The sequence below is a fragment of the Oenanthe melanoleuca genome, chromosome 8, assembly GCF_029582105.1.
Source record: "Oenanthe melanoleuca isolate GR-GAL-2019-014 chromosome 8, OMel1.0, whole genome shotgun sequence".
NCBI classification, from domain to species: Eukaryota; Metazoa; Chordata; class Aves; order Passeriformes; family Muscicapidae; genus Oenanthe; species Oenanthe melanoleuca.
Window position 1 is genome coordinate 8,910,113 of NC_079342.1, and position 140,537 is coordinate 9,050,649.

A 140,537-nucleotide genomic window follows, 5' to 3' on the forward strand; every position below is an offset into this window, starting at 1 on the left:
GACCAACTCCACCATTGGTGCTCTCCTTGGATGGAAGGGCCCAAATCTGGATGCAGTGTTCCCAGCATGGGCTCAAAAACAGTGAATGTGTCACTAACGTTTCAGTGACCACAATGCCCAGGCTCAGAAGGGGAACAGTCATCAGTAGATCTAAGGGCATGAAAGGAGAAAAGGTTCAAAAATATCCTTTTTGAGAGGATCAGAGTTCAGTCAGCACTAGGGCACAGTATTTCATGGAGAAAGTTTGTAACTGGCTGCATATAATACCCTTATTATTTGTCTTGCAACTCCAGTCTCCACATACCTGAGTGCAGTGCCTCTGATGATTGCATTCATCCAAACACAATTCTCTCTCACACAAGTACACCAGAGACACACAGTTGGAGAGGATTTATCCCATTTCCTTGGTACATAGAACTTCTGAGTCATTGCCACTACTTGTTTGAGCAGTACTAAATGTAAGCATCTTAGTTGTATCTGTACACCCACACTGAAGTTTTTATATAAGATTCAAATGTGCCTGATTAACATAAGAAAACCCTGTGCATATTTGTGGAGCAGGTGCAAGCAATGTCTCATCTCTTCCTGAACAAAAGGTTAATACATTCTCACAAGTGACTTAATCCAACCTTATAGTTAAAAATTATGTGATTGTAAATGGATAAAAATGAAAGTTAAAAAGCTTCAAGTAAATATGAAGTTAAAAAGCCCTGTAAATATCAGTTAATATTCAAAAAGGACAGGATGTTTTAAAAAAAAGTTACACTACTAACTACCAACAACTAATTTTCACGCACTGCATTAATTTTAAGAATTATTTATGCTGTAAAATTTAAGCTTAAGTACATACAGCATGTGCAATGTAGGAATGTGATGTAACAAGGTCTGCAGCTCATGTTTTGACTTGTAGATTTAAAATCAAGAATTGAAAGTAAATGTAAGCCTTTACAGGATTTAAATTTTATGGTGCAGAACCCCATTGAAAAGGGAAGGTAGGAACCTGGTAGAATATTAATTATACCAGTAGTCCCAAATTAATTTTTATAATCTCAGTTAAAATTTGTTCAAGTATACATGTAATGAAGAGTAATTATGATATATAGAAAAAGAAGAGGGCTTACAATAAACATTTCAAGGTTACCATGAGGTGACAGGATGTGAATTGGGCCTGGGTAACAAAGTCTGTGTGTGTGTGTGTGTGAGTGTTTATGTGTGCAGCAGAGAGTAACAATTATTTGGGGAATTTAATCCATTGAGGAGTAAAACCTGTTGTGGATGACTCCCATCTAAAGATTTTTTAATGCCAACGAGAAAAAGGCTGCATGTAAATCCTTGTCAAATCAGGTCTAGTTTCCTCTGATGCCTTAAGTTTTAGCTTTTGTATTTTCCAGATTCTGTACTGCACTAGTATGTAACTCTGAACTTCATACCAAGTGTTAGCAAGTTCTCCTCATGGTCTAGTTAGACAAAACAATTCTTTTCCAGCCTGAGAACCAAGGACACTGTTGCAGCTTCGGGCCAAAAAAATGTAAACAGTGAATTGAAGAGAGCAATCTGGGAGGATGGGACTGCATAACCTGAAGCTGTAATTGGACAATTAACCCCAGTATGACCAGAACTTTTAAAAGTGTGAAAACTCATGTCTTGTGTCCATCTTTTGTCCATCTTGGGTGTAGCCACAGCCAGGCTCTTGTACTGCCCAAGGTGACTCCTTTGAAGGCCTTTTTAATCAACACCTACTTTATTCCTTTAACATTGTCTAGCCTCTGTGCCAGGTAGCCTCTCTAGGCACCACCTCCAATGCAGGAAGCACAGCAAGGATGGCAGCAGGGGACAGCCCTCACACTGCCAAGGCAAGCAAGGAAGGGGCAGCTCTGCAACCTCTCCCCTGCCCACTGCTGGCCCGAGGTTGGGTCACAAGGAGCCAGGGCTGGATGCCTGACCAGGTCTGCCAGGAAACCAGCAAGGACTGCCAGTTAGTAATGACAGCTGCTCTTTGTAACAGACCTGTGGAGCTCAGGGAGCAGCAGCAAGAGGTACCAGGCTGCTGAGCTGTTATTTACTGCACATTTACCAAGAGGAGGTTTATTTCTGGTAACCTAGGTTTATTACTCTTTGTTAAATGTGCTGGCTGAGCATTTACATGCTTTTCTATGTCTGGAAGACAAAAATTGCAATTCAGTTTTTCAATGGGATTTTTTTGTTCAACTGAATTTTATTTAGTGATTTTTTTAAACTTTCATTGGTAACAAAGTCTGCACATTTAAAAATCAAGTCAAGTATATTAATTTTTTGAATACTGAAAACAGGTAAAGATCCATTCTAATGTGGTTTATAAGAGCTTTTTTTCTTAAGCATAGACTGCAAATTGTTCGGGATTTTCTTTTAATTTTTTTTAAATACATTCAGAATTCTTCAAAAAGAAAGCACTGAAAATCATTAACAGCACAGCTGAGTAACTCAGAGAGGTGCTATTCAAAGGATGTCAAGTCTGCGTCCCAAAAATAATTCAGTGGGTGTCTATTGCCCCCTTCAGACTATTCCCAGTACTAGAGAAAAATAATTAGTTGGAAATTAATAACATTCCTTTGCACTAAGGGAAAACACTAAGAAGAAAGATATTGTTAAGTAGATATTTGGTGAACTTTTTTGGATATTAGCAAAGGTTTTTCTTGGTATTAGAAATGCACAGCAATGCATGAAGTAATTTCTTATATTAGTACAATAAACAATACCTCAAGTTATATCTTTAGCAGTTAGGTTCAATAGTTACAACTGAGGAAAAAAAGACTTGAGAGCAATGGCTGCAGGATGGGCTGGGAAACTTGGAAATCAGTTCAAGCTTCCAAAGTGCATTTATTACAGTTTTGATTAAGTGATTCTAACTCTGTGATTGGAGTTTTCATCTGCAAAACACATTGTGCTGTATTTCTCCTTTCACCTTCCTTCTACTTCAGAAAAGATTTTTGTAGCACGATCAACACCAGGCTGGTAGAAGGTCTTTACTTAATCCCCAGATGGATTTCATATGCCTCCACAAATGGTGTGTATTTACAGTGCTCCTTGTCCATACACATAGATACAGTGTCTATATGTGTGTTCAACAGCACCGTAATCTCAGCTGCAATTAAGTACTCCCTTCAAAAAGAACACCACCTCAGTGAAAATGTAGCCTCAGTTATTATGCTAAGTGAGAAGGACAACTGTGGCTAGAAAATAAAATTGTTTCATGGAGTCTGGGCTGTAATGTGGTGCATTGATTTAGCTTGCCTAATAAGGCTTTATAAAATAGATGAAAAAAGAAGATTTAAAAGATTGTCTTATGCATTGAATATTCTTTCTGTAGGGAGAAAAAGAAACTATGCTGCTGAAAAGTTTTGTATCCACCTCCAAGCACAACCTGCTGAAATAACAGCACACATAAATAACAGCCTTTTATAGAGTGATACTGCTTTATTATTTAGCAAATGGCTAAGGAAGAACAGCAATACAGATTGGATGGTGCATTTCATTCCATGTACTTCATAATATAAAGGTTTCCAGAGAACCAAACTTACACTTTTTAAAAGGGAAAGAAATACTGAACTAAAATAGTTATTTTCTACTTAGGTAAAATTCAAAGCTTCTAACTGAAGCTCTTGCATACATACAGTATATTCTATTTCCTGTCCTGTTGCTACTCATTTTGCTGCTAATAGTAAAAAAAAAAAAAAAAAAAAAAAAAAAGTTTTCATTTTTCACATGACAGATTCTCACCATACCAAGGAAAAGCTTGACATCAACCTTCAAGTTAAATCACTCTGATGTGACAGAAGGCTCCTCCTCTTCAGGCAGATTCTACATCCAATGAAGTGTAGTGCAATACATCACTGAGGTATGTTGAGTGCTGCTTCTGGCAGCTTGCTGCCTTTTTTTTTTTAAACACTATAAGTTTGGGTTTATCATCCCCATTCCTTGGCACTCAATGATGTAGGTATCATTACCAGGGTTTTCCTCTTCTGATTTTGTCACAGTAAATTTGGCCTAAAAGAGGATTAGAAATACATCTCTAATTAAGTCATCACATACAGAAGTTTAAATATTGAATATGTGACATCCAATAATTGTATTGCCATGTGTTCATGTATATCACAGCTTTGACAGATTTAATTCAAAAAACTATTTAAGTAAAGGTGGTAAAAGTATAAAACCATTCTAAAAGCCCAGGAAAACTCCCAGGTAAATATTGTAGCAATTATTTTATCAGTGCTTGTCTTCCATGATCAAGTTCAGCTCACACTACCTGATTAACTTTGCCAAATTACATTGCCAAGTTACTGGAAGAAAACTGATAGGTAAAAACATCCTGAATGTTTGGACTCACCTTTGTTAGCTGCTCTGCAAAATGTATAGCTGTTTGAGTATGAAGTGTAATTGGTCCACTTTTCACTCTAGACACTCCCTTTGCCAGTGCCATAAAAATGATAAGCTGAAAGGGAGGGAAAGGTAATTATTAAGTCATTCTTCAGATTCTAGGAATTTATTGATTTAAAAAAAAAAACCCAACCAAAACATGCAACATGTCTGTAGATATAAAAATTTTGTCTTTCAAGTTTCATAAAAGTTAATGAAGCCGAGTTTGAAGAGTGATCAAAGGCTCTAGAAGTTTGGAAATTGCTACTGTAATGCCTCTTATAGAAGGGCTACTTTTCCACAGTGGAGTTTGCCCCTGAATTACTGAATTCCTGGCCCTACTACATTACTACATTTAACTTTGCTCTCCCCCACTGTCTTGTCCCAAAATTCCCCAAAGTCACGTCAAACTCCAGATTAGTAGAAAACCTACATGGAGAGAAACTCCAGGAGAGATACTTTAATTCTAACACTTCCTGAGCACATATTCACCAGACAGACACCTAAAAACCTTTGATTTTACTTAAAAACAACTGCAAGGTGTGATTAACTCTGTGCAGTTCTCATACACGGTGACTCTGGCTGTGGCTTGTTCCCATCAATTGTACTTGCATGCTTTGAAAAAATTAGGCTGAGTCCAATACCAAAATACTTATTATACTACATAATATCCATGTGTGCCCAGGGCTAAGAGGTAACATCATCCTAGCTAAACTAGCCACTATTCTTAGCAGGCTAAGATAAGGCAGTGAAGGGCCTTCATTCTCAAATGAAAGCAGGGGAGCAAGACAACCAGAAGCACGTCCTAGGTACTCTCTAATACCTTCCCTTAGTATCATTCTATATATGTAAGGAGGGAGCTATTATCACTGCACTATATGGAATCCCAAATAGAAGCAAATTCCTACCTCTTTCTTCCATATTTACTGAGTGTTAGAGAAAGGGAAAATTTGAGGATGTTGGTGCAAAGCTAAAAGCATTTGTGGTTCCTAAAAATTGCATGTAATTTGCTAATTCTAGTGATGTTGTGAGACTACTAACAAACATCTTGTTCCTTCCCTGTTCAGACCTAAATTGTTTACAAGTACTGCATACATGTTCTTGCTACTTCAAGAAAACACATATAGGAACCTTACTTGGTCTTGCAGAGAATCATCAACAGTCCCACCATGTTTAAGATTCTGAAGCAGCATCTCAGCTGCTTCAATGCCAACCTTGTCAGCATTCTTTCCTAAGAGAGAAATCAGAAAGCTGAAAATTACTATTTAAAGTTTTAAAAATACAAAAAAAAACAAAAAACAAAAACAACTAAAAACCAACTAAGAAATTATCAACTCTTTAAACCTTGTTTTCTTTAAACCTTATGCTTTTGCCTCAAATATCTGCTTAAAAACCCCTTCCCATCTTATGCACTTATATAGTTTACACTTCCTAAGCAGTGGAAAGAAAGTACCCTCATTTAGTCAGAAAAACATTTGATTCAAGTAATTTAAAAACAAGATCACTTCCATTCATTTTAATCTAGATTCACTCTTGAGCAAAAACTTCACATGTAAAAAACAAAGTCTATGTTCCTAAAGTTCAGAAATATTTCCAGTGATTCTCCATTCTGATATAAGGTATAGTTAACAGTTCTGTAATTTTTGTAAATTTCCATTTACTATGATTTAAATCCCATAATTTCTGTTGTCCCTCATTTCTGAAAACATACATTTAAAAATGAAACATTCAAAGCATCAGATCTTTAAAGCAGATGATACTTCAGATTCCTATTTGTTATTGGTATATTCTGTCAAGTCTCAAAGAATTCACGGAATTCTTACCTCTCTTGCCAAGTGATGACCCAGCTAACAAACAACCTGTTGAAGTCTCTGCAACAATACTAAGCAGAAAAACAAATATAATTAAAATTAAGTACAAAATCACTCATATTATAGTGATAATTTGTTTATCAGATATGTAATCAAGATCTAGCTAATTAACCAACAAGGTTAGAGGCAACAATAGAAAGCTTGGAGTCATCTTACATTATTCCACTTCCAGTCCCAACAGCTTGATCATCAGGTTCTCTGACAGGCTGAATGTTAATATAAAGATCTCTGATTTCTCTTCTGATGCATCTCACTGCTGCTGCTGACATGTCTTTTGCCAGCTAACAAGACAAGACATAAACCCAGTAATTCAATTATGTAATATAACAATACTTTTTCCTCCTAAATTCAATTATTACAGTTAATCCCCAAATAAAGGGGCTACTTTATTAACTAGAAAAACAAATGATTGTTATAAATCCCTACACACAAGAAGTGAATGTGATTTTTTTCCTGAAAGTTTTTCTACAAAATTAAGGTAACATTAAATGCTGCACAAATGACAGTTATAGAAATGTATGTAGAAACTACAATATCAATAGAAATTCAAGAACTTTTCTTCATTCATAGGGAAAAAGATTTGATTTTAGGTTTCTCACAAAACATTAGATTCTCAAAATAATATGCCCCAAAACCCAGTGCAAAAACCCCACCTCATAATTATTATGTACAGAATGTACTCTGTCAGAGAGATTACACAAAATAATAATTTTACATCACAAGGAAATAGGGACATATAAAGCTTATCCCATTCCTGTAATCTAATCATAGCTATATTAATAGGTTTGGAGAATTTAAGACCAAAACCAGCAGTTCACAGCTTTTCAAACAGTAACTCAGTTTCTTCTCTTCCTTCCTCTACTAATTCCTAGCCTGTATGTGAGAAGGAACCATAAGGAGATCCCATGACTCAGGGCTGGAAGAATAGAAAGAAGGAGATAGAAAGGAGCAAATTTTGCTCCTTTTTATTTTTGGCTAAACCTACACTTAACTTGTTCTAATAACCTTAGCAATGGTTGAAAAACTTGTATTCTGGCCTCCACCTATGACAGTGCTTATAAATTTATGAACAAGGGCCCTAATTTCAGACTTAAAATAATCCACGTGAATATGAAGAATACATAAATCAGATATAAGATATCCCTCAATATATGCTAAAGACTTCTGAATAGTCCTATGAAGGATGAGGATATTGTTCTCATTTCCTGTTTTAGCTTTACACTGCTGTGCAATGAATGAATTTTAAGTATGTCCAATATAATATTCTAGAGCCTGAATAGTTGAAACCATTTAATAAGGTTGCTTAGCTTGTATAAGACTGCAAAAGACAAGAGAGTAGAGGAATGTTAAGAAGATTGTATGCAATTTTATATTCTTACATAAAGCTGGATACTACCAGAGCCATGACAAGCACTTACTTTGATAGGCAGTGCTCCAGCAACAAATGCCCTTCCATAAATCTTTGTCACTGTGCCACGTTCTGTTAAGTTTATTGGGCTCAGCTCTTTGACTGGAGACATCTGGAGTACAACTTCACCACCTCCTTGAGGATAGTAGCCCCTATTTAGAAACAGTATTGGACATAATTAAATGCAATTATCACAAAGAAACTAAGAAAAGGACCAGGAGGCTCTTAATATATTTCACTATACATTTTTATCTTCCCGGTTACTGTACATGCAAATTTTCTTCATGTTTGCCTTAGAAACCCTTATAATGGAATTAGGTTCTCTAACAGTAATCCTCTGTAATGCACATCTTATTAACTTCCTAACAGCAACCTAACTGGCACCCTGGATAAAGCTCAGCAATGCACTGCCTGTTCAGCATGTGCTCCCCTCAGGGGAGCGAACAGGAATCATTACACAGCAGCTGTAGACTCAGCAAGGAAAAAAAAAAAGCAAAGAATCATTCATCATATGGTGACAGTACACACAGGGGCAACTAATGCAGATTAGTTCATGTATTATAAATTCACCCCTCAGTTTGATTGAGAGCCCCTTGTGTGTGCCTCTGCTCACTCACGGGTTCAGTAAGGCCCAGCTTTGCTGCACAGCTCCACAACTCACCTCCTTTTTATGTCACAATTAAATGTGAAATTGAACTTTTCGACTATTGGCTTGAAAACCTGAAAAACGAACATATAAAAACACAGAGTGAATTTATTTTGCATTGATAATTCCCCACTATTTTATGCAATCTTAAAAGGAAAAAAAAAAGCTCAAGACAAAAATTTCAACTATCTTAAAAAAGATAGTTGCATCCATGTATCTTATTTGACATTCCTCATACTTCATTCTCAATGTCACTTTGCGTAAAAGGATTTTCTTATGGAAAAAGTAAGAGCAATTCACAGCACTTCTAGAATAAAGAATACATTTTAAGTGAAATTTTCTCTAGTAATTAAAACCAAAGAGACTATTTGCTGCTTCAGAAAAGTCCATGTAACATTGGTTGCTCTCTACATCGAGTACATTAATAGCGTTATATTCCCATGCCAAATTCCATAATCACAAATAGACTTGCAGTAAGAGCAACAGAGGAACAGCAGTCACATTGCACACATATTCATGGAAGATGCACCAAGGCAAAGGAATTTCTCCCTACCATGACTGTGTAGTCTATCTGAGGAGCCATCTCCGCATTAGTCCCACCTTTTAAATGAAGCTCTGATGGGGAAGCAGCAAACAGCACACAGGGCATTGCTACCTGCATCAGTAGACACACACTCCTAAAAGCAAGTACAAGATACTCAAACTCATACACTTATAATCCAGAGAATCATTATATATATCAAGGGCAAATTACTTTCCAGAGCATTTCCTTTTTATTTTTTAAATTATCTATAAACTTATTAGTCTTAAAAGATACTAATTTAAAACTTCATGTCCTTAGCAAGCCTAAATATCATCGTTTTCATTTCAAAATAATTGCATCTTTAATTGTTCTATTTGAAATAAAAGTTATGTATCTTCCTTAGTATAGTGATGGGACCATGAAAACAGTAGGTTTAGTTGGCAGAAAAGGCTTAGGCAGTGGAAACATTTTAATACATGGATGGAATATGTTCCCAGTTCCAAAAGACTAATATGACATACTGTGGTACTATAAGTGTAAGTAAAATATCAACATTTACCTCATTGCACGCTAATTATTCCAGACCTCATGGATGTGAGATACTTATCTAATTTAATGCATTTGGTCTGGTATGTAACACACTAATGTGAGGAAATTATACCTAAAGTTTTAAAGACATGGGCAGCTGCTTTTTTGCATTACATGTACCAAGCATTCAGCTTTTATAATAATCATACTTTTCAACTTCATGCATATCCTGCCTATAAGACAGATCCTTTGGTCACATAAATCTGGCTCAGGCAGCATATATCCTGGGTCATTACCAAAGCATAAATGTTCTTTTTTCTCTATTGTGATAATTTTAAAGTTATGAGAAGCTGGTGTACAAAGACATACCCTGCTGTTTTTGTATCAGCTATGTGGGTTCCACCTTTGATCTTCCCAGGAGTGAAGGTTACTTCTGTTGAGCCGATTTCTCCACCATTCAGCTTCCCATCACACAGATCTCGAACCATCTCCAATCCAGATAGATGCTGAGGTCTTAGAGTGACAATACACAGTTAAACACACATACAAGTAGACTACATGCTCATGTTACATTAAAACCAGTTAACACCGACTAAAAAATGACAGTTGCAAATTACAGATTAGACAAGGATCAGAAATTTACTCTGGTACAGTACTTCTGAGTTCACAGTAGCCAAAGGAGCATCATTCAGGCCATACTGAGATATGCAGGATTCTGATATCTTTTCCACTACAATAGGTCCAGACAGATAGACAGAGATTCAAGAGCAGTCACTTGTCCTAATGTGATAAATGCTTGCACAGAAATTCAGTGGGATAATGATGGCAATACTGGCTGAGCCAGAACCAGGTGCAGTGCTACAAGAGAGTTAACAGGTTTGCTATGTACTTCCCTTGTGCTTGTTTTTATTTGTTAGGGTAATTTAAATAGGAAATACACTAACTGTTCTCAACATTGGTTGAACAGCACAAGGATATGCACTAACTGTTAACACTGTACGCTCGGTGAGCTATGTTTTGCTCGGGCATTACAGGAGGTGTTCCCTGTTTCAAACGAGCGTTCCGCTTAGCGCCCGTGGAACCATTTCCGAGGCAGCGGCCGGGCCGCGCCCTCACCTGCGGCCCGGGGCGGGACCTGCGCTGAGGCACCGGCGGGGCAACCGAGCCCCCTTCGTGCCCCAGCGATCCCCCCTACTCCTTGTGAGCCACCGACGGGATTTCCTGGTAAAAAGGCTCTTTCAAAGCAATGGAAACACAAACGTTTCAGACGAGAGCAGCCGAGGCCTTGCGCGGCCGGGAGGGTCTCACCTGAGGCCGGGCTGGCTCCGCCCGGCGCGGATCCGGCGCACCCGCAGCGGCAGCCCCAGCAGGCAGCTCAGCGCCGTGGACACCCGCAGGATCTGCCCGCCCTGCGCGGAGAAACGGCCCTCGTCAGGCGCTACGGCACTTCCCGCCCACCCGGCCCGCCCGAACCGCAGCCCGGGGTCAGGTAAGCCGCGGCCCGCTGGCGCTCACCCCCTCCATGATCCCGCCGTCTATCTCCACCCTGTCCCCGTCCATGGCTGGCGATGAGCGCTGTCTCTCGCAGAGGCCGCGCCGATGGGATCCCGGCGGGGCCCTAAACACGGCAAGCCCTCGGCGAAGCAGCCCCGGGGCCACGGCGGCAGCACGCCCGGGATGCTGCGGTGCCGGTACCGGGGGCGGTGCCGGGCAGGCGCAGAGCGCAGGCACCTCCCTGCCCGCCCGCCGGGGCTCGGCCGGGGCGGCTCCGCCGCGGAGAGGAGCAGCGGGCGGGCCCGGCTCTCAGGGCTGGGATAGCTCCGGTGTCTCCGCGGTATTGACCGCGTCCCGGGGCCCGCTGGACGCAATGCCTTCCCCCAGTCCCGAGGGTAACAACGGAGGTCAGAGCCATGGGCACAACGGTGCCGGAGGAGAGCGGCGGCCCTCCTCGTTACAAGCCAGTTTTCCTCAGAATCACAGAAAGAATGAGGTTGTAAAAGACCTCTGAGATTATCAAGTCCAGTCTATAAGCGAATACTACCATGTCAACTAGACCGTGGCACGTCCAGTCTTTTCCTTAAACACCTCTAGGGCTGGTATCTCCACCGCCTCCCTGGTCAGCCCGTTCCAATGCCTATTCAGCCTTTCTGTGGAGAGATTCTTTCTAATGTTCAACGTAAACCTCTCCTAGCGCATCTTAATACTCTGCCCTGTCGCTCGTCACCTGGGAGAAGAGGTCGATCCCCAAGTGGCTACTATCACCTTTCACGCAGAGCCACACACACGGCCGTGTTGGTCTGGGAGGCGCGCTCGGGACTCTATGACACGTGTATCGGGAACGGCCGGGCTCTTGGCGCTGCCCTTCCCGTTACTGCGGCCCGGGGCAGCCGCACCCCTGCACCGCCCCCGGGGCTCCGTTCCGGAAGCCCCCGCCCAGGGGACGCTCTCCGGTCGCTCCCGCGGACGCGTGCGGGCCCCGGGCGCCGCTCGCCCCGCCCCGCCCCGCCAGGGCCGCGGCCCCGCCCGCCGCTGGCTGGCCGTGGCGGCGCGGCCGCCGCCGGTTGGCTGTGCCGGGGGTGTGTGCGGGCCGCCCTGCCGGGGCAAGATGGCGGCCGTGACCGCGCTGAGGAGCAGCTGCCGAGCCGCGGGGCGCCTGGTAAGGGGAGCGGGGACCCCGCGAGCGGCGGCGCTGCCGGGCAGCCGGGGCGGGAAGAATAACGCGCGGCGTGCCCGAGCCCTGCTCCTGCCGTCCGGCGGGCACGGAGCCAGCGCCGCGCCTCTGCAAACACTGCCGGGGCGGGCAGCGCCTCAGCTCCCTCCCGCCTGCGCTCCCCGTGCCCCGCGCAGGTGACCGAGCCCCCGGCAGTGCCCCGTGCGCTGCACAGGGACCCCGAGCTGGCACCCTCCGCCCAGGAATGCCCTGCGCTTGCCCATGCTCCCTGTCAAAGGAACGTGTGTGCCTTTCTGTAATAAGCCGGTGACACCCTCCTCTTCTGTTATTTCTAAGTCATCCCATTATTGCTTTGCCTATGCGTTGCTCTGCCGTCGCCGCTTCTCCGCCCACGCATCAGCTCCCTTTGCATACCGCATCCGCACGGGGACGGTGCGGCCACACGTGCCCAGAAGGGAAAGGGGTTTCTTTGAATCCCAGGAGCCCTGATACTTGAAAAGTAGTTGAGATACCTTACCATAAGAAGTGAATCTACTTGGTTGCCTTTTTGGGATGCTTACAATTTCGTGAACATAGACTTAGTTCGTGCTTTCTTCTGTCTTGTATTATAGTCTTCTTGCTGTTCTGAAGAGCATCCTATTGCTCTGGTTGGTTGCCTATTATGTCACTTCTATTTTATGGAATGTCAGAGAATAAGTAATTTTTGAAATGTAGAAACAAAATTCAGGATCAGTTCCAGTTTCTAGTATGCTTTTTCTCTTAATTCATATTGTAATTTTAAAGCATAATGATGAGGAATTTTTAAATGATAGTTTTGTAATCCAGTTTTCAGCTAGTAACTTATAAGTATTTATAAATAATTTTACTACTTAAGAGCACTGAAAGTAGCACTTTCTTTTAAGTTGTATTTCTAACCATCTACTCTTAAATCCAGAGGGAGATTCTGATAAGATAAAAATACTCATCTTATCTATGTGCATGCTGAACTATAGAACTGGCTGGTTTATATTGTGTGTTTCCTGCAAGCACATTTTGAATCTGAGCCAGGAGGCCTTTGTGTTAAGTGTAGAAATGGCATTACCTGGACACTGGGACGTGTGCCAGATATTTAGATGAGGAATGACATCTGATTAAAACATGTTACTGGGGATGTTGCTTAGTATACAGGTAACTGCATACTTAGAAATATGGAATATGTATGCAAAACACATCCAATGTGTGGAAATGTTCATTAAAATGACTCAATGGGACAGAAGTCAAGAGAGTTCAGCACAGCAGTATCCTTTAAAGCAAAGTCATTGCCTGTGAGCATGAGCTGTTCAATTTGACTTGGAAATTTAGTGTTATTCTGTCAGGTAGTCAGATCTCTGCAGGCTGCTTACAAACATTTTGGTCTGAGGCCAGCATATATTTTCAGGATCAGTGATAATTTAGAAAACTGGAGTTGACTGGTTCTTAAGGAAAAAAAAGCTGAACCTGAGGGGCAGAGCAGTTCTCCCCCTGAGTGCACTCAGCTCCCTCCTGGCTCGGTCAAACCTCGGCTCTGCCAGCCAGGCTGGCGTGGCCCCAGTCCAGCAAGGGACTCGAGTGGGCCCTCAGTTCCTTTATGAGAGTCCCTCCTTGCACAGGAAAGGTGTTACCTTGCTGCCATTATTGCCTTCAAGTTGATGTTTAGTGTAATAGTAGCCACATTAACAAGCTCAGTACTGGCAGTTGTTTGGGGTTTACTGATAGATTTTTCCAGACATCAAAATATGTAGATGGATACGCTATGGATATTAGAACTAGTTTTGTCTTTTATGTGCCATTTTTATTTCCTTGTTTGGCATTACACCTGTATAATGGTGATTAAATTCTGGAATTGTAAGCACAGTCTCTTTGTTTAATAGATTTTAGTTTTTTCCTTGTTACTAAGGAGCACTGCTCTGTGAAGAGATTGTGTCCTATATTATTACTTTAACATACTAGCACACCAACTTTTTGATAGAAAATGTGCAAAACTGAAAACCAGAAAAGTTTAATTTTTAAAAAATGAAGTAGTTTTGAATTATTTCTACTGATAAAATATGAAACAGCGTGGTAACTCTTCAATAACAACACCAGTCTCTTTTTTTGGCAGTGACATTACTAATTCACTACCTGCATTGGTAACCAAAGGTTAAAAACACATGGAAATCATTGTGAAACTTCACATTTAGAAATAGTTCAGAGATTTGATGTGCTTCTTGTGATCATCCTCACAGGTAAATACTGAATGTTTTTCATTTAGGGTCATATAAAGAAAAAATAGGGTTTTTGGGAGTTTGTGACAAAAAGGTCTAGTTGAACAATTGTTTCAGTAACATTTTTATGTAAATATGTAACCTTCAATTGGGAAGAAACCCAGAATTAAAAACAGGAGAAAATAGTATTGTGAAGACGTACATTATATAACAGTTTTGTAATTTACTGAGAACTTTAAATGTATTCCCAAAATACAATTTTTCATAGCTTGAAATTGCCATGTTACCTGATTGTTGAATATGGAAAGTTGTTTGGAAGACTAATGAAAATATTTTCTATTTGCTTGTTATAGGAATTAGAAAAATATTCATTCTAGATCAGTAGGTACCATCTTAATAGCAGGCAACTGAAAGGTAAATCAAATGATATAGCTTTGTTGTGTCCATTATGATAGATTGTGTTGTATAAATGTTTGTTTCTTAAAGAAAGGGGGTATTAAATAAAACTTGTAGTGCTAGGTTAAATAATACAGAAAATGAGTGCATTGTCAGTTCAGAATTGTATGGCCTGCTGAAGAATGTACTTTTTAAAAAGTGAAATGTGATAGTAATTAGTTGAACAGTTTAGGGTGTGGGGAGGAAAACAAGAAGTTTCATATGCTCTGTTTTATACTGAAAGGATTTTTTAAGCAAGAAGTTAAAATGAACTTTCCCATACAGGTGTGCTGTTTTCTGGCTCCTCTAAGAAGATAATTTCTAAATTTTACAGTTTTGAGGTACATTGTAGCACCTGAATTTTTTTCATGTCTCTAAATTAGTTAGAGATAGTATCTACAGAGAAATTATTTTTATAAATTTTACAGCACTCTTAAGACAACATAACACCAGAATTACATTAAATTTAATAAGTTTTACTGGATAACAATGTGTCTGAACTAACTTGTGTTGAGATTAATAAGATACCTGTTTATGTCAATGCAAGCACTACCAGCTTTGCTTTTGATCACAATCATGACTGATTACTAGAGGTTTTAAAGCATAAACTTTTGTCTGAAGAATCTTTCAGAAAATTCTGTAGACCCTTTTAAGCTAATTTCTGGATAAATATAATCGCAATCATAAAAGAAAACCATCTCATGACCAGTTCTTACAAAATACCATTGAAGCTGATTTGACATGACGTTTCTTGAAGATGATTGCCTCCTATATATAGGAATTAAAATGAAAGGACAATTCTCTGGGCCCTCTGATGAGAATTTGCTTTCTGATTAGTACTTCTGATCAGCTTCTGATGGGATTAAGAACTGATGAAGATAAATATGCTGGTTTTCCTTGCAGTCTAGGGAAACCTTCTGGCGTTGATTGTGGATAGGAATATTTCAGATGTCTGATGTAGTTGATGTTGATAGTATGTGTGCTTTTTGTGTGCCTGATTTTTGTGTCCTGATTAAGCTAATTCCTGAGAGAAACAATAGCAATGAACCACTCATCAAATGCTGTCATAATTTTTGCTAAGTGGTTGTCACTGTGGCTTTGATCTCCCCATGTGTTGTGTTAGTGAAAGAAGTTAAAGACCTGGCAAAGCTGTTGCTAATGTACAGGTTATTGTATATTCAAGAATGTATTCAGTGAAATTCTGTTTCCATAAGAACTTCTCTTATGTAGACTAGAATGAAGCTATTTTAGTATGACTGTAACATCAGTAATATTAAATGAGCTCTACATCCTCAGTCCATTGTATTAACCCTTGAGACTTTTCTCCCCAGGTTTGCATTCATCGCGTTAGATCGTGCAGCGGCATTCGCTTTATAAAATCAAAATATGTGTGCGTGTTTGACAAATCTGCCCTCAAGTTTAGTCATCAACAGCGATTATTCAGAACATCTGCTGGTAATCTTTTTCATAATAAAGTAATTTCTTTTATTTTGCTATTTTATGAGTGCTGTGTTAGAGGTTTGCATATGGCTGGTGTGTAGACTGTTTCTGATGCATTCAAATTTTTCTGTCTGATAGCTTGTTTTTAGTATTAAACATGCTGTATTTTCTTCTCTGTTTCAAGTTTCATGTGGCCAAATTGTCCAGTTTAAGCTTTCTGACATTGGAGAAGGAATTACAGAGGTGACAGTAAAAGAATGGTAAGCTCTGCTTTCCTGGAAATACACTAAGAAATCAGCAAGTAGTTTAGCAGCTTTAGCAGTGAGTTATCTGAGAATATTTTCTGCGAGTGAAGATTTTCAGGTTTCATTTTGCACATTTTAAAACCTTGTACATCCTGAGCTTTACATTTTGTTTTTTTGCAATCTGATATATTTGTGAGTGGAAAAAGTGGAAGGAATGGGATGCACCTGTGTGTAGGCAATTCCTTGAGCTATTAATGTTTTTTGAGCTCAGGAGACCTGTCTTTTGTTATATTTACTTAGACTGAGCTTTAGAAACAAATTACTAGTCTAGAGAATCCACATAGTTTTATCCTATACCCCGTCTCTATTGCTTTTAGTAAAATATTTGAACTTCTGAATTGTTTGTAAAAAGCAAGTGATGAGTGAATTAAACAAAATCCAAGTGTACAGTGAAGGAAGGCAGTGTTGGAAGGCCTTGTTCTTTGTACAAATATCTTTCTCTTTGCATGGAAGACAGTGTTCCCTGCTATCCATTTCCTTTCTGAAACTTGTCATATATTGACATTGAAACTAAGAACTTCCTTGCATTCCGATTAAGCTGGGTTCATTCTTATTTTTAGATGCTTCATAATCTGACAGGAAAACTCTGCTTTACTGAAGTAAATATAATATGTATGTAATGATATTCATAATAATTTTGTCATTTCACCCAACAAAGAGTTGCGGCAGTCAGGCAAAATGCATGTAGCAAATATATCCAGTACATAGAATCTTTCTTCTCATCTGGAATGCACTTCCATATTGTGGGATGAATGTTACTGAGCTTACCAAAGGAATAGGTTTACACTGACTGTGTTTCCCAGTAGCCTGTGTCTTTCCTTCCAGGTACGTAAAGGAAGGTGACAGCGTGTCCCAGTTCGACAGCATCTGTGAGGTACAGAGTGATAAAGCCTCTGTCACTATCACCAGTCGTTACGATGGCATCATCAGAAAACTCCATTACAGCATAGATGATATTGCTTTTGTTGGAAAACCACTAGTGGACATTGAAATTGATGCTTCAAAAGGTATTGTAAGCCATTTTTTCCTCATGTATATTTCATGTTGTTATAAAACAATCAGTGACAGAGAAGCTTACTTTTTCCTCTTGAAAATCTTCAATCAATTCAAAGATTTTTTTCCCTTCATAAAGTCAAGAAATTTGAGTAGAGAAAGTTGTGATATTTATTAGAGTTTAAAATCTCCTAGACATTTCCTGTTGAATATTTAACTTAAGCAGTAGCCTTTAGCAAGTTGTGTTCCCATCCACCTTAACTCAAAGTAAATTGTTAAAACTTCAGCTGTCACAGAATGGTTGAGGTTGGAATTTAACAAATGCTTATAATGTAGTAAAGTTAATTTTTTTCTTCTTGTTTGCAGGTGTTGCCTCAGAAGAAGATGTTGTTGAAACACCTCCTATGTCTCATGAAGAGCACACTCACCAAGAGATAAAAGGTCACAAAACATTAGCTACCCCTGCAGTTCGTCGCCTGGCCATGGAGAACAATGTAGGTTTGCTGAATTAGGTCCTGCTGCATTTTACTCAGTTTTTATATGGCAGTTTCAGTGACTAAAAGAACACTGATCTAGAGGAAACACTTGTTTTCAAATACATTTTAAATGTGTGAAAACTGTTGCAGAAATGAAGAGGATTATGGTTTCTGATGATTGTGGTGGATAGAAGAAGAATTACTGGGCTTAAAACACAACTAGGAGGCTTTAGGCTGAAGACAGAAAAACCTTTCTAGAATAAAAATAAGAAACTGTCAGAGGAGATTCCTGAGAATCTCTACAGAGAAAGTAGGAGGGAAAAATTTAAAAACCACCTTGTTTTCCTTTTCAGATTTGTATTAGAGCAAAGGATATACTAGGTGATGTTTTGCATGCTTTTCTAATGCCTTTTTTTCCCTATGAATATGCCATTGGTTTTGAAAGCTCATGATGCATTTTTAGGAGAGAATTAAGTGACAAATAGCTTTTCTCAAATTAATATTTCCCTGTTGATCCTGTGAGGTAGTTAGGTAGTATTCATGGTTCCTCCTTGAAGTATGCAGTCAAACAGGGACTAGTGGGACTTCTGGATTACTTGAACTATGCTGAATACCCAATACATTATAGAAAGGAAAAGAAAACTGCAAATATGTTGGATCAGAAATGGGAATAATTTTTAACCATAGCTCACAATATAAACTACTTTTATGTTGCTGTAAAACTGAAATGTCACAGCTTGTTATATACTTTCCAGATTAAATTGAGTGAAATTGTTGGGACAGGGAAGGATAACAGAATCCTTAAAGAAGATATACTCAACTACTTGGCCAAACAAACAGGAGCTATTTTGCCTCCATCACCGAAGGCTGAAATTGTCCCACCTCTGCGGAAAACAGAGGCTGTGCCAGCTGCTCCAAAGGACAAAGCACGCAAAATCCCTGTGCCTGTTTCCAGACCCATTGCATTTTCAGGAAAAGATAGAACTGAACCTGTAACAGGTAAATCATGAAATATAAAGTCTTGAGACCGTGGCCACAGTAGACTACCAGTAACTGTTGCTCTGTGAGTAGCTGATCCCTTTTGATGGGATGTGTTTCATGTTATTGTTATGCAAGTGAGCATTTAGGAAAACATTCTCTGTAAGAAGCATATCTGCTGAAATTATTTTATGGAATATTTGTTCATATTTTGGTTGGATGGAATTGGGCTGCAAATTTTACTTGCTCGTTCTTCAAGTGTATGTTGAAACAGGTAGGAATTCTAAACATGGATTTGTCATGGTAGGAATCATTATGCAATTAGTGGCAAAGTGCACTGAATTTAAGGGTTTATCAGTGCTTAATAATAGCATACTGCACTGGTATGTCACACTTATTCTGGAGAACAGTGCCATGAAAGACACTAAGGTAACAAAAAATCACATTAAAAGGGGAAGATTAAAGTTTTTTTGAGAGGCTGGAAAGCATAATCCAGATTATCATATTATGATTTCAAATTCATGCATAGGAGAGGGATGCAGTAACTATCTGCAGTAATAAGCTGAAGTATTACAGTCATCAAAATTGAGTTCTATGAACACAGTAACTCAGTAAGTGCTCTTTACCCTGTTCTTTTTTGGTTATAGTTTGGCTTTGGTTTAGTTTTTGTAAGTTATGTGATTTGGTTAATGGAAACATGAAATTTCACCATAAATTCACAGAAGCTCATTTTGCTCATTTAAGAAGAAAATGAACATTTTCCAGGTTTTCAGAAGGCCATGGTAAAGACTATGAGTGCAGCCCTGAAGATCCCCCACTTTGGTTATTCTGACGAGGTTGATTTGACTCAACTTGTTCAGCTGCGAGAAGAGCTGAAACCTCTTGCAGAAATGCGTGGAGTTAGGCTTTCCTTTATGCCTTTCTTCATAAAGGTGAGGCATGCAGCAGAGCCCTGTATGGAGTACTAACATAGGTTTTAGCAAAATCTGTTCAATAATTGTAAGTTTGGAGCACCTCTCTGTCATCTGATTTATGGCAGATCACAGGAAAACTTTCAGCTGTTTTTTTGTTTATTGAGCCACTTATCAATTTAGTGTTGGAATTGCAGCTAGAGTTGTGTAATATCACAGAAATGTTTGGAAATATTAATGGAAAGGATAGAGTGCTTTCAGCATCATTTAATACAGAGTTAAGCATCACCAGGTGTTTGAATCGCACAAAAACAGTTTTTGAAATTGTCAGTATTTTTTCAGCTCCTTTAAAATGAACCTTATATGAAATGCATCATTATTTTAGTCTTTGTATTGCTAATGAATCCCTTAGGTCACTGACTCTTGTCCCTTCTATTGTTCAGAGGAGCAGGCAGTTGCACTCATGTGCAGTGAATGTATAGCTTAGTCTGAAACTTCTGGTAGTGCTATTGCACTGAGAGTGCTACCTAAACACTCATTCCATATTGTTTTTAATCTAAATTTTCTCTTACCATTACTTCTTATCCATGGAGCTCTCTGCTTAGAAAATATAAAAATCTACTTTGTTTTTTTTTTTTTTGGCTCTATTTAACAGGCAGCCTCTCTGGGATTGCTGCAGTATCCCATTCTTAATGCCTCTTTGGATGAGAACTGTCAAAATGTCACATATAAGGTTTGTAAACTATGAATAAACGTTGTGAGCAGAAAGTGCAAAGTAATGTCTAACAGGGGCTTTTCAGAATGCCTGAGCTAATTATAACAACCAAAATTATGGTGTTGTACAGGAAAATAATTTATGTGTTCAGATTCTGAGATCTAGATTTGATTTATTGTTGGTCTTATTTCAGTAGTTTGTTAGATGAGAGTCACTTTGTTATTCAGACTTGCCTCAAAAATGCATATTAACATATTAGTTTCCTATTTTTTACCGGAATATGGGCCAAGCTTTTAAAATGAGAACATTTCAAATCTACAACAATTTTTAAGTAATGGCACAGTGGTTCGACTGTTCTAACACTCAACCCTTATATATTAAAGTACAGTCTTGATAGAAGTTATTTAGTTTTCATACCAGCTGCTGGGTTGATACTTCTGGACAGCAAGTATCTATTTTCTTAAGTGATGTCTACTTGCTCCTTGCAGCACAAACTTTTTTTGTGTGTGCTGTTTTATAAATATCTCTGAGTCCTTTTCCTTCCAAAAAAATGAAAAGCAAGTGATCTCAGTGATGTGACTGTTAGCTAAGGTCATCTGTAATGGAAATGGAATATGGAGTCTCCCTTTGTTGCAGAGAAACTGCATAGCTCATGATTGAAAAATTTGTGGTGTTTTTAAATGACTATGCACACACCAAATTTCTTTTTCTTTTCTTTAATTTTAGTGTTCTCCTTAAAATCTGCTATTTATGTTTTGTGACACATATGATCATCCTAAAGTGCAATGTTTTCAGTGTGAAGTTGATTCCAAGATTTTGTATTCTCTGAAGGTGAAATTGTCAACATCGATTTACAGTTTTGCAGATGTGGGGCTTATTGTTAAAAACCTACATCCTTTTCCCCCCCCTCAAAGTTGTGTGCAGGAGTTAATTACTAAATACAGCACTTTCCAGGTTTAAAAGATAAATAAGGAAAATGTGATTGAAGTGTTTTTTTTATGTAAGATATGTTTTATGTTGACAGCTTATATTAATGTCTGGTTCATGACACTTGCTGCAGGCTTCACACAACATTGGAGTTGCAATGGACACAGAACAAGGTTTAATTGTCCCAAACGTGAAAAATGTTCAGGTCTGCAGTGTGTTTGACATTGCTGTGGAATTAAATCGCCTCCAGTCCTTGGGCTCTGCAGGCCAGCTGGGAACAAGTGACCTCACTGGGGGAACATTCACCCTTTCAAATATTGGCACAGTAAGTACAAGGAAAGTGAGGCCTTCTTCTGAAATCTGCTTCTGAAATGCAAGCTTTACTGAAGTTTAATATGCGAAGAACAAAATCTGTAGCAATTAATTCAAGAGGCAATCTGCTTTAAAAATATTGTTAAATAATATTCCCACCTTTTTCTTTTCTAGATTGGTGGCACTTATGCCAAACCAGTGATACTACCTCCTGAAGTAGCTATTGGAGCACTTGGAAAAATACAGGTATATTAACTTTGTCTCAGTGACGAGAGTGGTAAGGTCATGTGTAATGAAAATGGAACATGGAGTCTGCCTCTGTTAGAGAATGCATAGCTCATGGCTGAAAAGTTTGTGATGGTTTTAGATTACTGTGCACACACCAAATGTTTAATTAGAAGTGTCTTACACCAAAGGTTCATATTTATTTTCCAGAATACGGTTATATTTAACTCACATCTATGTAAATACAATGTAAACATATAATGAAACAATGTAAATACAGTTTTACAAGTTTTGCAACATAGCAATTTTGCTGTGGGGGGTGGAAATTAAGTATTCTGAAAATGAAGTTTAATTTCATGAGCCAGTAGCTCATACAGAATTTTGAATGTGAAGGCAGTTTTATATTTTCTGAATCTCAGTCTTTAATTCTTTAATTTGAGCTCAATGCTGGAAATGAAATTAATATTAACTGAAATTACTTCTGTGTTCTTCCTCTGAGCATTTTTTAGAGGTGCTTTAAGGAAACTGTCACCTTGAGAATTCAGTGCAATAAACTATTCAGGAAGAAACTTTTGAGTCAGGAAAGGCTTTTACTACTTCAGTATTTCCATGATGGTAGAAACAGGCTATGACTGTATGTAGGCTTGCAATATATTCTAATCCACAGCACAAACAATATTGGAAAGATCTTGTTTTTTGGCATGGTGCTACTGCTGTCTGTCTAATTCAGCAAAATGTTTTTATTTAGAAAAACAAATTAGCGAGAACAAAAAAAATACAGATTTGCTAATGAAAATATTTAGTTTAATCAATCTGGTTTTGTCCTTCCTCTGATTTTTAGGTTCTCCCTAGGTTTAATGGCAAAGGTGAAGTATTTAAAGCACAAATAATGAATGTGAGTTGGTCAGCTGATCATCGCATCATTGATGGAGCTACAATGGCCCGGTTTTCTAACTTGTGGAAATCTTACTTGGAGAGCCCTGCTTCGATGCTGCTGGACCTTAAATAAAGGAAACCATGGCTAGAATATGCCTTTAAACTCTGTGGATTAGACTGAATAGTTATAAAAGCTGTCTCTGCTAACATGTGCCCTTTGCTATGTGCATTATATAATAATGTTATGTGGTTGAAAGTTCTCAACAGCTGGTATCAGTCTCAATGAGTTGTTACTTCTTTCATTTAGTATTGCTGTAATTTTATCCACAGCAGACTGTCAAACTGAATAGGTCACAACTTCTGAATATGGTGGTGGAATGTCTTTATTTTGCCTTTTATAATAACAATGATTGTCAGACTGGTGTGACTGAGTGCCACTGCTCTACACCTGCAGTATTTACAATCTGAAGGGAAATTTTGGAGGGGAATACTTCATAGTTCTTCCATTTTGGATGCGTAAATTTATTTTAACAAATAATGCCTGAATTCATAAAAGGGATTATGCAAAAATCATATACAAATAAATTGCCTTTAATGCTTCTGCTGTGAGATGTCCAGAGAGATTTTTGTTGTTTAACTGAATAAACCTCTTAAGATTTTTGCTAGTCCACTTTTTCTGGCAATTACTTGCACATTTACTCTTTATCAAACTATAAACGAAGAGGCTATATTTATTCATATGCTTACTGACAACACTGATTGATAACTATCAAGGCCTTAATACTCTCTAGCATATCTTGTATTTTTAAAGGATGAAGGTACTTTCAGCCCTTAATGCTTTCCAGTTATTTTTGATTCTTATAGAAAGGATGTCTCTGTTAAAACCAAAAGAGAAAGAAAGAGAAAATAAAATTAAAAAAGAAGGATCTCTTTTTATTATTCTGTCATTAGGTAAGCCTGACAGTAAGATGATCATGATCTAAAAGCTTGCATTCTGTTTTTGATATTCAGATACTAGAATCTGATAGATTAATCAGATTCAACAAAGAATGGATATTAAAAAATGCTGTGAGATAAGGACTTCTTAAACTCAGATACAAGGCACATAATGGATAGGCTCAAGTTAATGCCTTTAGAACAGAAAACTTAGGTGGTTTTAAGGTAAACTAAACAGGTCATGAGGATTGCACTGCTGATTTAATGGGAGATATGAAGAAAACTGTTGGATATAAATACCTTTTAAACACATAAGTTTCACACTGACATGAGGAAAGACAGCCTTAAAAATTAATTTGTAATGCACAAAATGGAAATTTTCTCCTTTTTTTTAGATATATCAAAAACAGGAGTATTCGTCAAAATTGTAGACCAAAGTTGTCTATTGCATTTAGCTGCAAAGATGTGAGACAGGCTACCAGAGGTAGAGTCCCTGCTATCCATGATGCTGAGACTGAATAAGAGGAAAGCTGGTAATGTACAAAGGGGAGTGTAGTGCATCCATGTAAGGTGCTATTAATATTTCTATTGTGGTATAGGGGTCTTTTATATAAAGGTAATTTCTTGCAAAGTTTGACTAATATATCATGCTTATCACTTATTTCATTTTTATCAGATTTATTTATTCCTAATAAAAAATATAAAGCCACAAATTATTTGTTTTATTTGTGAATTTTATGCAGGCAATGCTGTATGGGTGACTCAAACTCTTTCTTCTTGCCTTAGACAACATACTGTACTCAAGGCTACCAAAAGAACTCAGCCTAATGTCTGCCTTCCTACAAGTATATTGTTGTGGTAAGGGCTTAGTGTAAAGGCTTAGGATATTTTTTAGTCTGATGACTATTGAGGAAATAGAAGTGTATGAAAGAAAGCAATAAAATTACTTAGAAATACTTAAGACAGAATAATTTTGCTTACAAGGAGAAGATTTGAAAACTGAAGTACTTAGTGTCTTTATAAGTAGGTATTTGTATTGATGTATTTAGTTGGTTGTGGACTGATGAGGGTTGGGGTTTTTTATGAATTTATGTGGCTGAGTTATAACCCAATTAATAATACTTAAATTTCATCGTCACATTTTATACTCCGGTGCAATTGGTTAGAGCTATCCACTTTTATGGCTTCTACCTCAAATAGTGACCTGTGATTATTGTTGTCTCTCTCTTCCCATTTGATTGAAGGAAAAGATTCTGACAGACTTGTTCTGCTTTTATCTTCTCCAAGGGCTATTTGAAGAAATAAAATGTTAAATATGTTTCATGATTGGAACCATGAAAAGGGGTGAGTAATACCCCTCTGCAGATCCTGGTAAAGATTACTTTTCTGTCCGGACTTTGATAATTTGCAGTAAAATTCTTCAGCAAGAGAATTCTTTAGCATGGGCAAAAGTAATGAGTAAAATACTTAGTGATGTAATACCTTTTCTAGTCTGTTTAGTCAATGTTGCTGTTTAATAGCACTTTGAAGCTCAGTTACCTTGCAGAGAAACACTGCTAAAAAAAGCAGTAATTTTTAATTCAATACTGGCCTTTTAAATTTCTAATTGTCATTTTTAATTCAAAACAAACTTATTGTGTAGCATAACAAGTATTTCTTTGTTCTTCTTGTTCACAATTTCTGTTAATGGGAGTGCAGTTTAGGGGAGCCCAGTCATACTTAGTAAACTGGGGAGACTTTAACAGTGGTAAATGCTTGGGGGGGTTGCAAAAGTGCCTCATGTGATGCCTTCTATTCTCAGCATAGGTTAAAATTAGAACTAGACTGACATTGCATTGGAGTCTGAGTGAGAGTTTTAAATGGCTTTGGTAATGCAGACAAGGTTCATAATTTATCTCCGCTCTCGTCCAGAAGGCAATGAGTCACAGAAAATCCTTGAAAACACCAAATAATTGAGGTAAGTTTTGTTAAACTCTTGCTGACACTTGAAGATGAAGTTGTTGGGAGATCTGATTACTTGGAAGTGAACTTGCAGTTGTTTTACAGCCACGCTTGGGAATTCACCTCTGAATTGTTGGCTGTGTTGGCAAGAATTATTATGGTTTTTATTTTCTTGATGAATAATAAGATCTAAGAACAAGACCTTTTTGATGGAATCCTGTTAATCCATATAATGAAACCATCCTGAAAATAGTCATATACTTAGGTCCTTTGATATTTCATGGTTCTAAGGCAGTACTTGTTGAATAATATGCAAAAGAGAGGAGCCCAGAGTAAGCTTTACTAGAAATAAGTATTGGTTTGAATGTATAGTATGATACTGGGTTTGGTAGTACAACTATTAACAAATGTCTCTTTTCTGCACAATTTTCATAAAAAAATTTCAAGTTTTCTACCTCAAAGGGCTTGTAGTTCAAAAAATATCTGTAAACAAGAAGATACAATAGATTAGTTAATCACTTGATCTCAACAGAAATTTGATCTTGAAAAAATCAGGCAATTTGAATTATAACCACTGACTGGAGCTAAAACCTCATGCATACATAGCATTATGTTGCATATTGGGATGGAGATTGGGAAGGATAGTTACTCTGATGACCACTGAAAAAGAAGCTAATCCTTCAAACTCAAATGTGATCACATTTATGTGGGAGAGGGAAAAAGTACACAGTCCTCTCTTTACAGGAAAAAATCCAATCCTTCTGTAGGAACCCAAAGACCAGACTACACTGCCACGCTGAGCTTGCCATTTGTGTCACTTGTCAAATCCTGCCACTGTTCATTGACAGAGAACACATAAGAATCATGATATATTAGACCAGATTCTTCTTTATTCAAGCTTTATAATTTGATTTTGTGCTGTCTTTAAAACGGCAGACTATCCTGATGTTTTACATTTTATTTGCCTCCACATTCTAACTTTATTTCAATATAAGCAGACTTTACAAATAAGTATGTTAGGAAAAGACATAGCAAACATAAAATAGAATGTTTGACAGTTTGAACACAAAAATGGCCACTAAGCAACTGTGGCTTATCCAGGCCACACAAAATTATAACAGAAAAAATGTGAAAGAAAAGATTGGTACTAAAAGACCTGCAATAATTATTGTAGGGAAATATACGTATGAAAAAACATGAAATTCCTCTTTTGTTGTTACCTACCTGCTTCTTTGGAAGAAAGCAATCCTTATTTTTTTTTTTTTTAGTCTGAAGCATATATAGGATATTTTTCTTACTTGCCACTACAAGTATCAGTAAAAAGTTAGAAAGGGAGCATTCAGATCATCAGTGTTCAGGGTACACTGCTGCTGGCATGAAGTTTTGCCTGGCAACCTTATCTCAATATCAGTATCTTGGCTCCAGAAATGGCAATAAGAATGATTTTTAGAGGGATGCACTAAATAGTATGAGTGAGTATCCTATTTTCCTGCTCTTCAAAACAGTATGTATTAATTATCTCACTAAGGGATAGGTAATTTCAAAATTTTAAACTGAATTTAATTTTAAATGTGAATTCTGACACTCAGGAGGGATACACAAACATTCAAAGAGAAATCAGAAGAATTTAAATACTTTTTCCCAAAGGTAATGCATTGCCAAGTATAAAATACATCGTAATGAGTTAAACTATGAAGAAAATGAATGCATGTAAAATATACTAATTAATCTCTGGAAACACTTCAGTTTTTGTAAAGTGCAAAACTCCTTTATTGAATAAGAATGCAGAGACTGCAAAAATACCATTTCTTATTATAATAACATTTAACTAGGTGCAATTATCTATTTTTATAAAGAGAAAGCAGACGATAAAATCCTGTCAGTTCTTTATATTAACTAATTTGCTTACATTATGAAGTGGGTATTGCAGTATTTTAGTTTTCACATCACTGTCCCCCTCTGGTAACCCATATCTGAAGTTGTGCCTTGAGCCTGAAATTCAGTCAGATTCCTGCAAGCAAATCTGAACATGTAAAGGATCATGGCTGAAACTGCAGTTTGCCTGGGAACATTCACTGCTGTGAAGACACTCTGGGAAGTGAGAATACACAAGATAAATGAAGAATTACAGAGAGAAAAGGAATTCAGGCAGAGGTCTGCAGGAAGGTAGGTAAATTGTAGCTCTTGAAGTATGTGAAAAGCTAGAGCATATGTTACATTCAAAAGACTGTGATTAGTTTCTTCACACTCACACAGATTCTAATCTATCTAGTGTCTGTGATAAAAATATTAGTATATAGACTAAATCCCCTGAACTCAGATACTAAAATCCTCTGCTCTGTAAATATTCTAACCAGTGAAGATTTGTTATGCTTTCTTCTCCACTGAGGTATTTCTTGGTCTGGCCAGCAATTTTATGAAATTTTAAGAAATTTAGGATTCTGTTTTTGGTACTCCTAATTTATCAGATATGTTTGAAACGAAACAAAAAATTCAAAAGTTACTCATGGAGAATACAAGCAGAAAGAAAGAATTGCCTTGTCAGAATTCTTGTTTAGGTCCCTTTTGGAAATCAAGCTAAAATAAGTTGATTGATCTATTTTCTTGCACTTATATATTATTGTATGGAAGGCTCTCATTTTAGGTGACTGCTTCAAAATGTGCTTTGGAACTTAATTCCACATGATGTTATATTCTGTGGCCCTGCTGTAACATGTTGAAAGTGAATTATGTCCTCCTTCTGAATGTAAATTTGAAAAACTGTAAAATAGAATTCCTATAAATTATCTCAGCTGAACATTAAGGGCTTGTCTTCTCTCCAACTGATAGTATATTAACATCCAGATATAAGTAATGTTATTTGACAATAAGGGAATTGTCTCTTTTTTCAGAAAATAGATAGGATAGTAATTATTGGCTGTATTCATTGTGGCACCACTTGCAGATCTTCTTTCCCTTGTAGGCTACTGCTTGTGTGGGAGGAGAGAGCTGCTTTAGCAAAGCTCAAAGAAAAAGTTATTAATGAAGGTGGAAGAGCAATTTTAAGGATAGAGGAAGAAGAATGGAAGGTAGTGTTGATAGGAATAAATGCTTGTGTTGAATGCAACATGTGACTGATGCAATAGAAAACTACAACTTTACACTTACAGTGGTACTATTTAAAGTACATGTGTTTTGTATATGTGTTTTGCCAACAGTGAATTGGGACACACCATTGTCTGAAGCAAGCTGGGTGTTTTTTAGTCCTGAATATTAATAATTACTTTGCAAAAACAATGCCCAAAAGACTTTTCTGCATTAGAAATTATTTACACTGCAAAGTATGATTTTCATTATGTAAATTCTCATATAACATTCACACACCAGAACTACTGAAATATCAAGGTGAAAACCCTCTGTGTTTGGGTGCATGAAGGTATTTCTTGTTTGTTGTCTCTTTCTAAGAGTGAAAATGAGCCAGTAGATTCCCAGAACACTATTTTTGTTGTTTCTCATGCACAGGACTAATCTGCTCTTAATGCTGGCAGAGTGAAGGCCAGCAGTGTCCTGAGCCATGCATAAATGCACAGACCAGCTCCTAGAAAGTGAGTTTTAGTGTTGAGGCCAGTCAGAACATGACAACCAGACCCAGCCATACTGCAGTGGTCTGCCAGTGGTCAGTGTCCTTGTTCAAAACTCTTTGCACATAGACGTAGTTCTCTCAGCTGCTCACTGTTTTTATTGACAGAATAGGAAATAGAATTTAGAACTCCCTTTATGTGCAAAAATCTATTTAAAGCAGTTTCATCTTCAGTTATACTGATTTTTTTTTTTTTTTTTTTTTTTTAAAGAAAGAAAGAAAAACAAGCCTGAAACTTGTCAGTGACAGTAGTGCAGGTGTCTAAATCCTGGGAGCCAAAAGTGGGCAGGTTAAATTTGTGATCAGAATGACAACCCACACTGTGTTCACTTTAGAATCATGGAATATGCTGAGTTCATTGAGGTGAACTCCTGGCCCTGCACAGCCCATCCCCAAGAGTCATACCCTGTGCATGAGAGCATTGTTCAAGCACTTCTTGAATTCTGTCAGGCTTGGTGCTGTGACCACAGCCCTGGGGAGCTGTTCCAGTGCCCAAACACCCTCTGGAGGAAGAACTTTTGATATATTGATATACCTTTAAACCTTTATAAAACATAAACCTTTTTGTAATATGTATGATATTAAAATGGTATCAGTTATGCTTGCTATTTCTAGCATATTTTAGGAAACAGATATCAGGGTTAATTTTGTAACCTACATGTTACAGTATAGCTTAAGGACAAGGACAGACTGTTAGTATTTCAAATAAAACTTCTGCCTTAGCCTGTATTCTAAGCTGAATTTCTTCTGGTTTGTATTTCTTGTTGTAGACATTACCTTCATGCTTATTGAAACTAATCCATCTCCAGGAATGGCAGCTTCACAGAACTAGTTTGCAGAAAATTCCTCAGTTTATTGGAAGATTTCATAGCCTTGTTGTTCTGGATCTGTCCCGGAACTCAATTGAAAGTGTACCTAAAGAAATTGGTGAGCTGTGCTTTCTTTTATTTTAAGCTGCTTTTCTAAGAAAATTGGTCTCACACAAACATATCATTTTTGTGCCCTTTGCCTGTCTAATAATCCTATTGGGTAGTAAGAAAACAGATTATTTAAATCTGACAGTGAGATAGAGATCTCCAAACCATAGATTCCCTATAAACTAAAAATGGGGCTGGATGGAAGAGACACATGTCCTTGAAAACTCCCCATGACAAGAAAAGGACCTGTTGGCATAGCAGGGACTAGACATCAGAATGCAGCTAGCAAAGTGACACTGAAAAACAGACTTCATGTTCTGAGTCCATGGCAGGAATAGAATAGCCTAGTTGAAATTTTTTTGTTTTGGGCTTTTCCTTGAAGCATTCAACTAGATTGCAGTCCTGTACTAAGGAGACCTGAAGTGCTATTTGCAGTTTGGTGATTTTTGGTTGTTGTTTGTTTTGTTTTGTTAGAACGCAGAGTATTTTTATAACAGTAAAAGTATAAGACAACACAATTAATACTGTGCTTCAAATAGAATAAACATGAACATTTCTCATTTGTGCTCTTTGCAGGCCAGCTGACCAGCCTCCAGGAGCTGCTTCTCAGTTACAATAGAATAAAATCTGTTCCTAAGGAGATAAGTAACTGCATTAGTCTGGAAAGATTGGAACTGGCTGTCAACAGAAGTATCTGTGATCTTCCTCCTCAGGTTTTGACAGACTGTTTAATTTTGTTTAATGCATATTTTGAATTTATCCAAAGCCAATTATCATTATGCATTGCATTTCTGTTTTCAGATTTGCTGGGATACTGTGATTTTACAGTACTCCACAGAAACACTGATGTGAACAACCTTTTATGACTGGTCAAGCTGAAGCCACATGAGAAGCACACACATACCCCTGAGTAGCTGAAGGAGCCAGTCTTTATTTTGGCCAGATAAATGACTTGGCAATGCGTATAGGGCAGAGTCACACTCCATATCAATTTGTTTAGGCTGGATATTGTCACTGATTTACCCATCTGATGCCTTGGCACAGAGAAGTTCTCTTTTATGGTGAGAGTACAGATTCATACCATATGCCAGGCCACAGCTGTAAGCATCTTTACCAGAACAGCTAGATCTGAAAAGGGGTTGTGTGATTCATACAACTGCCTGTACAGAGTTGAATGATTGTTGTTCTCAAATGTTGAAAATAATTATGAGAGAGTGAAAACAACTTCTCCTCTACTATTGGACTTTAATTTGAACTGAAATATAAGAGGCTAAGTAAGTCTCTTAGAGATGTCAAGTATGTAACCATATTTACTTGTTTTTATTTTTAAAAACCAGTCATGGCAATAGTTGACAGCAATCAGTGCCTTGCAAAATTGAGCAAGTTCAAACAGCAATAGCCAACATAGAATGTTCAAATGGAAATACACACTATTAACCAAAATCCAAAATTTACAAAGTCTATGTGGCTACAGGTTGCAGGGTGTAATGATCCTTAGTTCTGTCCTAGGAGGCTGCAGTGATGTGAACACTGGGAAGCTTTGCTTATGTACACTTGAGTGGCATTCAGTGTTTACACAATTGTACCAGATCTGCTATAAAACATCTTTGTATCACTTGAACATTGCAAAAGCTCCTGAAGGCATGATTTACCTAAAGATTTAAGTGCTGTGATACTATGTTGCATTTTCAGAATGAGAAGACTTCAGAGCATGGAAGGTGTCATGGCTCACTCTAAAATACAGTCCATGCAATTTGATACATAAAAATCTAAATATTTGACTAACAATAAATGATATATTGCATGGCGTATAAATTCTAATGACAGTGCTGTCTTTGACATTCTTTTTCTTGATGCTTGGGGCATATCTGCAGTGTAGTGAGCAGTTATGGCACTCACTCCTGGATGGGAGGCAAAGTTCTGCTGCTTTATCAGTTTCCAACCTAGCTACCTTCCAGGCAAAACTGCTATCATCAGGTACTATCAGCTATTGGAACTCAAAACCATTCTGTCTTTACTGGCTCCAAAATGTGTTGTAATGTTTCTCAACATTACTAGAGCACTGCTGTACTGCTGCAGTAGCTACACAAAGTTGCATTAAATCTCCCCTTCTTTTCAGCTCAGTGATTTGAAGAAGCTGTCACACATAGATTTGTGCATGAATCAGTTTACTGCCATTCCTCCAGCTCTCCTCAACATGCCAAACCTAGAATGGTTAGATATGGGGGGAAACAAACTCCAGGAGCTTCCTGATACAATTGACAGGTAAATACAGCACAAGGCTCATCTTAGTCTCAATTCCACTGTAATGAAATTCTAATTAATAAATACTACTTCAAAAGATAACTGTTATGTTAACCTCACTCCAAAGTCGAGGTTTTATCAGCCCTAATGTGATGTTTTGAATAAGATGGAATAATCCATTCAATTAACAATAAATTCAGTATCAACCATAAGGTTAAATATTTATTGTCCATCACATTTTTGAACAGAGATTAGGTGATTATCTTGGCTATGGGGTTTTCTTTGAGACTTGTTGCATTATGAGTCCTTTATGTGGCTGAAAAATTAATTTTGTGGTAATGACTGAGAAGATTATTTGTTGGACAACTACCTATTTTTCAGAATGGAAAACCTCCACACTTTATGGCTCCAAAGGAATGAAATAAACTCTTTGCCAGAAGCCATTGGTAATATGAAAAATCTTAGTACTCTTGTTCTAAGCAACAATAAACTTAAGGATATTCCAGCTTGTATGAAGAACTTGACAAATCTGAGGTAAGAAAAAACACCAGAAATAGAAATTAAAATATTTGAAAATACTTTTTAAAACCCTCCTTGAGTTGTAGATCACAGAGTGATACTAAGGGAGAGGAAAAGGCATTACCACAGTTGTACAGATGGATACAATAAGCCAGCATAATTACACAGATTCACAACAATTAAAGATCTGGTGAAGAAAGCTGTGTGTAATGAAACTTGAAGTAAATTATGATAGCTACAGTCTCACATGAAAAGTAGACTATAATACACTTTCTCATTTCATAGCCCTTCCCCTATAATTGCCTCTCCAAAGGCAAGAGCTTGCAGAAAAATGTGGCAGACATTGAAATGATAAAAAGTAGAACTTTGCCATTGAGAATTCAAGCATTCAGAATTAAACAAAATGTATTAGGTTTGAGGACATGAGACTGTCATGTACTTGATATGAAAAATAAAAAAATAATGTAAATTCTTAATTGGTAGAATTTGAACTATTCCTTTCTATACCATGACAGAAATTTTCCTGCTATTAGCATTTTCATTTGGATTACTGGATGCTGGCTGTTTTAGAGAAAGAACACTAGTCTGCATAAACCATGTCTAACCCAGGAAGGCAATTCCTGTTCTCAGCTCTTTTGGAAGAACCTCCTTAACTAAATATATACAAGCATAGGCCCAAGGATGGAACAAGAATAGAGAAAGGACTACCTCCTGCCTTGCAAAGCTGGGAGGAGCCACTTGTACTGTTTTCATCAACTCACCTATTTGTGAAAGCTCAATGCATCTGACAGTGGGTCAGAAACTGAAGACAAAATTATGAGGACCAAAATGTTTTTTCCCACCACTATCAGTTACTGTTATAAAGTATCTTCTTAGCTTGATAATACTACTGATAGAGTGGTGAATTTAGCCTAAGAACTTAATTTTCTTTTGCTTAAAATAGTGTTTGAGAAATATTAATTCTGTTTCAAAAGAATTATTTTCTCTGGACAAAACTTACTGCAAGAATAACCTTTTCTGGTGAATTCCTAGATTTGTCAACTTCAGAGACAACCCACTGGAGCTAGAGGTAACACTCCCTCCATGTGAGAACACAGAGGAGGAGGAGCAACAGGAAATGTTTGGCATTGACTTCATGCACATGTATATCCAGGAGTCACTCAAGAAAACAGGCATGGTTTTTTTATTAATTCTGATCTCTCCACAATACAGTGAGGAAGAGAGGGATAAACTGGATAAATAAATCTAGGATATGTATAGAAATGAAACATGAATAACCATCTTGATAAACGAGTAACATTTTCCAAAAGAAATCTGTAAACAGGCTTTTACTGAGGGCAGGGGTACTTTTAACAAGAGTTGTCACAGGAGGTCTCCAAAAAACAGCATAGATTCTGGTAGGAGCATACTAGAACCATGGAGCACTGTAATAAATGTGTCTGAGTTACCTGCACGTGGATAAAGAGAAGCTGATGACTGTCTTTGGTATCTGTAATTTAATCAGTTTACATAGTGAAGGTCTTCTAGCATCCCTTAATTCATGAAGCTCAACTTTTCCTATTTTTGAATGTTATCCAGATGGTACTTCCAGACGAAGATTAAGGGAGAAATGTCTATGTTCCCAACATACATCTTTTACCAATGAACTATCAACAGCTGATAAACAGATGTTCCTCAAAATCTGCTTTCCCTGACACAGTCACTTAAACACAACACCCCCAGTTTCATCCCATTTCTGAAACATGCTGTTCATTGTAACAGTTTTACTGTTGCAGTAAGAGACCCAAATAAGCACTTTTGAACAGATGTTCAGTTGGCAGCTGTTACTTGCAGAATGTACTTCACTGCAGATATAAAATGTTCTCTCTGATCTCCATTCTGTGTTTTGTGAAGGCTTAAAACATGAATGTAATGCTCTTGATTTGGAACACTAAGTCAGGTTTTTTCTTATTAATATTTCATGAATGAATAATCAAATTAGCAAAAATACATCAAGATGACACTTTAGACACAAGGTTTCTTTCTGAATAGATTCTTTAGCAGCACAGGCTGATGAAAGAACTTAGGCCTATTTAAATATTTTAAGAAGAAGTACAAAGCTATTCTAAACTTCAAAGTGAAAATAAAGTATATAAGCTTCTCTTATTTTAACCTATTGTCTTTCAGGAAATGTGGAAAGTTGTACTTCTGATTCTCCTCCTATCATAGATCCTAGTGAATAAAGAATGCAACTGAATGGAAGAAAATATCAAGCTCACTTCTTCACAGCAAAGAAGCCACAACAGGTTTTAAATATTCTTAGGGATTTTATTTTTTCACTGATGAGAACTGGTTTGCATATTTGTAGTTCCCAGAAACTGGAAAATATAAGACCTTTTCTTGGGTACAGGAAAGACGATAAAAGGGGGTTTTTTTGTAAGAAATGAATTAGTTTTTTTTAAAAAACCCAGATGAGTTTTCTAGGGCTTTTTTCCCCTTACCAATTCCAAATCTATCTCCTGTCATATGTTTGGCTCTGATATCAAAGAAGGGTTTGGGACAGCTGTCAACAGGACATTCTCCAAGGACACAGCAGACTCTGTATAATACTGCAGTGCAGCCTTGTATCCCTGTTGCTGTAAATACTCAATCCGTCCGTGATCAATCAGCCGTTTGCAGAGGCAACCAATCTCCTTCCGTTCCTCAACACTCAGTATCCTAGTGCCAGAGAAAGGAGGGAAGGAATGAACAGCTGTCAGAAAACAGCTTTGGTAATTATCATTAGTGTTAAGCTTAGAAAAAATACTGAAATAAATTTAAATTCATTTCACTCAGGCAAGCATAACTGTTGAAATATTTTGAAATGTATGTCCATGCAAATTGTATTTTTAAAGTAAAATATTTCTATAAATTTAGTAATTAAATGTTTCTGCAAAATGAATCCTTTTGAGGACCCAAATCAATTTACTGTGCCACTATACGTAGTTTTTCTGCTGGAGTCCATTTGCTAGGAAAAAAAATATACATACCCTTGTAAAGTATCAGAGCCACTCTCTGTCCTGCTGAGTGTTTGCTCATGTTCCTCTGTGTAGTTAGTTTGATCTTCACTGTCTTCACTTGGAGAAGCTTTGCTTGTGGTTTCTCGCATGCCACAAGTGGCCCAACTACTCATTCTCTGAAAATAATGGAATTCTACTGGTCCCAGTCCTACTGATTTAAAGAACTCTCTGCCTACATAATGTGTCCAGTCACACTTATGATGGCAACACAGAGCAATAACAATTCCAGCTACAGGCTTATGGTCTTCTGTGGTGCTTTCATTACCAGCAGATTTGTGAGGAGCCACCTCTGTCTGAGCAGCCCTGCAGCGTTTTGGTGCAGGCTCTCCATCTTCCCCATCACAGCAAGTGGTGTAACTTTCAACCAAGCATCTCAATGCAAGATCTAGGAATGAACAAATACATCCCCCCAACAAAAATATCCATAAACACCATGGCAGTATTTATACAGTCTCTGTCATGGTTCGAAATGTGCTTCCCATAAAGAAAAATAAAATTACGCATCACAAACTAAGCCAAAAAGCAAGTTCAATGGTAACTAAAAATTACAAACATGCTTTGAAAACGTGAAAACCCTAATGTGGTTTCTCTGGAGCTTCTAAGGGCTTATCCTCTGAAATATTTGTTCTGCAAAAGTGAACTTAATATAGTTTTGTTAACAAATTGATATACTGAAGGAGAATCTCCTCCCTGTAAAACACACAAGTATTTCCTCTAAAAGTTTGTTATCTAGGACACAATCTATTTAACATGCACATGTACTTAAATGCTTAACTATATCATCTTTGTCATGCTACCTATAAAGTTGACATACTGGAGATGTCTTTCTCTACATAGTAGCCATATAACCTTAGAAAAACTGTATTAGTTTAAAGTTATCAAGACAGAAACACAATCTTATTTGTGTTTGGGGCCAATAAAAATTTAGAAAGAAAAATTCTTCACAGAAGAGCTGTAAAAAATACTCTCAAAACCATGACCCATGCCACCACACATTATTCTCCGTTCTAATCCACTAAAGCCAAGAGAGGCTTCACTTCTGCCTAAAGTACCCTTATATCTACTATATCCCTTTACTATTCCACTGGAGTCAAGAGATATTTAGAATATAATTACTGTGTTCACCAAAAAAGGGTTAGAGGGCAAGAACAGCTTAAAAAGACAATTTGGAAGATCAGTCTATTCAGAGTGTAAGGTTTAGTACACTGACTTTCTGCAGTTCACACATGTGTAATTCATACCTGTCGCAGCTCCACACAAATGCTTCCCAATTCCTACCACTGGTAGTCTTTTCTTCTCCAAAATAGGTACCTTATCTGGTGGGGAAAAAAACAAAACTCAACAAAACCCCCATCCAATCCACAACTACCCCTTCACTTCTATGTTTTTTCTGAATAATGTAATTTCAGCATGCTTAGAAATAAATGTTTGCCACTAATAAAAACACACTAATTGGCACATTCAGTTACAAGCTATTCAAAGGAAGGAGTCTTTTATGAAGACGAATTCAAAGAATAGGATGCTGTGGCTGGGAAACACATTTAACCATTTCAGCCTTTCTGTACTGCCTATGAAAGGCAAATATGACATTAATGCATCTCTTGCTGGCAGGTGCTCCCACAAATTCTGTAGCATTCATGGTGCATCACTTGCTTAATTCTTAATTAAACACATAAAACAAACAATGTAAACATGTTTAATTCTGCAAGTCCTAAAAAACCTTCAAAATGTATTTGTTTTGGTACTTTTCACCTATAATGATGTCCTGTGAGTACATAAAAAATAGAAAACTTTCAAGCTCCATTTAATATGTATGTATATGTGTATCTATGTATATTCACACAAATATGTTTGTATATATGTGTATACACACAGCATCAACATGTCCAAGCAACCACTGAGAATAATCTTCAGAACTATGTACATTTAAGCATGTTATACACAAACTGACTGGATCCCCAATTCAAAATTTAAAAATAAGCCTCTATTTCAGAATGACACAGGCCAAGAAGGAACTTACTTAAACATAAGTGCTGAATGTCTACTTGAAGCCTTTCAAATATAGAATCTCTCCTTTTGTGTTTTCCATCCACCTGTTTAAACAGAACAAGAGATTACATAGGGCTAGCCACTAATAATTATAATTTTGCTCCAGGTATTAATGTCAGACTTTTTTCTTGCAAGTCAATCTGTGAATTTCCAACATAAAACATCAGGATTTGTTTCTAATAAATTTTCTATTGATGAAGTATGGAATATATAACTTGTAAAATTTAAATTTATTAAGGATAAAAATTAAATACTAACAGCTTCAATGGCAATGATTTAAAAATTGTACTTTACTAATGTAACAATATCCTCTTACCTTGAATCTTGTGGTTGCCCTTTCCACAAGCAAAAACTGAACACTTTCAACATTCTCTAAGGCAATATCAACCCAATGAGACAGCTTTCCTCGCCCAGCTCCAAACTCAACAAAACACCTTCCTGGACCAAGTAAATGCAATTTTTCCATGTTACCTAAAATAGAAGCCTACAAACATCAAAAGATTAGTTTTGAACCAAGAAAATATATACCCTGTGTTTTGTAATGCCTTATAGAAAAATTATTCCTTCCCTGAACTGCAGAAGACTTTTTAAAGCCTTCCTTTCAGTGAGGGATTAGGGAAAAGATGATGTGTGTACAGAGGAAAGGGATTATATCTTCTGTTTTACTATATCAGATTCCCTCTGCAGGAAGCAACTGGCATTATGCACCCAGGCACTCAAATTATATCAGCACAATTCCATGTCCAAACCCCTCTATAGTTAATAGTAAATCAGACCAAACCTGCTGTTTCAGGTGTTTGAAAGCAGATTCCCCATTCTTTGGGTCATTTAAGGCTTCTTGTAAAGCCTGGTGGGACAGTATTTGTTCCTTGAGATGAAGTTCCAGGCCTGGAGGCAAATGCAAAACTTTTAGGTATAGCTTTTGAGTTTCCAAGGGTTCTTAGTTTGGAACACACATTACAACTATGACATGAGCTCAGTTTGTAGCACTAACAAAACAGTCTGCTGGGAGCATAAATCTATCATTATATGTTTATAATATTGTTATCTGTTATCTGTTATTGTTATCTGTAGTGATACCTGAGTGAGAAAAAAAAAGAAAAAAAGGAAGGGAACACAGGATTGGAATTATCATTCTTTCAATCGAGTTTACTTTTTGGGCTAAAATTTAGCTATTGGAGGTCTGCCTGATAATTATTTCAGATGTGTTTTATGGCACCTATCTCATATTTTGAGAGCTACCTAAGAACAAAAATAACAATTAAATATTTAATCAATTCAATTCAAAACATCTTATTTTTAGTATTTAGTATTAAGCTCACCATTACTTGCTTTTTTCAACTTGATAATTAAGTTCTGCAGCTCTTCAATAGATAGCGAAGATAGAGGAACCTTTTTAAGGAAAGTGACACCAATAAATATGAGACTTTTGAAATTTTCTGTATCTTTGTAGTCATAAATTGCAACACGTAATGTAAGGACTGAACCTAAAACCAAACATACTCACTTGTTTTTCTGGTATTTCTGCTACATCTTTTAAACCAGCATTAATATCTTGAACAAAGTAGACCTTTAAAAGAAATAAAAGAAAGTAAATTTGGTTCAGTTATTTACCACAAAGCAAATAGCTAAATTCTTCACAGTTCTTATGGTAAGGTATATAGCAATAGGAATACACTGCAAAGTAAGATTTTCCAAGTAATTTTTCTTCCTATAGTCTGATCCTGAATCCCAGCCAGGATTCAGGATTCCCAACTTCTGACAGTTTTACAAGACTGAACATGTTCATAAGAGTTAAGCAGTCAGTGCTTACTAGACAGATTCCAGAGACCATTTGCAGGTTTCCCAAGGAATACTAAAGGTGCAGTTCTAATAAGGTGGAAAGGCAGGCCATAAAGAAGCCATCCTCTGCTTTCTCAGAAGAGCAGTTCAAACACGTCCTGTTGCTTCTCCAAGCAGCTGTCAGCCAAGTTTTCCATGGCTCACTGCCAGCCTGGCTGGAGTGGGCACTTGGCTGGAATACCCAGAGCCTCCCTGGAAGTTTTGCTTTCCCAGGACAACCTCGCACCCAGCCTCTGAAATGAATGGCATTGTGAGAGCCTGCTCCCTGGGTGTGGGTATGAGAAAAAGGAATTCTACATTCTTATTTGTAACCAAGAACTGAAAAATTGTAGCAAATTTCAATGAGAAGGGGCAGAGACTGGAGTGTGAGTTGCATTTCAGCAAGTGCTCACAGCGCTCCCATCCTGCCTGACAGCAGTGCATTGCTAGAACTGCTGCCCTGCAGCTCATAGCTGCTGTCAGCACAGAAAATTCTCTGCAGGACTCTAATGTTTAAGGTCTTAAATCCGAGGGGAAGTGCTGAAATTACAGTGCACTTACGGGCTTTGGCTTCTCTCTTGAGTTACATTTTTTTAAATGCTTCTGTAGTTGGTCTTCATATACAGTGCTAAAAGCCAAATGGAGAGAAAAGTAAGTATCATGTGAATACTAACAAAGAACGGGAAAAGCATTTACATATACTCACTGTTTTGGATCAAGAGGGCACGGAATTCTTTTTCTGTCATTTTGTTCCTAGTTAGAGAAGTTTCAGAAAACACTTCAGCATGCATTCAGTGTTGTGTTTTAAAGAATCTATTGAGGGGCATCAGTTTCATAAAACATCTATTCAGAATAGCTGAGTTAACTGGAACGGAGAAACTGAGACGAGAACCTAATACTTGACTGGATCCTAAAAGAACAAACCCCTAGTGCAAGGGCAGCGCTACTTGTGCAGAGGCGAGTGTCCGGCACATGAAGGCTCAAGGGAAGACACCCGTGCCACCAGAGCGGGGCCACCCTCCCGCCCGCCCTCCGCCCGGACAAGGGTCCCTGCACCTCCTCGTGCGCGTGCTCCCCGCAGAAGCGCCTCCCGGGCGCCGGGATCATCCTGCAGAAGCGCTTCTTCCTCAGCACGAAATGAGCGCAGCGCCCCGGCTCCGGCCCCGGCCCCGGCGCCGCCATCGCCGCTCCCGGCGGCCCCCGCGCCGCCATGCTGCGGCCCCTCCCCGCGGGCGGGAGCAAGATGGCGGCGGAGCGCATCTTCGACCGGGCTGTGTCGGTTCGAGTGCGGGGCTGCGGCTGCGAGGAGCGGTGAGTGCGGGCTGGCTGTGCGGGGGCGTTTCTGCGCCTCAGAGGGGCTGCGAGCCACAGGCTCTTTCCTCCTGCCTGCCCTGTGCTCTGAGCGCTGCTGCGCTTTGGGGTTGCTGCGGGCACCCTCCGTGTGAGGGAGGCACCGGCTCTGGTGAGGCACAGCCGGCGAGGGCCGGGCGGTCGCCGTGGGTGCCTCGCCGAGGGAGCGGAGCCGGCGGGGCCCCGGCAGCGGAGCGAACTCGCAGTGGCTCGGCGGAAGCGCCACTCTGCCCTGAGGAGCTGAGGCGGCCCGAGGGCCGGGCGGCTGCGGCCCCGCGGGTGTTTGGCGTCTCCTGGGCCGCAGCGTTGCCCGCGGGCCCTCCCGCCTCTCCTCGGCCTCTCCCCGCCGCACCCCCGGACCGCCGCTCCTCCTCAGGGACCGCGGGTTTGGGCCACCTGTATGAGGGTGCGCACGGCGGTGGTGTCTGGGGAAACCCAGACGTTCCGTATGTGAAGCGTCTTTTGAAAATATAATGAATTTTGGCACTATGGGTCCCGTCTGGATTAGACAGTGCGTGCCCGACTCACCTGCGTGAGGGGGTGCGGAAGGGCTGATGTCTGTGGTGTGCGTTGTGATATATGTGACTTAGTACTCGATAAGAAATCATTGAACACAAGGTAGCACTGTGTAAATGATTATCAGAAATTCGAGCAATTGTTAATATATTTCAACAGGCTTTTACAAAAGTTCTAGTTTCTCAACAATTTCAGAATTTCTGCCTTGCAATTTAAAGTCTGGTGGATAACAAGCAGCAAAAAAACCACCTCTGACTGAGGAGCTGCAGTGACTGAAACTCTTATATCTTAGGTGTAATCATCAGTGGGAGCTTTCTTAATATTTCTGCCTAAGTTTTTTGGGTTTTTTTTGAGGTGTCATTGATTCCTGTAATTCAGCTATGAACACATGTTACTTGGAGAATGTTTTCTTGAGTCATTACTGAGTTTTATCTTTTTGTACACAGGAGGTTAAATGTTCGAGTGAATATTGAACTACTGTCAGTTTCTAATCCTGTTCATAAAAAGGTTTGTAAATTAATCATATTTCTGTCATTCATTAGGTATTATCTGAATTTCATTTTATGAAAGGATAAGTAGAAAAAGGAAAAGTAAAGTGGGATTTTAATGTTTGCCGTTTGACCTTACTTTTTTTTAATATCATTTTTTGAGTAACTTTGGTTGGTTGGTTTTGTGTTTTTTCCACCACTAACCCCCTCCTCAGCCTTTTTAGCCCTCTATTTTAGTTTGGCTGTTGATGAGTCTTGGCAGGCTTGCATATAAAAAGTATTTGGAGGTGCTCAGGCAAACATGAGTTAGAGCTTAAGAGTACCTTTAGTTCAAGGTAGTTCAAGGTTCTAAAAAGTAAAAAAAAAAAGCTTTCTCAGGGAAAATCATAATGACACCCCTTCTGGAGACTTTGTAATCCCTTCTATTGTATGTCTAATTTGTCCCCTAATTTCATCCCCCCCTGCATGATGCTAAGATTGGCCATGGGTTGGTTTTGGTGTTGCTGAGTTACAATTTGTTTGAATAGGGATATAGGGATATTCTGCTGCTAGTGACAGTGATGATGGTACTTCCCCCTGAGCAGAAGCAGCTCAGAAGTGTGAGCTGCTGAGCTGCAGCCTGTGTCAGGAGGAGCCTGGAAATGCAGTTGAGTCCATCAAGGAGTGAAAGCTCTGAAAGACTTTTAGTTATGGGAGTGATGTACTAGTGAACCATGACAGTGCTACACTCCATTTCATATTTCTATTTCATATTACACTCATATTTCAGGGGGGAAAAAGGAGCAAATAGCTTTTTTTTTTTCTGAAAAATGATGCATACACTGAATTTTTAAATCTTTGCTGCTCAAAGTTTAAGATTTTAACTTGGTTTGTTTTTGTGAAAGAGTTTTCCTTGTTTTCCCACTATAATATTCGAAGTTGTGTTAAATGGTAATGTTTTACACATTCTGAATCAGTTGCAACAATTCTATTGTATTTTTGACTAAACAATAAAGCATTCAATACTGTTTGCTATTCTGGTTTAAAATATTTAAAGACTTCTGGGTAGTTTATGGTATTTTAATTTTATTTAAATGTACATCTTTTCAGGACTTAGCTGTTCGATTGACTGATGATACTGATCCTTTTTTCCTTTATAACCTTGTCATATCAGAGGAAGATTTTCAAAGGTAAGTGAAATGACATTTTCTCTGTGAAACATTTCTAAATGGTAAAAAAGAACAAGAGAATATTTTTAGCTTGGAGTTGTCTGTGTTAGAGTTCAGGTTTTGGCAGTTTAAGTTGTGGTTTTTGTCAGTGTTTTGCCAGTATTGTTCTCTGAGCAGTTGGTAAAGCAGCCAGGTTCAGGACATGACCAGCTCAGGTTACACAGAGGAGTGTTGGGATCCTGGTGTTAAGTTCCCTGTAGGGACACAGTGCCATGGTACCACAGCTCATATTGCTGCTGGTATCTTCTGTCTATCCTAACTGCTTCTTACACACTACTGTGTGCGTGTGAAATAATTACAAGAAGAAAGCCTGTTTGCATGGACATGGTTTTACAGACCTCAGCCTCTATCTTAGGGGTTTCTTGCATAATTTTACTGTTGGGACTCATTTACTTGCTCAGAATTTGAGCAAATTATCAAATTTGGATTCCAGACATGAACAGATGAACAGTTCAGTTTTCTGCTTTCTTTGGGTATTTATTTATTTATTTTATTTTTTTGCTTAGTTTTGTTGTGGTCTTGGTGTGTTTTTTTATTTGTTTGTTTGGGGTTTTGGAGCGGGGGGGAGTGGCTTTGGTGTTGTTTTTAAAAAGGGAGGTGTGATCAGTGTGTTGCTCAAAAGGCAAAAGCAAAGCAGCGTTTGCAAGAGAGATGTACAGAAGTGTTTAGTTGCACTGAGGCGCAGCTTTGTGTGTGCACTGCAGAGTGTTTCTGTCTGAGTTTGCTGTGTCTGTGAAGAAGGGGGACAGGAATGGGTGAGTAGGGGACAGAGGTAGTGGCTGAGGCTCTCCACCTTGTCCTGTGCTTGTTCCCTGTGCCTGTCCCATCACTGCTCTACGCTGTGCTCTGAGGGTGATGCCTACTCTAAGGAACACATTTGTTACACCACAGCAACTTCTAGTTTTTAATCAGTGCAACTCATTTGCAAGAACTCTTGTGATCCTAAAAGTATGGTGTAGGGATTATTATCCAAGATGTGCTCTAGGATGACCCTGCTCAAGCAGGAAGGTTGGACCAGCTGACCCACTGTGGTCCCTTCTAGCCTGACCATTTCTGTGATTTTGTGACGTGTGGACGCACTTCTGATTGAAAATAACATGCTAGTAAACTGTTTAATGACATGATCAGAACTGGTTCTTTCTACTAGTGTGAACAAAATACTTTATAGGAAATAAATTGCAGTTCTCTATATCATTAACATTTTTTTCCTGTGTGTTTATATAGTTTGAAATCCCAGCAAGGTCTCTTGGTAGACTTCTCTGCTTTCCCGCAAAAATTTATAGATCTACTTCAGCAATGCATTCAGGAGCAGAACAAAGATATCCCAAGGTAGGTCACAAGCATGTGCCACATTACTCTGTGTGTACCTGTTGAGTTTTAAAATGCTTGTCAGTCACTCAGACTGAGAAGAGTCAGTAGAAGAGGATAATCTGACCTGCCCCAACCTGAGTATGCTGGTGGATGTAACTGGCAAAACCTGAGTCTTGGGAGGACAATTCTTTTTTAAGTAAAAACTCTACAGCCTTTTACTGCACATATAAAAATATATTTTATTGGGAATTAGCTTAGGATCTACAGGTAGTTTCAGGAAAAAAAATACACTAAACATTTGATTCTCTTGGTTTTTCCGTAGGTTTTTGCTGCAGTTAGTTTCATCAGCACCTGCTCTAGATCACACACCTGTCTCTTTAAATGTAGTGGAGACCAACCCTTTCAAACACCTTACCCATCTCTCTCTAAAATTCCTGCCAGGAACTGATGCAGAAATAAAGAAGTTTTTAGCCAACTGTTTGAAATGTCTTAAGGTAAAATAAAAGTTCATAATTGCATAAGTATCATAATTGCAACTAAGCCTCAATGCTGTATGTTGTTCTTAAGCAGCTTTTTTTTTCATTCTGAATAATTCAGAAGTATGTACGAAGTTGTGTCCTCTGGTTTATTTTTCCTTTTAGCCCAAGTATGTAATTCCATGCAGCTACTTGGGTGCACGCTGTAAAATCTGAATTGTTACTGTCACCCTGTCAGTGAAGATGCTTTCTGTATGTTCAGGCAGGCAGTGCCATTGGAGTGGCAGGAAGGGAGGTGTTTTACACACAGAGCATGTGCTGTGCAGCTGCTGAGTGCTCTGGCTGCTGCCCTGCCCTGCTCACAGCCTGTGCTGGTGGCCAGAGCAGCTGCAGGACTTACTGCAACCTCTCAGTCTCTGTTCTGCACTTGGCTGTAGGAAAGCACAGGCTGCTGGTAATTGTGAGCCTTGGTGGGCTTCAAAGTACTAGCAGCTATAAATAGCCAATTAAAATTTGAATGTTGCTGCAGTTTGGTAGCATGCTAGGTTTGATTTCATGAGAAATTAAAGGTTTCACAGTTTGACTGTTGTCAAACCTGGAATTTGTCTCTCCTATTGTGCTGTAATGTTTCTAGGCACCTAATAATTCTCAGATCTCTTGTTTAGGTAACTCCTTTGTAAACAAGTCTTGTAAATAAGATACTATTTCCTTGTAGAAATTTGGTAAGAATTTAATTTGGGTTTTTTATATTGTGGGCTAATGCCTTTTCTTTTGAATTTACTGTGAGTTATATCTTGTTTAGTATGACACTTATTTAACAGGGTGATCTTTTCACAAGTACAGTGAATATATGGGTGCTTAGGCAGGCTGTGCTGATTAAATGGGAGCTATATGCTACTTGTATTTTGGGAGCTAAGGATTTGACTTGATGTCTGTTTGTACATAGGAGGATAAAATGATGCTGGAAGAAAAGCTTAAAAAGACTGAAGAGGATCTTACCAGGCAGCTGAGCTACACTCAACAGGTAACATAAATTTTAAACTTTTGCATGTTGCACCTTTTCTGATTTATGGAAAATGTCCCTTTTTTGTAAGCTGGCTGGTTAGCCAGTGCCTAGCCAAGATAATTGACTTGAGACTGAGTGAAGAGAATATAGTCTGTGGCTTTTCTGGAGAGTGAGTAAAGCCTGCAGCTGAAGAATTACATTGAGTTCTTGCAGTACTCAAGCAGAACTTTACTTGATTTTGTGCGGAGGTCTGTGTATGCACACACAAATTGAATACTAAATATATGGTCATGTGAAGGTAAATAATAAATATACTTCATATATTCCATGAATCCTTGGAAATCCTTTTATTTGGAAAAATTGTGAAACTGTGGTAAATAAATTGGAAGTCTTGGACTTTAATGATTCCTTTTTGGTTTTTAGAGTCAGCGTAGTAATCACTTCACTTCTGTATTTCAAGAGAATGATTGGGTCAGATTCAGCAATTATCAAGATCACTTTTTTGAACCTTAATGGAGCAAAACAATTCCACTAAAATGATTACAAATTAATTTTGGAATGGATTATTTGTTTGCCTCATGTGTGCAGCTTCAGTTTGAGTTACTGGAATGCGTTTGCTGAATTGGCCTGCAGTATTACAAATTGAAAAGAAGAAAAGATGCTGCTGAAGAACTTAATTTTTTTTCCCCTAATAGAGTGTTCTGTGTTACAAGGGTAGGGACTATCAGCATACTGTTTTTTCACTCTTAAATAGTGGTTGGAAAAAAAATGCCGTTGGAAATTAAGATTATTTTAGCCACAGCATTTGAACAGTGCTCTTCAACTTCTCAATGTCTTACATTTTGTGGTTACAAAATTAACATATTTCAGCATCTGGTGCTGAAATTTAGACTTCTTTAATAATTCCACGTCCTTTTACTAAGTAGCAATAAAGAATCAGTCAGTATTGGCTGAAATGCTTACATTTTTAAATTCTATGTGCAGAGCTTGTCAGAGAAGAGCCGGGAACTTGACAAACTGAAAAATGAATGGACGTCCTACACTACAGCTCTGAGCAACAAACACTCACAGGAACTGACAAGTGAAAAGGAAAGAGCTCTCCAGGTACAGTGGTTGGAAGGGATGAACAGAATTCTTGCATGGGAATAGTCAGATTCATCAAATAACTGTTTCATTTCTTTGCTTCTCACAGGCACAAACTCAGTACCAACAACAGCATGAACAACAGAAAAAGGAATTGGAAAATTTGCATCAGAAAAGTATTCAGCAGTTGCAGAACAGGCTCTCAGAACTCGAGATCATCAATAAAGACCTAACAGAGAGGAGATACAAAGGAGACTCCACAGTCAGGGAACTTAAAGCAAAGCTTTCTGGATTAGAAGATGTAAGGCTTCCCAGTACCCAAAATCAAGCTTACTGCTATTAGAGCATTAACAGTGCCTGCCTGGGCACATCATGGGAAATACAGGAAATTAAATTAAGTTAATTTTTTTCCTCTTCATTCCATCTTATGCTTACTATTTAAAGATGTCTGTTGAAATTACTATTAGGGGTTTTCTTGAAGAATAAAATTCAATTCTATCCCAACATTTAGGAATGTCAAAGAGCAAAGCAGGAGGTGCTGTCCCTGCGCCGAGAGAACACAACTCTGGATGCTGAATGTCATGAAAAAGAGAAACTCATTAATCAGCTGCAGACACGAGTTGCTGTCTTGGAACAAGAGATCAAAGACAAAGATCAGCTCGTCACCAGAACAAAAGAAGTCTTGGATGCAACGCAGGAGCAAAAGGTTTCTTTATTAATTCTTTTTCATCTTCCTAATTGAGGTTTCCATAGAGTAGCTGCTGACCAGTTTTTTTATGAATACACCCAGTCGGCTTTCAAGTGTAGTTAAGATTCTGAATTATGGCATCAGAAGTATACTGGGTTCAGATTTAATGTTATGGCACTGGAGTAATAGTTCATGGTATTTTTGGTAAGAAAAAAAGCATGAATCCAGACCCTAAAAAATTTGACTGAAAAGCACTGACTGGTTTCTTGTAAGGATAGTTCTCAAAGAATAATGAAAATTCTACTTGAAATCATAAGCAGCCTTATAATTTGTAACATTCTGTTCAAGGTGATACTGGAAGAAAGTACAGAGGAAAAACAGAAGCATATTGAAAAACTAGAGACAACAATTAAATCACTGTCAACTGAACTCCTTAAGGTTTGTTTGAACATGGCACTTCCCTTGTGCAATATCTCCATTATTCTTAGGTGTTTGTTTTTGTAATATATGGTTTGGGTTTTTTTAATAGGCTAATGAAATTATCAAGAAGTTACAAGGAGATTTGAAAACTCTAATGAGTAAATTAAAATTGAAAAATACAGTAACAATTCAGCAAGAAAAACTATTGGCAGAAAAAGAAGAAAAACTTCAGAAAGAGCAGAGGGAATCACAGGAGATGGGACAATCCCTTCGAATTAAAGAGCAGGAGGTACTCATGGGTTATTGATGATAACCTTGTGTGCTGGAAATGCTGTTGGGTTTTGTGGGGTTTAACGTAGTTACAGCAGTTCTTAAATCTTTAAATCTTTCAATGCAATAGAATGTACTCTTCTGCTTATTTAACATGTTTATTTAAATGTGACATCACCTTTCAGATTTTTTAATGTTAACTTGATGTGTAAAAGCCACCCATTTATATGGAAGGCAACTGAAATTGTTTTAAGACAACAAAGCAATGTAATGGATGAATCAGCACCCTTTAGAAGGCACATTCGTGTGTAAATTGGTGAAGAGAACAAGAGCAGGGACAGAGTGAACCTTTTTCTTCCATTAAGGACATTCCCCTGTTTAGAGTCTTTGCACTATTTAATCATAGAAAAACAAAGGTCAGAAAGGATTGTGGCTGCCACCTTGTCGAAATCATAGCTGAAAGTAGGGCTTCCTTAAAAAGAATTACCGTGTTGCTTTTGTGACAAACTGAGTTCAAACTTCTTTAATTTTAGAATAACTTCATAAATGCTTTTTTTTGTTGTTGTTTATAGTTTGTAGTATAACAATGGTAGTATAATACTCCTGATAGTGTTACAATTATTATGGGAATTGCAGGTCTGCAAGCTACAAGAGCAGCTTGAAAGTACAATACAAAAACTTGAAGAAAGCAAGCAGTTACTGAAAACCAATGAAAATGGTAGGTTTATACAGTCTGATTTCTCCCTCTGTAAAAATGACCCAGTGATCTCACTGCTACTGAAATTGATTGAAGCAGCTTTGGGGATTTTTGTGAAGAGCTGCCATTATTGTCATTTATGGAAAATGAGCCTTGGGCTGTTGTGGGCACAAAACAGCCAAGGGCTGTGCACATAGGGAATCCTTCCCTTGGGGCTGTGGGGTGGGTGCTCAGAGGCCTGGAGGGGGGAGGAAGCTTCAGCAAATGGCTTTGCATGGTACTAGGGAGGGAAAGCACCCAGTGAGCTGTCACTTTTTGTGAGGAAGGGCTACTGGCCATTTCAAACAGCTCATAAAGAGAGCAAATGGACTTGAGCTTTTTCTTCTTCTCTGCAGTTATCACGTGGCTGAACAGACAGCTGAGTGAAGTTCAGATGGCAAAGAAGCTGGACAGTCCTGCCAGTGTCCATGCTGCTGGGAGGGCTACTGTTTCACCTCTCAGCATGGTAAGGTAGAGCTGTAAATAACAGCCTGCTGAGGTGGGCATCAGCTGCTAAAATGCAGGGCCTTGAACGAGGAAAAAAAGAAGTGCTTTCATCTTCTTCTGGCCTTACAGTTTTGGGTGGGTGTGGTTTGGCATTATTTGTTTGTTTTTCAACGATATAAAACCCTGTTGGGTGCTTCTTGATGTCCTGGGCCTTGTAGGTGAGACTCTTATAAGCTCTTACAAAGCAGTACAGAATTAGCATGGAAAAGATGAAGTGCAGAGTGAAGGCAGAAAAGGAAAGCATTTTTGTGTTGAGAGGTTAACTTACTAATTCTCTTTATAAAGGTTAAAACCCAAAGTGTACTATTTCAGTACTTAACTAGTGATTTTTAGAAACAGGAAAGTCAGGGGCTAAGGAACACTGCCTGCAGTCATTGTTCAATACTGTCACTTGCTGCTTCTCACCCTGTGCTGTCACAGTAACAACAGGAATTGATGAGCTGCTTGTTCACAGTGGAAGGGCTGTTCACCCTTTGTAGCTGGATACATGAATTGCTAATCAGTGACAGGGTGTGTAGCTTATTACTAGCTAAGAACGCTCACCTCATCTTTTTTAAAATTATGTTTTGCTTAAGTGTGCAGATCTTGGAAAAGTGATGCTTTCTTGCAGGAAGCTCACATAAGTGTTGGCTTTGTAATGGCAGTTAGTTGTTAATTTTGGAATTTTTAATCTCTACAGTTACTTATAAAATTCGTGTTTCTCATTTATGGATGTGTTTCTTTTACAGCCTGACCGACCATCCTTTCACAGCTCAGGAATCAGCCATCCCATTTCTCCTCTCTATGCCTTCCAGAATTTTTTGGAACCCACACAGAGCAAAACTGGAAATTCCCAATGTCCAGTATCAAAGGCAGGCTCTTTGACTTTTTTGTTTGGTTCAGAATGTGACAGTATAAAATATCAAAGCAGTATGTTTTGACTATTTCTCAAAGTGCTTAAATATTTACTGTATTTATTCTTAGGCTCCCTGCCTTGAGCATTATGACTGTTATTAGTAGCTAATGCTTGTCCTTAGGCTGTTTCTCAAAGGCTTTGCTGCACAGCAGGGCCAGTGAGGTGTAGAAACAGGAATTCCTGGGAATTTGGTTCTGTGAATGCCCTCAGGGGCGGGGCCTCAGATCTGGAGTAACTCTTAACCTGCAGCTCTTTGTCTCTGCAGGTTCAGTTGAACTCACAGCTTTCAAAACTGAGTCGATGTTCGGATACTCACCCAGCAAACAAGGAGAAGTGAGTGTCAGCTACTGCAATTTACTATTTTTATTTCATTTATTTCAAAGCCCTTTCTCATCTTGGTGTGTTTGGAACTGACTAATGGTTCTAGTTAGCCTGGTTCTGTGATCTGCCTTGCTTCATTACCGTGCTAATCAATTTTGTGTTAGTTTGCTGGAACCAAAGGAAGAGCTGTGCTTGCAGGAGTGTTTCTTTTCAAAAAAGAAACAACAGTGCAGTATTGCTCCTGCTGCCAGATTCAAGCCATCAGGTGCTGGGCCACTGAAAAGATTAGTTCTAGGCTGTTCTTAACCTACTCAGTGATGGCTTAACTTTATATGGTAAAGGTCATGAAATGCAGTAGTTGCACTTCTAGTGAAGGTTTTTCTGACGAAGTCTGTAGCTGCCCTTGTTATAATGCACTGATGACAAGCTGCATTTGCTTTAAATTTTAATTGGCCTTTCTATTTCTAGTGGTGATCCACTGGGGCTGGAATCAAAGTATTTGAAGAAAAAAGATGACAGCATTCCTTTGCGAGGGCTTAGTCAAAACACGCTTAGCTCGGGTAAGTAAAACAGAAACAGAACAAGGCCTTATTTGAATGTCCCTGAAGGGCAGTGACATCCATGCTCCAATGCTGTGTCCTGTGCTGTTTCAGAGTACCTGAGACCCTACTTGCCAGCCAAAGCCCAGCCGTCAGCAAAAGGTGCTGCAACACCAGCCTCGGCCTATTTCCCGGGCTCATAGACAGGGCTCTTACAGTGAGAGTTCTCTTTTAACCACTGGGGGGATTTTTCAATGTCCTGCAATAGTGTGTTAGTAAAGTATCAGTGGGAACTGATGTAATGTTATGGGCCAGTTTTCTTTGAGGAAAGGATCTTGACTGATTTGGATGATGCTTCAGGGTGCCTGAGCCTAAGGAGAAGAAAATAAAGCCTTAAGGAAGGTTAGTGGGAACAACACTGCAGGGCTGTGCAGAATTTTCTTAGTATAGTGTTGACCCTGTAAATCATCCTAAAAACTGACCAAAGTGCTCTTTTTTATAATAGGTGAAATGTACATTCCCTGAGTGAAAACACTTACCTGAATTTCTATTTCTTGACTCCTTTCAGAGAAAGGATGAGGTGAAGGAAAAGCACAGAACTGTGCTGTGCTGTCCCTGTTAGTAATCGTCAAGCTTATACAAGGGCATGACTGCCACACTAACAGTTTAGTTTTAAAAACTTTATTTTGCAGCCAGCTTATTTAAATTGCATCTAGACTTACAACTAATCTCATATTAAAAATGCTAAATTATTTCACTGAAGGTACAAAATTAAAACTTAAAATTCTCCCTCTTGGGTCCCCTAATTTTTCTGTTAATTTTTCAGTATTACATTCCACAGGCTACCATGCACAGAACATTAAAAGGTGAAGTAGCTGAATAGTTGACAAGTATCAACACCTAAAAGTTACTTCATTTTCATAAATCATACTTTACAACTGTAAGACTATACAGAAATTTCAGATAGTCTTACTTTTATGTAGCTTGTTCTACTATAAGGGTTCAAATGCTAGGATCATGTAACAACCCCTTCTGTGCCCTCTTTACTTGGTGTCCCCTACAGAATGAGCATACATGGACTTCTGCCAGGTCAAGTACCCTTACAATGACTATTCATTCCTTTTACCTTTGTTACTTAAGTGCACCCAGAGGATTGTACATTTCAGTAGTTTGTTTTGCTGTGTGAAATGTGTACATTTGTTTATGTGAATGTATAGTGTCTGTTTTTTTCATATGTACATTTTAATGGTAATATTAAATGGTTTTTATCAAAAGCTCTGATTAGTGTTTCAGGAGTACTAAGCAACATCTCCACTGTGCTGAAATTCCCAGCTGAGGTAAGCACCAGAACAGCTCTGTTTTATTGACTGGTGCAGTTTCTAGTGTTGCTCATTGTTCCCCAGGCCCAGCCCTGCAGAGCTCCTCTCTCAGCTGTCCTCAGGTGTCAGTGCTGAGGCTGTGTCCATCTGGCAGTGCCAGGAGCTGCTGGCACAGCAGTGTGGCAGCATCTCCCAGCCCACTGAAGTGAACCAACCACAGGTGCCGCAGGCCTGGGCAGCCCCAGCCAGGCTGGCTGTGTGCAGTGTCTGCTTCCTTGGAGCCAGGATCCGTGGCTGTCCTGGATCACCAGGAAACGAGGAGCAGCTGCAGGCAGCCTGGGCTGCTGGACAGCAGGGACCCTTCCCCTGGGCTCAGGGTTGCTGCAGCTAACACATAAAGGGCCAGGCTCCATCACTACTCCACATGACTTTTTGCACCTGCTGAAGTATAACACACATGCACTATTGAACTTAAGGTTTGAAGAGACGGTCAGAATTATTTAAAAATTCATTAAAATATTCAACTTTATTAACAGAATATTTACATTTTTTTTCCTGCTCTTGGTCAACCATGGTGAATGTTCAAAGGTAAAAAAGCATTAAGCAATAACCACAAGATGAAAACATTTTAAACCTATACAATACTTTATACACAAATTTATACAAAGGAACACTTAAATAATACAACTGGACACAAAAATATACACTTTTAGAGAAATTCACATCAGTAATTGTATAAAGCTCTCTTCTGTACTAAGGGTCCTGAAAATTTAGGACTAAAACTTTAGCTCTGTAATGCAAAAGGGTTCTTGTGACAGTCCTCAAAGGCCACTATATAGCACATGGACAGATTCAAGGCTATCAGCTTATAGAGTTCAGTCTGTGTATTCAAGTTTTGAGGTCCTTTATGATTATGCAAACATCAGAAATAAGAGTGGTTTAATAAACGGTACAGAGGAAAGCAGAGGTTTAGAGCCAGTATTAAAATCTGTAGGCCCAAAACACCCACTTCATATTTCAACAAGTGTTTGATACGACCGTTTCTTCAAAAATAGAAAGAGTAAATGCACTTACATAAAAATAACTTTTACTGTTCAGCAAGCGTGCTCGTGTGATTTTTATATTAGTACAAACTTAAAAAAACCTGCCATGTGACTTTTAAAAGAAATGATACCAATTCACCTCCCTACTTAAGTACATTTACATTAAGGCTTTGAATCAGCTGACCCAAGATTTTACAACATTAAAACGAATGGGTCTACATGGATGCCAGTCTGTCTCATTGAGACGTAGCATGACTAGAATTAAAGCTCACCACCGTAAGGAAACAGAAGGACACATGCTCATGCCTTGACTCTATTGTTTGTCTCTGATCTAGAATGTAAAGTTTAGCAGTAACAGTATTTCATGGCAAGAGACAAGTATGTAACAGTTTATAAAAGCAAGTAAGATTTTAGTTCAATGGCAACATCTTTGGAGAAAGTTCCTGTTTCAATTCCTACAGATTTCATGCAAAAAAATGCTTCTTAAGATTACCTTAAGAAATTACATTGTGATGGAGTTGGAATGTGTATCCCAAACTGCTGATGAAAGAAGAGTCCAAACGGTGCTCCTGGATTTTTGTCATACATTTGTATCTTGCAGTAAAGGTTCTTTAGCTTCACCAGGAGCTTGTGGGCTGTGGGGATGGCCGTGGCTGCCACAGTGTTTCTTCCAGTTGCTGGATCTTACATTTAGGTTCGTGTGTTCAGGAATAAACAAGGCAACAAGTAGTGCCAACAGCACAGAGCACGCTCCAAATAAGAAAGGGGGTCCAGGAATGATGGAATTCTGAAAACAATAACAGAGTGTTGACGACCCTTTCGACACACATTAACAGCCTACAAGTGCTAATTACCCACTTTGAAGAGCCGCCTGACACAGTGCAGGCTTTGAGAAGGAATGTGAAAGGGCATTACATCCTAAGATTTAGGACAATGGAGCACATGATTTTTATTAATGCTTGCCAACTTCCTTTTCTAGTGCAAGTTCTTCCTGCTGAGCTTCCCCAAAAACTTAATTAAAAAAAAAAAAAAAAAAAAAAACTTGGTAAAAGGACAACAAAACAAAAACATTCACTATTGCTGTCTGTCCGTCCTTCTCCTCACAAGGATCACAGTTGTCTATGACTGTCAGCTGTAGCTATTTGAAAATTAAACGAAACTAGTGCATGTAATTAAACAGATCAGTTAAAACAACCCTCCCCTAGACGGGACTTAGAAACCTTTTTCTACACTGCCCATTTACAGTCAGTGTAACCCAATGTATCACAACACCAAACTGGTGAACTGATGAGCACAGGAGCCCTTCCTAACTTCTTCCTTTGGAAGCAGTAAGTACAAAAGAAATGTACCTGTTCTAAGTGGTACTGTGCAACCACACTACCTCCTGCCGATGATTCGGGCATGGGCAGTTCATTCAATTCCACGTGAAATATATAGAATATAAAACCATAAAGGGCTGGTCCCAAACCATTACACAGTCCTCGAATTCCTGTAATCATCCCTTGAACAACACCTGGGAAAAATAAAATACATGTTTTTATCTATCTATAATTATACAGAGATAATTAACTATTTCTAGTGACTATTGGCTTCAAACTGATGCAAGCAGGAAAGCCCTAAATGGTGTCAGACTATGGGTAGCAGTAAACAAGGGGCACCAAGAGCCTGTCATTATCAGGTATTTGGTTTTTCCATCTGCCTCTAGCAGAGGGCAGTGCCTGCCATGCTGAGCTAGTTCAGAGGCCAGAACATAAACACAATCCCTGCTGTGTCACACAGGAGAGATACTGCATGCAGCAGTGATGAACAGTGCATTCAGTTTGTGGAATGTTTTGCTACTGTAGGGCCTCGTTGAGTTTTCTCTCTGCAGCAGAAGTATGAGGTACAAACACAGCGCAACTTGCAAGCAACCTGGATTTAATGTGGTGCCCTAAGCTCAGGTAGCCAATACTCAGCCTGGCTGACGAGCACTAAGCTCAGAGCCCAGTGTATCTGTCTGCACAGTATTCCTCAGCTAGAATCCCAAGAGCCATGAGCAAACCTACCCTGCTGGTCGGCATCAGCACTTCGTGAGACCAGGGCACTGACAGCGGGGAAGGTGATGCTGGACATGGCAGCCACAGCGCCGGCTGCCCACATCATCCTGCAAAACAGCAAACCCTGCACTGACTGCTCTGGGCTGCAGCTCTGCACGCGGCACTGGGCGTCCTGCACCCGCACCCTTCAGGGGAGGGGACAAATCCAGAGCAACCCTGCAGCACAGCAAATGAAAAGTGCCTACCATGGCTCTGAGCCAAAGCCGTACCAGGCCAGCTGCAGGATTTGGAAGCCCAGGCCCAGCAGGATGGTGTTCTTGTTTCCAATGGACCGCATTAGTAAACTCAACACTATTGTCTAACAGAGAGGGCAAAAGTAAAATGTCAGAAAAAATAACATCTTATTCTAAATGTAAACTGGTGAGTTAATGAATTAAACAACAAAAAACCTGAAAACGTTTTATTCTCAATGTCAAATACATGCAGAAATATTATTTTAGAGTTCTTCAAAAGCAGTATTTCCCTCTAGCAAACAAAAAAAAAGGGCAGTCATTTAGCAAGTAATATGATCAAACCATCATTCCTTCTTTAATGCACAAAGGATTTAGTTTTCCCTTAATGAACCAAACACTTATCAAGTGTTTTCATCTAAGAGTCTTAACCAATTTTTAGAGATTTAGAAAAAACACACACACAGAAAAGGTAAGTTACATTTATGGAACCACAGTGTTCTCCATTCTCCACAGTGCTTCCTTATTTTCAGCTTGCCAAATCAATGGCACACAGAGCAGTAACTCACCTGTGCAATAATGGAAAGAATCCCAAGGACTGCTATAAATGCTGCAACACTTTCAGATGAAAATCCCATTATCTATATTAAAAAAACAGGCAATCTGATTATTAACCATAAACCATGTGTCAAGATGTCATAAACCCCAGGGAGGGAACACACAATGCAGAAGACCTCATCTTTTTTCCGTTACATCAAACAAGAAATAAAAATAAAAGGGCATATATAAAAAACAATTCAATTGTCCCCTCAAAAAATAACACCAGTTTTCACACACTGAACCTTGTAGTCCAAGAATAATGCAAATAATTACAAAATACAATAAATTGTTTTATAACTCATTCATCCCTCCCCTCTTTTTGCTTGTCCAAAAGAGAAAAACAGAACAAGGGAATTTAAATCAGTTGCTGGGAGCTTCTAAATTACATGAGTTATCTGTATTTTCCGTATTAGTTCAGTAATATTGAAAACTTTCTTAAATGTTGTAAATTTACTTTTGTTCAAATTCATACCGAAATGTTACACTACCTGTCTGAGGTATAGGAAGAAGCTGGAATATTGGCCTGCCTCTGGGAGGTAGGAAAGAAAGACTGTTATGCAGATTAGCAGCACAATGGAGTCCTGGCCGACTTTCTTCAGGGACTAAGGAAAGAAAAAATAATTATAAGACATTCCACCTTCATTTCCAAAAAGCTTCCCTGGCTGGGCTCTGAAAAGCCTGACAATGAAGTTGTTACAGAGCACCACCAAAGCATTCTCGGTATGTTCAGCAAGATTATTGGCAAAAGCATCATCAGTGAAGCAAAGTCAAGCTTGAAGGCTTTGTTTCTCAAGCCAGAACTATAGTAAATTCAATCTCTTCCCTGTGTCCAAAGCTCAGTATCTACAAATAACAAAATATTCCCTATTTAAGTAGCTTACTGCAAAGGGGTCAGCCTGTTCCCACGAAATGGGTGCTCCCCAGGACGCTGGCCTCATCTTCTCTGGCAGTGATTCGGGTACAGCAACGAGGATAAAGCAAATGTCCAGCAAGGCGATTGCTGTAGCCAGCACCACCACCAGGCTGTCGCCGTACGCTCGGCCAAGGTAGGCACCGATAGCAGGGCTGGTGACTAAACTTGCTGCAAACGTCGCTGAAACCTGAAATCAGTAACAGCTGGTAAGATTTTCAGTGAGACATGGCAGCAGTGTTATTACTCACATTTCCTCCTTTTCAGAAGCCCAACCATTATAATCACACAGTGATTAAAAGTAACCTTTTCCCTATGCCTACATGGTAGCAGCTGGGTATTTTAGACAATCGCAGTTTATTAAAAAAAAATTTCTTTTTCTAATAACTGGACAGCAATGTGAGGCTCATAGCACTCTTGCATGTACTGACATAGGTTTAATTAACTGTAGATTCTGCTGATACCTCTGGGAAGCAATGAGCTGTATTTAATCTTCATTTTAGTGAAATAGGCCATGTCTGTAAAAAGAAAAGCATATGTATAAAGGATATATTAAATGTAATATGCTGGTTAATCCAACAGTAGTTGTCAGCTAATCAGCTGGCCTTGTGAGAGATATTAACTTAAAAACTGAAAGAACTTTCCCAACATATCTCAATCCCTGTGTGTACAGGCACAAAGAAACTATTTAGCTCTATATCCATCACTTTTGGCTCTTCATGCTGAATGGTAATTGATTCTGTAACTTAAACACAACAAATAATTCTGCTAATCCTTAATAACGTGAGGCTGTCAAGGCTCCTGGGACCTGGCAGGTTATCAGGAGATAACAGAGGTGAGTTGTAAGAACTTCAAAGAGACAAGTAACAGTAGGCTTGTTCTGAACTGCAGCTCAGCAGAGTGACTGCAGACACAGGCAGGGGCAGTCAAGTATCACACAATGGCAGTTCCAGAACAAAAGGTGAGATTTCCGAAAAGATGACAGAGTAGTCCCAGTGTAGACAACAATGCAGGAATAACTAAAGCTCCTCAAATTACATCATTAAGACTGGAAGCAACTGTTAAGATACACAGACATGACAGCTTTTAACATGGTCATGTTTTGTTTCATTTAGGAGCAGAATATTCAAGAGACACAAGACTGGATGACAGTAACAATTAAACAGAAAAACCTGACTCCAAATTAAAATCCACTTGCCACAGAAGGAATGAAAACGCAGCTTTGAAAAGCATTACAAACTGAAGGGCTTAGTACTGAATACCACAAGAAAAGAGCCAAAAAAATACATACCAAACCATAGGCCATGCTCCTTTCATGTTCTTGGGTTATGTCTGCTACATATGCAAAAACTACAGAAAATGTCACTGCAAAAACTCCAGACACGGAGATTACAGCGAAGTACCACCTAAAAATACGAAAAAAAAACAAGAACAGCTAAATAGAAACAAAAAGTCTATTCAATCCAAGTGCAGTTAAACAGTAAATCACCTTGTCCAACTTATTCTGACAATTTATTGAGATAATCTTGAGATATGACTGTGTCTTTATAGAATCATGTAACTCCTGTGTGCACCAAGTACAAGCAGCATGATTCTGTAACATTTACAAAAAGCTGCTGTGATTAAGTACTACTCAGAAACAAGGTGCTCAGCTAACTGGTCCATAACCCAAAGCAAATTAGGAACCTCAGTATTTTGAGAGCCTGGTCATTGAAAGGCCTCCACATTAGCCATACCTTTATGCTATAGACACTAGCACTTGGCATTTGAAAACTTAATGTACACTTAGAAAACAAGCTCCTCCTGCAGAAGCATGAGCAGCCTGTGTGCCCAGAGAGGAAAGGCTGAGCAGCTGGCACTGGCCTGTGTCTGGGCAGGCTGTGCCACTGCTGCTCCACCCTCACGAACAGCAAGGGTTGGGAGCCCAGGGCTCTGACTCCTGCCCTACCTGGGCAGTGTTCCAGCCAGTTAACAGGTCAGTAAGGGGCACACAGCATGAAAGCTGCTCAATTTTAGAATCTGAGAAACGAAAGTGTAAAAGTGTTGCAACACTGTAGGTTACAACTGGTTACCTCATGCACCTGCATTAGGTAAGGTTTTGATTTCAGTGTTGCTGGCTGGTATCTTGAGTGAGAACTGTGGCCGCAATCCAGACTTGCACATTTCACTGGATGTGTTCTCCAGCTTTGGCAGATGTGCTGGATGCAGGGTTTACAGCACACAGATCAAAATCAGCAGCTACTGAAATTCTGACCAAGGCCTTTGGCAGCTGCTTCAGGTTGACTGCTCCCCCAGCTTTGCACAGAAATAACACAAAAGCCTCAACCTTTCATGAAGCACAAACAGGATTTTATCAACAATGCTGCACACATAAGCATTAGATAGCAACCTCAAAAAACAACAGCCAATCTGACATGAAACAATTTACTAACCATGGGCTGATCTTCATTAGTGGTATTGGTGCACAGGTGAAAAATACTGTTAGCAGCAGGAAGGACTTTCGTCCCCACACATCAGACAGGGCACCTATGAGTGGGGCACTGAGGAATGACAATAAGCCCTAAGTGAAACAAAACATTTGAAGTCAGAACTAAGAGGTCAGACTCAAGATAGCTGGCCACAACACAGTCTGAGAGTAGCCTGGGCTCTGGTCTCATTCAAGCCAATGGCTACAGTGCAATGCACTAAAGGCAATGTGGCCAAGCACCACTGACCTTCTATCCCATGTCTGGCTACATAAAACCTGAGATCTGTTACCTCAGAGCTACATAAAACTCAAAATGCAGATGATACACTCATACCAGCAGTTTCATGAACTGTGTTTTATAGTCCAGTGGAGCAACAAACTCCAAGTGAAAAATTACCCACTTTTAGCATCATATGCGTAATTTGGGATTAAGCAACTACCTTTTTATTTGCTGAACCCAAACAGCAGATACAGACCAATACCTTACTAAAAACAAAAAGATGCAAATTTGCACTCTCAGCAGTAATTTATTCCCATTTTATTCATATGTGAAAGCCATATTGAAAAACCTCTTGACTGTTTCTCTCAGTTGTTATAGTTATTGGTATATGGTATAGTTATTTCTATATTCCTCCCACCATTCACTTTAAATTGTACTTGTGATTAACTTCTGCCAACTTACCTTTACTCCTTGAATTAGACCATTCATTAGAAATGTATGTTTTGGGAAGGTTTCATGCAAAACCTGGAGAGGAAATATAAATACAGTCATTTACACAATATGAACTACAAATATTGCTCATGATACATCCAGTTTTACGATGTACAGCAATTTTGGGGTTTTTTTAATAGAATACAGAGGAAAAAAATAGAAGAAAAGAGGGCAAACCACAAATAATGTGACTAATCTTTAATTTGTATGGAAGGCATTTTGAGATTTCAGTGCTTGAAATATAAATAAACCACAGAGAACATAAAAATTATCTCAGACCAGATTATCCAAATGCTACTGTGTCATCTGTTGGGGTCTGGGGAGAGAGGGAGGAGAGACATCACCATGCTGAAGTGTCTCTCAGTTTGGTGAGCAGAATCCAGAAATGCAGCTGTCTCAGTCTGTGTTTAGATGAGAGGGATTCCATTCAGTGGCGCGTGCAGTTCATACCCATGAGACTGTTAATGGGTAACATCAGCTTTCAGAGCAGCACCAACACTGCTTTTAAAGTGGAGTTGGCTTGGGAGATTTTTAAGCCTTCTCTCCTTTTAATTTGTCATCATGTATCACTCACAAATTAAATCCAAATTAAAAGCAACCAACTACATGAGAAAGTACCTTGGTACAACACCTGGTATGACTGTTTCACTCATCATGGGGATGCTTTGACTGGTGTAACAGGGTCTGTGTTCTGAAGCTTCTGCTTACAACACAGCCAGGTCAGCAAAGACATCCCTAGCCACACACATGCTTGCTACCACACTTCAAGTGTATTTTTGCCCTTACATCTGTAATATGCCAATGTTTTATGGCATCTTGAAAGGAAAGATAATTTCCTTACAACTTTACTGGTTTCAATCAAACTATTTACATATAAGCTTGAGTGTTAGCAGATTTGCGTGTGAACAGCTGTGCTATACCATTACACTGCTATAATGAAATAAATGAAATTTCTGATACCATCTAAAAATATAGAATTTTTCACTTGCACAACAGAGCAGCTCAGTGATATGTAATTTTCATTCCATGTAATTCAGAAGATGCTCAGTGCCTTTGCAGTCATTGCCCCACCTCCCATACAGCGAGAAAAAGCTCCTGAGGATCACCTACCATTAGTGTGGGAGCTGTCAGGAGTCCCCAAGCAAAAAACTCCAAGAAGATCACAATAACAGCATGGTAGACACTGGGTGAACCTATTCCTTGAGGCTGAAGCAAGAGAAAAGACAGGTGATTAAAACATCTGATCATCTATCAGTCATGAGAAATGCATCTGAACACTATAAACAGGAAACAGGACTCAAAACTTGGAAATAGTTACCCAACTAAATGGTATAGAATGAAACTCCTTTTTTTAACCCTTTGATGCTAATGTCCTGAAGCGTCCTACTCTTACTCTGCAGAATCCTTCACTGCCATCTCAAAAAATAAACCACTTACAATGCCAATCTGGGAAACAAGGATGCTACAGAGAAAACAGACTCTTCTTCAGACAGACAACTAGTTTGTTTTCCTTGACAAAAGTGCTTAAGTCGACACAAAGCCACATGGAAGCAAATTTCCATGGTTTCAAAACACTGAGCTCACACTCGGCTACCCCCAAGTCATATTACCCGGTGTAACCAACAGCTCTTCTGTTACTAGAAGGCATCACTGATACATACAAAACATAGCTCTAAAACTAAAAAAAATGAACACCAGAAGCAAATCTCAGGAACACCACTGATCACTTCCCAAATACTGAGTGCAGGCCTATCAGTTACAGTGTGCTTCTAATGCAGGAAGAGATGCAGATGAAAGATCTGACAAAAGGAACTTGAAATTCTTCAGTGATTTGGTAGAATCAGAAGTAGCTTTTGAAGAGAACAAAAAGAACATGGGTGGGAAAACCTGCTCATCTTGTAGACTCTGTAAATGCTGTCAAACAACATGCCACAGTTCAACATTTGCAAATTAAGGATAGGGTTCACTAATTATTCTCACATGAAAGCAGTATGAATAACTCATCAGAAATCTCACATGCATTCTTTCAACTTGGAAGTGCTGCCTTAACATCTACTTTGCCAGTTTTGTGCAAAGGTGAGTTACTTACAGAGTGGCCCTGATGTGATCAGACCTGGCATTTACACTGAGCACACACACAGGCTAAGGACCTCAGCTGCTTCCCAAGAAGGCTCACTGGGATTTTATCAATGTGTGTAAGTAGCTGATGCAAGAGCAAATACAAGAGCCAGACTCTTCTCAGAGACATCAGTGACAGGACTGGAGGCACATACTGAAATACAAGAAATTATACTTGAACTTCAAAAAACCAACCCTTCCTGAAAAAGGGTTCTACTCAGTGAAGTGTGGATTTGGCATCCTCCAAACCCCACTAGACACAGTCCTGAGCAAACTGCTCCAGCTGAACCTGTCTGGGGTAAGAGACTGGGGTAGCTGGATTAGTGATGTTGGAGGGGCCTTCCAGCCTCAAATAGTACACCTTTTAAGCTACAGTTAGGTAATACTGGAATCTTTCTTTTATTAGGAGGTTTATGCAAGCGATACCTAGCTTTTCTTTCCAGATTCCAGTATTTCCAACATAAAAAAGAAAAAGCACTGAACAAATGTAGGAAATAAATACAGAAAACCTCACTGCCTACTCACTCCTATTGCTAGAAAAGATCACTTTCAAAAGTAACCGTATCAGTGTGTAAAAGGTGAATTACAAAAGCATCCCAGCACTGTGCTATTTTTCTTTCCCAAGCCCTCTTCAGTAAAAACAGACATACCATACTGATATTTCTGCTATTTTTCCAGCCTACTCTCCCAAGGATGTAAATTAACAGTCTTTGTAGGTACAGAGAATGGCTATAATTATCCTCTCTTCCCACAATTCCTTTCCCTTTCCACCCACAATCCTTATTTTAGCTTTGGGTTAAAAAATTTATCCAGCTCTGCACAAACTGCAAGTATCAATGTTAGCTGTTTGACTCATCTCTAAAATCAGGTTCATTCTGTTAGCCCCCAGATTCCTGTCACGTTGCTGGCTCGTGACCCCCTGAGGCCTGACAGACAGTGAGGGAGGTGTCACAAACCATCCCACCCCTCCCAGCATGGGGTCATGAGCACCATCCACAGCAAACACGGGGGAGCTCAAAGGCCACACCCGCACAAGTGAAACAGCAGAACGAGAGTAGTGGCTGCAGGGAACTGGGAACTGCTGCTGACTTTGGGGCCTCAGGTGGTCACTGCTGCCCTCTGCCATGTCACCCAGCTGTAAGCAACACCAACAGAGCTTTCCAACACACTGACAAAAACAAACAGAAGTGACATTTAGGTCACTAAGGTGCAACTTCCCTGCTTTCTTGTTGCTAGTGCTCACTTATCACAGGTACCGTTATTTGTACCTATAAAAAAACAAAGTAATCTGATCACATTTAGATCATCACCTCTATAGCCATTTTTAAAGGTGGTGGCAACTATCAAGTAGCAAGGATGCTTCTGAGGTGAAAGAGCAAGGGAAGGATAAGCAGTTACACTGCAGTGTACTAAGACACATTACAAGCATTCAGGCCACAAGGTTTCAGTACCAGCTTGATGCACTCTCCCAGCCCACAGGTGCAGTGCAGGTGTTGGGTGTCCAGCCCTGCTGCACCCACAAACCTGCCCCCTGTGCTTTCCTAACAGGCTAACACAGTGTAATGCAATGGCATAAGGGCAATTGAATCAGAAGGTCCTGGGCCTGGAGAGAAAGGATACTGAGTCCTTGTTTGAAAAGCTGGAACTGAGATGTCCCCATCTGAATAACAGCAGCCCTCCTCTGTTACCAACAGTCAGAGCAGAGAGTGTGTGCCTGGCTAAACCCACGCCCCAAACAGGGCTCCAAGAATGCCTCTTCCTCTGGTTATAGAGAAGATGCCTTTAATTTTGTACTGTCAGTCATGCCAGTGATAAAAAGTGTACATGCCAGGCAAGCCTAAGAACACACACCTGAGAACAACAGAAAAACCATCAAAGCAACCGAGGCATCATGTGTAAGACCACAGCTGCTGCTCCTCTGCTGGAAAGGAAAAAGCACCGAATGAAGCCCTGATCTCCAATTCATTTCATGACTGCTTCAACAATTCATTATCGTACATAAGATGAATACATAAAGGAAGGAAAACTTAAAATAGCTGGGGAAAAAAAAAAAACATTGAAATGGAAGTTGTGGCTGCCCCACCCCTGGAAAGCTAGATGGGATTTTGAGCAACCTGATCTATGGAAGGTGTCCCTGTCCATGGCAGGGGGATTGAAAATAGATGATCTTTAAGATGATGATCTCCAACCCAAACCATGTGTGATTCTATGAAACCACTTCGCTGGTGTTACTGCCTCTCTTTTAGTGAAATCTGAGAAAACATGCTTCAGTACAACACACCATTACACATTTCTTCTATGATACAGCCACTAAAGCTGCAAATAGAAAAACACAAAAATACCATCATGTACCAACCCAAACTCCTGCACCACCCACTGCCTTGTCAAGGAGATCCAGCAGAAACTGCAGTGGGAGGAGAGGCTTTGCAGAAACAATGGGTGGGTTTTCCTTTTCGCTTGTTTGAGGTTCTTTTTTTTTTTGGTTTCTAATCAGAAACTCTTTCTGCCTGTGCCACTGCCCCATTAACCATCTGTACATTCTTTCTGGCTCAATCTGGCTCACAATTTTCTCTGATGTCAAACAGTTCCAAAATAAACCAATCAGGCTGGAAAGTGTGCACGAAGATGCTTGATTAATTACTGGTTTTCCAGTGGGAGACATTGAAGACATGGGGGCCATTTTCAGGTACCTGTTTCCCACGTCACACACCACGTCGGGTGATGAACAAAGCAGCTGAGGACACTAAGCACTGAAGGCCAACATTAAAGCAAATATGAAAAAAAAATTCCATACATTGGGTTTCTGCTGTTAGTATAAAGAATATATCAGACTTCATAACCTAAAAATATGTATTTAAAACAAATAAATTCCTAAACATTTATTTGAAGGCAGGAAGTATCACTAGCAGAAGTTTTTGTTGCCTAACAACAATCTATATGCCTTCATCTAACGTTGATGTTAGATGGCTCATATTTCCATGTTTTCCAAAAATCAAATTATTACAGAACTCACAGGAGTCTGCACTCAGCTTTTGAAGCTGGTGGGGGACACTAAATGAGGTACTACAAGTATCACTGAATGCAGTTTATTGCAACATGCTTTCTCCTCTCGGCAAAACGAAGTTAAAGTTGAGAGGTTAGGGATGCTTGGAAACACACTGTGTTTCCACATCTTAATCAATGCTACTCCAGAGAAAAATTAGGAAGCAGCATGTCCTCTGAGTAACATTTACCCGGCTTGTACTGCTTAATCTAAAATATTGGCATTTAACATTCGTACAAGGTAATCCTGTACATTTCTATCTTTAAAAACAGCAGGAACATATCCTGGTAAACACCAACGACCATTACCAGAATTCGTTTTGCTTCCTAACACTTCAGTAATCCAGCCAGTTGGCCACTTCGATGAACAAGTAAAGCGATTCTGACACGTGTCTCTTCTCCATTATTGCCCCAAAAAGATAAACTGAAGAGTCATCAGCAATTTAATTTGCCAAGATGTCTCTTTATTTGAAATAATGGCACTGTGTTTAGAACAGGGCACATCGAAGCTTCAGCGTTACACGGTGAAAAAAATCCAGAGGCAATGATACATTGGAAGTAATGGCACTCATCAATATAAAAAAAAAAAAAACAACAACCAAAAAACCCACCCAAATCAAACTAACTCCAAGCTCCAGCAACCAAAACACTTAACAACTTCCTTTTTTTTTTTTTTTTTTTTTTTTTTTTTTCCAAATGTATGTATTTACGAGGCAGGAAAACAGTGAGCACAACTGCAAACCCTTTCTTCCAGGCGCCGTTTGCGGAACTGCGCTGCCCCACGGCCCCCGCTGCGCCCGCAGCCGCCGCTCCCCGCGCTCGGACACGCTGCGCTCACCTGGGGCGGCCCTAACGACCCGCCGTGCCCCCGGCCCAGCGCCTGAGGCCGCACTCGCTCCCGCGACCCAAAACCCGGCCCACACGGCGAACGAACTGCGTTCGCGGGCGGAGCGAACAGCCTGACAGCTCACAGGTGTTCCTCGGGCCCGGACACCGGCCCTGGCTGCCGAGCGCGGCCGAGGGGCTGCGGCGGCCGTGAGGGCACCGCGACCGGCACAGGCGCGGCCGCCCGAGGCCCGCGGGCCCACCGCCCCCCGCCGGGCCCGGCCCCACCCGCCCGGGGCCGGCCCCCGCACCGCCGCGGAGCCCCCGCCGCCGCCAGCCGGCACCCGGGCCGCCCCGCGCCCCCGGCCTCACCGTCCCGCCGTCCTTAATGATGATCTTCTTGGCCAGCATGATGCTGCGGTTCACGGCGCGCTTTTTTTTCTTCCCCGCCTGGGTCATTTTACCATCGCACCCCGGGGGCGGCACCAGCGGCCCCTCCCGGTTCCCTTCAGGCCTCGGCTCCCTCCGTCCCTCCGGCGCGGCCGCCGCCACCCCTCACGCGCCCGCCGCCATCTTGCGCAGCCCCACCGCGCGCGCAGCCGGCGCTGCGCATCACGCGATCGCGCCATTGGCCGCGCGCTGCTCACGTGTGCGGGCGCCCCCCGGCCTGCCCGCGCCGGGAAAGGGCGCGAGGGAGCGCGGCTGGGAACCGCGCCGGGGGCGCCGCGGCTGCCACACACAGCCTGACAACGCCACGGGCCAAGGCACCGAGCGCGGCCCCGCGGCAACTGCAGGTTCTCATCCGGACCCCCAAGCGTCACCCGTCCTTCCCACCCGAATCGAAACACGCGGCCCCACTTCCTCCCTCCCGGAGCTGCTGAGGTGTCCGAGAAAAAGGAGTAAAAGAAGCCAGTTCGTACTGGATATACCTGACACTTCTAGAGCCAGAGTACACAAACACAGATATAATCCACCCTAAAGATCCAGCTTGAAGACATATTCTTCTTTCCTACTATCAAGTTTTAAAATTCGTTTATGAAAGCTCCATCACTTTCAAACGGGCAGGTCATCCCAGGTTCTGATTTACCACAGCACCTGCAAGTTAACAAGATAACAGGAGTCAGCTTCTCCATGGCAGCATGCCAATGAGTACAGAAAATCTTTTAGAAACGTGTTGCTGGCATTATTAGGTTTTCTATGATTTATAAATTCATCCGCTGTTGATGTCTGGCATCACTAAGGAGCAACAACTATCCATGCTGTGGCATTACATTCACGATATAGACACCAGTTTCCATGGCTGTATCCATGTATCAGTCTGTTCTCTATGTCCTTAGTCCTCCATCTTTCAGCCCTGTTGCTGCTTATCTCCATCTCCCCAGCTCCTGTGACATTCCCTTTTCCCTCAAAACCTCAGCTACACGTGAAACAGCTTTTTGTCTGCACCACCAGTGGAACTTATCCCTGAGGTACTGACTGGCTCTGCAGCTCCCACCCGCGCTACCAAACGGGTGTCAGTCACTTATCACTTAAGATCTTGTGGGCTTAAGTTAAACCCTCAGCCTTAAGATCAAGCACTTCTTATCTCATCAAAATGCACCTCTTAAGGAATTTAGAACTTGCCGAGGCACAGCCCTACTCCGACCAATGGATCTAGACACAGACAAGCAGACTCCAGCTCATGAAACAAAGAGTGGGTCTAGCTGGTCTGAGACGTTTGCTATTATTATGCATTTGTTACAAGTATTAGGGTGCCACATGAAGTATTTGACAATTCTGTCCCAATTCTACTTGAAAAGAAGAGGGGTGCTAAAATGTTGGCATAGTTTCAAGTCTATTCCTCAGAGTGCTGTTATATTTTAGTGGGAAAGTCACATGCAAACATGTATGTGACATGTAAGGGACTCACATAAATAGTCAACACAACTACAATGTCAGCAAAGTCACTTGGTAACTAGGTTGACGATGGTTTTCTATCCACACCTTCATATTAGACCAACACCTGTTATTGGTGTCATTATCTCAAAATAAATGCACTTAAGTATCAAGTTTGCTCATGTAGACAGAGGAGATGGTTCAAATAATGAGAATGTAGAATAAACTTGTTGTTGCTGTCATGAATTTCAGCCAGCTACATGTTTTCAAATATTAAACGCCACCTGCCTACACAAACTTACCTACTGACATAATCTGCTCTAACATTATTTAACTTATATGTTAACATAACATTATTTAACACAAACTCCTCAGGAAGAGAAGCAAGAATTGTCCATTACATCTAAACACCTGCCGTGTTCAACCCTCCATACTAAGTAAATGCTTACTACTACCCGCTAGCTGTAGAAGACATTACCACCATTTTGGAAGAGGGATGAAAAAGGACAGAGTACTTATCTCCCTAGGGGGATTCCAAGGCACAGGCAGATTATGGTTTCACTAGTTTCAGATAAGAGTCCTCGGTGAGTGCTTTTAATCTTGAAGAACACTGTCCCTTGATGATGAATAATTAATTTGTTACCTAATGGCATAAAATTTTCAGTTTAAATCATGTTGCATGTTAAGAGCAGGGCAAAACTGACAAAAGAAACTGATAGAAATTAAGTGTCCTGAAAACTGCTGGTGAAATGACCCAGTTTTATTAAATGAATCTGCAGAAAGGGCATAGAAACATGTTACCCATCATCTATAGCAATTGCTTGTGAGCTCTATTCAGGTCTTTGATATGTTGTAAATTATAGATATTCATAGCTCCTTACAGTGTTACAGTGTTTTATAACCACACCCCACACCATAACTTGGTATTGATACCCAGGTGGTCCCTACCACCTCTGGTTCAGGGCACATCTGGGGTTTCAGGCCAGAGTGCACAGAGTGTCACAAGAACAGAGCTCTTGAATGTGATTCACAAGAAGTCATGACACAGTGGTCAAAAAGAAGCACGTCTCAGTCAAAATTAAATTGCTGGCAACATTCAGTTAAAAGATATCATTAACAAACATCTTATGATAGCCTTCTAGAATTTATAGAAAATTATGTTAAAATTATATTGTGAAATAATGTTAGCTAAAATGTTGTTTTATTTCTGCAAAAGTATGCATAAGGCAGGCCTCTCCTTTTAACACAGCTCTCAAAGAGGTTTTAAGCATATTTTTAATAAAGACAGTGCTTAATTTCATTCAGTTTATTACTACAGCGGTATTATCTACATGTATAGAAGAATAAAGCATACAGAATTTTACCTCAGTATGAATTAAGAAAAGGATGGTGTTAGGTGCTGTAAGATGCATTCTAGTGTTCAGCAGTGTTTTACCAAAAAAAATAACCTTTTCCAAACTACCTGGAAATATCATATATTAGAACTGTATTCAGTGTAATCACACACAAATATCAACATCAACATATAAAAAACTAAGACTACCTTAAAAATTTTGCTAGAATGTTTGAATAAATGATTTATATTTGGGCTCATATATTTACAATATGGACAAAGTTTAAAGAAATGTAAAAAAATTATATTCATGGAAGCAAATACAAAGATATGCTTAACTTATAAGCAATTCTTACTGAGCTATAAATCACTAATGAAATGAATATGGCTAATTACAAGTCAGAATGATGACAGGAGGTTGAAGATGAGTTACTGTGCCATGTCTACTCTTGGAAGCAAATGTGCAGCAGACATTCAAAAACAAGAACAAGCACTGAATAGCAAATCAGGTTATTTTTTCTTCTAGAATGAGTTATAAATTCAGCTGAGAAATACTCAGGAAAAGTTAAGAATTCAACTGAACAGAACTTTGGATAGTAACTGAAGCAGAATATATGATCTAATCAATTCCCCATATTTTGTTGCATTTTGCCACAAATTTTTCTTTTGTAAAGTGTCTTAATTCTAGATATCTAAAAATATACAATGAGCTTACCTGGAAAGAGTAGAACTCTCTTCCTCTGGAAAATAATCAGTATTAAGAATTAAAAGAACAATTTAAAAAAAGGCAAGGAAACTACTTGGATTTTGTCACAGTAATGTACCATCTTAGGTAATTACACATTACACATATATGGTATAACATCATGTTATAGATAAATATTACCTTTCTAATACAAAAAAAAAAAAACAAAAACAAACCCTTACTCATTCTCACAAAACATAGATTTCAGATATGAAAGGAATGAGTAATTCTCCTCAACACAATATCCAGCAAAAAACATTGTCACCAAGAGGAAAAGGAGAAACAAATTCAAATTCAGAAAATGACAATAGCTTAAATACAACAGAACATGCAGGGGTGATCAGGAAATAAATTCAAATACGAAAGTTACTGAGAACAAAAACCAGAAGAAATGCAATGTTTCATTTATCAATTTAAAAAATTTAACAAAATCTATTACAGTATTTTGAATTACAGCCATCAAAATAAATTAGAAACATAGAAGAATTATGTACTACTAAGTGTGAGAGGCCTGTATGCACATGAAGCATAAGCAAAATGAGATTGTTTTGTCTTTTTGAGAAAACATAAAACAATAGTTACTAAAACATTGTAGTAAAAAAACAAAGATGTTATACTGTAGAAGGTGAATCTAGAATATTAATCTACCCTTGACTGAAACAAATAAAAAGGGATTTCTTAAAGTTTGTCTAAAACAAGGAAGTTGAATAAAACTATATAATGATCTGAATTCTTTGAGAAAATACATTTTTGGGCACTTGTGGATTGCTTAAAAATACAACATTGAAACAAAAGTTCATCTTACTTTATTAGACTCAAGGTTTTTCACCACTGAACTGATCTATTTTGCTTTGAAGGTAGTCCTAAGTTCATTGTTGTTTGACCATTTATCACATATCCCAGAGATTCTCAAATAAAACTACCAAATATCTAAGTACTCAATAAATACCAGTATACCCAATATATGTCTAGAAATAAAAATCACATCATTCAAGTTGTTGCAAATAAATACCTAGCTATAACTTCTATAACTTTATAAATATATAAACAAAATTCTGCTAAGTATAGGTTAGCCTCCTAAATATATAACTAAATTTAAAAAAAGATCTAAAAGTCAGAAAAGTAGTTCAGAAAGACAAAGAGTTTTTTGGGAAGTTAGACTCCTACAGCATTTGCTTTTAGGGCAAACTCAAAGCACATTACCCACTGCTTCCCAAAGCTCTGTGCTAGCTATTCCTCTTTGGTTAGTTAATGAGTTATAGACTTAAAGCTACTTAAAAAAAACCCAAATACAAAAGTATTTGTGAGAAAATGCACATATGCTCTCTAATGCACAGGTTACAGAAATCAGTAAGCCCTCCTCAAATCCTTTCTGTTCTCACAAAACACTTGCTACCTCTCCTTGACCAGACAAGAGCCAAAGGCTGAGGAAACACAGCTAAAAATGCAAATTCATTTATCCTTTTCAGCAACAAGTCTATGATGAGATCTATCCTTCTGCTGGAAAACAGAATTGGACCATCAAGTGAAAGCTTGGAAGTCATTGATTTACAGACAGGAGTTACTGTTCCTTAGTACAGCAGGCAGTTTTCCAAAGGCGCGTGGCATCTTATTCCAAAGCAAAGAGCACATATTCTAGGTCTTTCCTTTACACCCTTCCTGGCAAATATCGACAGGTGCACCTGAAATATTAAAACCAGGCTACTTGTCAGAGAGCTCCAGCCATGTCGTAATTATTTGGCTTTTTCAGTCCGTTCCTGTACAACCAGCTTTAAAGTGTTCTCAACCTGCTTCTTATGTTTTTTGGAGACTTTTCTTAGGAAAGTAACCAATTATATCACTTGAAGACTCTCACTACTGTGATTCACGAAATCAAAAATATTACTGTGTAGGGCCAAACTCCAACTGAGAGATTACTACCAACACTTCCCACCTCATTTCAGAGCTGTGTGGTTCCCATTCTGCACCCAGCACCTCCGTGAGCCGCTGCTCTATGCACACGTCTTAGGCTGTGCTGCAGGGGGAAATGGCTAAATGTGACTTTTCAAATATTGTGCCACATTGAATATTACACGTAAAAGATTTAATATTAATGTAGAATGCCCATTTAGACAGTTTTGACCACCAAGTAGCAAAGCTCCTGCAATTACAACATGCTGGGACAGATATACAGTTCACAATGCTTAGCAAGCCCTAGGCAGAGCTCTGACATTTCTTTAATGTCTTGCTCTGATAAGACAAACAAACAAAACATTGATAAAACATGTAATTGCCAAAAGAAGAAAAACACTTTTTTTACTTGACTGATAAAAGTGGAATTCTTCCTTTCCCACTTACAACAATTCACTAAGAAGTCCCAGAGCACTCCTACAGAATCTGTTTGTCAATCAGATGAGGTACTTTGATAAACATTTTAAAACACCTTTCTCTTACACATTTGCTTTAGTGCAAGACAGATGTGAGAAAGAGCATGAAGGGGATGGTGGTGGGAAACAAGGGAATAAAGACATTTTTACTACTTGCCATTCTACTGGTAAGGGACTCCTGATCTGTTTTTATATAAATGCACCATCACAAGTGTCACATAAGTCACCCGGCATCAACATCGACTGTGAACAGTCTCCTGAAAGCCAATGATTTTTAGACAGCTTTTTTGTTTATTAGTTCCAGATTTTTTAGTGTTTCTGACTATATGCAAATACTTCAAGTGAAGTGTTCATAACAGTATAACTGATCTAACTGCAGCAAGGTTTCTTTGCGAAGTTTTCTTCTTGTTGTTGTTTGAGACAGAATTACAGCATGCATTATATTTACCTATTGCACAATTAATTGCTTTTTAATTATATTTCCTATTAAAGTAATTCCACCACTAGAACAAATAGATTCAGAGAACCCATTTTGGTCTGTTGGTTCAAGGACTCCCAGAACAAAATAATAATAATTTAAAAAAACCCCACCAAAACTCTAATTAAGCCATTACATAGAAATATACAGAAAAAACCTGGAAGAGTTCATGAGTAAACAACACTTGTTTAAAAAACACCTCCGTAATAAAGTACAGTACAGTATTTAGATGCCAAACCATAATAACTCCAGATAGAGCTGTTACAGACAATGATAATGCCTTTAAAATGCTTATTATGGGCTCCTTGCTTTTTTAAATCATGGTCTTAAAAAAACTTCAGAGGCTATTTAAAGCACAAAAACTACTTTTAAGGTTCTACCAAAAAGCTGATTTATAATCAATAAAACAACAAGAAAGAACATTACATCTGAGCAAGCACCCATCATAACCCTACTCCTGCTCCCAGGTTAGCGTGGTAACCTCCGGCTGGTGTTCCCAGAGTTACTCCATCTGCTCCAACACCACAGGCTGATGAAGGCTGGAGTATTCCTCCCTTTGTACTTCAGTGAGAATGTTAACATTTTTACAATAGTTTTATAGAAGCAACAGAACTATAATATAATTTAATAACATATTTCTGCTCTTAAATCAGCCTTCTAAAAAAATAAAAGTATTTGATATTGTGAAAATGTCTTCCAATCATACTTCAATTTTCACAGTTTTAATAAGGAGTACCTAATTAGAACCATCACTTTAGAACTATGACGTTCAGCTCATTTCACGTAAATAGACAAACAGTTAAAAACATATTTACTAAGATTAAATAGAATCGAATCGCAAAAACATACAATCTGACAATGTTGTCGTGTGCTCTTTCAAAGAGTGCATAGGACATATTTCTGCAGCAGTCAATAGAGTAATTCTTTTGATGCAATCTCAGTCAAAGCTGTAAACATTCCTAATTGTAGTTTCTTGGAAACTTTTGGTTCCTTTCAAGTTTTTATTAGCAAGTTGCACTGGGCATTCCCCTGACATTTCCCGCCCCCATCAGTCACAGACAGCATCACCCTCCACCTGTAACCCCTCTGGCTGTTCAGAACTACTCATCAGCATTTCTTCAATACATTCAGGGCAGCCATCCTTCCCTTGCAGTGCACAGTGACACCTCCCACATGCCAGTGCCAGCAAGGCCCCCAGTGCATGATCTCGAGGAGCAGGTTGATGAGGAAGTCTGCTATGCCTTAATAGGATTTCCTGCAGGTTTGGGATCATAACCGTATAGAAAAGTAGCTGCTATTACAAGGATGGCTCCGAGGAAGAAGACACTGGATAAAATAGGGATGAAAAAAAAAATTTTTTTAGTTGAAAATTAGCAAATTTATTTATACAATACCAACAAAAAAAAGGACATTTTTTCTGTAAGGAAAACGGGAAGATAAATTATATTTCTCCAATTTATAAAGAGCAAAATAATTTGTAGGTGTTTATTTTAGAGGGATGCAGAAAGTTGTTGAGGTAAGAAACTTGTAACTACAAATTAATGTATCATTATATTAACATACCCTGAAAATTAAAATTATACTTCCATGTAACAATTGCCAAAAGCAATCAGATCAATCCTTCTTTTCTTCGACTTTTACCTAAAGATGTGTGCAAAATGGAAGCAGGAGCAGAATAAAAGCAGCTACTGTACTTACCCACCCATTCTCAACATACTACATACATCATGTTGATGCAGCTGTGTTTGCTTTGAAGTCCAAAGCTTATATCAAAACAAATTACTGCTGCCCAAGAACCAGTTTGCAAGTCAGTATAATCTAATTTTTAGCAGATACAGAAAGATTTGTCTCATGAAAACACAATGTAGGCATATTTTCTATTGTGACATTTTTTGACATAATGTTTTGATAGTTAAAATCTGATAAAAACTAACCAAAGCCAGCAGACAATCAGTACTCCTTTTAGAAAAGGATCATTTCACAGATATGACGTCAACAATTTCATCTTCTGAACCAAATGCTAGAAGACCTGTGGTATATGACATGATAATCCTTCAGAGAATACATTTAGCCTATTTTGGGACATGGCCCCTTGCAGCACACTCAAGCATTCAAGTACTTTATATCTATTACCCCAAACAAAACTGTTTGGTGATGTGACAGAAACAATTACACAATTTCAGTTCAAATGCATTGTTAGAATAAGCAAGGTACTAAAGATTAAGTTTGATTAACTCAAGTTAATCAAGTTTTATTAAATGGGATGGCTTCAAGTTCTACTGCTACTTGGATGTATTTAATTTTCAACATGTTTGCAGAAGCTGTTAAGTTACTTATTAATTTTCCACTGAGCACACAAAAATTCCTAAAACACTTTCTACATTTGTTTTAATGGGATAAATATAATCTACTTGTAATTTAAGTTCAATGTCTTCCACTTCTTAAGCCTAAACAGCTACTCCATTTCCTTTTTTGAATGTTTAAGTAAAGCCCTGATAATACAGAATCACAGAATGGGTAGGGATAGAACGGACCACAGTATTGCAAATACGTATTTTTAGATTAAAAAAACTTTTCTCTGTATCAGATACAAAAGTTGTAAATACTATTCACAATATTTTAATGTTATAAGTACATGCAACACATACAAGGAGTTTTGCAAAATCCTATTCCTATATCTGGAAGTGGGATTATTAATTCTTCCCTCTACACAGAAATATGCACTGCCAAGACAAAGTGTTCTCAACCTATCCATGTACAAAACCTGGGATACACAGAATCACCACAGTCTTTAATCCCCAAAGCATCAGGACAGTTACTGGGCCTAGCAGAACTACTCTTTCTTTCTCGGCTGTTCTGACTACTAAATGTGGCATTGCCTTTAGCAACAGCTCTGCCTTTGGACTTGTGAGCGCCCTTGGGAAACTCAGCGCTGCAGTGCCACTTCAATGGGTGCATGACTGCAGTGATCTGTGTTAGAGCCTGTGGTGCGGGGGATGAAAGGCAGCACAGAGGCGATGTCCCTGTGCTGCCCCGCAGCGCGGGACACGGAGCGGCTCAGCCACGTGTCCTGAACCCTGCAATGAGGGACACGGAGCGGCTCAGCCCCGTGTCCTGAACCCTGCAATGCGGGACAACGGAGCGGCTCAGCCCCGTGTCCTGAACCCTGCAATGAGGGACACGGAGCGGCTCAGCCCCGTGTCCTGAACCCTGCAATGCGGGACAACGGAGCGGCTCAGCCCCGTGTCCTGAACCCTGCAATGCGGGACACGGAGCGGCTCAGCCCCGTGTCCTGAACCCTGCAATGCGGGACAACGGAGCGGCTCAGCCCCGTGTCCTGAACCCTGCAATGCGGGACACGGAGCGGCTCAGCCCCGTGTCCTGAACCCTGCAATGAGGGACACGGAGCGGCTCAGCCCCGTGTCCTGAACCCTGCAATGCGGGACACGGAGCGGCTCAGCCCCGTGTCCTGAACCCTGCAATGAGGGACACGGAGCGGCTCAGCCCCTGTCCCGGGGGTGCAGTGCCCGCGCGGGGCCGCAGGGGGCGCGCCCAGCCCGAACGGCAGCGGCAGCAGCCGCACGGAGCGAACCGCCGCGGGACCCCGAGCCAGCGGCTCCGCACCCGCCTGAAAAACTCCCTGTCAGCTATAGGATGAGGCTAAACTTTGACGTGCAAGCTGGACCTAAACATTCTGAAAGTGTAGCTTGGACGGGATTGGTTTTTTATTGATTTTCGCAGTTATATCTAGTAAGCAGTAAGTTTTAAACTATTTTTTTTTAGTATACATGGAAAGTAATTCTTACCTTGTAGGGACAAAATCTTGCAGCCAGAAATAGGAGATCAATGTTGACAGTATAATAGAGAGAGAAGTTGCAAATCCCTTTAAAATGTTGTCTGCATATTTTATAACAGCAGCAATCACCAGCCCTCCAAGTGCCTGGAAAAATAGCAAGGTTTGGATTCACAAACTGATCATTTGAATGAGAGCAGCTATTTTAACACCATGCATCTATGCTAGGAAAAGCTTTTGTTTATGTCGAAAAGTAATGCATTTATTTTATATTAGTGATACACACTGTTGAAAACAAATATTGGAGGAGTAGCTCTTTCCACATTAAAGAAATTGTTGATCACATTACCACCATTAAATGAGTTGGAAATGCTTGTACTGTACATTTTTAACCACACGAGGAAGGGCACATAGAGAGATAATTTTAAACATCACAAAATAAATAATGCTTCCATGCTTTTAATTTGCACAATACTTAATCATATATACTTAATCTCTTGCTATATATTTTCCAGATTTTTATTTAGAGGTTTATGGTAATAATGATAGAGCAGGCTTTTGACTATAAAATTCTCAGTAGCTTCAATGACACCCATTAATTTCCCCAGTTATTCACAGAAGAGTAAATCTCCGAGTGTCTTCATAGAAACATGCAACACAAGGTCTCACCTGTAGAATCACCACCACCCAAGTAAGTTTATTGTATCCTTGAAAAAATCCATTCTTTGACAGCTGTTCTCCATCATAAATGTAAACACCCATCAGTCCAAATATGCTACCAAAAAATCCTGAAAGTACAAGATTGGTTTAAAAGCTTCAGGTAAAAAACATGCAAATAGGTTTCTCATCCTTAAAGCCTGCTCTGTATTTCTGATTTTAAAATTGGACTGTCACTTGCAATACCATCACATCCAAATGCAATCAGTTTGCTGTTCTCTTTTAAAAGCTACCCTCCACACTTGAAACAAGTTTTGATTGTTTCCATTAAGCTATCCTTATATACTTATCTTCCATTGCTTTCTATTCGAAGGGAGTGATTTTTGTTTATGGTATATAGCAAAATTCACTTAATTTCAGTTTTCCTGAAACTAGTCATGACTGAAAGCTGAAGCAACCCTGTAACCTGGAGAGAAAAACAGGGAAAATACTCAGTGGGGGAGAAGATCTCTGGCACAGCAGGAGCAGCAATTAGCAGTTTGCCAATTTAGACAAGGATCTTTGAAATGGGATTCTCCTGAGCCAGTCTCAAACACAATGAATGTTTACTAGTAGAGACTTAATGTCAAAAGCTGAATCTGAGGTGAGACTGTGGAGTTTTGAATTTGGTGAGTCCAATGTTCTTCTATCAAGTGGGAAGCTTTTCCTAATCCCTCAAGCATGACATAATATAAGCAGCTACTCTGACTGATGTCTGCTCTAGTCCTGAGCAGGAAAGGGGCAACAGATTTTAACATTCTTATATTCTCTAAAAAATAGTAAAAAAAATTTCAATTGACAGTTTCTGCACAAATTTATAGATACTCTATTAACAAAGTAAATCAAGAACTAGACTGAAATCAGAAAGTAACTATTATAATTCCATCCAGCAGAGTTTGACTTTTGGTTATAAAGTAACATATGTGCAGCATACTAAAGTGTTGGTGGCATTTTTTATTTATACATTTATTTTGCAAAATTATCTTAATGCTTCAGAATGCAATATCTCTAACAGATGATTAAAATTAAACTTACCAAGCTGAATGTTCCTGATCCACACAGACTGTTTAGTTTCCTTTAAAATTTTCTCAAAATAAACCCCAGCAAATCCACTGGAAAAACACGCTATGAGAACTGCAACCAGGCCTACAAACTGCGATCCTGCTGAGTGCTCCTTAGCAGGTGTTGCTTGAGAGTCTGAAGGCCACTGGATGTAAAAACAGTCACACAAAATTCACTGATGAAATCAAGTCATGAGCATCTACAAAATGCAAATTTGTTTTCCACCACTTTAGTAAGTTACTAAATATAGACAATAACATACTTGTAAAGTTTTTTATTTTGCACCATAAATACTTTTAAAGGACTGCAAAGCTACAATTTTTTTTTCTACATATTTGTAAGGAGTAAAATTGTGCCTGAACTGGGAGAATATTCATCAATTTAAACAGCTGCAGAATTTATGCTTTATAAGCAAGAACTGTTTTTGAATCCCACAGTGACTTATCATGGTCCTTCTCTGTCACCAACTTGTGCCAACCAACAGTTGGTTACCTTACAAATGAAAGCACAGATGAAAACTACTTACTCCAGCTGTCTTTAAGGTGGGATGAATTGTCTTTTTTCATGTGCCCCTCTTTGGTGATTGTGCAGACCAGTTAAATCTTGCAATGTGTCTAAGGCTAACTGAATAAAATGTAATTTAATGGACAAAAATTTTCTGAGGAGTCTGTTAAATACTGCCAGAGTTTTGTTCTCATTTTTCATTATTGAATTTAATCACCAATCTTTTTCCAAATCATTAAGTTTTAAAATAAAAATGTCTAGGATATACTAAAATCTGCAAAAAATTCTTAGAATATTCCCCTTATCCCATAATCCTGCTGTCTGCAAACTATGAACTCTGGGACCTGCACTATTTAGAAATGAGGCAAATTTTCCTTTTTGAAATAGTCCAAAGCAAATTTGCCATGCTGAATCCATATGACAAAGTGAACACAGCCTGTACTGGCATAGAAGATCTGTGAATTTCTAATGCCTGAAGAAAGGTGCTAATAAAAATCGCTATCATTATTTACTTGCAGGTTGCTCCAGAGGCCCTGTCACATTCTACAGTAGAGCACTGGGTTGCAAAAGAGGTGTTATCTTCTGCCTTTGAACCATTTCTGGTGTCCTCCAGACCTGGCCAGCTGTGATTCGTAGCTCCTGACTATACTCTGGTGTGCAGCTGGTAGAATCAGAAAGCTGGATAATCAGTAGACAAATCCATATTTCTTGAATAAACACATTAAAACCCCACAAACCACCTGCTGATATTTACCTGTACAAATGCCACTCCTGTCATCAATATTACTAGTGACAGCCACTGGTATACACCCAGTTTCTTGCTCAACATGGACACAGAAAACAATGCTGTGGTGAGAATTTTCAGTTGATATGTAACCTAGAAGAACCAGGAACAATTACTGCTACTATGCCACAATTCATGTGGGTTTTTTTTTGAAACTTACAGAGAATTCCAAATGTGCAATACCTGGTATGTGGCTGCATCTAGGTTTGACAATGCTACATATAGCAAGTTGTTCTGAAGAGTGTAAATTCCTGAAGGAATAGCAAGTTTAAGAGTTTCCATGGGTTTGTTAAGGATTTCATCATGTAGCACTCTGTTCAGAGTCCGTAAATTGCATTCTACCCAAAGAAACAGTAAAAGAAATACACATTCACTACAAAGAAAGGGGTGGAAAAAAGAGAAACAGCAGTGTTCTGTTCTTAAACTGTTGCCCCTTTTTACAGCTATCACTATGCCAAGACCTGAAAACACCATCTATGTTTCTTTGATTTCCACAGGCCTTGTATTTGTAGGGCAATATGGCTGCAAGTGTCTTCCTGCAGCCCGAAATATCAGAATGAAAACAATTATTCAAAATACTTCGAGTTAAACTTATTGAAACTGTATCAATAATTTAAGATAATATATCTAAGAGTAACACCTAAAAAGCACATATTTAAAATCCTACAGTCATCAATATTTATGCATAGACAATGAATGACATTTTTAAGCTGTTGAAAATCAAATAGAAACCAGATAAATTCAGTTTTAAATACACAAAATAAGAACTGAAGCAAATGTGAATATAGTTTTCTTTTTTGCAGCTTAAAACTATGATTCTTCCCGTAACATTGAAATTGCTTCTTCCCTTCTGCATCTGCTGTTTATCACAGGTTTCTAAATTATCATTCATGCTTTGGACACATTTAAAGCTTTTCATTTTTCCTACTTCTACATATGGATTTCTTAAAATGCCCAAGCAAACACAGACTTTGAGATGTTAGCATAAAATTCATTCCTGCAGTCTTCAGTATCCACATTCTCTTAAGCATATATACAATATGATCATTGTCTTTCCAAGACTATTTCTTACACAAGGAGAAGAGAAATGCTTTGTTGTATGCCTGTACTCACATGGCTGCTTTGCAGTTGCCACTACAATACAGCATATTGATTAGGAAAATTACTTGGTGCAAAATTTGACACATACTGCTGTCTTTGTAGACTAATAGAACACAGGCCAAAATCTTCAGAAGTTCAGCAATAACTACTGCAGTAGAGGACAAGTAACGAGGTCCTTCTTCTTTCAGTGTCCGGGAATAGCGCATGGTCAACACTAAACTTGTGGTCTGAAAAACCAGGATGCCCAAGGAAAGGTACTTTAAATTGGCAGACATGTCTTCACTTTTTCCTTTCTGAAACAGAAAAAAAAGAAACAAACCCAAAGGTAATATTGCAGATGTTGGGAACTACAGATTTTTTTATGTAGGTGAAGGCTCAGAAGGTATTTTCAAGGTGAAGGTGTTTTCTGCAGTGGTACAGCAGAATGCCCAGTACTCCTCCTGCAATGAGCTGTTCCCAGACCGAAGAGATCTTCTCACTCTTCCACCTCTCCCAAGTGTGTCACATTGCAGTCTCTCCCTTGACGGGTGGCACTGTGTCAACAAAAGAAGGGTGAGGGTTGGGCTGCTTTAAATGAGAGAGAGAGGTATGCCTGGCAATTAAGGAAAAGGAGGGTTGTGGGAAAGCAGAGCTGGAGAGGAAGACGTGGGATGGAGAAGCTTTAGGGGAGGCAGCACTAAACCTGTCCTGATGATTATCCTGTTCAGAAAAAAAATCATTTAATATAGATGACTAGGTCATTGCAATTGCTTTCTCAAGTTGCACTGACTACCACAAACTTCATGTTAGTAAAGCTGTATCATCCTCATCTCTACCACGAAGTTCCCCCAAGTTGATGCAGTTTTTTTTGCAATGTCATCATTTTAAAGGATTAATTTATTGAAGAAGACTAACAGAGACAGTAATTCCATTTTGCAAGCACAATATCTGACAAGTAAATTTAAAAAAGCTTGCTTCTACTCAGAATATCACATAATTTTTGCTATGCTTCATATAAAGAACTTCCATACACAGAAGCTAATGATTTCTATAAAAGATTAACTTCTACTCCCTTCATTGCCCACTTATTCAAAAACAGAGCCATTTTTTATGTCAAGATTAAATCAAATCAATAACTAGAAGTTTACAGCTATGTTTACAAGTAAAAGAAGAGTAACAAGCCAAGACAATACATGTTCTCAATTTCAGAACTAGACACAGCACTCTTACTGGGTGTATATGGCAGGGGTGTCTCAGTGTTTTACACCTGCAAGCACACAACTTCTGACTCATTAACTATGCAACTTTATCCCCACTGCTCAAAGATGTGCTGGTAACTCTAAATATCTGTGGCTAGAACTGAAGCAGTTTCTTGCTGACTGCATTTCTCTACCCCAAGATGCATTTCATTGCTGGTTTTGTAGACATTTGGAGAACTACTCTTCAAGTATTTCTGACTTGTCCTTATCTTGTCTCTAAGCACTTACAGATTTTCTCCAGTCAAGTATTCAAAGTCAAATTATTACATATACAACAATGACTTAAAATACATTGCAAACAGGAGGGAATTATCAACAGCCACATAAGATATGAAGCCTACACTTGTATCCTACGCAATAAAATTGTCTATCTCAAAAATCATGCCGTTGTAAAAATATTTGTAAAAGCATACTGGCAAATAAGGAAGAAAAAAATGCCAGGAAGAAGAAACTGCAGAAGAAACACACAAGTTTCCATCAAGGAATCTTAACAGGAAGTACTTTTGTATTAACTATAATCTCATTTAACTTCTGAAGAAACAAATACTAAAGATGCAACTGCATGGAAAAATATGAATCAGACAGAAATATAAACTATGAAGGAGAAGAAAGCTGCAGACAATACCCAAGATTTGCTGTTTTCCATTGGTTCTGGTGGAATAATCCATAACACGAGGATGTTAACTGTGGAACTATGCATCCTAAACAACAAAACTGAGATGATCTATTAGCTGAAGAACAACAACTTTGAAGAATAAATTTGCTGAAGCTGAGAACAAGGAGGAGAAAAAGAACAGCTCCTGCAAAGGGATGAAGAAGGGACACGCATGTTCAGAGACCTTGCTTTCTGGAGAAGTACCAGCAACACAAAGAAGACAAAGGGAGAAAAAGGTAAAGGGAAAAAAAACCCGCTAGTCAGAGAAGACACAGAAATGAATTTCACTAAAAGGCTTGCCTATGATACTAGAGGAAACTGACTTTTACGTGAGCCAACTCAAACAATTTCTTCCACTGTTTCCATCTACCTCATTTTTTAGTATTCAGACCTGAAAAACTGGTCACAAAGAGCAATATATAGTTAAGACAAAAACCACTGAATTTCATGAAAGCACACCTACAGATAAATAACTCTTTAAAACTTTAAGTTTTAAATTTTTAAAGTTTTGTTTCTGTTTAGTTTCATTTTTAGTTTTCAAAATGCTTCTGAACTAAATACAGATAATGGGAACACACATATCCCTTCTGACTCGGACCTAAATTTCTGCATTTTGTTAGCCTGTGAAATGACAATGGGTTTTAAAAATGTTCAAAATCATCAGATATCAATTCTGTAACCTTTCAAACAAGTCACAATATTAAAAATAATGTTCACATTAATTTTTTTTGCTAAAATACGACCATCTATGGTTGTACGGCAGCTTAAAATGTAATTTTTAAAGTAAATCACTAGTATGCTGTTAATGAACAATCAGGCAAGGCATTGCCAAAGCAATCAGCTCAAAAATAAACCAACAAGCACAACACTGTGATAAGTCCATCAACAAAGCCATAAAGAATACTTACCACACCAACATCTTTAACTTCTGTCTTGTCTTCCTCAGTAGTCATGATAAAAAACGGAACTTTCCCCAGCCAATGTATCTCAAAAATGCACCGGTGGCAGCAAGTATTTCCTTACTGTAAGTCACGAATGCATTTCAAAGTTTCAAAAGTTCACACAGAATGGAACCTAAGTGTCCAGCATGATAGCTGAAATAAGGGTATTTGTTAAAAGTTGTCCTGTCAGTGATCAACATGACAGGCTTGTAGACAGCAAGTGTGTGAAGTTCCATGCTGTACTGGCTCACAGAGCAGGAACTAGAGTTCTGAAACATACAAATGCCAATAACCACTCTCTCCTAAGCACAAAGAACACCGTATCAGCTTTCCTGGGCCCTTCTCTTTTAAAAGACCTGCTCAACAGCTCATGGACCTCTGTGCAAACCGGGAATAATCCACAAAAGGAGCAAAATATTAAAGTTTAATATTGAACTTTAAACTTGGGCTGTCTTCAACTGCAGTCTCACAGCACTTTTAGATTTACAGGTGACTAACAGAGGTGTAAGCGCACACTTGTAGCCATGAATTCCTGCTGCTCTCACAGCAACAGCCTGTGCAGTCACAGAACAAATGAACTATTATCTTCAGTAACAGCCCACACTGGATTGTCTTAAACCACAATGATATTAAGTTCCCACCAGATTTCCTATACAGTTACAACTTAGGTTTCTTACTGGGCTTTGGATACACTACGTGGTAGCCTGCAGGATGCCTCTGTATGAAAAGCCAGATTTAGGTTTGTTAATTCAAAGACTAGAAGCTGAGTGGTGACATGAGCTCTGTCACTTGGACTATATCTTACAGCAGGGTGTGCTAATGACCTGCAGCTCTCTGACTATAATACTAAATAACTCACCTCAGGGACTGGGCTCATTACCCTTCTCTTCTGTTAGTCTATGTTAAATAAAACAATCAGCCCCTTCATGTCATTTTTTCAGTGTGCCATGGACACACCCTGCAGCCACACGAAGGCAGCCCTACACAGGAGCCAATATGCAGGAAGCCAAGGTGGGATTTACAGCCACGTAACATTTGGATTCAGTTCACACAGGTGGATAAAATACAGATGGATTCTATGTGAAGTGCTGGTCTCCTTGAAAGTTAAAAGGAGAAGGACCCTGGAAAGGTTTTCAGAACACAAACCAAAGCAAAACAATCTATGCAGGAAGTAATACTTCCAGCTCAAAGTACCATACTGTGTGAAGTCTGAAGAATAACTCTTCAAAGGAAGCAGATTTTTTGAAGTGGAAAATCACATATTTCCAGCTCATATTAAGTCAGAAATGAATATATTTCTGACTTGTAGATTTTCAGCTCCCTTGGTAACACCCCCAACCCAGGCTAAAATTTAATATTTTACATTTTATTTTTATTTCATCCTACACTTTCCTAAAATACTGGTAAATTCTAATATTTGCAGATGAAATTAGGCCATAATCGATTTGACTTAATGAACAGCACACCAAAACTCCTTGATATTAATCAGAGTTTACTACAGAGCAGTAAGATTATGGGACTTTTCTTAACTTTAAGGTTTTGTCTTTTAAAGGTCTGATGGTATAAACTTCTGAGATTTTCAGCTGCTAAGTATCTATCATTGCAAAATCCTGTGCAAAATTAAGGATTAGTTTATAAACTGATTCTATTCTTAACTTCGTAGAAGGTCTCAAAATCGGAATTACATGGAGTATCAGAGAAACTTATATGAAAAAATCCAAGCACCCAACATTATCTGAAGAAATAGGTGCCAGACAAAAAAAAATTGTCAGTAAATTCCAGCAAGTCACAGAACAAAAAAGCAGCTTAAGTTCACCAAAAGATTTGACAAAAATAACCTCTATTGGCAACTATTTCTTTACTCCTCCATACTCTGTCACAAGTAAAGTTTAATTTAAAAAAAGATAAATTAACTAGTATCATGCTCCAAATCTTCACAATGATGTCATTACATGAATTAAATTCCTTCCAGCTTAGCTAGTGAAATGTTTTCACTGCTGACAGTCTTTTACAGTAAAAAAGCCAAGTTACAGGAGGTATTTTTCTTGGGTCTTATTCCATTTTATGACTAAACAATTCAACACTGCTCAACCAAATAAAAGGCATTTGTGTATTAGTTAAAATGCAAAGCCCAACACAGCCTCTCAAAACTGCCAGAGGCAAAGTAAATTTTCTGTGCTACTATACCAAACTCTCCATATGGGATCTGCTGGAAAATAAAACACTGATTGAGTCTGCCTCTGTGTCATTCCAGTGGAACATGGACACACTTCCTGGGCATTTGCTTCGGAATCAGGATAACAGATTAAAGAAACAGGATGGTGTCCTCATATTTCTCCAATGGAATATGAACCCAGGGCTGAGGCTACACCTATACAAATACAATAAACTGCCAACAAAGGACAGTTGGAAGGTGGAGTAAGAGCTAACTCACAAAACCTGAAGAACCTATTTTCATAAGACTTCTTTCTATGCTTTTCTTACTTTCTACATGAATTGCCCTCTTCCCTGTGCTGGATAACACACAAGTAACATGTTGTTTTCTGCAACACAAGTACATTCCTCAAAGGAAAGTTCTATTCGATAAATATTCTTTTTTCGGGTTTTTTTGTTTTGTTTTGTTTTTTTTTAGTGAATATAGCTTTGTATTTATCAGAATTTGTATATAATATAACAAATACTTTAAGTATAGAAATAAATGGAAGGAAAGAACCTCATGAAGTTCAACAAGGCTAAGTGCAAGGGCCTGGACGTATGCTGGGTTAATTCGGGAACAGGCTGCCCAAGAGAACTGGAGAAACTCCATGACTGTACGTGTTCAAGGCCAGGTTGGAGGGCTTTGAGCAACCTGGTCAATGGAAGGTGCCCCTGCCCATGGCAGGGAGTTGGATACAGATCTTTAAGGTCCACTCCAACCCAAACCATTCTATGATTTTATGACAAATATCCTACATGGTACAGAGGGTGCATAGACCTCTCCAAATCAAGTTTAGTGCTGCTGAATTGTGTTCTGAAGTAGATTTTACATACACACAAATAATTTAACTGCCATATTTGGACTGCTATAATTTGAAAATACATTTCTTTCTTCCCTCACCACCATGAGATGAAATCTGTCATGTCACTGTAATTGTAGGAATGCATGTCCTAAATATTTCTAAAAATCTGAAATTTATATTTCTCACTTTAAAATGACACTACTGTGTTCTCCATTTTCCTCATACTGTGAACAGGTTTCTTATTCCCTTCCATAAGCTATCTATAATTGTCAGCTCTTCCTCCCCAAATACCTGGCACTTTGCAACTAAATCACTATAAATCACTTCATCATTTTAAAACTTACCTTGCTCTTTCTTTTGTTTTCCTGTTTGTTACTCCTTTTTCTTCCTGGAGACATTATAAAGTGCACTAAGTACACTATGAAAAAAAAACCAAAACTGTGCTTGGAGCTTGTGCACTTCTCCAGAAGTGTGGTTAAAACCAAATCCTCTAGCAAAGTTTTTTCCTTACTCTTGTAGCAGAAATTGAAGAACAAAGATTTTTTTCACATGAAGGTTTCCTTCAGGCAGTATTTCCAATTTCTCTATTTATATTAAAAAAAAATCTTAATCTTAAAAATAATGAAAAATTTAACTGCATTAAAATGATATTTTAAAGACAAGATTATCGAGTAGAACACAGTAGATCACTGGTGGACCTTGCTCCTTGCTCCTGCAACGTCACCTTGCTCCATAGGCACAACCATATCTCACGTGCTGGTTTTGGCTGGGGCAGGGCTCGTTTTCTTCACAGTAGCTGGCAAAGACATGTACTTGGGATTTGTGCTAAAAAGTGTTGATAACACAAGGACGTTTTCACTACTGTTGAGCAGAGATTACACTCTTCTGCCTCCCACCCCACCAGTGAGGAGGCTTGGAATGCACAAGAAGTTGGGGGGAACACAGCCAGGAGAACTGACCTCAAGAGACCACAGGGATATATGCCAGACCATATGGAGTCATGCTTAGTAGATAAAGCTGGGAGAAGAAGAAAGGAGGGGACATTCAGAGTGATGGTGTTTGTCTTCTCATGCCACTGTTCCACATCATGGAGCCCTGCTTTCCTGGAGATGGCTGAGCACCTGCCTGCCCATGGAATGTGGTAAAAGAATTCTTTGGTTTGCTTTGCATGCATGTGTGGCTTTTGCTTTATCTGCTAAACTGTCTCAGCCCACAGGTTTTCTCACTTTTACCCTTCTGATTATCTGCCCCATCCCACCAGGAAGGAGGAAGTGCATAGCTAGCTGGGGTTAAATCACAACTCTTGGCCATTTTAAAACCATGCGGATGCTTTTCAAAATTGGCAAGTGCACCCAGGTAAAGAGCAGTTACACATTAAATGTTAACTGTTAAAGATCAACCAACAATTTCTTCTCAACTTTGCTCTGAAACCTTGGCTTCTGCCAAAGATAGTGGAGGCTGTATCAGTGATTCACTAGCCATATATATCACTCAACCAGGAAATTCCATGACTGCCAAGTTTAACAAAGGGAATGCAATTCACATTAATTATTAACTAAAGTCTCATTTCAGAAAATGCTATAAATTGCTTAGGACTCACACAAGGTTTTCTTACATGCTGACAGAAAACTGAGCAGAAAGGGAACCTAGGTGAGTTGCTCTATGAGCTCCCAAAGGTTTTCTGTTTGTTTCTTTATTGTGTGGGGAAAATAAATAGCATTCTAATCTATGTATCAGGCAGGAAGAGTAAAGCACTGTGAATCTTAAAATGTGGGATCTGTTGCTAAGTGCACCTTTATCCTTTATACCAAACCTAAGAATCCAGAGATCATATTTTTTTGACTGACTAAAATTTGGTTCAATTAATATTATACAAATCACATATTGAGTATAAATATTCAGCATTCTGGAAATTCAGGCCCTCATTGAACTAAATGTTAACACCAGCATGTCTTGTTGAAGACTTCAACTCTGCCCCATAGTGCAACAGTTTTATATTGACATAACAGTCATTAAGCCAAACTCTGCCTGCCAGCACAGAAATTTGATACAAGCTGCCTGAACTGCATCTTGTTTTCACACAGTACATACACTGTGCTCATTGTATAGATCACAGTATAGATAGATCCCAGCAGCCACATTCAGACTCTGGGACCAAGGAGCCATTCAGTTCTCAGTTTCAGTTCAAATGCCCACCCTTCCTCCAGCACAGAGTGCAATGCCATGAACCAAAGGACGGCTGGAATGCAGTTCCTGCAGACGTATCAAGCCAATGAAGGAGCTTGATTTAAGGTGCTGAAAGACCAAACGTTGAATTGCTGGGGTTCAGCTGCAGCTTACACTTATGCTATTTACGAATTACGAGTCAAGTCCGGGTGCTTGAGGCAACACACAGTGTGTCAAACACCTCAGTCAAGGGATCTACTTGGAGTAGAGTAACACAAACTAGATCCTATAGGGAAAATCAATCTGTAGGCACTGCAGCATGCTAGTAATCACAAACAAAATGAGACAGTCCAGCAGCACCGAAGGGGTACAAATGTAAGACAAGGTTCAGAAATCCAGTGGCAAAATCCTGAACTCCTAACCATCTGACATTATCATGCCAGATCCTGAGAAATATCAATGTTAAAATCTCTCCTCCCCTCTAGAGACCTCCTCCATTGATGTGATCCAGCTCTGCAGCCTCCTTAGTTCCAGCAAAGGCACGCAGCCTGCACAAGCAGCTTGAATATGGTAGGAACTGAAGTAACCGGTGAAGAACAAGCACAGGCAGCAAACGATTCAAGAACAATACGGGAGGAATAACTGTGCCTAGCAAGCCTGTCCCAAAGATAAGTATGTGTTGTGCTTCCTTAATACTGCCAAATCCGGAACTGTTATAAGAGGACATGTGATTTGAATTCCACAGGTACTTGGCTCAGATGATCCCTGCCTTTTTCTTGTTGCAGACAGTAGCATCACCAGAATAAGGAATTAGGCTGTGTAGGCAGCCTGTAGGATAGCTGGAGGCAGAGTTACTCCTAACAGAACAATGCTCTAAAGAAAGCAAATTTATACTTACTATAACCAATCTTTCCCCAAACCAGTACTTCTGCTACACATACTATTCTACCAACCAGAACATCATGCATCCCAAACCAATGGATCCTCATCTCCCAGAACTGTGATCTTCAATCACAAGTTCTTCCCACAATGTCAAACAATTACAAGGGAATAATGAACTACAGATTCCAAAGTGAGAGATTATCATAAATCACTTTCTCCACAACTGTCACCTCCCTCAAACTCACCCTGCAGCCCGTATCTCAACTCAGTGAGCACACTGGTAAGTCAAGTGCAGTGCCTATGGAAAGAGGCAATTCCACAGATTTCAAGAAAAGCAGTCCATCACCTAATGTTCTAAGAGCCACTTTGTCATTCTGCACATATGGTCTTTGAAAAGCAAAGGTTGTCGTAGATCCCAATCCTCCTGTGTAGAGACTATCATGAAAAAGAAAACATTCCACTGTGGTGCTCACTCAGTTTTAGAAAGTTTTGTTACATACATCCTTGATGTCCCAAATCACACATCCCTCTTGCTCAAAGCTGTGTCAGTCTTCTCCACCCAACCATTACTTTAAAATATTTTATCTGGAGACCAAGTCTTCCTTCCTCTGGTTTAAAACATAGTTTATAGGACTTAATAAAATGAAACAACTTTGGGTACCTTCTGATATTTATCTTTTACCTTTCCGTTTATTCCATAATATGCATTATTACATTTGTTATCTCTCTATCCTCCGAGTTTCTGCTTAATTCATAAGTGCTGTACTGCCAGAGTGTTTCTCATTTCAAAAACTTGGTATAAAATTATGAGAACCATGAAAATACTTGCAAAATGTACATTTCTGTGAACTTTACATGCAGCACCAAATCACACATAGTGAGCATCTTCTCAGCAGAGCACAAGCAAGGATTCACAACCTCAGCTGCACTGACACAGCTCTGGCCAGATCCGCGCACCTTCCCAACTTCTCACACGGCCGCTTCCCCACAGCAACTTCAACTTCACCCTCTCCTCCCTCTTGCCCAAACCGCTCCATTCCAGACATTTCTCTCGGTGTCTCTCCAATCCCAGCCCGCTCCCACAGCCGTGCTACCCGCCCCATCCACCAACCCCGAAGGTCTCCCCCCGCCCAGGCCGCCCTGGGGCTCCCCCTCACGCACAGCCCCGCGCCGCTCCCCGCGGGCGGCCCGGCCGCGCTCTGCTCCCACCTGCGCGCCCACCGGCGGCCCCGCTCGCCGCTCAGCGCCGGCCCAGCTCGGCTCGCTCCGGCTCCCGGTGCTTCCGGGAGCCGCGGTCCCGTCCCGCAAAGGCTCCGGCTGCAGCCGAGCCCCGCCCGCTCCGTTCCCAGGGCCGCGGCTGCAGCGAGAGCCGGAGCGGCCGGGCGGGCTCGGGGCCGGGCCCGGGCCGGGCCTGCAGGAGCCGCCGCCTGAGGGGCAGCGGCGCGGGGCGCGGGCGGCTCCCGGAGCTCTCCCGGGGGCCTCCCCGAGGGCTCCCGGAGCCTGCAGTCCGGGCGGCACGGGCCGTGTTCCGCCCAGACCGTGAACGGGGAGCTTGGGAAAGTTTTGTATGAAACCCATCACAAATTTATTAGAGAATAGCAGGGCTGGTTCGAATTAAGGTACGGCCCTCTCAAACAAAACATTACTGTGTTGACCGAAGGAACAAATTGTCCACTAAAATTTGAAGATCGTATATAGGCATAATTTGTGCTTCAATTGCAGGTTGATTTACTGATGGTGCTGTACATCCAAACCGGGTGAAATCCTGGCCCCGCGGAACTTGGTAGGAGAATTTGAATGGAAACCTCTCCCACCAATTATAATTGTAAACCGTGATAGAAAAGCGCGCTACTAATAATGGAAATTGTAATAGCAGGCACATGTTCAATACGTTCATTAGAATTGGCTCTAGGTGAATGTGCTTTGTTAACACCAAACAGAAAGTGGCTCTGAGAGCTCCAGAGTTTGCTGCAAGGCATGGAACTGCTCCTGAACTCAAAAATGGGCTGTGCTATTTCAGCGAGCACACTGATGTACCTGCTTGTAGATGTACATATCACTCATGAAATTAGCCTTTCAGATATATGAGGTATCACAGGTTAGACTACATATTTGGAAAAAATGAGCCAAGATGGTATTGGTTTTATGAATTTAATTAATTTTTTATTCCTTCCAAGCAAAAAGGCTTTCTTTTTCGGCAAGACTTTAGCAGCCTAATCTGGGGTACATTTGACTCATGTTTCTCTGCAGAGCTCTAGGTATTTGTAGTTAGTTTGAATGGAGTTCATAATATCTTTACTCTGAGCTGTTTCATTTTTCTAATTAATAAACTTTAATTAACACAAAAAATTTTAAGTCCTTTGGAGGTTTTTGGAGTTTTTTTGTTTTTCAATCTCCATATTGATTTTGCATTTGATTACAAAAGACTAAAACCAATACTCTGATACTACTTCAGCATCTTTTCTTCTGTCCCATGGAGAATTGCTTATCAGAAGTTTATATTCACCTTATCTTATGCGATGATTACCATGCACAGTGTTCAGTTTGCATATACAACAATTTATTTCACCTTGTCCACTTTGGTTAATAACCAAATATTTCCTAAGTATTAATTTGTCACACCAATTGTTTCAGGTAGGTGTTCATTATGTTCCCTATTGGAAATAAAAATAAATCATATAGGTAGGGTACAATGTGCTCTCTTAAAATGATGCCTAAAACACTGACACAACTAATGATATCTACTAATGACTAAAACCCGAGATAAACTAATGAGGGGCATGACATACCAGCTAGACATGCAACATAACAGCCAAGTAGCATCTGCCAATTTGACTTAATGGTATTTTTTTCTTACATTACATAATCTAATAATACGGAATACAATCTGTGTTTAGGATGTCAAGTAACATTTCAGAAGTTCATATAGACCATTTTGATACAGCAGCAGAGAGAGCAAAGGCACTCAAAACACTGAAAAACATCAGGAGTTGGGGAGTGGAGTGTTTCCCAGCAGAGCTCTATTAAAAAAAAAAAAGAGAGAGAAATTTAATAAACCCATTCCTAAATTGTTCTCTTTATTGCTATTATAAAAGCATAGAAATTTTCAGAGAAATATTTTTCTGTTAGCCCTGTCTATTATTTAGACACTTCTGATGTCAAAAGATCATGTGCCACATTTATATCAACACATTTTTCAGTGATAGGGTCAAAAGTGTAAAGCACCTGTGATCCCACTTCATTTTTGTTAAGACTATTTCATTTATTATGTTGCACATGTGTTCTCAAACATTTATTCAGATGTAGGAAATTTGACAGATTTCAGTTTTCTGTGACATTATAGGAAGAAACCAGTAGAAACTACAAAGAGGGAAAGTTCTTACCACTTGACTGCCGCCTGAATAAGGTGATTGCTGAAAACAAACAGACAAACAAATTAATTTCTTGAGGTGTTCCCAGCCAATGATTTTGAACACAGTTTTCTCCTGTGATCAACAAAATTTTAATAGCTTAACCCACAGCATGGTTTTAAGTTGTTCAAGAGGAAGGTTGAACTAATATTAATATAGAATTTTCTCTTCAGATAAATAATTCCAAAATTTCTCTACCCACCACCCAGGTTCTTTGTTTACTAAGAGAAGAAGATTAAAGTGCTGTAATGAAAGGATTCTTACCGGTTTCCCAGAGTAAGTGCTTCCTGAGCCAGAGCCACCCTATGAAATAATTATGAACCATTTAATTTTGTCATACAAGGCTGCAGTGAACAGCACCCAAAGAGCACACAGCAATCTTGAAAATGCCCTGGATATTAGTGGGTATGATAGTGATTTTGATTTTACCATTTTCACTGCACTTTTCCCCCTATTTTAATTGAACGGTCTCAAATAAGCACAGCTATGTCCTTTTTATTGCATGAAGAGTTTCAGAGGAATGGGTCAAAGCAACGTGTCTTGTCTGAAGTACAGGGTTGGAAATTGAAACAATTACCCTGATATTTAATAGCATCATTCTCATTAGAATGACCCAGGCATGTTCCTAAGAGTAAGTAACAGATTATATCAAAACTTTGTTATGGGAGGAATAAATACTGCCTCATTCTAAGGTTCAAGTTTGAACAAAATATTCCAATTCTTATTGGCAATTTTTCTCATACATTTACCATTGTAACATAATGTAAAATTTCACCCTCAGTATTGTTACGTATCTTAAAACCCAACATCCCCATTTCTAATTTGGTTGCGGAATACTAAAAGAAGAATATCCTTACTGGCTTTCCTTGATGACTGCCTCCTGAGGAAGAGGAACCCTGAAAAAAGATACCTGGTTTTGACTCTAAGACTATTTGTGCTTAATTATTCTTGCTATCTGGAATTAAACATCATGGAAGAATGAACACTGTTTTGTATCCAGTCATCCAAAAATCCCAGGCAAAACCTTATCTGAAATTCAAATATTTAACATCTTTCTGAGTGTTCTTTCAAAGGTTGTATTGGACAATTTAATACAAAATACCTACTTAAAGAAAACTCTAATAAGGGAGCTAGTTGAAAATAAAAGTGGGTACAGAAAAATTATATGTTCTGAAAGCATCTTACTCAGTTTTCTGGTGAAATGGCTCTGCTTATTTGAATGGCATTGCCAACAGGAAATGATACAAGCATTAAGTCTTTAAGAAATGACATCAAAAATGTTTAGAAAATGTCTCACCTTTAGGATTAATGTATTAGAAAATGTAACATTTATGGCCATTTTTTAATAACAGGTACATGTTTTCTGTAAGAGATAAGCTAAAACATTTGTATCAACTACCATTGAATGGCAAGAGCGAGGTCCAAATTACATAGTAAAAAGTGTAGTCTGAAATGGTAGAAGTTAAAAATATGCATTGTTAAATGGCAACTATTATTTCCTTTGAAAAGAAAAAGTGTTTTATTTGAAGCAAGACAGAAATAGTTAGGACAAATACATACAAAATCAATGAAAAACTGAGCTCTGAGCACAAAGTGTATGATTATTATGAATTTAAACAGAAATAGCTGTTCAGAAGTTTCTTACACACACACACAGACACAAATCTAATGGCCTCATTCTGTGATTATTAGAAGTTCAGCTGCATAGTAAAGCGCTGTCTTAAAACTGTGTTAAAGTAAATACTGCTTTTGCATTTGTTGAGAGTATCCCAGATAAGTAAACTCTGTGACACTCTTTGCATATTAATTATCACAAAACTGTCTAGTCCATAACTAACTAGATATAGTTTTTCTTCTAATAGGCGTATAAGAAAAGAGAAAGGTTAATTTGAATGTTTTTTACTTACTGGTTTACCAGGTTGTCTGCCTCCAGAAGGATATGAGCCCTGTAAGAAGTCAATCAAAGTTGTATTAATTGAATGAAAAATCTTCTATCACTGTCTTGAGATAATTTCTGCAGTACTTGGGACAAGCTTATTTGGGTGTTCTTACAACAAAAAAAGATAAATGGGCTGCCTTGAATTTATACTCTGTTCTACACACCACACCAATGGCAATTTGAATCAAGAGAGCAGTGTTATGAAATACAGCCTGGCAACTTTAGTATGTTCAAAGGAATATTTTACATAGAGCAGTAACTCATTGTAACCAAATATTTTATTCACCTTACTGAAAAGACTTCTACCTGTATTACCTCCACTGTTTAAATTTAATAAAATGGCCAAATTAATCTGTCAGCATCAAGTAACTGGCCTGTCTAGAAAGTTAGGAAAGAGTTAGAAGTGATGAGATGGAAAGAGAATACTCACCTGCCCACCATATTGGTTGCTTCCTGAGGGATAAGATCCCTATTTAAGAAAAAAACCATAGAAAATTAACATCAGTTACTTTTAGTTTTTCTGTGCAGAATCAAACATCACAGGACTTTTGACAGGAGATCTCAGTCATAGTCTGGAAAGTATATTAATATAAAAAGATTCAGTGAAAGACTTCTGACTTAATGCCTCAAAGTTCTTCAGCAGCTGAAAGAAGTAAATGGAGCAGTCACAAAACACCTGCTGAGATTGTTCTGTTGCATAAATAAATGGGTCCAAAGTGTCTTACATATGTCTCTATTTATGAGAAAAAAAATCGAATTTATTTGTGATTTTCTACTATGTCAGACACGTTCAGAAAACATCATGTGTATTATTGTAAAAATGTTAATATTACCAAATGGATAGTTTGGGGGAAAAAAAAATTATTTGCCGCTGTTAAGAATCCTCTCCATTCTACATGAGATTATCTTTTTAATGGAATGATACTGAACTCCAATGCTTGCCAGTGGAGTAAAAAGAAATTAATTTTTTTAGTATGGTAGAGTGAGATTGCAAACACAGTAATACTAATGAAAAATGATCTCTATCTTATGAGTTAGTCATCCATTTAATCTGTCAGCTATTTGCACTAGTATCATTTCTGAATCAGTGGTAAACGGTCTGCATAAGGTACATGCTTAACAGGAAGAGTCTTGAGTTGAAGCTGAAGAGGGAAGTAGGGTTACTGTGTGCAAAACACCAGAATTTATATTTTTAAAGCAGTATCTATTGGTTTAACCAATACCAAATTTTCCAAGTATTTAATGTAAATATAAAAAGGGTTCACTAAAATAATCATTTGAGACAAGAGGCATTCTGAGGTAAAACAACTAGAATTATGACCTATGGAATTTCTTTACATAAAAATTTGTTCATACTATTCCATTTTGAGGAGACTCCAGCTACTGACCGTCTCTGTTTTCAAATACTTATTAGGAGTAAAATGATCCCAAAAAACTGTCAATTTATGTATTGCATGATATTTTTCATTTAATAAATTGCAAGTAGAAAGAAGATCTTGAAAACAAAGAAAAAATTTACTTGCCTGTCCACCATACTGATTGCTTCCAGGATATGAACCCTGTAAAAATAATGTAAAATTTTTATAAATTATTTTTTTAATAGCATCAAAAAACTTTAAATGGCAAAAAAAATATCCTGGATCTAATATAAACAATACCCATGACGCTGATTAACTGGAAGAATTTTACACAGTTACTAATGCAGTGGCAAATGACTAATCATCCAAATATCCTATTGGTAGTTTATGCAGATGCAGTGAGATTAACCTTGTGAATGATTCTTCAGTAGCTTTTTAAGGTCAGAAAGCTTCTATAACTACAAAGTAAAATCTTGACTGTTGTATGTAGAAGGTATAACTAAAATGTCAAGAGTGATTGAATAAAAGCCCCATGCACTCTCTGGAATGATTATACCTATCTCTGTGACTAAACTGAACTAAATATTTAATGGCTTCTGGCAAATTTGACAACTGAGCCATGTTTATTCCTGAGGAACTAATCTGTGTAAATGTTAGAGACAAACTGCCTACCTGTCCACCATGGTAGTTGGTTCCTGCGAAAGAGCCCTGCATTCAACAGAAACAGCAATGTTTACTCTGTATTAGCTTCAGTGTCACAGAGAAGAAAACCAAGGGACCATACTGACCTATTGCAATGATCAAGTCATTTACACTGCTTACTAGGATTCCGATTCATCTTGATTTATATGTGAAGTAATATGTGCATGTATATATATAATGTGTATATAAGTGAGTATTATTATTATATAATTTCTATTTATATAAATTCTCATTTATATGTTGTTTTCAACACTTTTGATTCTCAGAATTGGCATATATGCCATGGATTATATACTTGGGCATGTTGTTTTCTTGATTACATAGACCAATAAAGAGAAGTAGTGATCCAAGCAATTTTGACTGTACTGAAAAAAACAGGTAACTGAACCCTCCTTCAGAAGTAAATTAAATTGATCTCAGCAATTAGTTGTTGGTGGGGATTTTGTATGTTTGGGGTTTTTGGGGTTTTTTTCAGGAATTTACAAGGAAATATGAAATATACTAATTAGGCAGAGGAATGGAAATAGCTTTAACTTATCCAAATGTGTTTCTCTGGTCCATTCTGAAAACGTTTGGAGCCAAGATTTTATTCTATGATCATAATGTCAATAACTATCATAAGAACAAAGTCAAACACCTAACAGGTACACTATGAGATATCTGGAAAACAAATTCTTAGAAAAGTCCCTGGCCTCTTACAAACTGAGTAGCTAGTTTTGAATGCAATACTATGGTTGCAAGTCACTTAGTACTTCTACCTTTAGCAGGTTCGAAATTGCTTATCTTAGCATAACGTGGAAAAAGCTTTCATCATACATAGAATTTCACAGAGAATTGTTTCAAGAAATGTAGTTCCCTGGGAATTTTCCAGTATGTGTACATACTATGAAAAATATATAAAGACAAGAAATACTTACTGAACCTCCACCGGGGCACACACACCCACCCTGTACAAAACACAACCAAACTTACTGTCCTGAGTCTGTCATTGGAATAGGCCTCTGAATTAGTAAATCAAACTCACATTCTGCTACTCTAAGAAAATGGGCTATAAAACACTTCTCATCAACTTACCAAGCTCCATTTAAAAAGGTAGTTTTTTTATCTCTACCCTGTCCTTTTAGGCTACTGATCAATTTTTAAATAGAATCTTCTAACTTCTAATTTAAAATTTACAGTAAAAACTTACTCAGAAAAGGATAAGTAAAAACTTATACATAGTAATAGAGATCTTAATTTTTTTGCCCCTTGAGCATCAAGCCTTTCAGAATTCAAGAAGCATTTGGACAATGCTCTCAGGGATATGGTGTCATTCTTGGGTGTCCTGCGCAGGAGCAGGAGTTGGATTTGATGATCCTGATGGATCCTTCCAACTCAGCGTACTCTATGATCCTATGGATCCATGCAGTGCTCTTTAGATGACTTCCAGTGGAGGCCTATGAGGTAACTTCTGCTCTGATAAAACTTTGTAAGAAGTGGCCAGGGGTTCACTATTCAGTGTCTTACTTTCCACATTCAATCTGGATGAAATGTGTGAAGGGAAACAGTTCTTGTGAAGAAAGTTACACAGAGCAATTCATGAGTATATGGACAGTACCAGAACTGAACAGTACAGAGAAAGAAAAACATACCTGTCCACCAGACTGTCTGACTCCTGAAGAAAAGCCCTGGAAGAAATGAGTATAAGCACTTCTGTGTTACTGAGTAACATTCTCACTTGTTCTCTGTGGTTCTCAGTCTTTTGAATTGCTTCCATTTAAACATAACAAAAAAATTGGCTTTTTAAACAATGATATGTTGAAGAAAATTTCCGTGCAGTGTCACAGCCCCTGGTATCATTTGCTCTTAACATAATCTTATATAGCAGACAGATTCATACTTAGAAATTCTCCTTCAGTCTGGCTTAAAGCTACTCTATCTTAAAACGTTCCTTTTTTGCAAAAAACACCATCTGTTTTCCTGATGAACCATGTACCCAAACTGCAAATACCATGAAAGTAGAAGTTTTACCTGTCCACTATACTGGCTGCTTCCTGAAGAAGCTATACCCTAAAGAAATGAAAAAGCATTTATATTTGTTGCACATTCTTTAACTTATGACCTGTCACAGAAAAACACACTTTTATTTGTCTTAAATCTCTTTGGATTTAAGTGCCACATGGACATGAACATTTACTTTATAATCATACTGAAATCCACTGAAAGCCTTTGCAGTAGCTGCAGCTTAAACAGAACAACAACATTTGAATCCAAGTCAGCTTCAGGCAGGTGTGAGTAGTGCTGCTGCCCTGGACTGTGTATTTACAGCAGCCTTCTGTGCATTGCTTATGTGAGTGGACTGACACAGCAGAGAGTCAGATATTCTAAACACTGTTTTGCCGTAAGACATCCCTTTAAAAATATTCTGATTTTCAGAAAAAAAAAAAAAAAAAAAAAAAAGGATAAATAATGGAAAAAACAACCCATAAACAGAAAAACAATTCTCACCTGTCCTCCATAATGGCTGCCACCTGGGAAATATGGACCCTGTAGAAAAGGTGCCAATTATTTCTCAAATCAAAAAACTTCTTTAAGAGCTTTTTAAAGAAACACTATTTTTTCCTCTGTTGCACAAAAAAAATCACAGGAAAATAAACACTCAACCTATTGCTTTATGTCACTTTATATTAGAGGCTATATCTCCAGGCAGCACTAGGAATTCTATCAGTCATCTTTCATTTCACAGGGGTATGAGGAGTCTTACTAACTCATCACCTTCCCCCTCTTCCTATTTTAAACCATACTGCTTTTCAGATATTAACTCTGATACTGCATTTTGCTGAAAGAAATGAGGTAGAGCAGGGATGACTCTGCTTCCAGCCATTTCTTATTGCTAGAACTAAGAAACCTTGACATCAACAGAACAGGTTGGATAGTAGAACAAGGCTAGAACTGCATTTAATACAACAGAAGCAGCAGATCTCCATAGCTTTTGTATTGCTTCAGATCATATATCTTTATATACCTATCTGCTACCAGATAAACAGAATTTTCACAAAATATCTTTTCAGTCAGTATAAAAGTACAAAGTTTTGATGTAGAACAGGAAGAGATTCTCACCTGTCCTCCATACTGGCTGCCTGCTGAAGAAGGTGAACCCTGAACAAAAAAGAATTAAATGATCTCTATATCCATGTCACAGTACTCCTTAAACCATGCTCCATATGAAGGAGAATCCAGTTTCCTTCACTCCAGAACAGTGAGTGGACTGAACTGAACCAGACTATACCAAAATGGGTGAGGCTCATCTGCATTTACCATGATGCATCAGAAATTCACAGAAGAGTTAAAACTCTTCTGTGGCTTGGTATCACAGACATTTATAATCATGATATACTCAACAACAAATTAGATAAAAAATGGACAGAAACCCCCAAACCAAACCCCAATCTCCTTAAAATGTTCTTTTACCCATAGAACTACCAAATCTCTTTGGTAAAGTCCTAAACACTACATGGGAAGCATATTCACCTGTCCACCATATTGGCTGCCTCCTGAAGAAGGTGAACCCTGAAAATAAAGAAAAAATGGAAACTGAAACATTTTTACACCTTTTTCATAGACTCATAGAATCCTTTCATGAGGCTTTAAAAATTCTAGTTACCTTCATAAAGTACTGATTTATTTCAGAGAGACATAGTATCTAGTTCTGCAAATTTTGGGAGTCAATTGAGTCAACCACGTATTTCACATTCTATTTTTTCTTAGTCTTAGATAATGATCTTCATCTGAACTTGTTTTGTTTAATTACATTAGCATCAGAACACTACAGAGTAAGATTTACTGAAAAGATTTTAAATTAAATTAAAGCTAAGATAGAGTCAGTCAGGTGGACAGTAAATAAGCTACAAAAATGGGGACTATTAATGCTTACTTGTCCACCATACTGGCTGCCTCCATAAGAAGATGACTCCTGGAAAAAAATTGATAATTAGTTATTTCTGAATATCTAATTAATTGAAAGAAGTGGCATAGACATCTATATTTTGTTATTTGAGTGTTTGTAATTATCCCAGGCTAAACTCTGTTTTTTGTCTTCCTTGAATTCACAATATTACTACAGAGTATACACCCCAGCCAATTTTCTTAATATATTAAATTGATATCCTTAATATGAGTAAAATATTTATGAAAAATATAATATAAAATATGAAAAGTATGAGCTTACATGTCCTCCATACTGGCTAGCTCCAGAGGAATATGAATCCTGTAAAGAATACGAGATGAGTGAAATACCTGCAGTAGGATTTCATTTAATCAAAACATAACTCTGCAATGACAACAGGAGCAAGAGAGCAAGGTAAGAGTGAAGACAGGTGAGCAGGACTTTCTGAATGCTTCAATAATAGAATTTAAGTTGAGCAAGGTAATTTGGGAAAATACCTGAGATCCTTAGCAAAGGTGGGAGGCGAAGACATAGTGCATTGTTTGTGTGACATGTTGGGAAGGTTAAAGTGCCATTCTTTCCTGTTCTTCCTCTGCTCACTTCTGGAGAATGACTTTTTTTTTTTTTTGTTTGGAAAGCTGAATGCTGGCCCAGAGCTAGCAGTAAAATATTGGCTACCTAACTGGACTCTGAAAACAAAACTAAGAAAATTTACTGAAACCTCATACAACAAGAGGTCTCTTTAAAAGAGGGAAGATTTGATTTTTTTTTCTTCATAATGGAATTAGGTCAAATAGGAATAAAAACCAATCCATTCTGATTAATTCTTTCCCCATATGTATTTTTGTTGTGAACGTAATTTTGCAAGTTACACAAAGCAAGGGCATTATTTGCTAACAAATCCATTGTTAGAATTTTTAGGATGTATCTAACTCAATGATGAATTTCATTTGCTGGGGTTTTGCTCTTTTTACCCAGCTCCCATATAAAAACTGAATTTAACTGAGCGAATGAATTAACAGTCATTTTCAGCAGTGGCAAACTGCTTCTCCTTTTGGAATGAATGCTTACCTGGCTGTTGTACTGGCTGCCTCCAGAAGAAGATGAGTCCTGGGGAAAAATGCAAACACCAAAACCACCAATTATTTTGTGCTAAAAGAAGTCTTTTGAAGCAAAACTTCTTTAAAGATAGTAGTACATAAATACTAATACTAAACTTTGTTGCAGTAAATGATCTAAGAGGAATAAAATCACATAAATCCATGTCCTTGGGGGATATTTTTACATAATTCCAAGGAAGGCAATGGAATTGACTCAAAATGTAAATATTTATGCTGTTATCTACCTCTGTTTGTGACAACATTTTTATTGTAAGACTTCTCTTTGAATGAAAACTATTTTAAATGGAAAGAGAAACTGGGAGTGCTGCATGAATGTCCTGTGTGCAATTTTTAGTTACAATAAAAAGAATGTCCTATGTGTATTTTTAACTGTAGCCAAAGTAGGTTATTTACACAAATGTATGACTTCTACCAGGCACTGACTCTTTTTATCCTCTCTACCCATTATATTGATAAAGCAAACAGAGGACACACTTAAAAACTGTGAACGTTGCTTACATTTGTAGAGGAATCACTTCTGACTAAAGTAGAGGATCCACCCTATAAAGGAAAAAAAAAAGAAAGGAAAAATTAGCCTTTGTTTTTGGTCATAAACTATAAATGAAAAAAAACCATATAATGTCTGTTCCATGACATTTCAAAGGAGGAAAATCACAGCCTGAAATTAGTTACACTTACATTTCACTTGCTTTTATCAATTTGCCAAGAGAAAAAATAGCCCTTATTTGGCCCAGAAGACCATAAATCATGAAGTATCATATTGTATTTACCTATAATTCATTGCCTAGGAAATAAGAATATTTCCAAAGTGCAGGAATTTTTTACGTGCTACATGTTGATTGACCACACATAATTTGCTTTGGAAAAGCAAATCGGATTACCCGATTTCATAGTCCTTAAATAATTTCATATGGATTTAAAAGCACAAGTGAGAAGTTGCTAAGTTTTTGGTTTTGTTTATGTTTTAAATTTTTTAAACATAGATTTTTGATACAAATTTTTATGATTGGCAATTTTGTAGACTGGAAATTATTTTCGCTTTCTTTCATGATAGATCTTTTGTCAATTAACTCTGCTATTTAATGCAATCTTTTTGGGTTTTTTGAGAAGAGATACACATCTCTGTAAATACTGTATGACAATTGACATCACAGCTCAGAAATGCAACTCACTGTCAACTTTGGAGCTTCCTGGCTTTTATCAGAAATTATGTGGCCAGCAAGCAGCACAAGGGAAGTTATTGTCCCCCTACACTGACAGGGCACTGATGAGGCTGCCACCTTGAACCCTTGCCCCTCATGAGAGAATTGAGGTGTGGGATTGTGTCCAAAAATGCCAAAGGGGCTGGTGAAGGGGCTGGTGAAGGGGCTGGAGCACAAGCTTTGTGAGGAGCAGCTGAAGGTGCTGGGGTTGTTTGGATAAAACAAGGCTCAGGGGGGACCTTACTGCTCTCCTCAACTCTCTAAAAGGAGGTTGTGGCCAGGTAGGGGTTGGTCCCTTCCTTCAACTAACAAGCAATAGAGCAAGAGGAAATGGCCTCCAGCTGCTCTAGGTGAGGCATAGATTGCATTTTAGGAAACAATTTTTTCACTGAAAGAATTCTCAAGCACTGGAGAGGTTGCTGGGGAAGGGGCTGAGTCACCAGCCCCAGAGGTATTTAAAATACATGTACATCTGGCACTTAGAGACATGGTTTAGTGGTGACCTTGGCAGTGCTGAGTTAAGGGTTGGACCTGAGGCATTCTCCAACCTAAATGATTCAATGATTCTGTAACACTGAATCGTGGCATAATGAGAAATAACTCCTGCCATATCAGAACCATCTAAGTCACCAAAGAAACAATGAATGGAAAATTAAGAGTATATTCAAATAAGTAAATTGGAAATAAATAGGATCTTGGATATTATTGCATAATAGTTTAGTAAAAGAAAATCTATAATGAACAAATAGCACTTACAGAACTTGCCCCAGAACAATCACATCCACCCTGTAAAGAATGCAGAACGTATTTAAGATATCAAGAGCACAGGACTGAAATGGATTCTTATTACAACTCAAATTACTTCTACCATACCAGGCATGCAAACCATAAAGCTACATTTTAACTGCCCAATTCTAGAACTGAGTCTATTTCATCCTATGCAACTATTTCTGCACTTATTGAACTGATGGGGCAATAAAATGCTAATTTTTTATCTTCAAATTTTCTTACCTACAATTTTTATCTTAAAAATAATACTCAGCACAAGAATGAGTACAAAATTCTGAGTAGTACCACAGAAAGCAATTTTTTTTCTAAACAGGGCAGAGCACCTGGAGTACATGCAGTACTGTTTCATGCTACAGATGATACAGAAAACAGGTTATTTCTACTCTGATAAAAATAACTGAAAGGTGGCCAGGAGTTCACCATTCAGTGTCTCACTTTCCACTTTCAATATGCACAAAATTTGTTTAGCACCAAAGAAGGTACAGAAGCTGAGATACAAGTGCCAAACAGTTACTTCTGGATACTCTGGCTTGCCAAATCACAGGGACTCTGGATGTCCAAATCACATGGCAAAAAAAAACCAATGCATTGCTGAGGCTTTGGGCAAAAAGGACAGTGGTGAAGGAAAACAGATCTTGTGAAGGAAAGGTAAGAGAAATAGAGTGCCTGACACTAGCCACACTGAAGAGAAAGAAATTCATACCTGTCCACCAGACTGGCTGCCTCCTGAGGAAGGTGAACCCTGTAAACATTACATTCTTGTTTAAAATTTTTTCTGTGACACATGCATTTAAATACATAGTATTGTCCTTTACTCTTTTAACTATGTTTGAAAAGATCTATTTGGTTGAGAATGATATTTTATCTACAGAAAGATTAATGAGGATAAAATAAATAACAGAGTAGTCTGGAAAATTAGGTATTATCAATCTGGGAATATTTTCTTGAAAAACCCCTCACAAGAACAATGAAGAAGAAAAATTTCCCACCTGCCCACCATACTGGCTGCTTCCAGATGAGTATGAGTCCTGAAAAAAAATAAATTACTTTATATTTAAAATACTTAAATTAACATTAAATATTTATTAATTTCATTTTTCCTGGTGTTAAAACATCAGTTAATACATGAATTGCATTATGACTACACTGCTTGCATTTGATATTTTACATAGAGATATGTAAGGAAGAATGAATCAATCTTTTTCATTCACAGATTAAAAATTGCTATAAGACCAGGCCTCAAACTTTTGTATGACTGATACTTTGGGTCAAAACTACAAAGATTTAATATTTACCTGTCCACTGGAGTAACTACCACTTTGAGAAGATGATCCCTGCAAAAAGAAGATCAAATTTATTTTGGTTTGAAATGGCTTCTGGAGAACAAGACTGTTGTATACACAGAATTTTTCTTTTTTTTTTTTTCAGACAGTTTGCAATTTGATTTCACAAGGCATGATGCCAGATGTCATATGAAATTCTAGGAAATAAATGGTTTGGTGTCATTTATTCATTGGGATAATTTTTTAATAGTACAGCCATTTTGGAAGGGGAAGTGCAAATAATAAATAAAATAGATGCTTACATGTCCACCTGACTGGCTGCCTCCTGGGGAATAAAAATCCTGGAAAAATGTATTGAAATTACATGAAAAAACCAAACCCCAAAAATTGGAAAGATTAGAGTGGAAGGAAAACACTCCTCTTTGCTTCTCCACATTCCTTAATTTTCTGTCATGGATTGTTCAAGAAAAACAAAAAAAATGGTCTGCTTTCTTTCTATATAAAACAGCACATGCCCCTTAATGTTTACTGATTATTACTCTTTTGTGGTAGATATTGTCTAGGATACAACAGTTGAAAGAGTTGTATCTCCAACAAAATAATTTCTAAGTCTGTGTCATTAGAAAACAAAGAAAAAAAAAGAAACACAATATGTGCCATGTAAAAATGATAGGAAAATGGAAGCCTTCATAAGTAGGTCATACAGCAAACAAAGCAAAGGGTTGCTCTTAGAATAAGTGCTGGATAAATCTTGGTATTGAAGCTCTTTGCAGTCAATCAATTATTAAAAAAGCTCAAGGACCCGAACAAGTAAATTGTGCTATCACATTTGTGATGTGAGTTTGAGATTCAAGAGCACACCTCAGCATCAGCTAGCATTTCTAGCAGTACTTAAACTCTTTAACCATATCCTCATTCCCACTGTGCTTGAGGGCTTTCTGTCCCACACTGGAACTGCCTCAGGGTTTCCACAGGAGATGTAATTAAGGTGCTGCAGTTGCCAAGCTCTGGGGCTGGCACCTGGCAATACGGAAGGGAAGGATTGCTTACCCGTTCACTCTGGCGGCTACCAGATGGTGAGGAGGACTCCTAAAAAAATACCAGAATCTAGTTATTGCCATGGCAAGTATTACTATTTCTTTCTAAGAAGCATGGGAAGCAAAGGAAGGTACTGCTTGTGGGAAGGTTGAAGATTTAGGCTGTAGGATAAGCAGTCTACACATTATTTCTCTGCTCATTTCTGGAGAAGGGCATTTCTTTATTTTGAAAGCTGAATCCTGATGTAGTGAAATAAAGGAATGAGGTCACATCTCAATCTATTTTATTTCTTCCAGAATGTTTCAAGGGAAAACATCAGCATTTGCAAAGCTGTCTTCATTCTTTAAAGACCAAGCTGTGGTACACATCTGTTGTTACACCTTAGTTTCTTTCTTTCTGAAGGCTTTTGGGGCTCTCTGTAGTATCATAGTTTAGCTTTCTTGAATACCCATAAGAAAATTTGGTACAGAAACTGCATTGAAGCTATCAACACAGTATACAAGTGTACAGCTGAATTTATAATTATTTGCAGAGAGCAACTTCCTACTAACCAGGACCCTGGAAAACACTTGAAAATTGTAGTTTTATAAATGGCTTCATCAGAGTTAATAGAATATATACTTTAGTCAGGAGAAAAGGCATCTTCTTAAGAAAAGCAGGCAGTTTTCACCATACTACATCAAAACAGACCGTTCCTATGCAATATATAGATGAAGGAAATTGAATTTTATATGTGTGGCATTGGAAAAACAAATGAAATGTAGTGCAAATTAGGGATGGAAAGAGAGAAGTAGTCATGTACAAAGACTGAGTTTTGATGGAAATTGTGAAATAAAAAGAGCTTTCTTTGTAATTGCTACTTCTAACAACAAATTAAAAAATGTTTGTAAGAAGTTGGAACTGTTTTAACTGCAATTTTAATTTGTGAAGTTCTTATAATGCATAGCACAATCTCATGACATCAGATAAGGTAAAGGTCCATGTAAGCATCTAGATACTTCAAAAGGTAGTGAATTTTGATATTGATATTATTGAGAAGAAATGCTTACACTATCTTCAGTTTCACTGACTCCCATGGAAGCTGAATCCTGTAAAATAATGGAAAAAGCATTTATTTTCATGTAAAAAAGGACTCTCACATGTTCTTGATTATGGGGAATATAAAACAGAAGAATGAAACTAAGCGCTTAGAATCTCCTATTTTACTTAAACTAGGGAATGTGCAAGAAAAGAAAAAAATATGTAACTTTACCTGTTGCTTAAGCAGAAGAGGCTGGGAAAAAGCCCTCCTTGCAAACACGCATTTTTATAGGGGAAAACTTTTCAATGAACTTAATTTGCAAAGTTATCATTTCTTATATTAAAAAATCCCATTATTTAAACTTTAAATAGCTTCTGCTTAAGTAAGGTGCGTAAAGTAAATGCACAAAATCTTTTCCTTTTGAATGAGCTAATGCATGAACAATAAAGTATTTAAAGCATTGAGTAGTCACAGGGCTCAGTTAAAAATAGCATACATAGTGCCTCATGTTCTCTACATTATGGAAACATTTTGAGTTGTTACAAATGCAAAAAGAAACAAAAGTTGAAATGGCATTTTTGTGGTCATGGTCACTTAAAAATAACTGAAACATAGAACCTAATATATAATAACATTAGAACCAACACTGCAAGCTTAAGCTTTTGATGTAGGAGAAAAATAACATTTACCTGGCCAAAAGTGTCAGAACCACTATATGCAGAAGATCCACCCTGTTCAGAAAACATAAATAATTTTCACACTGAAAACAGACTTATTTTTTTAGATGCTTACTGTAGGATCTTCTTCTGGTACATTTAAAAATATGATTATTTACTTAGTTATCAGAACTGCTAAACAACTCAGAGTTATATCCCCGTAAAATACTAATGCAGCATATTTTTAAACTCAAATTCTAATTCCACTTTTGAAGAGCCCTTAATCTTACAGGTAATTCAAAGCTAACATTGTTGAGAAGAATAAGCCTTAAAAGCTGGAGGCACCTTTACTTTTACTCCCCTATAAAGTTTCAGGCTACTTAGTTAAAAGTATATACAAATTTACTCATTCCTCAAATAAAAGATCACTGTAATCAGAGTACAGTGAGAGCCAAAAAATAGATATAGCTGTACATATACTCCACCCAGGGTGCTGGCCCTCAGCCACATTTAGACTAAGAGGAAAAAAAGATGATTTACCTGACCATAGGATTCACTGCTGCCATCATAAGAAGAAGACCCTCCCTGCACAGAAAATAAAAAAAGCCATTTAATTTGACTTTGCCAAGAAAGTCTTTTCCATTTTGAAGAACAGAATAGGAGTGAAGATAAAATAATTCTGTTATCTATACAAACATGAAAAAACACCTACCTGTCCATAAGATCCACCAGGATAGTAGGAAGGCCCTCCCTGCAGAGAAAACATTGAAATTTACTGCTTTGTACTTGAATACTCTCTCAAAGAATACTTTTGGGCTGCTCCTGTGCAGGCACAGTGACCAGAATATTTACCTGGTTACCAGAGTAAGAGCTGTGGGAAGAACCTGGGCCACCCTGAAAGAAAAACACAGACCAGCTATTTTCTTGCAGATGAGAGTTGGAATATCTGCACATCTGGTTCTCACTTTGCCCTTTCTCCCAGTTTGGAGCTAATTTTTGTGTGCCTAAGTAAAACTCAAGACCATTGTTGCTAAAGTGGAAGAAATCTTCTGACAGCAGTTTTCTTATCTTCTGTCTCTTTTCTTAGCCTGCTGAAAATTGAATTCCGCAAAGAAACTGCAGAGACCATTCTGTACTGTTCTCTCTCGAGCTTCATACCACCAGGTTACATCAAGGTTAATTAAAATTTTCTGCTCTGAGGGATAAGAGTCAGGTCTGTAGTTTTAGTATGTCACAGCACCCACAATACTGGGAGTAAAGGAGCCAGGATGGGAGTCTGCATTATCCTGTTGAGGGAGGAAGAACTACTACCTGTCCATAGGATCCTCCAGGATAGAAGAAAGGCCCTCCCTGTGCAGAAGACAGAATGGGTTACTGGTTTATATCTGGCTGCTCCTTCAGGGAAGTTTTTAGATGGAGATTCTGAACAGGGCATTTTATCTGAATGTTTACCTGGTTACCAGAATATGTGCTGTATGAAGAACCTGGGGCTCCCTGAAATGAAAACACAGACTAGCTATTTTCTTGCAAACCTGATAGCGTAAATACTAATGTATCTGAATCTCACTCTAGGCCAGTACTGTTAAAAAAGAAGGTTCTTCTTATCACTAATTTTTTAGTTGAATGAAAGATCATTTCATGGAAGTTATAAGCAAAATTTAGGCTTTTTCTTTGACAGATTTAATATTGTAAAGTACAGAAAGATTATACAAATATTAGGTGTTATGATAGCCTAAACTCTTGGGTGTTATATTCCACTGCTGCCACTACAGGGGGAATATAGGAATTAAGGTTAAAAAAGTGTGTTATCTATACAAACGTGAAAAAACACCTACCTGTCCATAAGATCCACCAGGATAGTAGGAAGGCCCTCCCTGCAGAGAAAACATTGAAATTTACTGTTTTGTACTTGAATACTCTCTCAAAGAATACTTTTGGGCTGCTCCTGTGCAGGCACAGTGACCAGAATATTTACCTGGTTACCAGAGTAAGAGCTGTGGGAAGAACCTGGGCCGCCCTGAAAGAAAAACACAGACCAGCTATTTTCTTGCAGATGAGAGTTGGAATATCTGCACATCTGGTTCTCACTTTGCCCTTTCTCCCAGTTTGGAGTTAATTTTTGTGTGCCTAAGTAAAACTCAAGACTATTGTTGCTAAAGTGGAAGAAATCTTCTGACAGCAGTTTTCTTAACCTCCTGAACTTCAATACTGCAAAGAAACTGCAGAGACCATTCTGTACTGTTCTCTCTCGAGCTTCATACCACCAGGTTACATCAAGGTTAATTAAAATTTTCTGCTCTGAGGGATAAGAGTCAGGTCTGTAATTTTAGTATGTCATAGCACCCACAATACTGGGAGTAAAGGAACCAGGATGGGAGTCTGCATTATCCTGTTGAGGGAGGAAGAACTACTACCTGTCCATAGGATCCTCCAGGATAGAAGAAAGGCCCTCCCTGTGCAGAAGACAGAATGGGTTACTGGTTTATATCTGGCTGCTCCTTCAGGGAAGTTTTTAGATGGAGATTCTGAACAGGGCATTTTATCTGAATGTTTACCTGGTTACCAGAATATGTGCTGTATGAAGAACCTGGGGCTCCCTGAAATGAAAACACAGACTAGCTATTTTCTTGCAAACAGACATTTACATAAGTGAGTCTACCATGAATTTCTACTCTTTTAAATAAATCTTTACAGCAACCATTAAAAGAGAAGTCTGGTTCATACTTATTTTAGAGATAAGGAAGCCTGTAGCAGGTTCTGTTATTTCCTGTTCCAGTTAAATTATCTAAAAGTAGTAGTAGCATTTAGTTTTTCTCTTTCTAATCACAGAATCCTATGTGATACCTTGCAGACTCTATGTTTTCATTGATGGTCATGACCCTAAAGGTCTTTTAAAAAACTGCCAGAATACTGGCAGTTTTTAAAGTGCTGAGAGTATTTAGGATAGCTTATTTTTCAGTTCACCACTTAAAGGGGAAGACTATTTACAAGTTCCTGACATTCACTGTAACTGTCACTTCTCCCTAATATACAAATCAGGGGAAGTATTATTCTGTGGTTAGACTGCTTCCTTTGAGACTCTTTGTAGAATAAGATCTTGTCTTTAAACGAAACTCAGAGAAAAAGCAGAATAGTTTAAGTGTGAGGAATTTGGGGATTCACATAAGTAAACCCATTTTTTCCTTTGAAACAAGATGGTTTAAATATGTGTAGCTCTGACCCTTAATTTATAATGTTCTCCAGTTTTGATGAGGCTTTTGTGTAACTCATACTTTTTAAATCTAAAAGAAAGCCTTTTGCAAGAATTTTCTACTATGCTGAAGGACCTTTAAGGAATCACAGAATCACAGAATAAACTGAATTGGAAGGGACCCAAAAGGATTATCAGGTCAAACTCCTCATCCTGCACAGGACCAGCTCCAAGAGTCACATCACATCCCTGAGAACATTGTCCAAACATTTCTTGAACTCTGCCAGGCTTGGTGCTGTCACCATTTGCCTAGGAAATAGACAACTCTCTCTTTAATGAGAGATTTATGAATAGTAGTTTATTTGTAAGTATTCATCTATCTATACCTTGCTTTTTATTATTATTATAATGTAACCTATCATGGCCAATCTGTTTACATGCTACTGTAAGCACTGTAGCTGCCATGTGTACATGGCCCTGGACAGAAAATAAAGATAAGACCATGAAAGGAAAGATCAAGTCTACTGCTGTGTAATTGATAATTAATTAATTAGATCAGCTGATAAAAATGCGAAGTGGAAGATCTCTTGTGTATCAAAGTTGACACATTTGCACTGAGAACTGGTTTTCTAACGCATGCAATTTTGATGTCTTATTTTCTTTATGTCAAAAAATGTTGTTGATAGCAACTAAATACTCTCTCCTCAACCATGCTGTGCTAGATTTCTGTTAAGAACTTGTTTTGCAGCAATTAAAGCATGCAAAGAAAAATGTTTATTAGAATGAAAAAAACTTGCATAAAGATCTCCATGTTTTTTCTCATAAATGGATTTTTTCTACAATCACATAACATATAAAAAGGTTTTTCCTTAATGAAGTTTCAATATTATTTATTTTAATAGACTAGTTTATATTTCAAAGCATGTAGGCCATGGTTACTACTTAGCTTCAATTAGATGAAAGAGGAGCTATTGTACCTGATCAAAATTGCTGTTGCTATATTTTAAGTTCAGTAAGCAGTAATTTCTTTATACAATTAGTTTGCTTAAATAGTATCGAGGTTTTTGCAGAAAGAATTATTCACAAAATGCTTCTTGTTGAAATCAAAAACTAAAAAAACACTACACCATTCAAATGGGTTTATGTAAATACAACTGCAAGAAAAAATTCAGAAATATGCATCCTGGTGGAAGACAGGTTACTTTAAAATCCAAGGTGACTTTAATAGCCAGAAGTTTGGTAAAGCTAGTCTGTAATGCCCACATATGCACACTCCTTGGCCTTTTTCCTGGCCCAGAGGCATTGCCTAAGAGAAAAGTTTGTCCAGTGCAACTGACATTGAAATTTTAGTGATTCTCTTTAGGAGAAAGAACAGTTTAAATGTAGATTTCAGAGATTATATTTTGAAATATTTATCAAATTTTGATATCTTTAGTCACAGTATTTTATTGCACCAGTGAGAAAGACAAGGAAACTAAGCTGGATGAAACGAAGTACTGCGGTTACTACAAGGTCTATTGACTGGTTTTGGAAAACAATGAATAATTGGCACATAATAGTCAAGTGACAGAGCATGTGGATCACCTAGGACAGTTATAGACAATTAGTGGTCAAATGGTAATTATGCAGTTAAGTGGAACTTATTCCTTCATTTAATTGTATATAGTTCTACCCATACTAAGGAAATCACCACTAATGTTTAGTGTTAACCAAATGTCCATATTTACAAGGTGATTAAATCAAAATACTTCATTATGTAGAAGAAAGTATAAACTCAGAAAAATAATTACCTGTCTGTGACCACTGCTTCCATCAGGACAAATGCAACCACCCTACAGATTTTTTTAAAAAAAGAAACAATTATCTTTTTGGAAATGTAAAATAAAATCGTGTTTCAGATGCAAAACTGTTTAGGGGAAGAAAGTCAGTGGGACTATAGAGAAGGTGTGACCTTTGCTGTACCTAGAACAAATGAGGGGACAGCACAGATGTGTACAGTTAACTTTTGCTTTGGAATTCAGACTGATCATGCAGCTCTCAGTGTGATTCCTCAATGACATGCCTCAGCAAGAGAGAAATATCAGGCTAGTTAGGAGTACCCCATTGTGCTGTCACCAGTAAAACACATAATTGAAACATTATATATTGTTATATTGAAAACAGTGCTAAAAAGTGATTTCAGAGAGCCATTTCTGATAAATTTGATATGAATAGGGTCACTTCATTATTTTAAAAAATTAATGGATAACATCACCATTCTTCCATGTAAAACTACTTAAACTCTGATTTCTGAATTTAATTAGTTTAATTACTAGGAAGCTATCTGAACAAGACTAGTTAAAGATAAAGAAAATCCTGACCTGATTACTTGATCCACTGGTTGCAATAAATGATCCACCCTGTGAAGAAAACAATTATATTTTATTAAAGCATTCTTTTAGAATCTAGAGTATAAAACTATGTAGTGAGAAACACTATTACAAACTCTATTACTTCCCTGCACCAATGAACACAACCTGTTGAATTATTGTGAAAAAAAAATTAGTATGAAACCTAATTAAGTGACTTGATACAATTCACAGGAAATGGGCTTAGGGAAACTAATTAAGAAAACTGTTATCTTCCAGAGCTCAGAGATCTGTTTGCAATATTGAATTAAACTTCAAACTCTCTTGAGACAGAGGAGTCTGCTACTGTTGTATCTACATAATGCTGGCTGTTGCTCAGTTTCAGACCCCTGAGAAGCTGATGGGTACCAATCCAAGATATTGAGAAAAACAAAACAAGGTGCTACTCTGGATCAGTGAAATTTCACATAATTCTCTAATAAAAACACTGCTGCAGCAGTACATAATTCTACAGAATATGAAAATTGCACCTACTTTTGTAATGGCAGCATGCAATCCCTAAAATGCACCTTCTTACCAAATGCAAAATGAAACAATCATATCTATATGGCCATTACAATCAAGAGTGCAAGAATGTTTCTAAAATAAGAATCTGAAACTATATAGTTTGTGTTTTTCAAATGAATTTTACAAAATGTCATATAAAGAAACACCTGCAATTCCTACCTGCTTAGTGGGATGAAGGAACAGAAGAAACTATATTCTGAGCCTAATATCACTATTTACAAGTGTGCAAAATTATAACATTATAGGGAAAATGGTGTCAAATCAAAATAGCATCCTCCAGCACAGAAAAGTTACTGGAACCTAACTTTCAAAATTAAATATAATTTAGCAGAAAGCTCTTTGATATCATGCAGTTGACACTGCACTATTACCTGCACGTCAGAATGGCTGCTATTTGAAGGAGAAGATGCATTCTGTGAAGAAACAAAAAATGACACATAGCTGTAAAGGTAATAAAATAAAATACATAATTCTATTAGGAAAGAACTACCTAATCCTAAAGAGAAATAGTTATTTTTCTGTGGACACTATATCCTTCTGTTTTGTAGGTAATACTCAAGGAGCTATAAGCTTACTACTACCAGCAGTAGTTCAGAAAAACGGAAAGGAATGGCTTACCTGTACATCATAGGCTCTTTTGCTTAAAACATGTGATGTGTCCTGTAAAAAACCAAACATTTACAGTTATGAGATGAAAATTCTGTGATCAGTGATCTTTTTCTTTCCATATTATTTGTTTATAAGAGCTCCAGACTCATTATTGTTTACATTGAACAGGAATGCATTATTATAAAATAAAAGGCTATTTGCACATAATTTTCATAGGCTACTACTGAGTCTGACTTGCAACTATGCAATACAGATATCTCTGTCTCCTACACAACCATTGAGCATAATAAATTAGGAAACATTATTATTCCTTACTTATTATGCTATCTTTCTTCAGCTAAAGTGTTAGCTGTCCTTTGTATGATACTAATTTAATTTTAACTGTAGCTTGGACCAATTCCGTATGTGTTTAATGAAGAGCAGGAATTTGAGGTGCCCTATACTTCAAACCATGATTTTGATGTTTTGTTATTTATATTTTTTTCATATATATGCTTTCTTTAAAGAGATTAGTCCAAAGAGCAAGTACCCAAGTAATTTTATTTTACTTTTCCTTTATGTAGGATGATGTTAACTGCTATGATTAGGGACAATTTAGGTATAATAAAGACAGATTAGGTATAGTTAGGACTAAAATCCTACAAGCAGGCAAAAAGTAAAAGAAAAAAAGCATTACTTACTCGGGCAACAACTTTCTTCTTTGCACAACCAGAACGCTGCAAAGGAGCCACAAGCCTGTTAGTACTTTATAGTTGTAGTTGTCAACATGAAATACTTTAGCAAAAATCTAGTACTTGCCAAGGTCATGTTTGGAAAAGGAAAATGTCCAGAGATCTCATTTTGTTTGTAGGAAGAGTTTCAAAAAGCATCTTCTTTGTCTGTTTTCAGTTTATCTCTTTCAACAGAAGTTCCTGCTTAGAGGATTCTCCCTCAGCTGAATCACTGTAGTTTAATGTACAATCTGTTTAAGGATCCTTTCTCTATCTACTTTGTTTTGTTTTTTTTTTTTTTAATTTAGCATTCACCATCCTTCTTCTTCAGGAAATTTAGAAGCAAATCTTTTATGATGCAGTCTAGCCATCCAGTCATACAGACTGGATAGAGATAACCAAGGGAATACTAACATCTTTTGTGACTTAAGGAGGAAGTGAGTATACTCCTAAACAGGGCTTCCTGATGACGGATTTTATTTTTCAGAACATTTTGAATTGAAACTAGTGCAATGCATTCAAGGTAAATACAAGCCAAAACAAACGATGTTTACAGAGGCCTCTGTACTTTCTAGAATACATTTGGTATAGTACTTAAGTACTACAGAAGAAAACTAAGGAAAACAATGCAGCAGAATAGTGAATGGCTGAGAACAGGAAATGCAATTAGCTGATGACAGAAGGTTACTCTAGATGGCAGTAAAACAAAAGGAGGCTCTGACAGATGGAAGAATCTTTTCTATGAACAAGTAGAGAAAATATAATTCATTTACACAACAATGTATTTGCTTGGTCACAATCTATTCATGTTAATCACCGTTTCTGCTTGTAGGACAGATGGAAAGTCTTGACAGAGAAAGTAACACTGGGTCATACCAGGCATAAATGTTACTTTAAAACAACAGCATGTAAGTGAAATTAAATCTGAATGAGTGAGAAAAGAGATGGCTGCATGCCTCGTACACAAGTGATTAATTCCCAAATTATCTAGTCAAAGTGGATATATTATAAAGAAAATGTATTAGTATATATTCTTAGAAATATTGTGCCATTTGAAGTAATTGTGCAGCAGCCTTGAGTATGAAGAAATAATTAACTTTTTGAAGGACATTATAAAGCAATTATATGCTAAAGGTCCACAGGTCTAACATAAAAGTGTTCAGTTACTAATACTGTCACTAATCATTAGCATTTGAACACTACAGAACAAAAAAGTACTTACCTGGCTATTGGCACTGTAGGTACTGTCATTCTGGAATAGAATACATTATTTCCATTTTAAATACATTATTTAAATAAAGTAAGCTTAAAGAAAACTAGTTGTTTCTGATACTGCATGCAGACATAACAAAAAAATCACTTATTGCTCCCATTCTCCACATCTTTGTCTAAATTAGTTTGAATTTCTACCATTCCAGTCTGAAAAACATTGCAATAACAACCTTAGATTGGTACAAATGTAACATGAAAAGCAGTGGAATATCTGGCACTTCTTCTTGCATTCATTGTATGTACCTAAAGATTTTCTTGCAAGTTTGGTTTTTTTTTTTTTTTTTTTTTTTTTTTTTTTTTGTTTTTTTTTTGTTTTGTTTTGTTTTGTTTTTTTTGTTTTCAGTTAATGCAAAATGTACCCTTAGATTTTGAGGAAAATATCTGTTACTGAAAAACCATTGAAGTATTCATTTTTACTCATATTTCACTTCATCAAGTTAAATGCATTTAAAAGCACTAACTGTTTCTTTAAACATATATATGACAATTTTCAGCAAGAGAAGAGGCAGTTGCTGAAACAGCCGTTAATGTGAAAACTCAGCACTCTTTCTGGATCATTCTGCTCCAAAGACTGCATCTAGCAGAGCAATATTTTCTCATCTAAGTGGAAAATGTTGTGATGAAAATATATTAGAGAAAGCATACTCACATCATCACAAGCGTTAGGATTATTATCATATGAGGAATCTTGTGACTCCTGGAAAGACATGAGATACCAGTTATTTTCTTACAAAAATGAATTGCTAAAAGTACACTTTCATGTTTATTCTACGAGACAGAAGAGATATTTGTGTGAAGAAGCTGAGTTAAATTAAATTAGGATCATTGAAAGACAAAAAGGAGCAAAGTCCATAGCTGCAATAGTGGCCGACAGGGAATGTTTCAATCTTCAGAACAGAAAAAAATCCAACAAAACAAATCTAAACCACGAAGAGCACAGAAACAATTATGTTTTATTAGATCTTTTGAGAAAGTTGATACAGGGAGTACAAATAATATGTAACTAGGAGAAAGAAAGAGCTACTTACCTGATTATCATAATAGGTGTCTGAGGATGATCCACCCTTTAAAACAAATAAAATACTCAATCAAAATCAAAGAAAGTTCAAATATAGAAAATCTGATTTTAAGCAGAGGCTAAAGTTTATATGAGGTGATGTATAAGCAGTGAAATAAAGTATTACTTACTTGGCCACCACCATAGTTTTGTGAGTAGGATCCATCCTATAAAACAAACAAATGTAAAATCTACTTCAGAAGAAACTGTGATTTGGTTCAGAGACTATAAAGCTGGAATAAACAATTGCCTAGGATTCCTTTGAACAAATACAATTTTCAAGATATTTGGCTAAATTATAAACACTATACAAATTCTTAACAGGAGAAAATCAAGGTCTACCTACCTGGTTGTCACCATAATTTTGGGAGGATGATGACCCACTCTGCTAAGAAACAACAACAACAAAATAATTAGAATTTACATTATCATATTGCAGATTAGATATTTTTCAGTCATCATGGAAGTTAAAACAATCACAAAACCTCAGTGAGAGGCAATTGGCTGCCACCATAGTTTTGTGAGGAGTATGAACCACCCTGTGAAAACAAAACAGCAACAGTCATAATGCTAGAGAGCTGAATTTTATCTGAGTGCATACAGCTATCCTAGGCTGCTGTGTTGTATGGAAATTCTAAGCAACTTCCACTTTTATGCAAGTGGAATTTCAGGGCTGATGAAAAGTATGTCTGCAGAGAATGAGTTACAATCTGGACATGGAGAGACTCTGCAAGAATTTATACCCCCATGAGCATGAAAACTGTACTGTGGATTAGAATTGCTTTAAAAAATTTTACCAATGGATAATAAAGATCTACCTACCTGACCACCCTGTGATCCACCCTGTAAATCAGACAAAATGCTTTAGACACTGTTTGGCCATGGAATATTTTTGATGAAAGCTATGATACTTGCATATCAAGAGTAGGAAGCAGAGGCAGATATGCAATATGAATATAATTTCTAATGTAATGAGCAGATTGCCAGTAGTGCAATGGTAAACACTAGATGAGACATAAACCAAGGAACGTCAAACATTTAACTAATTTCTATGCACAGATGAGTTCCATTCTGAACACTTTCTAGATAATGTATAATTTTTCCTCCATTTATACAAATGGAATGAATTTAAAGTCTCCTGGAAGAATTATTATACAGGAAGTTGTGACCTGTGAGATACAGTGGTCTTGAGGAAAAGATGTTAAATAAAACAATCAGTATGCTTCAGTGTGCTCTCATTAGAAGAGGAATGTAACTACTTCCAGTGAAACCAGAAGAGGCACTTGTAGAAGTGTCAAAAGTGCACAATAAGAATAGTGAAATAATGAACTATTGAAGAGAGTGGGATATTTGCCATTCACTAAAATGGAACTGAGGCTTCATTCAAAACAGCCAAGGAAAACTGAAATAAAAAGTATTTTCTTTCAATGTTCTAGAAGATTTTAGAGCAAAATTTAAGCATTTTCTTTAGTCTTAATAAGAAATAGGTCCTCTTTAAAAAAAAGCTGTTATAAAATGTATACCTATTGCATATTTAATTCTATCAAGTTACAATAATATATTACATGCAATGCATTGTGTACACTGTACCACATTATAATAATACATTGTAGCAACATCTATGCTGCTTGCATATTTATAAATATAGTATATATTTATATTTCTAAAACACACTATTTGTTGAAGGAAGCTATGCAATTTTTCTGTTTCTTGTGAAAACTCAGTAAGAACCAAAAGAAGTATAGTGAATAAAAAAGAAATCATCTGTTGCCATTTTCTGCTTAATTTTTAACATCATAGAGATGACTTCTTTAAACACAGCAGACATCTTTTAGAATAGTGGTTTGTAGAGCTCCAACTCTTGACCTTGTAACAAATACACATGCAGCTATCTATAATTCACTGCACAAAGTTTTTTCAGGGACTTCAACTGGAAGTCCTAAAATATTTTCTATATGATAGGAAAAACGAGGCTGGTGAGCTCCAGCCCTGATTTAAGTCATGCTAGTTAAGCTACTCTGCAGCAGACTTCTTTCCAGAATCTGGCCTAAATGTCCTATAGAATTTGACATTTCAAAACATAATGCTAGGAAAAAAGGGGGAAAAAGTTCCAAAGCCCCTGTGATATTCTTGTGTATATGAAAATAGTAAGTTCTAATCTCAAAATTTGTAAGAATACATGGATTTGTGCAATATGAATATGAATTTGGGACTAATTGTGTTAATGGCAAAAGTAATTTTGGATGCATCTTAAGAGAAGAAAGCCCATTTACCTGGTGGCAGGGATTGCTATCATAGGAGGTACCCTGTCAAAAACCAAACAAACAAAAAGGTAAATGCCATTTATCTTGCAAAGTAATTAGTTGCCTTAAAATTTCCAATGTGAGAATTAGTGTAACAAAATTCAGTCTATAACATTACAGAAGGTGAATTTAATTTTGTTTAACTATTTAAGTATGTGGCTTTACCCTCTCTCACTCGCATACCCCCATACAAACATCAAGACACTTGCACACAGATGATCAAAGGAATACTTGTGAGCCACATGGAAAGAGGTAGGTTGATAATTGATGCCTCTCTGTATCATCCCTATTCCTCTTCGCTGGTAAAGATGAACTGTTGGTGGGGTTTTTTCGGAAGTAACTGTTACTGTTGGGTGACCATCTATCTAAATGTGGCCATCAGTCTCTTGCTAGATTCACCACCATGGATTTTTGGCAAGGCTTCTGCTCAGACCCCTTCATTCACCTGTTTTGGTTATTTTGTGATAACAGGATGGGGAACAGTACACCCAAAGAGTTCTACCCTGGTTGCCACCCTCCCATTATTACAGCACAAGTCTTCTCTTGATAAGTCAACCTGTGACACAGCTTAGTGGAAATAACACATTCCTCAGTGCTTATCACTTTCATTGCTGGTACTGTGTCCTTGTACTGTTCCTTATGAGGCTTCTGGTTGCTTTTCTTAATATATTTATTTAAACATAGGTTTACTACTGGCCTCATCCATGATCCTTTCCCCTGGGATCTCATCATCAAAGACATTGTTTCTACCCCATTGTAGACATACGCAAGTTGAAATGGAAGCAGGTTGTAAACTACGAATTTAATTCTTGCTCCATTTGAGCCACTCTCTATTACTGTTGTTTTCTATAGAAAATAAATGGAGCAACATCCAAAAATTCCCAAACAAAACCTTTATATACTTAATGAGTAGGCAGATTAATCACTTGTCTTCCCTGTGTAACTCCAAATTGGAGCAGCCAGCTCATATTGGTTACAATGGCCAAAAATGTCAGCCTTTCTTGACCTCTGTGATAGATAAGTTCATGTAACAATGGAAACAATATATTTCAAACTAAAAACATAATAAAAATTATGTAAAACATGTTAGTATAGCAAAGAAAGCTGGGTTCATTTTTCATATAGTTTGGAGAAAAAGTCTTACTTGTCCACAGCCACTGCTGCCAAAATAAGCAACAGATCCACCCTGCTGGGGAAAAGAAAAAGACCAGGTCATGATAAAAATATTGCCCTTCTCCATTTCAAACAGATTGAAATAAATTTTCAATGGCTTTAGCTGACAGGCTAAAGGTTCCTCTCTACCATATATTTTTCCCCACATGGTATTTCAGTGGTAAACTAAATCAAGAACGACTCAGAAACACCAAGAAGGAAAAGAACCACCCATGCCCCAAAACCCATTTACAGGTTTCTACAGAAAAGCTCAACACATTTCAGCCACAAAGCCTCACCTGGCCATAGGACTGGCTGCCTTGGGAACCCTTCAAATAAAGAGAAGATAATTACCACCTTGACAAGGAGGCTTCTTTATAGAGCATGATATTTATGGAAATAACAGCTGCATGTGGGATTTCCTAAAAGGCTCTTCCTGTGCCAGAGGACACAGAGCACTGTGCTAAAAGCTGTGCATCTAGGCAGCACATTGTCTTACCCTCAGCAGAAGCCACAGCTCAAATTGAGGCACAGACTGCCAAGGGAAACATCACTCTCAAAAGTCTGCCAGTCATGCCAGTCACAGAGAGATGAGTGAAAGGCTGTCTACAGAGCAGCCAGTTTGCTTACCTGGCCATAGGAGCTGCTGCTGCTGCCTGAGTAACTTGGTCCACCCTGTGACAAGGACACCATTTGGTTACTTCCCTTTGAATAAGGGATCCAGCCTGCATTATCAACAGCAAGCAACTACATCCTAAAGCCATGCAGGGCACTATGCAGAGCCAACCATCTCCTCAGCATCAGGAATGCTGAGTGTGATGATTTCACACACTGGGATTCCAGATCAGTAAGTAGCACATGCATAAATGTTGAGTGAGAATGGACACTTTCAGAGAAAATGTCCTTTAAAGTTCAAATTCTGAGGGACTGCCAGGTGCCTTTTCAGTGCCATTTCTGACATGCTCCATTCTGACTGGTGATTGACTGGTGCTTACCTGGCCATAGGAACTGCCACCTTGAGGCTGGTACCCCTGTATGAAATTAATGATTGATTCATAGTTACTGTATTTGTGAAGCAGATGCCTCTCTAATGTCTAGTTTTGGGGTAAGAAAACATAATAAGAGAATGTACAGACCCTACTGCTTAACTAGACTTATTTGATCTTTCTTATTCTAGAGAATTAGGTGGTCATGCTGTGTTTATTGCATGATAATCATAGAGTAGTCTTGCATCTGTCTCAGACAGTTCTCCAATCTTAGGAGAGTTTTTACAGGAAGGGTCACAAGATTTTCTTATTATGTTTCATTTTCTTTCTTTTTTTCAGACACTGGGCTCAGATGGCTAATGCTGAATACTAGGTGAATATTGATTTAACATAGTTGTATTTTCCATTGGCCTCAGTTGCATAATTCCCTTCATCTGAGGGAAAACCGGGGTGAAAATAATTTTTAAAAATTACGATAGAATCTTAGAAAAAATACAGCTTCATAAAATGGAAACGAAACAATGCAGTTGAACATAGCGGGTCAAATAAATTAGCCAAGGATGACTGTATTTAAAAAAAAATAAATTTCTCAGTAATATTAAGTTACTGTGGTTCTAATTTGCTGCTGTAATTTGCCTTCAGTATAATCTCAAAAATGTGCAGGCTGTTTCATGTACATGTAGATGAGTGCTACAGCTGCCTGAGAGCATTATGAAGACAGGGGTTATGAAAAAGTATTTGAAGTATGCTGTCTATTTTTGTTATCTGACATAAACATCCTGGCAAAACTCACAGATATCTTAGGGATGCCTTAATGTAGGTATTAACTGTGAAGGGAGGTAGACATTCATGGGTTGCAGGCTCCAAGATAAATTCTTAACTCAGCTGACAATCTGACCCAAGGTTCTTTAATTTCTCAGCACTACTTCTCTGCTGACAGCAAAGGAGGCAGCAAAGAACTGACAATAAATTTCTATTATACCATCAACTGAAATGAGAAAAGCATCAAATAGACTGTTTCTACCATAAGTTTATAAGGTCCACATGGGTGGGAAAGATAAAATATCAGCAGAAGTCTATGACTCGTGTACATATCTACGAAAAACACAACGCTCATGTTCACAACAAAACATTTTAAATGGATTCAGAACTACGATGGTTAGGAATTCAACATGAATTGAAGAATATTTTAAAATTTGCTAACTTTTAAGGTCAATGGCACTCCACTTTCCCAAAAGTTTTATTCCAACTAACATTTACCTGTCCATAGGAGCTGCCACCTTGAGGCTGGGAGCCCTGTAAGAAAGGCACAGAGTAATTTGTAAGCAGAGTGGCATAACTGTAGTCCCAGCACAGCCAAAATAGAATCACAGAATATGAGAGAAAAACCCATTTCCATTAGAGGTTCCTCTCTACTATGTTTTTTTCCTCTACATGGTATTTCAGTGGTAAACTAAATCAAGAACGACTCAGAAACCCAAAAGGAAAAGAACCACCCATGCCCCAAAACCCATTACAGGAGAGGCTTCTACAGAAAAGCTCAACACATTTCAGCCACAAAGCCTCACCTGGCCATAGGACTGGCTGCCTTGGGAACCCTTCAAATAAAGAGAAGATAATTACCACCTTGACAAGGAGGCTTCTTTATAGAGCATGATATTTATGGAAATAACAGCTGCATGTGGGATTTCCTAAAAGGCTCTTCCTGTGCCAGAGGACACAGAGCACTGTGCTAAAAGCTGTGCATCTAGGCAGCACATTGTCTTACCCTCAGCAGAAGCCACAGCTCAAATTGAGGCACAGACTGCCAAGGGAAACATCACTCTCAAAAGTCTGCCAGTCATGCCAGTCACAGAGAGATGAGTGAAAGGCTGTCTACAGAGCAGCCAGTTTGCTTACCTGGCCATAGGAGCTGCTGCTGCTGCCTGAGTAACTTGGTCCACCCTGTGACAAGGACACCATTTGGTTACTTCCCTTTGAATAAGGGATCCAGCCTGCATTATCAACAGCAAGCAACTACATCCTAAAGCCATGCAGGGCACTATGCAGAGCCAACCATCTCCTCAGCATCAGGAATGCTGAGTGTGATGATTTCACACACTGGGATTCCAGATCAGTAAGTAGCACATGCATAAATGTTGAGTGAGAATGGACACTTTCAGAGAAAATGTCCTTTAAAGTTCAAATTCTGAGGGACTGCCAGGTGCCTTTTCAGTGCCATTTCTGACATGCACTATTCTGACTGGTGATTGACTGGTGCTTACCTGGCCATAGGAACTGCCACCTTGAGGCTGGTACCCCTGTATGAAATTAATGATTGATTCATAGTTACTGTATTTGTGAAGCAGATGCCTCTCTAATGTCTAGTTTTGGGGTAAGAAAACATAATAAGAGAATGTACAGACCCTACTGCTTAACTAGACTTATTTGATCTTTCTTATTCTAGAGAATTAGGTGGTCATGCTGTGTTTATTGCATGATAATCATAGAGTAGTCTTGCATCTGTCTCAGACAGTTCTCCAATCTTAGGAGAGATTTTCCAGGAAGGGTCACAAGATTTTCTTATTATGTTTCATTTTCTTTCTTTTTTTCAGACACTGGGCTCAGATGGCTAATGCTGAATACTAGGTGAATATTGATTTAACATAGTTGTATTTTCCATTGGCCTCAGTTGCATAATTCCTTTCGTCTGAGGGAAAACCGGGGTGAAAATAATTTTTAAAAATTACGATAGAATCTTAGAAAAAATACAGCTTCATAAAATGGAAACGAAACAATGCAGTTGAACATAGCGGGTCAAATAAATTAGCCAAGGATGAGCGTATTTTTAAAAAAAATTCCAGATCTATAAGTAGCATATGCATAATAGTTGAGTGAGAATAAACACTTTCTTAGAAAATGTTCTTTAAATTCATATTTTGAGGGACTGCCAGGTGCCTTTGCAATGCCATTTCTGGAATGCTCTATTCTGACTGGTGATTGACTGATGCTTACCTGTCCATAGGAACTGCCACCTTGAGGTCTGTACACCTTTAAGGAAGGTAAGATTATATTTGTAAACAAATCTGATTGTCTCAGTATAGCAGCAACAGAAAGGTCCATTTATTCTTAATGTCCCTCTGTACCATGTTCTTTTTTTCTTCATGCTATTTCAGTGGTACAAACCAAAATCAAGCACCCCTCAGAAACATCAAAATGTTAAAAAAACTGCCCATGCCCTAAAGCCCGTTTACAAGATGGAGTCCTACAGAAAAGCTCAATACACTTCAGCAAAAAGTCTTACCTGACCATAGGACTGGCTGCCTTGGGAACCCTTCAAATAAAGAGAAGATAATTACCACCTTGACAAGGAGGCTTCTTTATAGAGCATGATGTTTATAGAAATACAGCTGCATGTATGCTAAGAGCCCTGCAATAGATTGTCTTATTCTCATCAGAAGCCATGACTGCCAGCCTTGTGCATACTGAATATTCGTGATGTTGAGTAGTGATCAGTTCTGTGGCCCTGATCCCTAAAAGCCATACTTACCTTTTGAAACAGTTTTCTGGTTGCATTTAGTGCTGTAGAGAATATTGACACACTTTTGCATCCCTCCTACCCTTAGCCCCTGAGAGTAGGAAGACCTAAAGAGCTGTCATACTTAGTTCATACCATGAATATTTTCAAGTTTTAGTTTGCAATAATTTTTGATGCCACTGTGTATTTTCTAAAATTCTCTCGCTTTTTTTTTTTTTTTTTTTCCCACACAAGTAGCTTTATCTTCATGGCTTTAAGCAATGCTGGAAGACGTTGCACACAGTTCCACAATTATAATTTTTCATCATTCTTGATATGGCTCAGCAACTACCCTTTACAACTTTTGGAATTTGAGGTCTAATATGCATGGGCTATGAATCTATCAGTATAGTGCTGACGGTGATGAGCCTAGAATTGTTTCCTCTCAGGGCCGTGACATTTGTGCTATGGGTGGAATACATTCATTTCATGTCAACCCATCACACATGGAAATGAATTTGTGAGCATCATGAATAAAATCATTTAAACACCAATATCAGGTGGTATTTTCATGAACAAAAGCCATGGAAATAGAAATACCTGCACCTGCGAAATCCATTTTTAAATGCAGAAAATAATTTAGTCCTAAATTGTGCTTGCCCTGTTTTAATGAAGTCTATGGGAATATTTATAACATTTTTAAAGTTTACTTACCTGGATATAAGTACTGCTGCTGGTTTGCTGTTTTTGTCCACTCTATACAGGAACAAAAAAAAGGTTATTTATTTTTAAGAGGAATTGCTTATGCATTAAGCCATTTCAAGAAGCAACTCTGTCCTTTTATCTACTAGACAGTTTGAAACCCACAGAGTTCATTACAACTTTTCTTACTGCCATCTCCATACATCTTTGTGTCATATTGTGGTATTTGAAGTGAGTTAAAATAATTCTGCCTTTAAAATGTACCTCACAAATTGCCTTAAACTCATATCCATTTGTATTCACATTATGACTGATTTTTTTCATTAATAAGCACAACAAACTTTTAACAGAGGCTTTGCCAAAACAAAAATTCAAAAATCCACAATTACAATTTAATGTAAGGAAAAGACACTGAAAAAAAAAAATTATTCCCACAAAATACACGGATTATGAGAAGAATAAAATATTTTTTATATTTACACATTGAGAACAGAAAAATATGTCGGATTGATATTTATAGTACTTTATAAGCATACTCTTAATGAGATTAGATTGCAATCAATTTTCCAAGCGCCTGGTTATCAAGAAGCAACATTACACATACAACAGTTCACCTAAGCATTAATGGCAGGATTTAAAAAAATAGTTCTGAACTGGGTGTTTCCATTAAAAAATGGACTGTTTAAATGAAAATGGAACTGCACAGGTTGCAATTTCTATTTGATACTGAGTAACAGTCAAGCTTTAGTTGTAGAATTCCGAACTCCCTCCTGAGCAGACCAAGACAGTAAAATTTTGCCAGTTTTGAGAGCACAATGAAATTAGCATACAGAAGTTTTCAAATTTTTTAAGTGTAGTCTTTATCCAGCAATCAGATAAGATATCCCCTTTGCTGTAGTCACAGAAATGCCCTACTCTGCCACTGTAGTTTGTGGACATCTAAGATATCACTAAGTTCTCCACACTTATTTATTCCCTAAGAAAGGAATTATTATTCACTTTACTAAGACAAATCTTCATTTAAAATCCAAGTATAATTAATAAAAAAATGTCTACCTGTACTATGATCCTTGTAGCAGAGCTTCCCAAACTCTGAAAAAAAAATCCAGAAACAAAGAAACATAGCACATTTAATGGACTTGTTTAATGCAATGCACTTAAACAGAAAATACCAAATTGAACTATTTAGTTTGAGAGAATAAAGGGAAAGGTCGTATGTGTGATGTACTGTGTATCAGCTCTTAACACCCAGCATTAAGCTAGTTTATTCTCAGTTCTGAAGGTTTGGGGGGGCAGACTGACCCTACTAAGGAATTTTCTACTCTTACATCTTCTGTGGAGAGAAGCAGAGCACAGGTTATATGCACCACCTTTCTGCACTACCAATCTGCTTGGCTTTTCCAAATGTGGGGAGGGAATCTGAGACACCATCACCCCTCCAACCTGTCTCACTGTCACCTGCACTGCACATACATCAACACATACAAATCCACTTCCTCATCCAGGCATTTTTTTGCTGAATTCTGGGACAAATGTAAAAGAGTAGCACACACCATCCTGAGACAACTGGTTTGATCCCATAAGAACTATAATGATACTATAGGAATCACAAGAAAAGGTATGCCTACCTGAGGGAAGGTGTGACGCTGCAAAGAAACAGAAAAATCTTTCATTATTTTGCACAAGGGCTTGCCCAAATGGAATATTGCAGTAATATTGCAGAGAAAGAGAAAAAGGGCCCTTATATTTCAGATGCAATATATAGTGGAATGTGAAAAAATTATATAGAAAGGATGGCATAGAATAAATGAATCTTATAATTCATTCAAATTAGAACAACTTGTTCTATTAGAAATTAAACATATATAAAATATTACACTATAAAATCTCACTTCAAGCACCTGAAGGTTAAACTTAATTTTAGTTCCAAGGAAGCAATGTGGAAATGCAATAATTGAAAAATGAGAATGGAAGTGAATTTACAGAAGAAAATTGCAATAGAAACAGAAAATCAAAACTTTCAGGAACACAAAAACTGCATACATGGAGAGACCTGCAGCTAATCCATTGTCTCTGCAAGTTTTAACCTCAATCACAGAACCACGAGGTTTGTACCTATCTCATAACACCTTCCCTAAAGATAACTGTACATATAGGGTAAATCCTGCCTGCCAAAAAATTATCTTCTGGAATATTTCTGAAAAATTAAAAACGTAGATATCTGAAAGCTTTTTGGGCCAAAATTATTTCTAGAGAAAATGTGTACTGTAGAGAAAAACAGCTTACCACAGGTGGAAAAGGGTTGCTGTTGGCAACGACCACTACCTATGAAGAAACCAGAAGGAGCTGTTTACTTGCCATAGAGACTATTTAAATTATTAAATATGTCATAAAAATGAAGAATACTAAAATTTGTAAATTTAAAAACTGTGATAATAATGCTATGGACAATCTCTTCTATAAAATAGCATTCTTATTAAAAAAATTCATGCATATTACCAAGAATAGAGTGATATATATTTATACATAGTTTACACAAGAGTATAAGCAGATAAAATATTTGCCCCAAACCAGATAAATACTCAGCTGTAGAGGCAGGAGCAGGATTTCATGTCTTGTACCATATCTCCTGGTCTATACTATGTGCCCTTTTGGATCCTCAGCTTTCCACTCCAAACTAAAACATCAATTTATTTTGTCTTTATTCAGTATTATGATAAAAAATAAAAAAGACTTGATACTGAGTTCATTAAAAAAAACCAAAATAAGCCAAGTGCAATAATTGTATCTTCTGCTGTGTTAATGTTTTCACATTAGAAGCTCTCCTTGCCTCTAGGAACCAAACCAAATCAAATCATATCAACCAGTCTGGATTAAAACCTTTAAAAATCTTGATTGAAATAACAGGAGTCATGCTAGGTTATAACTGTAAGAATTTTTTCCCTTTAAATAGGAGTGCTTACCTTCTTACTGGAATCTGAACTGCTTGAAGGGACAGACTGTAAAGAACACAGAATTCATATGTTGCTTAAGCAAATGTATGGCAAATTAACTATTCTCCACAAGAATATTATACTAACATGACAACCCTGAAGTACCAAGCAAAATAAGAGTCCAAAGAAAATTAATATATTGGCAGTTAATTAATGAACAATTGCGATAAGGCTTAATTATTTTCTAAAAGCCAAATTATTTTGCTAGTTTTACAGAGTATTGTATAAAAGCTGTAAATGTTTCATCTAACATCAAACTGGAAGTTTGTTTGCAGTAAAAATAATCTATCTGTTGGGAAAAAAAAAAAAAAAAAAGCCCTCTTCTTCCTTAAAAAGCCCTCTTCTTCCTTAATAAAAAAAAAAAAATCCAAACTCCAGAATCATCTCCTCAAAACTAGAAAAGTTACCATTGCAATAGAAACTGGAAAAAATAGGATATGTCACAACAAGGTAAATTATTTAAATGAAGCATAAAAGAATGAGCAGTGATGTTTTGCATTTCATCCATCAATAAGTAAAACTGCATAAGCAAAAGTAATGAAAAATACTTTTAATTCTTAGAAAGCACTGACTTTTGGAAAAGCATTATAAAAGTAACTGGTGTCCATTTATAGAATAAATATAATTGATTTTTGGTACAAAATAGAAGTAGGGATATAGTAACAAACACCAAATATGTAATTCATCTGATGAAGTTATTTCCAGATATGGTCATTACTAAATCATTTGAAGAGAGTTTGCCTTTATCCCCTTCCACAAATTTAATTATTGTGTGGTAAATTTGAGCATAACTGCTTAGGTTTTGAACACCTTAGGAAGCTAAAAACATGTCGGAAAACACAATTACCTGGCCATAAGTAAGACCACTGCTGGATAAGGATGCACTCTGAAATAAAAATATAAATCAGGTACTTATTTAGACAATAATTTGCTAATTATTAGCCTGTTTTCAAGTGAAAATGAAATAAAGGAGATGGCAAATAAAATTTTCTCCACTAATTAAAGCACTAATATGCAAAAATTGTAAAAAAAATATAATAATATTCCACAATATGCAGTATCCGAAGACAATAATTTTACCTGATAAAAAATATTACAGTAAGAATTCTGACATTTTAGTAGGGTAACAAATTAAGAGTTTCTAATTGGTGATATTATGTATCACCTATGTGTATATAAACACCTTAAAAATAAATTATTAGGCTTTAAGGAACTGCCAATGTAACACCTTTTAATTTTGGGTTTTAATCTCAGCATAATATATCAAGCTAACACTATTTTCCTGAATATATTTAGGAAGACCTCAATAGCTTTACAGAATCAAAGGCAATTTGCAATAAGGAGATGAGTTAAGAAGCATAGTAGGAGACAATCAGTAAAAACATCTAGAACCAGCTTACATCTCTGCAGGCATGGGAGCCATATGCACCAGCAGCACCTCCCTAAGACAAAAAAGAAACCAGTTATTTCCCAACAGTGTTTCCTGGTTGGAGCAGAGGCTCCCACATGAATATTCATTAAATAATGCCATTGAAAGCTAGGAGTTACTATGAGTATAGTTATACTGGGGACAAAAAGCAAATGTAAAACTAGTGCTTACAGGGCCACATCCACTCTTGCTTATTGTGTAGACTACTCCACCCTGAAATAAAAAGAGAAGTCAATTATTTCCATATAAAAATCCAAATGGGACAGACAGAAAAAAACTAATGCCGTGCTGTTGATGGCATGAAAAACTTTGCAGATTACAAGGTGTATGTACAAGCAAGTGATAAGCAAGTAAACTAGTAAACTAGTTCACTGGCACTGCTTGCAATAATTCTAATTTAGTGTGAGACATTAGTCATCATCTGTATTTCATACAACTTTTGTCAACTTTGTCACTGGTCATGAAACCTTTCAAAATTTTACTGAATGGCTCATATTTTATAAAAAAATGAATAACTTCAAGTAGTTGTATGACAAGATGAGAAACTCAACACTTAGAAAAGAACATGTATTATATATGAAAAAAATACAAGGATGAAAAGCAGTTTTTAGCATATATACCAAAATAATTTGTGTTTATCTGGTACTTTTATCACAAGCAGTAAAGATTGAAGAAATGGAATATTACTAGACAATTCACAAATAAATATAGCAAGCAACTAAAGTTAGTTACTAGTAAGAAATATGTCCTTGAGAAGCTCAGTTAAAGAAAGAGAGATACCTGAAAGTATCTAGAGAGATACCAGAAGGTATCTAAGAGATAAGGAGAGAGTGGGTGTATTAATGGTAGTGGAGATAATCAACTTAAAACCAAGTATACACTGATGTGGTTAATGAAGTGAAAGTGATGACAATGCAGACATACATATTCCAGAAGTTTAAAAGGCTAACCACACAGTGATATCCCCAAATTTTCAACTGCAAATATAGTCTGGTGTTAAAAGCAATACAGACGTTAAACTGGAGGAACCTATTGAGTTTAACAGGGTGGAGGAAGTTGAACTTAGCCCAGGTACTGGGCTGGATTGCTATTTGCTGGATGAATAACTGTTATTCTGGGTTAACTAGCAGAGAAAATATTTCAGTACAGTATTAAATCACCTCACTGCTCTGCAGCTACAGAATTTTAGTCATTCAAAGTTACTGAAGGAATATATACAAATGCTGGAATTTAGGACTCATACCTGACTGCTTGAATAACTGTTCTGAGAGGAACTGGAAGGTCCAACCTGTAAAGAAACCAAACTAGTACTTATTATCTTGCTTAAAAATTATTTTTATGTAAGTGATTTTCAGGAAAGAAAGTTCTACTTGGTGGGAAAAGGAAGAACCCACAAAGAAGTTTTCTATGACCTCATTTCACCAACTGATACTATTCAAATTATTTCAGAGATCTTTCAAGACAAATAATCAAAACTGTGCCAATCCAGCTGTTATAAATAGCATAATTCTGCTGCCTTGCATCCGTTTTTATCTGACCTCATACACTTGATGTCCATCATTGAGGAGCTCTACACCATCACAAGCATTAAAAAGTAGATGAAATGATATGACTATGTAATCATTAGCATATTTGCTGTAAAAAAGCAAAGAAGGGAAAGAGGCTTCTTCACTGAGCTGCCAGGGATAGTTTTTGAAGGAAAAAAAAATCAAATGGCTGTATTCTATATCTAGATCATGGTTTGCAAAAGGCAAGGTTTTAGAGCTGTTGAAATAAATGATCTCAAACAGCAAGAAAACATAATAAAGAGTGAAAAAAGGAAAAAAAAAACTTCTATAATAGAACTACTTCAGATTAGCTAGAGAGAATCTACAGAAGGAAATGGTAGCAAGGCTGACAACCCTTTAGACAGTTCTAGATTTTTAATCAAAAGATAAAGTGACAATAAAAAAAATAAACTGAGTGACAAGGGGGAAAAAGACATGCCTAGAAGCATTTTCTAACTGGGCCTTGAGATCTTGGGCAGTTAGTAGCATGTCAATGTCTTAGGAGAAAGAATATTTACCATGATGCATCGGCCTGTTGAGTAAGTCCCTCCACGCTGCAAGAGAATACAGGTTCCAGTTACTGTTTATTGATTGGTGTAAAAATATCACATTACTTTAAACAGGAAATCAAGTGAGCTCACATGGATAGTCTGAGCAAAGAAATGAAGAGTTTCATTCCTGACAGTATATTACAATATCTGAGAACTGACTAATTCAAAATAAAAATACCTTCAAAACTGAACACAAAAATGAAAGTATAAATGACATCTTGCTAGGAAAGTAATTTGAATGGTACAATAGAATCTTCATGCTACAAGCATGAAACAAGCTGACCAGTAGAAGAATTCTACTAAGGTAACTGAAAATAGGGAAATTGAAGAAAAATTGCTCTTACCTTGTTACATTCTAATTCGATCATAAGCTGTGGAGGAAAAAAAAAAAAAAAAAAGAGAAAGCATTACCAAATTATTTACTGCAAAAGAGGGGGCAGCATATTATAGGAAACAGGAAATACACTTGCTGAAGTGAACACTTGTCTCAAGTTTCTCACTTTTGGTTAGATCACAAGTTCACATAAATCAGCACTGCTACAGTCCAATACAGCAGATTTGAAGAGATTTTCTTTACTTGTGCTGCTAATCATGTTTAATATGTTTCATATAAGCATAATTCTTGGCAAAAATATTTTACCAACTCCTTTCAAGAATATGCTAACAGTTACAGATCCCAGGGGCTGGGGCAGCAGTTAAGAACATGACTGTAACATCAGAAGTACAGTACAGTTTGCCTTATAACAAATTTTCTTTTATTTTCTTTCTTTTTTTTTTTTTTCTGGATAATTTTCATAATTAGATTATTACTTTCCTCATTTTTATGGGAGAAAAGTAGTATTTACTTTATTTTTTCATCATTTTAATAAGAGGAGTAGGCATTTAAATTAAAATTACTGAAAATATCTAATGATTTTGGCCATCATAGTTAATGAATAAATGACAAGAAGTCTATGTCTTGTATCAAGGAAAAGGCTTAATTTTAATTACTGTATTAATTTCTATCATTCAAATACACTAAAACATACCTTCCTTTTACTTTTTCCTGTCGCATTAACTGACTCAGAATGCGTAGGTGTGAGAGTTTTGCTTTGAATTCCAACCCAAAAGTTATCCAGGTTTTGAACAACAGTTGCACTAGAAAGAAAAGAAAACTATTTATTTTCTATCAAAGTATTTAAATATAAAATGCCAATGAACTCTCATCCCCCTTTGCCCCAGCCAAGAAGGGCTCTGTTCTGGTTTTAAGTGTATACAGTACAAGTTTCACAGAATACTTTTCCTTATAGTGAGTGACTTGTATTATCATCCAGCATAATTCTGAAGATAACTAAAACAGATGCTGAGAACAAGCAGAAGAGGAATAGACACTGTTTGAAGAAGCCTTTACTCCAGTGAGGAGTATTGGCTCAAATGTCCATCAGAATTGTCCCATATGCTCTGACAATCTGTATCTATGATGGTGAACTGATTCTCATGGCAAAGAGTGGAAGCAATTGTGGTTTTGCATTCTTTTGCCTGTTCTTGGTATTCCTCAAGACTTAATGAAGCAAGCCAAAGATGGTCCTATCATAAATCTGCACTTAAAAGAATACAAGCTATCGAATATTTAGGTATTTTCCAATATACTTCAAGCATGCATTTGTTAGAGTAGGTGGTGTTTTTACAAGCTTCACATCTGCAAGAAATGTAGCATTAAAAGCAGGCTAAATACATATTTTCCTATTTCCAGAAGTTAGTTCATATGTCATACTCTTATTTTGCAATTTATATTAGAAGAATTTACATCAAATTACTCTTCTGCCACTATTCAAAATGAAGAAATTTATAGCTGAATTTCATTATTTCAGGGAAGGAGTTACATTCGTACTTTTTTGCTGTTGTAATTTAAGAATTCAAAGTGTAAAAAATGGCTTTGTGAAGATCCATTAACAACATTATGCTTAATGGAATTATTTACATATATTAAGATCTTTAGGACATCAAATTATACAATTATATCTTGAAATGGAAATGGCATTATTTAATGAACATAGTGCGAAGTTATGGCAAACTATGAAAAAAAGCCTATGATGGACAAGAATATCTGAAAGAGTAACGCAGGTGTATCTCAACATAGAAATAAAATTTCAAGGCAAAAAGACTCCCAAACAAACAAAACAACTATTTACATAAACTGAAGCTCCTCAACATCATGTGGAGCAATCCATGTTGTTGTAACCTTCTGTTTCACATCTGAATTGGCATGACTTACTGCTGAATTCTGCAATTTAAAAGAAATACATATGATTATATAAGATACAAGAGTGACTTTTAGCTATATTATTACAGAAACTGTCTCTACTACAACAGGTAAAACTGATGTCCTCCCACAAAGAGCCAGGGAATTTCTACATTAGGTTCATACTACATATAAAGGAATAGATGGAGATCTTGAGAAAACCTAACCTTTTAAACTCTACTGGTGAAACAGCTTTGCTGTATAAAGAATGATCCCTATTTCTATTATTTAAAAGAAACCCAAGATTCAGTAAGTATTCCAAAGACTGCTCACATACCGTCATGTTATGACATTCCAAGCCTTTAGTGTTTGGATCTGTAATTTTAAAAGTACCAACAGGAACATCTCCATCTATTTCTCGGGCTTGTAGATTAAATCCTCTAAACCCAGCATCTCCAAGTGCTTCTAGAGTTACTGTGAAAAGAGGCATTTTGAGAAAGGTGAATTTAATATACTGCTAAAACTGCCTAAAAATTTACCATGTTATTTGCTTCACTCCAAGGTACAAGATTGAACTTTGCATAATTCTGCACAATGTAGAAATTACTTTAAGCCCTGTAAAATTCTAAAAAAACATTTAAAACACTTTTCTTAATTATAAGGAGAATGACAATAAAGGTAAAGGAAAAAAATGGAAAGGCACTTCTCTGTAAAGTAACATGAAATTTATGATTTACTGAAAATTTCAAAAGGAATTCTGCTCTACCAAATGACCAGTGGCTCTGCTGACCAAAAATTTCTTATTTTCTGTCTAATCAGGCCTACAAAGTCAAAATTGCTACAGGAGAAAAGGAATTGCATTTCTTTCTACCACTGTTTTAAAATAAAGGATTAGCTTTTGTATAAGGCTGAAATGAAGAAACTTTTTTTTATGTATTACAACTGAAAAGACAGAAACTACAGTTTGGTTTCCATGTTCTACATTAATTATAAAAAGTTAATAATTATACGAGCTAATCAATATTACTCAAATTTTGTTACTGAAGGAGCTCAGAAAAATAGGGTAGAGAGCAGTTTCATGCTTTGTGTGTATCAAAACTGAAATTAGATTTCAAAAGGCATAACCAAATTTGCTATGATCTATTATAACTTTTCTCTGCTAATTCCATTATTAGGGACTTTGGCAAACAAAATCAGAATAATAATTTATGAACAGAAATATCTGTCATCATTAAAAACAAGGGCAGATGAACTGGGTTTGACACAAAATTTAAGGCAAAGACCAATCATAATAATAATTAGTAATTCAGTATTTCCAAACATCTGCATTAGCCTTTCAATTTGTCATCAACTTTCAGTCCTAATTCAATGATTTTCCTCAGGTCTTCTGGAAGCAATGACATAAAGCCCTTGAGTGCAAGGCCAAATGCAGCAGGGATGACCTGTAGGAGTTGCATATGGCATGGCACAGTGAAACTGCAACAGATTCAGAGGAGATGGACCTAGTGAGGCTCCCTGAGACCACGTACTGGGTGCTTACAGGTGGGAGCATGAAAAAAGTACTGCTAAAAAACCCATGATTACAGAAATAAAGGGACCAAAAAGGAAGATTAGTAGCATCTGGGATTTAATATTTATGTCATGATAAATCTCATTTGACTTGCTGAACAGTCTGCATATCCTTAAATCCATTTTTCTGTCAATGGTATTTTAAATATTTAAAGAGTATTTAAAGAGCCCTCCCATCCTTGAAGGAGTTCTTCACACGTTTTCCCAAGAAGGGCAGCAGTAACAGGACTCCAAGGCTTCTCCATTCTTCTCCCTGTACATCCTTCTCCAATGAAGTATACCCATGCTACTAGGGTAAAGTAAATCAGAATCCCAGCTAGAGAGTAACTACTTGTGAAAAATGATTTTTTTCAGCTACTGAGATCCAACAGACATGTGAAAGGTCACAGGTCTCTTCCATGCTTCTTCTAGCAGGAATGGCTAGAGTAAGAACCATTCACAAGTTACTTGAAGTGTGACAGCACCATGAGATGGCATCATACTGTGGAGAAACAGGGCTAAGGTGCTCCATCCAGAGAGCAATTTGGGATTAGGAAGATACAAAGGTGGTTTAAGCCACAATAGCTCCACCTCTTGCAATGTGATAAAATCTGGGATGCAGCTCTTAGAAGGGTGACTCAAAATGTATCACTCTTAAGTTGTCTCATACTGTGTCCTGAATTTTTATTTTCCTGTAGGATGACAGCATGTGAAGAACTAATGAGTAAGATCCCTTTGTATTGCAGAGGCCTGATTCAACAGCAAATACTCAAATACAAAGTTAAAGAGCAACTAATTATTAATCCAGTTTGACCAGCTGTTGCACTTAATTTAAATTTTGTCACAAAAATTACAGCATAAAGTTAAGATATATTTATTAGACAAAGAAAAAAGAAAGAAAGACTGCATTTCCAGTTATACAAGTATATACATACAGATACAAAACATAAAAAATAATATCATCTCAGGTATATGTGAACAAGATTGAAGTTAAAGAAAAAATTGTCTAGACTGAGAAGGAAATTGGGGGATTTTTATGAAGATTGGTAATTCTGAAAGGCATGGACAAGATTTCATATAATTCGTATTGTTTACCTTGTACTTCATTTCCTGGTTCAAAGTTATCAAAAGATACAGCAATAATATATGGTGGTGCAGAGGTCTGTGGTTCAGCTTCATAGTTCGGTAACAGAGAATCACAATCAATTGAGGTATTTGTCTGTGGAAAACCAAGGATTCCAGGCAAAAATATCCCACAGAAGAAAAAAACAAAGCAGGAGTGTCTCCTCATCTGTGGAACAAAAAGACAATACAGTTCATAGTAACTTTTTAAAAGTTGTTGCCGTATTTGGCAAATATCTGCTTTTCTCCAGGACAGGAAACAAAGCAAGCCTAGAAAGCTGCTCTTGCTTTGCATTCATGTATTTTGAAGAAAAAAAATTAAAATAAAATACTTATATATATACTGGCAGAAAAGTGCAATAAGAGACATAAATATTAAAATTTAAAAACACTGAATTATTAATGGAGTGTAAATTTTCAGGTTACATGTCAGTGATCTACTAACAGCCATGTCTGCTGCATTACACCTTGAACTAGAAAAGTCCTTAAAACAAAGTTCCTCACTGTTGCACTAGCCAATTTAGCTCAGTTCCTTGGCTATGCAAGAACTCAGGGGCAATCATTGCTCCTTCAAATTGTAGATATAACCATGATTAGCATGCTTTCCTTTGGCTTTCCCTACTCTCACTTCCAAGGGATGGGTCGAGAAATCTAGTTAAATGCCCTGGAGTACTCTTAAAGATTTTAAAGTAGTTGTTTTCTGAAAGACTTGACAAAACATTTCTGCAAAGTCCTCTGGAATTTCTAAACACTTAAAAAATACTAAATTACTACTGCACACTTTCTATCAGTAAAAAATAAACTACAAACAGTACAGAAATTCACAAAAAATAATTAAGAGGCAAGTCTGAAGTCAAATCTTCCAGGATTGCCCATGAAGAAAAAAGATATTTTCCTTATAGTTCACTTGAAGCACAGACAGTGACAGTAAACTGTTTCCAAGAAAGAAAGGAAACATTTCCCAACAGTATTCTCAGGTGTTTAATACCAGATTTTCCAGCCAACGTTCAAAGTCTAAACATTCAACTATGGCATTACATAATGTAAAAGGCCATTACATCTGATGAACAACTCACTCTTCAAGCTACAAAATTGCTGATACAACTGTTAAATCTCCAGAGGTATTTAATAATGCTATTTTACATGCTGTTTGCTACAGGATTGCCTCATGTGACACAACAGGCATAAGAGAATGGAGATATTTACTTGAGATTTTTAAAAGTATTTCATGCAAGACTGTGTAAGGTCATTAGGTTTGTATGTGGTAATGAAATAAGTAACAGAAGCATCTGGAAGCAGAGGGAAAATAGACAACTCTGAAATTCATGCACTTCACTCTGAACTTCAATAACTTTTTAAAAAGCCACTGAGTCAACAATAAAATAATAAAACAGGTGGCTGTGAAATGTTGAAAGATTTCCAAGTAGGATGATGAAGGTCTGCATAGTGTTACAGAGCAGCAACCAGGAAAGTGATAAACGCCAGTTATCGTGTCTTTAAAGCAGATGAAAACTGTGCCCCTCCAAAGCCTCATCAAAGTGTCACTTTAATGGGATCCTGGTAAGCATCATGTTTTGGTATCAGCACGCTGGGTGTGGTTATCCAATCTCTTGTGACG

At 37.9% G+C, this 140,537-nt stretch overlaps 8 protein-coding genes and 2 long non-coding RNA genes across 14 annotated transcripts in view; 5 read left to right on the top strand and 5 right to left on the bottom strand.

Annotated features, from left to right (window-relative positions):
- Positions 1-3,430: 3,430 nt before the first annotated feature.
- RTCA (RNA 3'-terminal phosphate cyclase) lies at positions 3,431-11,132 on the bottom strand. The gene is made up of 11 exons (XM_056497767.1): positions 10,884-11,132; positions 10,677-10,777; positions 9,738-9,881; positions 8,871-8,994; positions 8,333-8,391; positions 7,682-7,823; positions 6,420-6,544; positions 6,216-6,274; positions 5,529-5,623; positions 4,364-4,468; positions 3,431-4,023 (listed from the first exon to the last, which is right to left on the bottom strand). Exons 1-11 carry the CDS (start codon positions 10,926-10,928, stop codon positions 3,925-3,927), a joined length of 1,098 nt encoding a protein of 365 aa, XP_056353742.1. The 5' UTR covers positions 10,929-11,132; the 3' UTR covers positions 3,431-3,924.
- A 746-nt stretch (positions 11,133-11,878) lies between these two features.
- On the top strand, positions 11,879-24,503 carry DBT (dihydrolipoamide branched chain transacylase E2). 2 transcript variants are annotated; one of them, XM_056497773.1, is made up of 11 exons: positions 11,879-12,024; positions 16,028-16,151; positions 16,321-16,396; positions 17,267-17,448; positions 17,801-17,928; positions 18,666-18,909; positions 19,654-19,820; positions 20,455-20,532; positions 21,575-21,766; positions 21,928-21,999; positions 22,820-24,503. In XM_056497773.1, exons 1-11 carry the CDS (start codon positions 11,974-11,976, stop codon positions 22,985-22,987), a joined length of 1,482 nt encoding a protein of 493 aa, XP_056353748.1. In that variant the 5' UTR covers positions 11,879-11,973; the 3' UTR covers positions 22,988-24,503. The 2 variants fall into 2 exon arrangements, with proteins under 2 accessions (XP_056353748.1, XP_056353749.1); XM_056497774.1 differs by lacking the exon at positions 11,879-12,024 and adding an exon at positions 14,192-14,282.
- Positions 24,504-24,606: 103 nt separating this feature from the next.
- On the top strand, positions 24,607-35,466 carry LRRC39 (leucine rich repeat containing 39). The gene is made up of 9 exons (XM_056497780.1): positions 24,607-25,747; positions 27,711-27,897; positions 28,694-28,799; positions 30,121-30,277; positions 30,844-30,980; positions 32,387-32,532; positions 32,893-33,045; positions 34,063-34,202; positions 35,197-35,466. Exons 2-9 carry the CDS (start codon positions 27,773-27,775, stop codon positions 35,250-35,252), a joined length of 1,020 nt encoding a protein of 339 aa, XP_056353755.1. The 5' UTR covers positions 24,607-25,747; positions 27,711-27,772; the 3' UTR covers positions 35,253-35,466.
- TRMT13 (tRNA methyltransferase 13 homolog) lies at positions 34,198-41,214 on the bottom strand. Of its 2 annotated transcripts, none has more exons than XM_056497771.1 (11): positions 40,995-41,213; positions 40,645-40,691; positions 40,500-40,566; positions 39,625-39,687; positions 39,440-39,509; positions 38,899-39,005; positions 38,434-38,601; positions 38,089-38,161; positions 37,310-37,384; positions 36,039-36,453; positions 34,198-35,727 (listed from the first exon to the last, which is right to left on the bottom strand). In XM_056497771.1, exons 1-11 carry the CDS (start codon positions 41,196-41,198, stop codon positions 35,532-35,534), a joined length of 1,485 nt encoding a protein of 494 aa, XP_056353746.1. In that variant the 5' UTR covers positions 41,199-41,213; the 3' UTR covers positions 34,198-35,531. The 2 variants fall into 2 exon arrangements, with proteins under 2 accessions (XP_056353746.1, XP_056353747.1); XM_056497772.1 differs by lacking the exon at positions 34,198-35,727 and having other exon boundaries at positions 36,098-36,184; positions 36,334-36,453; positions 40,995-41,214.
- SASS6 (SAS-6 centriolar assembly protein) lies at positions 41,149-53,031 on the top strand. Its single transcript, XM_056497769.1, has 17 exons — positions 41,149-41,249; positions 42,251-42,311; positions 43,382-43,461; positions 44,725-44,829; positions 45,134-45,305; positions 46,234-46,311; positions 47,278-47,397; positions 47,486-47,677; positions 47,888-48,082; positions 48,413-48,502; positions 48,594-48,773; positions 49,391-49,472; positions 49,847-49,956; positions 50,726-50,848; positions 51,158-51,225; positions 51,682-51,773; positions 51,867-53,031. Exons 1-17 carry the CDS (start codon positions 41,149-41,151, stop codon positions 51,953-51,955), a joined length of 1,938 nt encoding a protein of 645 aa, XP_056353744.1. The 3' UTR covers positions 51,956-53,031.
- Positions 53,032-53,578: 547 nt separating this feature from the next.
- On the bottom strand, positions 53,579-67,684 carry MFSD14A (major facilitator superfamily domain containing 14A). Its single transcript, XM_056497775.1, has 12 exons — positions 67,427-67,684; positions 62,180-62,275; positions 61,040-61,102; positions 60,323-60,450; positions 59,182-59,296; positions 57,862-58,080; positions 57,469-57,582; positions 56,950-57,021; positions 56,396-56,508; positions 56,160-56,257; positions 55,464-55,627; positions 53,579-54,901 (listed from the first exon to the last, which is right to left on the bottom strand). The coding sequence occupies exons 1-12, from the start codon at positions 67,511-67,513 to the stop codon at positions 54,695-54,697; spliced, it is 1,476 nt and encodes a 491-aa protein (XP_056353750.1). The 5' UTR covers positions 67,514-67,684; the 3' UTR covers positions 53,579-54,694.
- Positions 67,685-73,641: 5,957 nt separating this feature from the next.
- Positions 73,642-92,025, bottom strand: SLC35A3 (solute carrier family 35 member A3). 3 transcript variants are annotated; one of them, XM_056497778.1, is made up of 9 exons: positions 87,969-88,057; positions 84,593-84,706; positions 81,880-82,084; positions 80,874-81,028; positions 80,661-80,783; positions 79,376-79,547; positions 78,314-78,432; positions 77,658-77,791; positions 73,642-75,177 (listed from the first exon to the last, which is right to left on the bottom strand). In XM_056497778.1, exons 2-9 carry the CDS (start codon positions 84,635-84,637, stop codon positions 75,087-75,089), a joined length of 1,044 nt encoding a protein of 347 aa, XP_056353753.1. In that variant the 5' UTR covers positions 84,638-84,706; positions 87,969-88,057; the 3' UTR covers positions 73,642-75,086. The 3 variants fall into 3 exon arrangements, with proteins under 3 accessions (XP_056353753.1, XP_056353751.1, XP_056353752.1); XM_056497776.1 differs by lacking the exons at positions 84,593-84,706; positions 87,969-88,057 and adding an exon at positions 91,882-92,025; XM_056497777.1 differs by lacking the exon at positions 84,593-84,706 and having other exon boundaries at positions 87,969-88,357.
- On the top strand, positions 88,443-90,462 carry LOC130256283 (uncharacterized). Its single transcript, XR_008841088.1, has 2 exons — positions 88,443-89,274; positions 90,276-90,462. It is a non-coding gene; the product is annotated as an uncharacterized LOC130256283 (long non-coding RNA).
- Positions 92,026-92,394: 369 nt separating the features above from the next.
- Positions 92,395-96,403, top strand: LOC130256284 (uncharacterized). The gene is made up of 3 exons (XR_008841089.1): positions 92,395-92,455; positions 94,292-94,487; positions 96,001-96,403. It is a non-coding gene; the product is annotated as an uncharacterized LOC130256284 (long non-coding RNA).
- LOC130256276 (hornerin-like) overlaps positions 93,503-140,537 on the bottom strand; it is a 48,420-nt gene continuing 1,385 nt past the window's right edge. Inside the window, exons 2-69 of the mRNA XM_056497768.1 lie at positions 138,893-139,088; positions 136,587-136,723; positions 136,200-136,291; positions 135,057-135,165; positions 134,373-134,399; positions 133,996-134,031; positions 133,174-133,218; positions 132,102-132,143; positions 131,902-131,943; positions 131,349-131,387; positions 130,472-130,507; positions 129,795-129,833; positions 129,137-129,154; positions 128,565-128,600; positions 127,521-127,562; positions 126,594-126,623; positions 126,305-126,340; positions 125,575-125,610; positions 125,210-125,254; positions 124,571-124,606; positions 123,320-123,355; positions 122,955-122,999; positions 122,624-122,653; positions 122,317-122,361; positions 121,143-121,175; positions 119,692-119,712; positions 119,216-119,257; positions 119,001-119,036; positions 118,841-118,876; positions 118,462-118,509; positions 117,763-117,792; positions 116,511-116,546; positions 115,840-115,881; positions 115,593-115,634; positions 114,667-114,705; positions 114,097-114,138; positions 111,672-111,713; positions 111,531-111,569; positions 111,092-111,133; positions 110,952-110,990; positions 109,969-110,010; positions 109,829-109,867; positions 109,657-109,701; positions 109,150-109,191; positions 108,489-108,527; positions 107,452-107,490; positions 106,704-106,742; positions 106,414-106,452; positions 106,108-106,146; positions 105,822-105,860; positions 105,086-105,115; positions 103,626-103,667; positions 103,078-103,116; positions 102,289-102,327; positions 101,995-102,033; positions 101,592-101,630; positions 101,181-101,219; positions 100,569-100,607; positions 99,713-99,748; positions 98,999-99,028; positions 98,052-98,087; positions 97,545-97,580; positions 96,452-96,490; positions 95,990-96,028; positions 94,940-94,978; positions 94,347-94,385; positions 94,056-94,085; positions 93,503-93,692 (exon numbers count right to left, since the gene is read on the bottom strand). Of these exons, the coding sequence (XP_056353743.1) occupies positions 93,594-93,692; positions 94,056-94,085; positions 94,347-94,385; positions 94,940-94,978; positions 95,990-96,028; positions 96,452-96,490; positions 97,545-97,580; positions 98,052-98,087; positions 98,999-99,028; positions 99,713-99,748; positions 100,569-100,607; positions 101,181-101,219; positions 101,592-101,630; positions 101,995-102,033; positions 102,289-102,327; positions 103,078-103,116; positions 103,626-103,667; positions 105,086-105,115; positions 105,822-105,860; positions 106,108-106,146; positions 106,414-106,452; positions 106,704-106,742; positions 107,452-107,490; positions 108,489-108,527; positions 109,150-109,191; positions 109,657-109,701; positions 109,829-109,867; positions 109,969-110,010; positions 110,952-110,990; positions 111,092-111,133; positions 111,531-111,569; positions 111,672-111,713; positions 114,097-114,138; positions 114,667-114,705; positions 115,593-115,634; positions 115,840-115,881; positions 116,511-116,546; positions 117,763-117,792; positions 118,462-118,509; positions 118,841-118,876; positions 119,001-119,036; positions 119,216-119,257; positions 119,692-119,712; positions 121,143-121,175; positions 122,317-122,361; positions 122,624-122,653; positions 122,955-122,999; positions 123,320-123,355; positions 124,571-124,606; positions 125,210-125,254; positions 125,575-125,610; positions 126,305-126,340; positions 126,594-126,623; positions 127,521-127,562; positions 128,565-128,600; positions 129,137-129,154; positions 129,795-129,833; positions 130,472-130,507; positions 131,349-131,387; positions 131,902-131,943; positions 132,102-132,143; positions 133,174-133,218; positions 133,996-134,031; positions 134,373-134,399; positions 135,057-135,165; positions 136,200-136,291; positions 136,587-136,723; positions 138,893-139,088 (3,015 nt within the window). The 3' untranslated portion in view covers positions 93,503-93,593. The remainder of the gene's footprint in view (positions 93,693-94,055; positions 94,086-94,346; positions 94,386-94,939; positions 94,979-95,989; positions 96,029-96,451; positions 96,491-97,544; positions 97,581-98,051; positions 98,088-98,998; positions 99,029-99,712; positions 99,749-100,568; positions 100,608-101,180; positions 101,220-101,591; positions 101,631-101,994; positions 102,034-102,288; positions 102,328-103,077; positions 103,117-103,625; positions 103,668-105,085; positions 105,116-105,821; positions 105,861-106,107; positions 106,147-106,413; positions 106,453-106,703; positions 106,743-107,451; positions 107,491-108,488; positions 108,528-109,149; positions 109,192-109,656; positions 109,702-109,828; positions 109,868-109,968; positions 110,011-110,951; positions 110,991-111,091; positions 111,134-111,530; positions 111,570-111,671; positions 111,714-114,096; positions 114,139-114,666; positions 114,706-115,592; positions 115,635-115,839; positions 115,882-116,510; positions 116,547-117,762; positions 117,793-118,461; positions 118,510-118,840; positions 118,877-119,000; positions 119,037-119,215; positions 119,258-119,691; positions 119,713-121,142; positions 121,176-122,316; positions 122,362-122,623; positions 122,654-122,954; positions 123,000-123,319; positions 123,356-124,570; positions 124,607-125,209; positions 125,255-125,574; positions 125,611-126,304; positions 126,341-126,593; positions 126,624-127,520; positions 127,563-128,564; positions 128,601-129,136; positions 129,155-129,794; positions 129,834-130,471; positions 130,508-131,348; positions 131,388-131,901; positions 131,944-132,101; positions 132,144-133,173; positions 133,219-133,995; positions 134,032-134,372; positions 134,400-135,056; positions 135,166-136,199; positions 136,292-136,586; positions 136,724-138,892; positions 139,089-140,537) is intronic.

What these genes read in the sequence shown, in the direction of transcription:
- LRRC39 (XM_056497780.1), top strand. Translation starts at nt 27,773, where the DNA reads ATGGCTGAAACTGCAGTTTGCCTGGGAACATTCACTGCTGTGAAGACA. An exon ending in TAGAGGAAGAAGAATGGAAG is followed by an intron (nt 28,800 to 30,120) that starts GTAGTGTTGATA and finishes TTCTTGTTGTAG; the next exon opens with ACATTACCTTCATGCTTATT. An exon ending in AAGAACTTGACAAATCTGAG is followed by an intron (nt 33,046 to 34,062) that starts GTAAGAAAAAAC and finishes GTGAATTCCTAG; the next exon opens with ATTTGTCAACTTCAGAGACA.
- SASS6 (XM_056497769.1), top strand. Translation starts at nt 41,149, where the DNA reads ATGCTGCGGCCCCTCCCCGCGGGCGGGAGCAAGATGGCGGCGGAGCGC. An exon ending in AGCTTTCTGGATTAGAAGAT is followed by an intron (nt 47,678 to 47,887) that starts GTAAGGCTTCCC and finishes CCCAACATTTAG; the next exon opens with GAATGTCAAAGAGCAAAGCA. An exon ending in CCCAATGTCCAGTATCAAAG is followed by an intron (nt 50,849 to 51,157) that starts GCAGGCTCTTTG and finishes TTGTCTCTGCAG; the next exon opens with GTTCAGTTGAACTCACAGCT.
- RTCA (XM_056497767.1), bottom strand. Translation starts at nt 10,928, where the DNA reads ATGGACGGGGACAGGGTGGAGATAGACGGCGGGATCATGGAGGGG. An exon ending in CGGAGCCAGCCCGGCCTCAG is followed by an intron (nt 9,882 to 10,676) that starts GTGAGACCCTCC and finishes TGTCACTCTAAG; the next exon opens with ACCTCAGCATCTATCTGGAT. An exon ending in GCTGATACAAAAACAGCAGG is followed by an intron (nt 8,995 to 9,737) that starts GTATGTCTTTGT and finishes ACTTGCTTTTAG; the next exon opens with GAGTGTGTGTCTACTGATGC.
- MFSD14A (XM_056497775.1), bottom strand. Translation starts at nt 67,513, where the DNA reads ATGACCCAGGCGGGGAAGAAAAAAAAGCGCGCCGTGAACCGCAGCATC. An exon ending in GGCTTTGGCTCAGAGCCATG is followed by an intron (nt 56,258 to 56,395) that starts GTAGGCACTTTT and finishes GCTGTTTTGCAG; the next exon opens with GATGATGTGGGCAGCCGGCG. An exon ending in CACAGTACCACTTAGAACAG is followed by an intron (nt 54,902 to 55,463) that starts GTACATTTCTTT and finishes TATTGTTTTCAG; the next exon opens with AATTCCATCATTCCTGGACC.
- DBT (XM_056497773.1), top strand. Translation starts at nt 11,974, where the DNA reads ATGGCGGCCGTGACCGCGCTGAGGAGCAGCTGCCGAGCCGCGGGGCGC. An exon ending in GAGGTGACAGTAAAAGAATG is followed by an intron (nt 16,397 to 17,266) that starts GTAAGCTCTGCT and finishes CTTTCCTTCCAG; the next exon opens with GTACGTAAAGGAAGGTGACA. An exon ending in TGAAATTGATGCTTCAAAAG is followed by an intron (nt 17,449 to 17,800) that starts GTATTGTAAGCC and finishes TCTTGTTTGCAG; the next exon opens with GTGTTGCCTCAGAAGAAGAT.
- SLC35A3 (XM_056497777.1), bottom strand. Translation starts at nt 88,022, where the DNA reads ATGTCTCCAGGAAGAAAAAGGAGTAACAAACAGGAAAACAAAAGAAAG. An exon ending in AAAACAAAAGAAAGAGCAAG is followed by an intron (nt 82,085 to 87,968) that starts GTAAGTTTTAAA and finishes TTTCTGTTTCAG; the next exon opens with AAAGGAAAAAGTGAAGACAT. An exon ending in TAGATGCAGCCACATACCAG is followed by an intron (nt 80,784 to 80,873) that starts GTATTGCACATT and finishes TGGTTCTTCTAG; the next exon opens with GTTACATATCAACTGAAAAT.
- TRMT13 (XM_056497771.1), bottom strand. Translation starts at nt 41,198, where the DNA reads ATGCGCTCCGCCGCCATCTTGCTCCCGCCCGCGGGGAGGGGCCGCAGC. An exon ending in GGGCAACCACAAGATTCAAG is followed by an intron (nt 38,162 to 38,433) that starts GTAAGAGGATAT and finishes CTGTTTAAACAG; the next exon opens with GTGGATGGAAAACACAAAAG. An exon ending in TTTGTGTGGAGCTGCGACAG is followed by an intron (nt 36,454 to 37,309) that starts GTATGAATTACA and finishes GTTCATTCCTAG; the next exon opens with ATCTTGCATTGAGATGCTTG.